The sequence below is a fragment of the Halichoerus grypus genome, chromosome 1 (genome assembly GCF_964656455.1).
Source record: "Halichoerus grypus chromosome 1, mHalGry1.hap1.1, whole genome shotgun sequence".
Taxonomy (NCBI): Eukaryota; Metazoa; Chordata; class Mammalia; order Carnivora; family Phocidae; genus Halichoerus; species Halichoerus grypus.
In genome coordinates this window covers 72,350,543-72,477,393 of record NC_135712.1, presented here as the reverse complement: position 1 = coordinate 72,477,393, position 126,851 = coordinate 72,350,543, and the positions used below count along the sequence as shown (strand labels likewise).

The window sequence follows — 126,851 nt, the reverse complement described above, 5'->3', positions numbered from 1 at the left end:
TTGTGTGCGTGCACAAAGCTATATGCCCAAGAATCCTCGGTGCAGCATTGTTTGTAACAACAGATTGTTGTAAACAATACAAATATCCGTCCATAAGACAATAATTCCATGCATAGTGAAAACCCACACCAAGTAGCCAATTTTAAAAGATGGGTTACATTGGTGCAGTTGGTTGAGCGTCTGACTCTTTGTTTCAGCTCAGGTCATGGTCTCAGGGTCATGAGATTGAGCCCTGTGTGGGGCTCCATGCTCAGCGCTGAGTCTGCTTAAGAATCTCTCTCCCTCTCCATCTGCCTCTCCCCATCTCTAAAATAAATAAATAAATCTTTAAAAAAAAAGATGGAATACAGCTTTTTCTGAAGAAGAAAAATATACCTGATGTATTAAGCAGTTATATATGTATACATGTATGTGTGTGTGTGTGTGTGTGTGTGTGTGTGTGTATGATTGCCCTTATTGGTTTTAGGGGGAAAACATACATGTATAACTCCTCAGTTTTATTTCAACGTTTGGGAAACGTAGTGAGGAAAACAATCTCACTATTTGTCCATCATGATCACATAAAACACTAGAAGATGGTACAAAACATCAATTTTCCAATTGAATGGCTCACAGGGTCAGCCTCAGATGAGCACCCAAGGCTCTTGTCCCAGCCTGTCCCCCCACCACTCTCCTTCCCCAGGTCACTCTGCTCTGCTCCCACCCCCTGCTCCCCGTGCAGTGGCCCAGCTCTGTGGGAGGCAGAGAAACCACGAAGTCTCCACCTGGTTCCCAGCTCTTTCCCAAGGCTCTGGCTGTTCTCTGAGGGAGGAATTTTAGGTTGTTCCTCAGAGCAGTGACTCTCAAAGACCAACCGATAGCCATCCCTTTCACTCATGTGGACAGCCTCTCATAACAGGACCAAGAAAATTGGTCACCATCCAAGTCTCTGTCAGTTTTCTGTTTTATTGAAAAATGTCCAGAACACAGATGAGGAGGAACAAGAAAGAACAGTGTAGGTGAGAGAAAATTTCACCCAGTTAGATCTCTGTATGTATGTGTGTGTTTCTATTTAAACACATGTATGCACACACACACGTGTGTATGCAGACACATGCACACATATGATCTCTGTAGCTATGTATAAATGCTTAGGAAAGGGACAGAAGGGCACGCTCAGATCTGCTGCAGTGTGGGGTGGGAGGGAACAGTGATGAATGCGGATTTTTTATCACTGTGTGTTGGCTTATGTTCCATTTAAATAAAAATGCATTCCTGAGCTGCATCTCGTGGATCATTAGAACAACTATTTTCAAAGACAAAAAAACAAAGTTCTACTCTTTCAAACATGTTTTTTTATTACACTGAGACCTGCCTCCCTGGAACCTCCACCCTCCGGTTCTCTTCCCCTCTTCACACCCCAGTATACCTCCCCTCTCCTGGGGGCCATCGCCTCAGATGTTTGGGACCCACAAACAGGCTCACTCCCTTCCATCTGCCCCTTTAGACACACCACACACAGTCCCTTCCCTCAACCGTCCTGGTTGCTCCCCATGAGGCCCCGCATTCACTCTGCAAACAGAGCATTCAGTAAGTGGCAGGCCCTGGGTGAGGTGCCAGGAAACAGAAGTGAATTCGTCCTGAGAGGCACCCAAATACATGAACAGTCTTATTCAAGTATAAGGCACATGTGGGATGGGGCCACACCAGGGAACCACCCAGACTTCCTAGGCCATGAGAGGAAGGCTTCCCCAAGAAGGTGGCCCTGGGATGAAGCCTGGGAGAATGAATGGGCATTCAGCCTCTGAGAAGAACAAATAGCATTTGCAAAGATTCAAAGGCACAAAAGACCATGGCACCTTCAGCATGTGGCAAATTGTTCAAGATAACTGGAGAGCAGGGTGCGAATGAGGGCTTAGGAGAAACACCATCCTGGGACGAGGGCAAGATGCAAGGTAGGAAGGGCCTCACCAACTGGGATTCATTCTGTAGGTCACGGAGGGCCACAGAAGTGTGTGACCAGCGACAGACACAATCAGATTGGTGTAGGGTAGTTGTTTAGCAACTAGACATGATTCTGCCCCCCTCCCAGGGACATTTGTCAATGTCCAGAGGCATTTTTGGTTGTCACTACTTGAGGAATGCAAATGGCATCTAGTGAGTACAGCCAAGAGATGCTGCTAGACATCCTCCAGGACACGGGCAGCCTGCAGGAAAGAATTATGTGGACTGAGACGTTAATGGTGCTGAGGGTGAGAAACACAGGTATGGAGGATGGATAGCTCTGGCAGCAGCATAGAGGATGGATCACTGCAGGGGTGCGGGTGGGAGAGGGCAGGAAAAGCTGATAAAACATTATAGCAATAGCTCAGATGGGAGACATGATGGCCTGAGCTAAGACAGGGCAGTGAGAATGGAGAGGAGACTGAATCAGGAGGTGCTAACAAGGAGTGAAACTGGTACAACATGACGATGGATTGGTCATGGTGGGAAGTGGCGTGATACAGTGGGGCCATTACAATACACGTTAGGCCACCATAACAAAGTGAGCCCAAAATAGCAAGAGCTTAAACAAGGTGGATGTTTATTTCCCATCAAGCCTGGAATGGTGACTTGACTATATCAGGAACCAAGACCCCATCTATCCAATTGCTCAGCCATCCTCAGTCCATGCCCAAAATTGCTGCTCTAGCTCCTGCCTTCACTTTCATATTCCAGCCAAAGGAAAGGCAAGAAAGAGGAAGGGGCTCAGTCCTTCTTTTTAAAGGCATGACCTAAAAGCTATACACATCACTTCCACTCATAACGCACTGGCCAGGACGTAGTCATGTGGCTGCCCCTATCTACAAGGGAAATGTAGTCTTGAGTTGAGCACCGTATATAAATTAAAACTTTTGTAACAGTAGAAGTAGTGGGAAGCAGCCTTGGGAGGCTATTAGCAATCCATACCATGGGTGAAAGAGAAAAAGCCATGAAAGGAACATCCGGGTTTTCAGCATGGGTGACCCAGTGGATGGTGGGTACCATTAAGAGGACCAGAGGGGCGCCTGGGTGGCTCAATCGGTTAAAGCTTCCAACTCTTGGTTTCAGCTCTGGTCATGATCTCAGGCTGGTGAGATTGAGGCCCACATCAAACTCCATGCTGGGCATGGAGCTTGCTTAAGATTCTCTCTCCCTCTGTTGCTCCCCATGCAAATGCTCTCTCTCTCTCTCTAAAAAAAAAAAAAAAAGAGAGAGAGAGACCAGAGAACATGGAAATGGAGGTGGTAAGAAGCAAGGGGGCAGACTCATTTTGGACAGGCTGTGTTTGAGTCCTGTGAGACCATAATATGGACTGTCCAGTGGAGCCTGAAATCAGGGTCTGAGCTCAGGGGAAGGGTCTGGGTGGGGATAGAGGTCTAAGAAACCATAGATAAAGGGGAGATTGGCCAGCAATTGGGCTTAATCTGGAGTGCATAAGCCCCACCCATTAAAGCAGCCTCTCTACACCTAAAGTACTGAAGGTACAGCCTATGAATTCCCTGAAATTGTATGTAAGGTATGTGGAAATGTGCTGTACACTTTTCCAAGGAGACAGCTTGACCTTCATGACTTTCATTAGACTTTCAAAGTGTCTGGGTGCAGAGTGAGGTAAGAAGAGGGTTCAAAATGGCAGCCTGGGTATTTCTCCCCCCCCCCCCTTATTACTGAGGCAGACAGAGGAAGAAGAGTCCACCAAAGGGACCAAGAAAGAGCAATGAGGATGGTCTTAGGAGCAGCACGACAGACTGTCTGGGGGGCTGCGAGGAGCAGAACTTAAAAAGATTGAGTGGTCAATGGATGAGATCCATGGGTCTCGGGAAGCCTGTGACAAGGACAGTTAGTGCTTTAGAGAGGAGTAGAAGGAGCAGGTGTAGGAGGCAGGTTCCCAGAAGGAAAGATTGGAGGGAAGGTGAGTCTTGGCTTTTTAGGATGGCAGAAGATTAAATACGTCAGAGATCGAATGGAAATGTCCAGCAGAGAAGAAGAGATTGAGAAGAGCAGAAATAGAGCAAATGATATTTTCTTCTCGAAACAGGCTCCTGGCACCAACTTTAGCACTCGGGTGTAGTCCCAGCAGCAGGAGCAGAATTGCTCAGTCACAGAAAGGGCTGACTCATAGGGTGATTTCCACCTCTGTCTATCCCTGGTTGGGACCTTGGCAAGTGAATCCACCTCTCTGAGACTCTTTGTCCCCTGTGTGAACTCAGATAACAACCTGCCTGATGTGAATGATGAAAGGATTAGAAGAAAGATCATGTGTGAAATGCCCAGCTCAGGTCCCGATCACAGTCGATGCTCAGTAAGTGGGAGGGCCCTTCTCCCCTGCCCATTCTTCCCTTCTCTGTTGCTTTTTCACTCACATGAAAAGGGCAGTCTTTGAGGAAAGGACTTTATAGTCTTCCTACTTGTTCCAAAGGGGCAGAATTTGGTCCATTTGAAGTACTGCACACCATCCTCTTGTAGGAAGGATGAAGCCAGAAACACTGACAATATATCGAATAATAACAATGAGACAAACAGGCAGTCACCTTCTTAAAATCCCCAGTGACAGCTGCCACACTCATCTCCAACCATACCCAGTTATTAGTGGTGTTTCTCCAAGGACAAGTGTCATGAGACTGTACTTGGTCCCCAGCGTTCTGTTCCTGATGATGATGATGGTGTGTTCAGAGTCATGAGTGTTCCAAGGAGGCTATTTGGTCAGAGGTTGTCAAGCCTGGGAGCAGTGGGTGGAGGAGAGAGGATTTCACACGTGAAAAAGCAATCTTCAAACAAACAACTCAATTAAAACACCAGCAAATGACTTGAGTAGACATTTCAACAAGGAAGATATACCAATGGTCAATAAGCACATGAGAAGATGCTAGACGTCACTAGGCATCAGAGAAACGCAAATCCAAACCACAGTAAGATACCACTTCACACCCATTAGGATGGCTAGTACCCAAAAAAATAGGAAATAATAAGTGTTGGCGAGGATGTGGAGAAACTGGAACCCCCACATGTCGCTGATAGGAACGTAGAAGTTGCCACTGCTCTGGGAAAACAGTACGGCAGTTCCTCCAAAAGTTAAACGCAGAATTAGCCCGGGATCCAGCAATCCCACTTCGAGGTGTATACCCTAAAGAATTAAAAGCAGGGATGAAACAGATATTTGCACACCTGTGTTCATAGCAGCATTATTCACAATACCCCAAAAGGTGGAAGCAACCCGGGGGTCTAAAAGCACAAACACGGTAAGATACCATTTCTATGAAGTGCCCACAGTAGTCAAAGTCAGAGAGGCAGGAAGTAGAACTTGGTCACCAGGAGGCCAGGGAGGTGGAAGTGGGGAGGTGACGCTTCATGGGGACAGAGTTTCGGTTGAGGATGACGAGAAAGTTCTGCAGATGGATGGTGGTGGTGGTGATGGCACAGTATTAATGCTACTGTGCTGGACACGGAACATGGTTAACATGGTAAATTCTATGTTAGGTATATTTTATCTCTCTCTCTCTCTCTCTCTCTCTCTCACACACACACACACACACACACACACACACAGCAGTCCTCAGAGTGAATAATGCTGGACAGAGTTGAAGACCATTGTTTAACTCATGAAGTTTTCCTATGAAGTTAAAAACTAGGCCTTTCTGAAAACATTATCAAAAATAAAGAACACACCAACCCAATCTAGGTGGGCTGGGCCCTGGTTGCCCTGGCCGTGCCCGGGTCGCAGAGCCCACCCTCCTGCTCCGGGCTGCACTCAGCTCCCCCTCGCCCAGCAGATGTGCCTGAGCCTTGGAGGAAGGCGGACTTGCCTCGGGGTGATGAGAATATGAGCCATCATTCCCTCCTCTATAATTTTGTCTTTTATATTTTTTTCACATTTTCTCTATATGACTTGGCACATTCTATAAGGAAGAAAACATTCCTTAAATTCTCCATGTTTCAAAGACCCCATCCTCCATGCCAGTCCCCCATGAGCAAGGGCTCAGTGTTTCTCAGGAGGAACCCCCACTGCCCAGGATTAGCCCCCCTCCATGCGAAATGCTCTTTTCCTGGGTGAATCACGCAGGACAGGAGAGGGAAAGGTTTGCTCAGCCAGGACAGAGCCAGAAACGAGTGGTGGGTGGACACAGGCCTTTGGGGGATGAATGGGACACTGAAAGGGTCTGAAGGGGTGGGGGGCATTCCAGGTGAGGGCCATGGGGTAAGCCAACGCCCAAAGGTAAGAACAGGTGCTGTGTTTGTGGGGAGTGGGCTTTTACAGAACTGGATTATGAAGCCCTTATATTCTGGGCTGAGAAACCTAAACCTTTTTCCATAGGTGGCTGGGAACCAGGCAGGGTGGTGGTCATTATTGTTTCTTTTTTTTTTAAGATTTTATTTATTTATTTAGAGAGAGAGAGAGGGCACATGCAAGCAGGAGGAGGGGCAGAGGGAAAGGAGAGAGTCCTAAAGCAGACTTCCTGCTGAGCAGGGAGCCCAAAATTGGGCTCAATCCCACGACCCTAAGATCATGGCCTGAGCTGAAATCAGGAGGCCGACGCTTAACCGACTGTGCCCCTCAGGCGCCCGTTTCATTTATTTTATCAAGAGACCAGGCTGCCTGGACCAAGAGGCTGCAGGGTCCTCTTTCGTGTCCCACCAGCATCCAGGACCGTCTAAGCCCAACCAGTAGGTGTCCCGGGACCTACAGACTGACTCAGGTAAGTCTGCCAAATGTTTTCTTAAGAGCCCATCCATCCCTTTTCCTCAAAGGGATTCGGAGAGTTTGAAACTAGACAGTTAACAGAGGAGGTTAACAGAGGAGGAGTCAGGGCTGGTTGCAGGAGGAAGGGAAAAGTTCTCTTTGGCCTAAAGCAATTTATTCAAGTTACATTTAATTGCACATTTTAATCTGAGACTTCCAAATTTTATGCCACAATAAAACAGGGCAGGCTTTGAAATGATTAAACTAGCAACTTCGCAGTCCTCATGGCTGGAACAGCTTCCAGCGCGTCACCACACCTAATTAAAGGTCAGGGACGGGTGCTGGAAGAGCTGATGTGTTTCCTTAATTATTACATGAATGGACAGGTCTGTTTTGAATGCCCTACATGACTGAAGTTCACACAGAAACACAGGGGCACGTGGGCTCAAGCCAGGGAGCCCTGTCCTTCCCCTGCTCCATCTCACTTCGAGAAACCCGCCTTGCTCCTCATCTCTCTACAAATTCCTCACCGTGTACAATCCAAAAAGGAATAGGAAAATGTCACTTAGCCAGATAAACAGGTTCAAGAAAGACATGGAAACCTAGGAGCTCAGAACATGGACCACAGCAAGTCACCCTCCCCCAATTGGGTGTCAGTTTTCCTATCCATAAACTGGGAACAGACGTTACGCTAGATGCCCAGTTATGGCAGCCTATTATTCTATGAGGAAAAAAATCCTCTTTTCTGCTCACCTCATCTGATAAAGGAAAGGGAAGGGAGGGAGGGAAGGAAGGAGGGAGAGAGGGAGGGAGGAAAGGAGGCGGAAATTAGTCAGAGTTCATATTTCCATCCATCTTGACTAATTCCAGACCTTCTTGACTCCTTGTACTGCCCACCACACACAGTCAGTGCCCAGACCAAATAGCTGTTTAATAAACGCTAATTGAGACCCTCTTTCCATCCTTTTCCCATGGCGTGGGCACAGAGAGTGAACCAAGATGGTGGCCCCTAAAGATCTGGAGTTGAAGAAGGTTAGAAAGGGTCTTGAGCAAGGGAGATACTTCCATTAGGAAGCTGAGGGGATTGTGGACAAGAATTTCAAGTGAGGCCTGAGTCCTCGGGAAGGAAAGAGTCTCCAGGGGCCTGGGAAATGGCTGCACAGAGTCTTAGGATGGCCCTGGTCTCATCAGGCTGGGTGGGCATTGGGGGCGAGCGGCTCTTGAGGGGTAGGAGGTGGTTTGCCTGGGTCCAGTTAAGACTCAGCTAATCAGGGACACCTGGGTGGCTCAGTCAGTTAAGCGTCTGCCTTCAGCTCAGGTCATGATCTCAGGGTCCTGGGATCGAGCCCCGCATTGGGGTCCCTGCTCGGCAAGAAGCCTGCTTCTCCCTCTCCCACTCCCCCTGCTTGTGTTTCCTTTCTCACTGTCTCTCTCTGTCAAATAAATAAATAAAATCTTTAAAAAAAAAAAAAAAAAAGACTCAGCTAATCGCTGGCCTGTCCTCTTGTTCTGAGCCTCACAGCCTTCAGGGACTCAGTTCCAGAGTAAGACCTGAAGAGAGTGTTTCAAAGCAGAGCCTCTTTGGAGGGCTTGCCCGAGCTAAGGCCTCTGTAATTCTGCCTCCTCTTTTGCTGTGAAAATCTCTAAGTCCAACCTATGTTTTCAGGCCATTTATCCGATCACATACTCTGAAAGGTCGCAGTAGCTACAGTTCAGAAAGTCAGACATTCTCATAGCCATGCTCATCTCAGACCTTTGCCCCGCCCCCACACCCTACCCCCCTTTCCTGAAGGACTTGTCAAGAAAAGAAATAAGTCCACTAGAGTTTTCCAAATTAAATCAGTGTCAGAAGGAGTTGAGCTTCTCCCTTTGCTCAAACAATTGCTTAAAAATGTGTTAGCATCCAGAAACATTTTTGCCACCTTAGAGTGGTCAGGATTCTCACACCACTACCAACCCCAAACCATATGTTTTTGGGGAGGGGAAGAAGAGGACAGGGATTGAAAGGGCCCTAGACTTTATCTAGTTTAAATATGTACTTTTCTCGGAGAAGAAACTGAATTCCGGAAAAGTATCAGTGGTTGGGATTAGCATCCAGTATTGTCTGTCTTACCCCACACTTTTTGACTCTGTTCTTCAGAAGACCAACATGGTACTTCTTAAGACTTCTGGTCAACCTTTGCATATGAACTAAGACAGCTGAAATTGCTGTTGTTCCAACTAAGTGAAGCTGTTTGTTATTGCTCTGAAGGGGAGAGCAGGGCTGCATGACAGGAATGCATGTAGGTCCCATGGGAGAGCTGTCACCTGGATCCTTGGAATGACAGACAGTCATTCTGGCATTCTCTGGCATTGGCCATTTCCCTACTGGCAAATTAAGGGAGATGACTGAGCTTTATTTCTGACATCAGAGGATTCTGAAGACAGGAATGCCATGATGATGCTTATTACAGCTGGGAACCTAGAATGAGGGAGGAAGTGGTTAACAGTATGGATGGAGGCCCCATGACGAGTGACGACCCACTCACCCCATCTCTCCTGGGGGGCATTTCGTCACATCTAGGATGGAGTCTTGGTCCTCGGACTGGTGACTCTGGGTACAGGAGCTTCCTGGTCACGTCAGAGAACTGTGTGTCCATCCATCTATCCATCCATCTACCGGTGTATTCTTTCTTAGCTTATCCTGCCCGGTTCCAGAAAGGATTTGAGGTAGCTCAAATAAAATGTAACAAAATAAGTTAACAGCAGGAAGGAAAGGAAAAAGAAAAGCCAAAGTGAATGAAGGACTAAAAGGGACCTAGGAATAAGACCAAATGTCAATATCTCAAAATTCCTTTCACGATAGCTCATCCAGCTGCACACGTGTGATTTAGGTACTTGTCTGTGTGACTATATGGAGGGCAATTTTTTAAATTTATTTTTAATTTTTTTTTAAAGAGGCACACTAGGCTGACATGCAGTTTTGCCCTCCTCTTCTCTCTTCCCCCCACCTGCAATGCACACGTGAGGCTGGAAGGGCCACAGCCACGGGGCCAAACGCCACAGGCCACAGCTGGTGGAGTGGAACAGCCCACGGAAACAGGGATGTGGGGGCCACAGGCGTGGCCGCCCTGCCCCCGGACGGTCCGCCTCTGCAGACCTGTGACGCAGCCAGACCGGTGTCCATGGCGAGCCTGTCACTTGCGGTCAGCGTGGGTCTGAAACAGAAGGCAACTGGAAGAAGCCGAGGCCTGAGAAGAGAGGAGGGTGCAGACAGATGCTGTGGGGGCTCCCTGATTTAATGGCTGGAGGGAGGAGGCTCAGCCTTTCGGGGGAAACTGAGGTAAGGCAACCAGAGAGGTAGGAAGTGGGAGGGGAACCTTGCCAGGGTGGACCAGATATTTGCCTCCAAACTTTTTAGCAGGCAGTGAGAAGAAGGAAACCAAGTCCGTTTATCCCCCAGATATGAAGATCCGTGGCTGAGGAGGAGTATAAGTAACCCTGGGACGCAGACTAGAGGAACCTTTCTCCCAAGGGTCTGTGCGCAGTGGCCACTTTGTACTCACACTAAGCATCCTCACAACACACAGAGCCATGAGTTCCGCGGGGTTGCTTCTTTTTTATTTAAAGATTTTATTTATTTATTTGAGAGAGAGCACACACAAGCAGTGGGGAGGGGCAGAGGGAGAGGGAGAAGCAGGCTCCCCGCCAAGCAGGGAGCCTGATGCAGGGCTCGATCCCAGGACCCTGGGATCACGACCTGAGCCAAAGGTAGACACTTAACCCACTGAGCCACCCAGGCGCCCCCCATGGGGTGCTTCTTACCACGTTCCTCCACGGGCCAATGGGAATTGCCATAAAATAGGAATTGCCATAAAAACTCTGCAGAGGGCCCAGTACATGTGGTCTGGAACCCAGTTCTCTGCACCTCTGGCCTGTCCAAGGGACCGATCGTAGGCTCTCAGGAGGAGTGCACGGGCCACATCACATGTCTCCTTCTACCAACTCTCCCTTAAATGTCGTTCCCCTCATCGGAGCATTTAAACAACATCAGGTGGCTAGGGGGCCACCCCTGCTCCTCAGCCCAGGATCGAGATGCTGGCTTCTCTCCAGAAAATACAAACGCACCCACACTGGAGTTGCCCCCTTAAGAAATTCAGTTGCCTAAAAAGAGAGAGTCTTTAAGTGCCTGACAAAGGAACCACCTGCTTAATCTGAGCAAAAACAGGAATTCCTCAAAAAGAAAGGAAGATGCAGGAAATGGTTTTCAACTGGGCCTTTAAGAGATACCCCATAACTCAATCTATAAACCGAGTCCCAAGGGCTGGGCTCTGTTTAAGAGTCTGGCACTGCGGGCCCATCAGGAGGATGACATGCTCCGGAAGCTGTGACATCTCAGGGGCCTGTGACTCAGCCCCACTTTCCTCACAGACACCTCCTCCTCGGGAAGGGAGGCGGGGGGGGGGGCAGCCTGAGCAGGAAGGTCCACTTGTCCACTGCCCTGCTGGCCCCCTCATCGGATCACCGAGCCACTCAGACCACCCCGGGCTCCCTGCTGCCTCGCCGCCGCCACCCGTCCAGGGCAGCGTGGTCCAGGAGTCCCAGGGAGGCGGAGAAGATCCTTGAGCTCACGGAGCCTCACCCACACGAGGGATGTGTGGATGGCTTTGCCATCAAAAGGAACCTTCTCAATTTCAGGAAACTGAGTCCAGAGGGGAGAACTTGCCCAGGGTCATAGAGTGAGGGGCGCAGCCAAGGCGGGAGTCCACACGCTCGCGCTCTCTTTCTCAATCTCTCTCTCTCTCTTGCTCACTGTCTCTCTAGGAAGCACCTGACCTCAGCGTGTCCAACCCTAGCGCCACCAGCGAGCGACCACGTCCCGGGGAGGACCTGCCTCACTAACCATGGGTGCCCAGTGGACTTTCCGATGCAGTAATTCCTCCCACAGAGCTTGGCAGCTCACAGAGCACTTTCTCACCTGTGTCTCACCATGATTGTTGCAAGAACACCCATTCCCAGCCATCTGTGGGGGTAGGAGCAGGACGTCTCTCGCTGTCGCACTAGGAAAAGTGAGACTCCATGCTTGATGCCGGAGGATGAGCTTACCCTGATTTCCCACCTGCTCTGGGAAAGGCCCTTTCCCACTTACATGTTAGGTGAGCAGAGAAAGTGCTCTGTGAGCTGCCAAGCTCTATGGGAGGAATTACTGCATCGGAAAGTCCACTGGGCACCCATGGTTAGTGAGGCAGGTCCTCCCCGGGACGTGGTCGCTCGCTGGTGGCGCTAGGGTTGGACATGCTGAGGTCTTTGTGAGCTGCGACTGCAGTCTTTGTGAGCTGCGACTGGTCAGCAGGTAGCTGGGGACACACAGACAGTGACCCCAGTCAGCGAGGAGCCTTGGGCCCAGCCACGGCACAGACTGAAGGAGGGACTCCAACAGAACCTCGCCAGGGTTCCCTCAAACCAGGAGTCATGAGAACCACCAGGCAACGTGCGTTTCTGCAAAGCATGGTGTGGGCCGTGGGAATGCACATGGGGACAGGGACAGGCGCTTACCCTGATTTCCCACCTGCTCTGGGAAAGGCCCTTTCCCACTTACATGTTAGGTGAGCAGGATCAGCCATTCAAGTGCTGCCTGGGGGTGGGAGGGAGCGTCAGGTGACAGGGATGTGTCTTTGAAGGGACAGAGGTGGATGGACAGACATGGGAGGGAAAGTGATTCCATTCAAGACCTAGACTCAGGGTTCCAGCAGCATCAGAATGGGAAGGACCTTCCAGTCCAGACCCCCCCCTACTTTATAGATGGGGATCTGAGGCCCAGCGAGGGGAAAGAATTGACTCAAGGTCACGCAAGCTGGTCAGTAGCAGATGGAACATTTGGGTGTGAGAAAACCAGACATACACTTTGGCTAGGGGCCAGCCCTGTCAGGACCATGTGGGAAACTAGGACTGAGCCTTTCAAAGAAATCTGGGACTATAAAACCCAAGGAGGCCTCTGCAGGCCAGTGAGAGCCCCCCCACCCCCCAACCCCAGAACAGCAAGCTGCAGCTGGTTTTATGCGTGTTTGAGAACATGGACTGATTCCAGAGCACTAAGCACCCACGCCAACACAATGCCTGCAAACTGGCCCTCCACTCGGCACAGGTCAGCCCGACAAGGCCGCGACCAACGTCTCCAGTGGCCAGTGCCTAGGCCGTGGGTTACACCCATATCCACCCACTTCAACCCAGGGCTGGGTCGATTAATCACAGACCATGTGAGGGAAAAAGGATCTTAATGAGCATTCACCAGCCTCACACCTATCTCCATCAAACACTGGAATTCCTTCTATCTTGGGGTTGCCCAGTCACCGGCTGAATTCCTCCAGAGACAGACAGCTCACAGCCCCAGGTGGCCGGCCATTCCAACCCTGGATGGTGCTGACTGAGTTCTTCCTTGGACTCAGGCAAAATCTCTTCCCCTACACCAGAAGGTGTACTGGGTAATGGGAGGGTCATGGCACACAGGGATCTGATACATCCGGAAGGTTCTCCGAGGTTCAACCCTGTACTTCCTACCAACTGGTCCTCATTCTATCCCTTGAAACCTTGGGGAACGCATCCCTTCCTCCTCCCCGTACCAACCCTTTAACTGGTTATACACAGTGACCCGCACCCCCAAATCCTCGCCGTTCTGGGCTGAACACCACTGGCTCTCTAAACCAGTTTCCATGGGACTGGGTTGAGTCCTTCCCCCAGCCCCTCTCCATCCTAGTTATTTTCTACTACATGTTCTCCGCTCAGCTGCTGTGGATCCCCAGGATTGAACATGACATTCAAGTTGAAGGCCAGCATCTCAAATCATTACGCACATGCCCCTTCTCCTTTCTGTTATCTCGTGCTTAAACTCCCTGATCCGAGCTTCAGAGACCCACACAGGAAGGCCATACTTGCTCAGAGAAAGCAGAGCTATGGGCACCCTGTGGCTCACAACTAAACATGTGTGACAAATCCTGATTTTCCCAAACATTAGTAAGGAAGTATATTTAACTCTGTAAAAGGCAATAGGGTCAAGGGTGAGACCCCCTAATGACACAGTGTGCATTGAAGCTAACGTGTCAGGTCTCACTGCGCACTGCGGAGGCTAGCTTGTGGGTCACATAAGCATTCAGGTGAGAGCTGACTCTCAACACCCGCTATGCACCAAGCCCTGTAGCTCCATGACAGAAAAACTACTTAATGGATAGCTTTTATCCCAAGGAGCCCAGTTAGGGAGATCAGTACACATAGAATTACAGCAAAATGTGCCGGATGCTATGATGGAGGCAAGAAAATGGGAAAGGTTAGTTTCCTATTACTGCGGTAACAAATTAGCACAAACCCCACATGGGTCTCACCAAGCTAACATCAAGGTGTCAGCAGGACTGGGTTCTTTCTGGAGCCACTGGGAGACGATCCTCTTTTCCAGCTTCTAGCAGCTGCCTGCCTCCCTTGGCTGACGGCCCTTTCTCCGTGTTCAAAGCCAGCAGTGTTCCTCTCCAACCTCCTGCCTCCTCCTTTCACTTAGGAGGACTCGTGTGATTACACTGGGCTCCCCTGGATAATTCACGATAACCTTCCCATCTCAAGGGTCTTAGCCCAATCACTTCTGCAAAGTCCCTTTCGCCCTGTCAGGTAAATTGTGTTCCTGGGCTCTGGGGACTGGGACAGGGACATCTTTGGCAGGCACAGGAATCAACTAACTGCCCGTGAGAAGATACATTACATTTGAATGGATCCTTCGAGGCTCTACAAGGAGAGCCCTGGCACAGACAGGAAAAGGGATCCACACAAAGAATGTGCTTGTACAAGGCCTGGAGGCCAGAAAGTGTGACTAGTATTTTCCTTTTATTGATGGCTTGCTTTTCTTTGTTTTTGGGAAGACCCAACTTCTGCCTGATTGCTGCTAGCGTTAAGAGGCTTACTACCCTTCACAGCAGCTCATTTCCTCCTATGGATGGCTCTGAACAGAGAAGAACCTTCCTTAAATTGAACCCCGCTGTCTTCATCATCACTGGAAACGTTAATAGATCTCACGGTGCCCAGGAGTTACTTTAGTTGGACCAGAAGGTGTACTGGGTAATGGGAGGGTCATGGCACACAGGGATCTGATACATCCGGAAGGTTCTCCGAGGTTCAACCTTGGACAGACTGTTCCCACTAAATGCGTCAGAACAGGTCACCAGGCCAATAACTTATTAGAACACCACCACTTCCAAAGCTGATGGCCTGCAGAATTTCACTGATACCACATCCTCTACTCCTGTGCTACAAATCAACTGAAAAAAATTTGAGCTGAGGCTGAATTTGAACTTGAGCTTGAAGGGACAAAAACTCAGCAATGCTGACATTTTCCGTTTCTCTTTTGATGTTAGAGCAAACATAAATTGCTAGAAGTTTGGAGCCAGGGATGAGGCCCAGCTCTCTGCCCTCTGCCCGAGACAAGCTGGGGGTCTGGCAGCCTCAATCCAGGTGGTAGCTGCTGTGGCCCTCGGGGCGTTGGGGGGGGCAGTACAGGAACTCTGGGTTGTGGACCATGGAAGGAGGACAGTGCCACAGAGAGGCTGGCCGAGAAGACACACCCAGCATCCCTGATCCCTCTGCATCCTCTGTTGACAATCGTTGCCCCTGGGTCTCCTCTGGGCCAGGCAGGACTCTTCCCAGTGATTTCTGGGATGTGAGACAATGGAGCAGATACCACCCTGCCCTCAGTGCTGAACAGTTTAGTTACAGTGCATTTTTATATCCATTACCTTCTTTAACTCTTACAACACCCTGGTGAGGGAAACTGAGTCAGTGGCAGAGCTGAGACCCGCATCTGAGACCAACTCTCCGCTGTTCCCACCATGCGTGGACGCCGCCCGTGGGCTCTGGATCATTCTTGCGGGGTCAGGGCCGGACCTGCAGCAAGTGCCAATGAGGGCCTGCACTTAAGATTTCCAGCTCCAGAAGAGACTCTTAACTCTAGGGGGCAAACTGAGGGCTCCTGGAGGGGAGGTGGGTGGGGGATGGGGTAACTAACTGGGTGATGGGCATCAAGGAGGGCACGTGATGTGATGAGCATTGGGTGTTATATGCAACTGGTGAATCACTAAATTCTACCCCTGAAACTAATAATACACTGTATGTTAACTAAATTGAATAAAAAATTTGAAAAACAAAGATTTCCAGCTCTTTTTTCCCTTGTTTCCCCCCCTCCACCACCTCTCCCCTACCCTTTTTTCTTCTGCATCTGTATTCCTCTCTGTTTCCTCTTCTTTTCTCCTTCTCACCAGACAAGAGCCCCACAAATGATGCTCAGCTCTCAGGGGCCCCCTGCTAGGCTGGAGGGACTAGAACCCCTGAATCAGGATGCCTACAACCATGAACATGAGTGTCCTCCTGGTGCCCGTGTCCCGCAGTCAACAGGTCCTGGCTTGGGCAGTTGAGCCATCCATGCCAGAAGCAGCAGTGGGGGTGGGATCTTGGAAAGCTCTAGGCCAGAAGCCAGGAGAGGACCTCCCATGACAGACCTGCCAGTCATAACTTTAGATATGTTACTGCCCCACCCTGGACCTCAGTTCCTCATCAGTAAAGTAGAATAATAATACCTACCTCCCAAGGCAGTTGTGAGGGCTAGGAAAATTGGTTTCATGGTGCTGGGCACGTATTTGATGTTTAATCAAGGCTGGTTGAATGTGGCAGCAGCTGGAGTACAGAAGCCTCCTGAGGGCTGGACTTGGAAATATTGATATCTGTGTCGGGGTAATAAGAACCAGGAAGCACCAAGAGAGAGGTAGAAAGGGATGGAGGAAGGGTGTCACGGGGCAGAGGCTGCTCATTGTTTTTTCCCCTAGGCATCTCAGGTTCCCGGTACTCTGGATCCAGACACTGAATGCAATTAATGCTTGTCTCTTTATGACGTTGATGAAATCATCTTGTAACATTCCAAGTGCCTAATGAGGGTGTGTGCAGCTACTGGACACAGGGTTCTGGCATCTCCCTGCCTTCGGCACGCCCTGGGAGTAATGGTGATTTTTAAAAGCTGGGAAGCCCAGAGTGACTTCTCCCCAAACAGACTTGCTCAGTCCCAATGTCAGTAGGGATTCAGAGCCCAACCTGCAGTGGTTCCAGAAAGAGAAGCCAATTACAACTCTCAGTAGGTGGGGGGTGGAGTGGAGGATGGGGGAATAGAGGGATCCCAAAGTACAGGAGGAACCCAGGACCCAGGACAAGGAAGACTCAATTTTGCCCAGGGGCAGTCAAAGAAACTCCTGGGCTAGAAACCTGTAAACTAGAAATGGATGGACTTTCAGTTAAACATGCAAATTGGTCACACCCAGTTGTCCCCTCTCTCTCTCTCCTTGGATTTCACTTAGATGGCAGTAAAGGCACTGAAATGGTATAACCCACAACATCATAGGGAATGGGAGAGGAGGATCAGTGGATTGGAGACCTCAGCAAGTTTATGGACCAGAACAGTTGAATGTAGGTGAGGAAGAAGAGGAAGTGACAGCCAGCGAGCGTGAGCAGAGAGAGCCCATTTTCCTAACAGAGTCATATGGAGGCCTGAAGATTGATTACACCAGGACAGATGAGATGAGCTGTGGAAGTAAAAACCAGCCAGTACATGGAACAGTTGCCTCTACATCCATCCCTTGGAAAACAAACAAAAAAGTTATTTAAAGAAATTACAAGGTCCTGGAGAAAACAACCCTCTACAAACATTCTTGCTTATAGAGATTCCTAGTATAATACTCAGCTTGCTACCCCAGAGCCCTAAAATGAAGCTTGCCAGCCCACAACACTTGCCCACATGTACAAAGTTCTCAAAGTTGGCTGCCCCTGTTGCCTCACTTTTAAAATAGGAACTGACAAACAAGGATTTAAGGGAAGCAAACAACAAACAACAGCAACAACCACAAATCCCAGAGAAAACAGATAGTTCAGAAAATAAAAGAGAACTTTAAAAACTGCAAAATTTAAACTCTAGTATCCTAAGAAAAATCCAAAAGAGACCGCATCCATAAAACAAGAATAAGTATCTAGAAAAAGGAACAATTAAAGAACAAGAACACAGAGATTAAAAATACAATTGCAGAAATTAAAATTTTAATTCAAGTGTTAGAAGACAGCATTGAGAAGTCTCCAGAAAATACGAGAGAGAGATTAAAAAGAGAAGAAAAAAGAGAAGATAAGAAAGATTAAAAGAGAGGACAAAAAATGATGAAGGAAATAGTAGAAAAGAATTTCACAAAACTTAAGGACACCAGTCTCCTGAGAACCCTGGATGTTCCCAGCAGGTGTGAATGAAATAAGAGCAACATGTGATGCATCATATTGAAACCAGAACATAGGGGTGCCTGGGTGACTCAGTTGTTAAGCGTCTGCCTTCAGCTCAGGTCATGATCCCAGGGTCCTGGGATCGAGCCCCGCATCGGGCTCCCTGCTCTGCGGGAAGCCTGCTTCTCCCTCTCCCACTCCCCCTGCTTGTGTTCCCTCTCTCGCTATCTCTCTCTCTGTCAAATAAATAAATAAAATCTTAAAAAAAAAAAAAAAGAAACCAGAACATAAAGGACATAGAGAAGATCATAAAGTCTTCTAAAAAGAAACAATGAGTCAATTCTAAATAATAACAAATTCTCACTGACAACCTTGGTGCAAGAAGATCATTTGAATTCAGAATTCTATTCCCAGCTAAATTAGCAATCAGGTGTGAATGAAGAATAAAGAAGTTTTTAGGCAAAGACTCAGAAAAGGGGATACTCTGTGTATCCCAGTTCTTAAGAAGTTATAAAATAAGGTGCCCCTAATGTGGAATTTAAGTATAAACGTAACCTTTAGAAAAATGGCATGTGGTGCTGGGACTTTAAAGTTGAACCACATGGAACTGTCGTTTTTTACGTTAAAAATGGTTGAATATCAGAAATTTCATTTGGTTCACCCTAACCCATATAAGCAGAAATATACAATACATCAGAAGATTAAGTTCAATTACAAAAAAAGAAAAATCCTTAACCAAGTTTGAAAAGGTCAAACCCGAAGTTAAATAACAAGATACTGGGACGCCTGGGTGGCTCAGTCGGTTAAGCAGCTGCCTTTGGCCCAGGTCATGATCCCAGGGTCCTGGGATCGAGTCCCACATCAGGCTCCTTGCTCAGCAGGGAGCGTGCTTCTCCCTCTCTCTCCCTCTGCTTGTGTTCTCTCTGTCAAATAAATAAAATCTTTAAAAAAAAAAAAATGAGATACTGAAGGTGGTCATGTGTTCCACTGGGGAGTGAAGACAGTAAAATCCACAGCATGTTTAGAAAGAGAAAAGATGGGGTGCCTGTGCGGCTCAGTCCATTAAGCGTCTGCCTTCGGCTCAGGTCATGATCTCAGGGTCCTAGGATCGAGCCCCGCATTGGGCTCCACGCTCAGTGGGGAGCCTGCTTCTCCCTCTCCCTCTGCCGCTCCCCCTGCTTGTGCTCTCTCTGAATAAATAAAATCTTAAAAAGAAAAAGAAAGAGAAAAGAAAGATTTATTATTTTCCAAATTTGTTGGAAAATTTTATAATTAAATATGCATGTTAAAAATTAATCACTAAAAGAACAACAGACAACAAACTATATATATATATATATATATATATATATATAAGCAAGAGAGAGAGTAATATAAATTTATCATTCTACCAGAGGGTGTGAAAAGAGAAGGGCAATAAAGCAAAGACAGAAAATGGGAATCGAAAACATAGAGTAACTCCGCAGTAACAATACATCAGTGAGCAGCTAAAATAAATGTAAACAGAGCAATTTCAATTATTAAAAGATGTTATCTAAATAAAATTTAGAAATATCCAACTATATGCTGTCTACAAAATACACACCTAAAGTAAAACCAAAGAGAAAAGGTGAAAATAAAGAATGGAAAAATACATACCACAGAGGTACTAACCAAAATAAACTGCTTTGGCTACAGAACCAAACCAAATGAAACCAAACAAATAAACAAACAAAAAATGCCACATAAAATAAACTTTAAAAAGAAAATGCTATAGGGATAAAGACTAACACTACATAATATAACTTTTTTAAAAACCTATAAAACCTCAGAACCTTAAAAAAAACTACATAAATAACCTTATAAAACATTAAATTTACCGGGAATTTTAAATTTCTATTTGGCGGGACGCCTGGGTGGCTCAGTCATTAGGCGTCTGCCTTCGGCTCAGGTCATGATCCCAGGGTCCTGGGATCGAGCCCCTCATCGAGCTCCCCGCTCAGCGGGGAAGCCTGCTTCTCCCTCCCCCACTCCCCCTGTTTGTGTTCCCTCTCTCACCGAGTCTCTCTCTGTCAAATAAATAACATCTTTAAAAAAAATAAAATAAAAAATAAATTTTTATGTGGCTATATAAAATTATATATATAATATATATAATACTTATATATACATTATATACACAATATATATAAACTGATAGACTTATAATAGGAACTTAAGAAATTCACAAACTTTTTTCTGTAGGTCAGCAAACTAAAATTTAGTAAGGTTACAGAAGTCTTGAACAACATCGTTAACAAGGTTTATTTATTTGTTTAAAGATTTTATTTATTTATTTATTTATTTATCTGAGAGAGAGAGAGCATGAGCAGGAGGAGAGGCAGAGGGAGACGAAGAAGCGGACTCCCCGCTGAGCAGGGAGCTCAATGCAGGGCTCAATCCCAGGACCCTGAGATCATGACCTGAGCCGAAGGCAGATGCTTAACCGTCTGAGCCACCCAGGTGCCCTGACAAGCTTTATTTAATGGATGTATAATAACCTGAACCCAGTTTATTTATTTATTTTTTATGTAACTTCTACACCCTGCCTAGGGCTCAAACTCAGGACCGGGAGATCAAGAGTGGCACGCTCCACAGGCTCAGCCAGCCAGGCGACCCATGAACCTGATTTAAAAGAGAAATTTTTTTCTCAAGCACATAGAGGCATTTACAAAAATTGCCTATGTACTAGGCCATAAAACAAGTCTAAAAACCTTCAAAGACTTGGGATCATACAGGGGCGGCTCAGTCAGTAGGGCATGTGACTCTTGATCTCAGGTCATGAGTTTGAGCGCCACGTTGGGTGTAAAGACTACTTAAAAATAAAATCTTTAAAAAACAACAACAAAAAAATGGAGACAAAGTATGGGATCATACAGACCACAACTGAGTTAGAAGTCAATACAGGAAAGTTTCTTAAAAATCGGAATAAAAAGCACACTTCTAAATAAGTGAGTTCAAAGGAAAACTCGTAGTGGAAATGAGAAAATACAGAAGGGGCCAACATGGAGACCAAACATGAAGAGCAAAACCCCAGCCTGAAACAGGAGGTGCTGCTAGAGCAGTACCTCGGGAAGACGGATATCCTGAAGAAGAGGAACAGACGAAAACTAATGGGCTAAGAATCCCATCTACAAAGTCACGAGGAAGAAACAACTACATAGACTCGAAGGAAACAGAAGGAGAATAAAGATGAAAGCTGCCAGCGAATGCAATGGAAAACAATCATACCATAGAGGGCTGTCCCGAAGCCTAGTCTGTTCTTAGTAAAAGCTAATAAAATAGAAAAAATAGTGCAAGATGGATCAAGTACAAGGAAGACGGGTCTGAACAATAGTGGGGACGAGAGAAGGACAACTGTGGATACAAGAGAGATTTTAAAACAAAATAGAAATAAAAATATGTGAAAAATGTTAGACTAACAATTTTGAAAACAGAGACAACATGAACAATTTCCTAAAAAAATACATAATGTAACAAAAGTGGGAAATAGAAGATTGAATAGATTACTAACCACCAGAAGAAGTGAAATCAGTAGTTAAAAATAAGCCACACAAATGTACACATACTGTAGGAGCTGGGCTCCAAAGTGGCCCCCACACAGTCCTTGTTCCTGGGATCCCCGCTCCTGGGACAGGTGTTTCCTGCTCCAAATAGGGCGGACCCACGTAAACCAGGAGGGTGCTGTGCAGAGGAGGAACTGTGACTTCCCAAGCTAAACTAAAAAAGACATTGTGACTTCTGTCCTGATAGCTCTCTCTTGAGGGATGAGGGATGCCCTGGGGATACCAGGTCTCGAGACACGCAAGCAGCTCGATGAAGAGAGCCATGTGGCAAAGATCCTGCCATTGGCCAGCAAAGGACTGCCAACCACGTGAGAAGCAGACCCTCCAGCCCCTGTCAAGATGACTATAGTCCCAGCCAAGCTTCAGTGATAACCCATGAGAGATCCAGAGTCACAGCCACCCAATTAAGCTGCTCCCAGATTTCTGACCCTCAGGAACTGTGAGAAAATAAATTGAAGCCTCTAAGGTTTGGGGTATTTTTAATGCAGTGATGATAACTGGTACACACACAATAAAACCAGGCCAAGGTGGTTTGGGAAAGGAGTTCTAGAATACATTCAAGGAAAATGTAATCGTATTCTTTACAAACTGTTCCCAGAGAGACTGTCCCCACGCACTTTATGAGACTGTGTGATTTGGATTATACTGTCAAAATTAGTCAAAGATACTATTTTTAAATTTTTTTCAAAGGAATCTCATTAATGAACAGATAATAAAAGTTCTAAACAAAACATTAGCAAACTGAATCCAACATGTATTTTTTAAATGTGTGATTAGGCTTGGGTTTACTTTATAGGATTGCAAGAATTAATTTATTTTTCAAAATCTATAAATTTTATTCACCACTTTAACACATTGGAGAAAAACCCTACGAGCATCTGAATAGATGAAAAAAATAAAATTCAACACCTACTCACAATTAAAAAAATGCTTAGTAAACTAGAGCTAGAAAGGTCATATTTATTGATGAAGCATTTGAGGTGTTCCATTTGTGATCAGGATGCTTTTAAGGATGCTCACCATGACCATTGCTATTCAACATTGTATTGGAGGTTTTAGCCAATGCTGGTTAGATTTTTTTAAAATAGTAAGATAAGTAAATAAAAGGTGTAACGTTTTAATAGGAAGAAGCAAATTATTGAAATTATTGTTGGATGGAAGATAATTACATAAAGATAGATCACATTTCTATATACTGGTAATAAACCATGAGAAAATGTAATTTTTAAAAAAGATAACATCTACAACAGCCACAATTCAAAAGGGGGGGGGGGAGGAGAGCTAGAAATAAACCTAACAAAATCTGTGCAAGATTTTTTTTTTTTAAGATTTTATTTATTTGACAGAGAGAGAGCACAAAAGCAGGGGGAGTGGCAGGCAGAGACAGAGGGAGAAGTAGGCTCCCCGCTAAGCAAGGAGCCCAGTGCGGTGCTGGATCCCAGGACCCTGAGATCATGACCTGAGCCCAAGGCAGATGTTTAACCGACTGAGCCACCCAGGTGTCCCCTGTGCAATATTCTTATGCAAAAAATTCTGATACCTCATGGAAAGATTAGAAAAGACCTAAATAAATAGAAAGATGAACCATGTTTACAGACAATTGCACTAGGTATTGTAAAGGATGCAAATTTTCTCCCAGAGTGGTTTACAAATTCACTGCAATTCCTATCAGAATTCCAGCAGGTTTCTCCACGGAGCTGGCCATGCTAATCTTAACATGTGTATGGAATTGCAAAGGGTCCAGAGTGGAGGAAGAACAAGGTGGAGTGGTGACCCTGAACCAAGAATTATGAAAGCTACAGTAACGAAGACAGTGAGTATAAGACGCAACAGGCCAGTGGTTTAAGCTACAGAACCCAGAGGCCAACCCGTGCACATAGGGAAATTTGACAAATGACAGAGGGAGCTTTGCAGACCGGTGCGGAAAGAATGGGCTAGGTAACAATCAGTCTGGAACAAAGGTGTGCACTTTTGGAAAACATATAGTTGGTTCCCTACATCACACCATATAAAATAACAAATTCCATGTGGGCTAAAGCCCTAAATGTGAAAAATAAAATTTCACAACTTTTTGAAGAAAATATAGGAGACTTCTTTCATGACTTGAGAGTAGGAAGAATTTTTTTTTTTTTTAAGATTTTATTTATTTGAGAGGGTGCACAAGTAAGGCAGTGGGAGGAGCAGAGGGAGAGGGACAGAGAACCTGAAACAGACTCCGCACTGAGGCTGGAGCCTGACCCTGGGCTCGATCTCACGACCCTGAGACCATGACCTGAGCCAAAATCCAGGGTGGGACACTTAACCAAGTGAGCCACCCAGGTGCCCCGAGTAGGAAGAATTTCTTAAATGAAATTTTTTTTAAAGCACAAGCCATAAAGTTTTATTGCTAAATTTGACCAGATTAAAATTAAAGCTGCTGTTCCACACAAGACAGCATAAATAAAATGAAATAAGCCACAAACTGAAAAAGGACAGTTCCAAAGAATACAATTTACAGAGGATTAGTGCCCAGGATATGTAAAGAATTCCTACAAATCAGAGGTGCCTGGGTGGCTCAGTCATTAAGCATCTGCCTTCGGCTCAGGTCTTGATCCCAGGGTCCTGGGATCGAGCCCAGCATCGGGCTCCCTGCTCAGCGGGAGGCCTGCTTCTCCCTCTCCCACTCCCCCTGCTTGTGTTCCCGCTCTCACTGTGTCTCTGTCAAATAAATAAATAAAATCTTTACAAAAAAAAAAAAGAATTCCTACAAATCAATAATAAAAAAAAGACAAATGCTCCGTTATAAATAGGCCCATGTATATACACAGATAATTTTCAAAAGAAGGAATCTAAAATTTAATTATAGGTTTAAACATTTAAAAATAAGTCCAATAAACATGTAAACATTTAAAAATAAGTTCAACTTCACTAGTTATCAGGGAAATGTAAGATAAAACGAGATACCATTTCTTACCTATCAGATTGACAAAAAATTCAAAATTATAATACTATCAAGAGTTGAGAAGGATGTGGAGTAATGGGGAATAAAAAGAATGGGAATACGCATCCTTCAATGAGAGAACAGATAAGTTGTGGAAAATTCATCCAATAGAATATTATGCAGCTATTAAAATGAATGAACTAGAGCTGAATGCTTCATATGGATAGATCTCAAAAACATGTGAGGGGCGCCTGGCTGGCCCAGTCAGAAGAGCGTGAGGCTCTTGATCTCACGGTCGTGAGTTCGAGTCCCACATTGGGTCTAGAGATTAAGTAAATAAACTTAAAAAAAAAAAAAAAGTGAGCCCAGGGGAGAAGTTTGAAGAATGCTACATGGAGAGTCCCATCATTTATAGACAACTTAAAAACTGGCAAAGCATTATTTCAGCTTGTTCAGGGTTGTAGACTTGTGTAGTTAAGAGTCTAAAAGCACCACTAGGAATGTGAAACACCACAGTTATTAAGTAGTTCACAATCAAAATAATAGCCAGCTTCACTGAGTCCCCTATGCACCAGCCGCCGACTTCACTACTTGGCTTGGGTTATCTCATTTCATCCTCGCAACCACGGTATGGACCCCCATCCTCCTCGCTCTCCTGGTGAGGAAACAGGCTTTGAGAGCTGCTCAGTAGCTTGCCCAAGAACACAGTGGTTAGCACTAGAGTCCACATTCCATCAAAAAGTCTGGGTTTTATTCCATCAAAAATGTGGAGCAGTGGAAATAAAGAAGACAAGGTAGGGCCAAGGAGCCCACAGTGCAGGGGGCATATATCAACACACACACACACCGCCCCCCAAGTGAAGGGTGAGCCGACCACACGGCAGTGAGGAGGGTGCTTAGTGCGCCGTAGCCTGAGAGGGGAGTACACAGCAGGGAACACTCGAGGCTGCCTGGGCCGTCAGGGAAGGCTTTACCAGTTGAACTTGGCTTGGAAGAAGCCCACGTACAAATGCCAGGAACCCAGCTCTTCCTACTCTGCATCCGATTGGTGTTGTTCAGAGGACCCCCTGCTCTGGACCGTGAGCAAGCGGGGCCCGACCATGCAGGGCTGAGACCAACCCCGCTGAAGACAAGCTGATTTCATGTAATCTCCCGTTTGAGAAAGTCTGCTCTCACCTTTACATGCACAGAGGAAAAGCCAACTCAGAGCTCTTCTTTTGCAATCATGACAGCAGGACTAATTGCTTGCTCTTTAATAATAAGAGCTAACATTTATTGAGCATTGACTGCAGGGCGAAGTCAGCACATGATTTATTGCCCTTAACTCTCACAAAAGCTCTGTGAGAGCAGGTACTATGTGTCCCTTTCCAGGAATGAGGACACCAAGGCTTAAAGAATTTAGGGGTCTGGCCCAAAGCCCTATGCAGTTAGTAAGTGGTGGAGCTGGGATTTGACACCAGGGCTGTTCTCTCTCCGGCCCACATTTAAACCACTGCTTCTCGCAAGCACAGACATACAATTAAAGCAACAAGGGCTTTATAAAGGCTCTCAGCTGGGAGACTAAATGAGAACGTGATGCCGCCATAATAAACTGGAAACCAAGCTTATCATTACATTCATGAACCCCTGTCACGTGTTAGGTGCTCCATAAATGCTTTGAAATGAGGTAGCATTTAGTTCCAGGAAATGGAAACCATCCCAGTGTCACAATGACATACTTCACCCACGGAGGTAGCAAGGAGGAACTTACAGAGCATGCACACATGCAGACAGAGCTGTCTCTGGCAGGCACACACAGGGACTCCAGGGACCCAACCCCCTATAGGCTCCAACCTTCCCGTGAGCTCCCCCTCCTCCCGCAAGTCTCTGCTTCGCTTCCCTCCTCCTGCTCCTTGGCACTCAGCCAGGACCACTGACTCCAGGGGCTTCTGTCACTGGGTGCTGAGCTCCTGGCAGGAAGGCCTTGCGCTCTGTATGTCAGTAGGCTTCCTTCCTCCGCCAAAGAAAGGAAAAAAACCAGCACTCTCCCCAGTAGCCCACAGAGATACATAAAGTGAGAAAAAGATAGGGCGAGGGAAAGAACCGGAAGAGTTCTGCTTTTCTAAAGTAGATAAAGAGAACAATCCATCCTGTCCCCCCAGGGAAAAGCCACCATCACTGGGATCCCGCGAGTTCATTTTATTCATTCATTTCATAAACATTTACCAGACACCCTGTGCAGGAGACAGGCCCTGGCCTGGAGCTGGCTGGCTCTTCTGCACCCTTCCTCCACCGGCAGGAGACCCCTCTCTGCCCTGGGGAAAGTGCAGCCCAAGGATGGCCCAGACACAATCCATGGCCCCTGGGGCACGCCGTGTAGGGGTACACAAAGGCCAAGCAGACACACACAATTTACAAGTGTAAAGACTCCTTCTGTGGAGAGGGAGGGAGGAGGAGGGACCCTGGGAGGTGGGATTGGGGGGAGAGAGGGAGGGAAGGAGGGGAGGGAGAAGGGAGAGGACGACAGCGTTAGCCTGGCTGGATTCTCCCCCAGAGCCACCTCTGACAATACTCTGGCCACGTTTTAATTAGTTGCAAGGTTTTCCCACTGACTCAAACAAGAGCTCTCTCTCTCTGATTAATCTTCGAAAGAGCCGGCCGAGTTTAATCATAGCAAACACGATGATCCCCGTTATGACGGCCTGGGTAGCTAAAAGCAGAAAATAAAGCCCCCAGAACAGGCTGTGGTCTTGGCGTTGGCCCCGGGCCACCAGCTGCGCGCGGGCCCAGGGCTCCGAGCCGTCGGGCACCCAGGCGGTGTGGCCGGGGGCCGCGGGCAGAGTCGCCCGGGTGGGGGCTGGGGCGGGGCGGGGAGCCGGGCCGCGGGTGCCCGGGCACTGCGGGTCCTCGTCCGGCAAGGCCCAGAGCGGCAGGCCGGCGCGGGGTCCGGGCCCGCGGCACCGCGGGGGCTCGGCTCGGCCCACGAGGCCCGGGTGCCGCCGCAGCCACGCCAGGAAGGGCCGCAGGCCGCAGTCGCAGCGCCAGGGATTGTGCCCCAGCAGGACCTCCGCCAGCCGGGGCAGATCCGCAAACGCGTCGCCGGGCAGGGCCTCCAGCTGGTTGTGCTCGAGCTCGACACGCTCCAGGCTGCGGAGGTGGCGGAAGAGCGCGCGCGGCAGGGTCCGCAGCTGGTTGTGGCGCAGCGAGACGCGGCGCAGCCCGTCGAGGCCGCGCAGCAAGGCGCCGGGGAGCGCGGCCAGGCCGTTGGAGTGCAGGGCGAGCACCTGGAGCGCGGCCAGGCCCCGGAAGGCGTCCTCGGGGAGCGCGCTCAGACGCGGGCTCAGGGTCAGGCCGAACTCTCGCAGGCCGCTCAGGGCGCGGAAGGCGGCGGCGGGCAGGGTGCGCAGCCGGGTGCGGTTCAGCCACAGCTCCCGCAGGCCGGCCAGCTCCCCGAAGAGCACCTCCGGCAGCTCTTCCAGCGGGTTCTCGAACAGCGTCAGGAATGTCAAATTGTGCGAATAAAGAAAGAGTGCGGAGGGCAGAAACTCCAGGTGGTTTCTGGAGAGAGTCAAGTAGCTCAGGCTCCGGAGCGGGTCGAAGGCTCCCGGTGCGATGGAACGGATGTGATTTCGGTCCAGCTGCAGCTCCTTCAGGGCGCGCAGGCGACTCAGCAGCCCCGCATCCAGAGAGACGAGCTGGTTCGAGTGGAGCACGAGCTTCTCAAGCTTAGCCTGTGCCCCGAGCAATCCCTGGGGCAGGTGGGTCAGATTGTTTCCCGACAAATCCAGCAGTTTCAGGTTCCCCAGATTTGTGAAGAGGCGAGCGGGAAGGAAAGCGAGCTGGTTTTGGTTCAAAAAGAGCTCCTGCAGGTTAACCAGTTTCTGAAACATGTTTTGGTCGATGTCCTTCAGTTCGTTGCGGTCCAGAAACAACTGTTCCAGGAGCACCATCTTATCCAACAGCGCGGCCGGCAGATGCGTGATCTTGTTGCGCGACAGCCTCAGGGTTTTAAGTTTTATCAGGTCGTGGAAGGTGCCGGGGGCAATGGCGACAATGTGGCTGTCGGACAGCATCAGGCGCTGCAGGACCGTCATGCCGCTGAAGCTGTGGTTCTGCAAGGCGCCGTGGCCCATTCGGAAGAGCAGGATGTGCGTGAGGTTGGCGGGCAGGCCGAGCTCGGCGAGGCGCGCCACGTCGCCCCCGGAGCACTGCGCGGCGTCCCGGAACACACACTTGCAGGCCGGGGGGCAGGGGAAAGGCTGGGCGCGCAGGAGCCCCAGCGCCGCGCACAGCAGGGTGCTCCTCAGCATATCTGAAAAGGCAACAGCGGGAGGTCTGTAGGCGCCACGCCAGGGCGAACGCTCGGATTCGATCTGGTAACCCTGCAGAGGCCGGAGCCTTTCGCCAGGATTATCACTGACTTTGACTATTATCCCTCTTTTCCCAGGAGTGCAGATTGCGCCCGGTGGTGAAAAGACTGGTTCTACACTGAGAGGTCTCATTCTTTTGTTCTACTGATTTTCTACTCAGGTTAAAGCACTGAAATTAAAGCGTCTTCAAGCTATAGTTAAAAGCCAGTACTTTAAAATCTTTACATACAACTAATGAAAACAATCATTCGAGCATCGAAGCTCACAGACATCACTGAGCAGTGCCCACGGTGAGGGGAGCCCTGCTCTTCTTGCCTCTGCCCAGCGGTGGCTATAACCAACAGTCAGGACGGAAACAGCAAAGTCTGGAAAAACAACAGCAACCACCACCTGATTCCTTTCACCACAATCATGCTATAGGCACAGTACTTACTCTACAAAAACAGTAACACCCTCAAAGAGCGAACCCCTTCTGTTAGCCACAGTGAGAAAAACAGGGAACACCTATCATTTTATGCCATTCGTTGTTCTCAGCATTTTATTTACATTAATTCATTCAATCTTTACAATAACCCTATGAGGTAGATCCTATTCTTAACCCGGGTTAATGGATGATGAAACTAAGGCACAGAAAGGGTAAGTAACTTAACCACGGCCACAGAGCTAGAATTTGAGAATAGTATTTCTGATTGTGTCATAAATAAGGAGCTATCATTTCTAAGCCGCTTAACAAAAAATAACTCGTGGCATTGAATTACATATGAAATATACACAGTAATGCTAATCTGCCAAAACAAGGTTTCCCAAGTGTAATTTTACACAAATCACTTCTTGTACAAAATTTTATTATGTATGCACATACAGACTAACCAAGCCCTCAGTTGCCCATAGTAATTTTTAAAGTATTTGACCTTACCTGAAATGGTGCTGTACCCGAAAGCAACTGATCGGCTCAGGGCTTCGCGGGTGATTCAGCACTTTCTAAAGGAAGAGGGAAATGTCCTTGCATCCTGAGGATAAAGACTTTACCAGAATAAAAGTCATGGAAAGGACCCTATCTCAGAGGACATATTCTGGTTTTTAATGAAAGAAAGCTTCAAACTGAAAAAGAGGCCCTCTGTAACTTAAATCCTACTGTCAAAGCTGAATGATAAGAGCAGAAGAGAGAGAAGTTTCTGAATAAAATGGCACACTATGACTGTGATGCCAGGATAGCTTAGTGACACAGTTGGATCACTGTGGCAGCCATACCCCCGGATGGACCACATTTCCTTCGAGTCTTCCTTCTCCCACCACATTGCCCCAATTCTCTATTCCAGTTCCCCTCTCCCCCTTTGAGGAATAACAAGGCTAAAAACGTTCTCGAATATGTCCGGAAATGGCACCACAGGGTTGAAGGGTGTTAGGAAATGTCCAGCTGCTTTCCAAAGTAGCTGTACCAATGTATGGCGCCACCTACAGTGGATGACAGTTCCTGCGCCTCACAGCTCTGCCCATACTTGAAATTGATTTTTTAAATTTAATTTTTACCATTCATATGAAGTCATTTTGTCAGTGTGGTTTTTTCATTTCCCCCATTTCATGAACTTGAGCATCTTTTCGTTATTTTTAATGCCCACTTCTGCTTCATCTTCTCAGAAATGTTGGCTTCTTTTGCTCATTTTCCTATATGCAAAATATGTATGTCTTTTAAAAAGCTGAACTGTAGGCATTCTTTATGTATTCTGGATGCTAATCCTTTGTCAGTTATAGGTGTCAAGTATCTTCAACTAGTTTGTGGTTTGCCTTTTCATCTTCTTCATGATGTCTTTTGATGGACATAAGTCTTAATATAGACAAAGTTATCAATCTACGATTTGTGTTTTTTGTATTGAAATCCTCCTCTCCTCCCGGGTAAAAAGAAAAAAGTTCTCCTATAATGCCTGAGTTTTATAGTTTTGTCCTTTGTTTTTAGGTCCTTAATCCATATTGAACTGGTATTTGTGTATTATGTGTGTGAGTAGAGTCCAATTTATTTTTTTCCATTAAGATCACCAGCTGTCTTAGCCCCATTTATATACATATATATAATCAAATCCCTTCTTCCTGCAGAGCTAAAATGTCAGCACAGTCATGAGCCAACATCTCATGAATGTGTGGGTCTGTTTCCGGGCTATTTGATAATCCCCGCACCAACACCATACTGAAATAACCTTTTAATGTTTAAAGCCTGAAAATACCCAGCACTTTAAGAAGTGTGAAGAAACATTTTCATACTACAATGGTGGACTATACATTGGAGCAAACTTGTGGGGGAAAATTTAGCAGCATCAAGCAAATTAAAAATACACATATCCTTTGTCCAGCAGGTTCACTGCTAAAAATGCATCCTATGTCTAAGCTCATTAACATTTGTGCACAAAATGGGGCACCTGGGGATTCAGTCAGTAGAGCACCCAACTCTTGATCTCAGGCTTAGGAGTTCAAGCCCATTAGGTGTGGAGCGTACTTAAAAATAACCGTGCACAAAAACACTGCAGGGTTGTGTGTAGTAGAAAAGAAAAAAGAACAAGAAAACCAAAATGGCCATCAACAGGGAAGTTGTCATCGAAATTATGAAACATCTATGCAGTGGGATGGCTTGTGGACTTTACAGATGCTGACATCTTCGATTCACAGACCGATGTAAAACAAGGACAGCAGAGCATACATATATGATGGGGTTCTATTTGTGTAGATTTTAAATCCGAGGAAGACTTGATGTCAGATTCTTGTAAGCTCCTGTGGGCCTATTTCCCCAGGAAGCACTCCGATCAGAAGGACCTCCAACTTTTATTCTTTGAAAAGAGCAGGACATTCTGAATGCCCAGAAGGGTATGGAAGTTGCAGTCGGTAGAGGAACACTGTTGAGTCCATTTGCTGAAAAACTGCATGAGGTGTTGAGAAGTATTTTGAACAATGCAGTCGCTGGCTCCCGTGTTTTCGTGTCCTTTGAATTCTGGATTCACGGAGCAGGTTAGAAATCTGCTATGCTAAGAGGCAACTTCTGTACAAAAGTCACCCCGGCTTCCGAGGTTTGGCCTTTCCAAAGCAGAGCTGAGTGCCTGGATGAGACATGCTTTTCTCCTCAGTGCGGGGGAGACTCCGAGGCCAGGGCACTGGAGGGACCTCTGTGCACTCACAGAGCAGTCACAACTCCAACTCTGAACGGTGACGGTCTCATCCAAACTCCTCCAACTCCATCCTTCCCTGCAATACATACTCGAAACACCACACCTGGCAGTGACATGCGGGGGAGAGAGAGACACACAGAACTGTGCCCCCGCCACTTGTGTTACACAAACCTCTGTGAATGGGAAAAACTTGGGACTCTAACACCACCCAATCCATCCCACCACAGCCAGCCACATAGGCCACAGCAGAGGAAGCGCGCCTCCTGTAGGACCCATGATACCCAGAAGGACCTCTCACCCCGGCACAAAGGCAACACTAGTCCTGCCTTCTCAGGGGTTTCTAGGACCAGTGGTTAGTTCCACAGTTTTTCTCTCCTTGGGAGTGCTCCTTTTGCACCCACGGCTGCCACTTCACTTCAAACTTACAATGTGTTACATGGCATTAGCTCTGCGTTTGATCTTCCCAACTGTTAGCAGATTATAAGCCTCTAGTCTTAACATTTCACAATTTCCCTTAGACCTCCTTACACTTAACATTTGGTTCTACACTGTATCTGACTAATGAATGGGTTTCCATGGGATGGTCACACATATGATGTGATATCTATGTGGAATGTGGTATTTATTCCCTTCAAAAACCCAAAGTTAAAAAAAGGAAGTGCAAAGTTATGAAGTAGAAAAATAAATCCAAAAGGGCAGTATTTGGCCAAAAGGCAAATAAATGTATAAGGACACAGAAAAAAAATGTTATTTCATTCATTTAAATTTTTATTTTGAATAGCTTCAATCCAAAAAAAGATTTCATAAGGTTATTTACAGTGCTGAATGTACAATTATGAATGTATGCCTTTTTGACATCAGGGTACCATTCTTGAGCAGCAATACATTTTAAAAAATATAAAGATGCAGTATCATTTCTGATATAAAGTTACTTAAAAAAAATCCAAAGTCTTAGGGAATTCACAAATCATAACAGGAAGTAACTATCTTATTAATTTAATGTGCACATAATTACCAAATTTTATTACATTAAAAATATGTGTAAATGCCCACAGACTGTACAAAAATTAACATCCCACATTTTGTCAAAAGTTCCCAACCACCTCCCACCATAAATATACAAAAACCTATTTTCAGATATGTCAAAACCGCATGCGTGAGATCTTAGAATGTTTTCTAAAGCTTGAATTTTGCTCTTTTCTGGATATTGTATCTATAGCCATTTGGGGAACAGACTACATAAACACTGATATGTTATTTACCATGCCTCGGAAACTGCAGTTATCTTCACAAACATGGGAGACAAAAGAAATACAGTTAAGACTGCAACAGTTCTGTTTAAATCCAAGTGCAATTTGGAAAGCTCTCCAATGTAAGAATTATAAAACTAATATAAAAAGTATTTCTTTTGTTGTTGGCTTAGCCACTTTTATTCAAGCATTATTTGCAGCATTGCTTTACAGCAGTTGGTGCTAGAAGATACAAAACATATAGTTACCACTATTTATATTTGAGGGAGAAAAAAAAGTTTAAACAACCCTGAGGGAGACACACATTAAAAATCTTGTTATTTATTTAAAAAGTTAAAAAGTTACATATCATTATTTAACAATTACTTTCCCCGGACATTTCTGTCCTTTAAGTATGTGCATAAATAAAATTTAAATCGGCAATATTTATTAATCTTTAATACATCAAAATAAGATATGTACAGATTTTTAAATTTAGGTCTGTATACACTCAAATAATTTAATGTGAAGTTCAGAATCAAAATTACTATGTAACGGTAACCTACAGAGAGAGAACTCAGTCTATCTATGGCACTGAGTAGGACCCACACCTGGATTCACAGACATTCTTCAAATAACATTCTGGAAACCATCAATTGCAACTTGAACAACCCACCTTGTCTATGTTCAAATCCAACTTCCTACAAATGCTCTTCCACCTACCTAAAAACCTCATTCCTTTGAAAACAATATGGACAAATGAGATATAAAACCCTTATAAAATCTAAATGTTAAAAAAAAGAAGGGTGTAAAAAATATAGCTCTTTATGATCATGCTCTTAAAGATGTTAAATACAAACGGGTAACTGGATTTTTAAGCTGCTACTTAGCAATTACTTTAATTATATGCTTCAGTATTTAAATCAGAGAATAAAATTTACAATTCTAGGAAACCACTTAAGAATAATGCTTGTACATATTGAAAATGAATATGGAAATTAGAAAATGATCAAGAGAGTAAGTAACTATAGAAAACAGTGCTAATTCACAGCTCAAGAGGTCTAAGATGCATAGCTTCATAGAATCATTCATGGAACAATTGTTCTTATCTAATGTGTATTAATATCCTATTATACTTTTTGATGGAAAACTTCAATTATATTTTTGTAAGAATCATCAGTGGCAATAGCAGTAACAGTGATCCTGAGTGTAACTTACATTTTCCTATAGTTACCTAACACCATTCAGGTCTCTGCAGCATACAAAAAGAGAACCACGTGGTTCTATAGTTCTGGCTAACATCTGATAAACTGGTAAATATCTATCAGGAAAATAAAGATCAGCTGGAAGTGGAAAGCACAAGCCTGCTACCAGTTAAGGAAGAACATAGGATAATATCACATAGTTTTAGGAGTTTAGTGTCCATTTTACAGCAATATCGGTTTCCTTGTTTATTATAACTCTGGGCTTTGCCAAACTGCTGGATCTTACCTAGAAAGGCATTTTTAAAGTTACTTTAATTTTGTTTAAAATTTAAACATAACCAGACAAAAGAGAAAGGTGAAAAATACTTTTCACATTTCTTTTGGCTCAATGAATGTCTATTCTTTAACTTTATTTCAATTTTCTTCCTCCCAGAAATTTTTACAACCAAATAATGCTCCTTTGTAAACATCCTTAAATAGGTAAGCTCTGACCTCTGGCGCCACCTAATGGCATAAAACAAACTCACCCAAGTTCATACTGCTTTGAAAAAGTAGCAGTCACTCAAAATCACTCACTCATTTTTAAGCCTCATTATTTACAGGAGACATGTATCAACCCTTAAAAACTTTAGGAGGTTAAAGTCTAACTCAAAAAACTAAAACAAAACAAAACAAAACCCAATGCACTATTATCCTATGTCATTAATTAAAAACATAGAAAATAAAAATATTTAAAATGATATAAAACCTGAGAGAAAAAAAAAGATATGAAGAGATATTAGATCTAAATCTACTGCCAAAAAAAATAATCTTTTTTCCTAGTGAAAATGGTTCTACAACATTTAAGTGAAGTGAATGATACTACTGACAGCAGACATACCACAAGATCCATTTAATAGCTTTGAGGGACATCTGAAGAAGGCAGTGAAGCACCTTGCTGATTAAAAAAATAAAACCCAGGCAGTTTGTACAGAAAATATAAAACCATAAATGGAAATTACCTGAGTTGTTCTATAAGCAACACCGTAAAACTCCTAGGCTATCAAAGGGAACTGGTGTATGTATATATGGAATTCTTTGGAAGAAATTTTGGAATCAAATGAAAATGGGCTTTCTACCTATTTTTACCGGAGGCGAATTAACACCCATTTTATTTACCAATCACAAATTTAGGGCCAGTATATAAACGAGGACTTTTTCTAATAAGGGGGTTGTGAAAATAAATTTAAATGGATAAACCAAGTCTCAGAAGCTAATATCTAAAAACCTATCAAATACCAACTTTCTTCTGTACCCTATATAAAGAGTTTCACTGAGGGTAACAAGAAAATTCTGGAAATATATATAATATGTAGTTACTGAATGAAGATATAGGACTTTACAGACTGATTATTAATTTAACTGATGGGCCAATCTTTTTGTTTTGTTCCGTTTATTAAAAAAAGAAAGAAAAAGCTCTCATATCAGCTACTATATTAGAAGGGACATAAACTGAAATGGTGCCATTCTGACACACAGTATCAGAATGTCCTAAAATTACATTTTCCTGCTACTAGCATACCACCGAGAGCGATGCATTGCTATGTTATGGTGATGATTTGACATGATCCATTCTCCTTAACTAAAGCTTTAGCTTCTGTTGTTGTTTGAGGTTTTGGTGGCCATTCTGGATCAACCAAGAGCTCCTGAGCCAGATACATGTACTTTGCCTTTGGTACCTTCTTTCTACAGCCTAGAGCCCAGGACAAGCAGCATTTTCCCCACCGATCCACTGACTCCTAAGAAAATAAGGGAAAAAAAGAACACACTAGTAGATTAAGGTCTGCTTGTTTTTAATAAGTTTTTTTTTAAAGCATAATACATCAACAGAAAAGAAAGAGGAAATGACTTCTGAATACAATAAATGAAAAAAAAAATTCAAGTTAAAAAAGTCAGCTTTCAATTATTTAGGAACATATTTTTTAAGATTAGATTTTTTTAAATTATCAATGCAATTTCATTTTATTTAGTTCTTTGCACCTATCCTCCTGTGTACAGATACATTTTTAAAATAACTTGCAGATCTGGATTCTATGACTCTACAACACAAAATATCAAATGTGTTAAGAATAACTTTAAACTATTCAGAAAGAACACATTTTTAATATTTAATATAGAAACCCTCATATTCTATCCCAGATTATACCATTGCTCCTAGCAATTTAGCCAGCTGATCATTTTTGGAAGAAAGCAGTGTAAAAATATTATTATTACTATTAATGTCATCTTTCAAAAAATAAAGCATGATAAAAATATTGTTAGGTCAAAAATGGAACTTAAGATCATGTTTACTGTCAATCACTTCTTTTCACATATTTTCATTAATATAAAAAATTTTTCTTTTTATAAATGGTTTCCCCTGATGTTCCACTATTGGAAAGAAGTACACAGAAAGGTATAAATCAAGTACTATTTCTTAGTATTATTTCATTATAAAAAGCTCTGCTGGCATTAAAATCTTTCTGGATCACTCCTGATGTTTTTAATGAATAGTGATCTTAGATAAATAATCTTTGAAGAACAAGAAGGCAGTCCCTAGTTATTATACAAAAATGTAAATTCAGTATTGTATGGTGATTAACATAATAAAATTTTTAAAAAATGTAAATTCAAAATAGGCCCTCAAGAATTTAATTGAAATTTAAGATAAATAACACTGAAATAAGATAAAACTAAAATGACTATACTGAGACCTTAGTTATATTCACCTCTGAAGAACAGTCCATTTCTAATTATTTTGGCTGTTGCTCCTTCAAAGCAAAATTTAAATCCCATGTTTTTTTGTTGTGCCATCAACATATAACTCAAGCTGCAACTAGGTTTAATCTCAATTGAAGTAATCTCACAAAATGAAATGTAACATAACTGAGGTAGGCATTCTAATGATGACAGTCAAAATGGTTTCATCATCAAGGAAGGCAAATTTGCTATAACATGTTTTGAAACATATGTTTCTAAATTGGCCAGCAGAGAACAACAAAAATACTTTAAAAACTCTTTAAAACTTTTAAAGGTCTTCTAGTTTATTTTGTCAACAAAACACACTAAGCTGCACTGGTAGCAGGAATTCACAGGCAAAAATAAGCTGTATGAGGTTGGGGGAGGGAGAGGGAGGGCACTGGAGATCATTTATCTAGTAGCCTCTTTACTGTCATAGCTAAAAAGAGTTATCATCACCTTAAAAGAAGTCTACAAGAAAATATCTGACATTAAGATACAAAAGAGACTAGATAATAGGATTCTTGAGGTGATTCAAATAACAAATACTATTGACCCTTGAACAATACGGGTTTGAACTATGCAAGCCCAATTATGCAGATCTTTTTTTTTTTTTTGATAAATATAGTACGGTGCTGAAAATGTATTTTCTCTTCCTTATGACTCTTTTTTCTTTTTTTTAAGATTTTATTTATTTATTTGACAGAGAGAGCACAAGCAGGCCGAGCGGCAGGCAGAGGGAGAGGGAGAAGCAGGCTCCCCCGCTGAGCAGGGAGCCCAATGCGGAGCTGATCCCAGGACCCTGGGATCATGACCTGAGCCGAAGGCAGACGCTTAACGACTGAGCCACCCAGGCGCTCTCCTTATGATTTTCTTAGTAACATTTTCTTTTCTCTAGCTTACTTTACTGTAAGAATATAGTATATAATACATACAACATAGAAAATGTGTGTTAACTGACTGCTTACGTTATCAGTAAGGCCAACAGTAGGCTATCAGTAGTTAAGGGTTTTTTTGTTTTTTTTGTTTGTTTGTTTTTAAGATTTATTTACTTGAAGGGGGGCAGAGAGCGCGAGTGAAGCAGGGGAGCCCAACGTATTGCTCCATCTCACAACCCTGAGATCATGACCTGAGCTGAAATCAAGAGTCAGACAGCTTAACCGACTGAGCCACCCAGGCGCCCCAGTAGGTAAGTTTTTGAGTAGTCACAATTTATACACAGATTTGGGGCTGCGGAGGGAGGGGAGTGGTTAGCAACTCTAACACCTGTGTTGTTCAAGGGCCAACTGTAATTCCTGTCCACATACACGTCATGTAGGCACATACACAGTACACCTTAATATTTAACCTAAGAGGAGACTCACTAGTTGGATCTGTCTTTTCCCCAAGGTGTTTAAATTCTTCAATGTAATTGTGGAAAAGATCATTGTTCCTAAATCAATGTGAAAGCTGTCACTTTTTATTTTACAGCCTGTAGCACTGTTAAAGGACCACAGGAAAAGGCTAATGGTGAATGCTGACTTTAAAAAAAAGCAAAAACATATAGGTCTTGTCTGTCCAGATTGAAGGGCAATGCGACAATGCACAGCAGGCTGAGTTAAGGAAAGTCACAGCCCAGTGTCTTCAAACTTAAGACACACACGCCTAAGTCCACTGTTTCCTACCTGTAGAAAGTGAGGCAAGCAATAAAATTAAAACCGATTTCATTGCAAACAGAATCACAATAGAAATCTTTTAAGGTGCATGTTTTTTAAAAAATCCTCATTTCCTCATTAAAAACAAGTACACTTGCTGTAATTTAGAAAAAACAAATTAAGTCACAAGAAACACTAGGGAATCCCCCTTCCACTATAATTAGAAACATCCTGCTCCTGTACCTCACTTTCCCCAAATATCATACACATAAAATACACTATAGGCAAGCATAGGTTTGTTAGATTACAAACACAAACATACCACATACATCCTCAAATACAATAAAATTCATTGGTAGAGAAAAGAAAAGGGGCTACAGGCATGCTAGAATGAGAAATGAACCAAGGGAGAGATGATGACAGTAAGAAGGGAAAGGGAAGCTCTGTGTCACAAGAAGGCAAAAAGGCGGAGCATCACAGGGCCTAGAATGAACATTCAGGTCTCCCCAAACATCTCGGCCTAAGTCCCCGAAGCAGGAGAACACTATAGCTATAGCAACTGGATCTTCTCATTTGCTCCCAAAAGCAATGGTTAAATAACCAAGCGTATCCCTCAAAGACGGGTAAGATGCTACCACAGCCCAGCAGAGAGACCACAAAGAACTTTCAAAAAGATCTACAGCTAAAATTCTCCTGCTTCTTAGACCATTCCAAACTGTTCATTCTAGAATCCCAATGCCAGTTTGCTTTTAGGAAATGTTTTCATGGGTAGCATGTAAAATATAAAGCCATGCTTGTGGGGAAAATGTTGCAATGATACTGCGGTTTTCATAGTAGTCTTCTTCCATACCAATCCTGAATATAAAAGACAATCAGAATTAGCGTTCTATCTAAATAAGTTCAAATAATATTCTAAGTGGCATAAAGACTACAGCTAATACTTGCTTTTCCCTGCAAAAGGAAAACATAATCAGGCACAAATCCTCAGGCAGGATTAAACTACATGATGACATGATCCTAGGTCCACATCTACCACTAAGTGGCCTCAGTTTACCAGACACAGGATACTAACAAATGCTTCTTAGTAAGATAATATGCAGCACAGATCTTCCTAAACAGGGGTAAAGCTTTATAGAAAACTCTTCCTGAAATCAGAAACCCTGAGTTTCAACTCCCAACTCTGTCATTCATTAGATGCATAACGACTTGGCAAGTCAACTGAATGTTGCTTCTTTATGTATAAAGTGAAGTTAGAGGGGTGCCTGGGTGGCTCAGTCGTTAAGCGTCTGCCTTCGCCTCGGGTCGTGATCCCAGAGTCCTGGGATCGAGCCCCGCATCGGACTCCCTGCTCGGCGGGAAGCCTGCTTCTCCCTCTCCCACTCCCCCTGCTTGTGTTCCCTCTCTCACTGCGTCTCTGTCAAATAAATAAATAAAATCTTAAAAAAAAAAAAAAAAAAGTGAAGTTAGAAATACCTTAACATTTGGGAGGATGCTGGAGGTGTTGTACAGTGTGCCTTGTAGATCACCAGATATTTTAGAAAAAGTTATGAGAGATTTTCAGATAGGGCTCTTGACTTCCCAATCCAAATCTCTAAGACCTGGTGCCTAATCTAGGGCCTCTAGCTTTGAAACTTTCAACCCAACTCAGTGGCCCTTGGGTCTATATGGTAAGGAAGGAAAAAAAAAGAAATAGGGTTTTTCTTCCCCCCAGAATTAATATAGATGGTTGGGAGCTGCAGTCTGACAAGATCCATGGGATTCTTGGAAGAAAAGAGCACAGAGCAGGCAGACGTGGAATGAGAGTTTGTGGCAGAGCAGAATTACAGTGGCCACGGAAGTCCTTGATGGAGCAGGTTACTCTCACCTCTACTTTCTTTTTCACCTTCAACCTTGGCACTAGTGACATCTTGGACTAAAAATTCTTTGTGGTGAGGCTCCTGGATGGTTAAGCATCCAACCCTTGATTTCAGCTTGGGTCATGATCTCAGGAGTCTTGGGATCCAGTCCCATGTCAGGCTCCACACTGAGCATGGACCCTGCTTGGGATTTTCTCTCTCCCTCTCCCTCTGCCCCTCCCCCCCACACACACACTCATGCACACTCTCTTGCTCTCTCTCCAAACAAAAAACAAACAAAATCTCTGTTGTGAGGGGTTTGTCCTGCTTACTATTGGAGGAAGTTTATTTAGCAAAATCCCTGGCCTCTACCTACACTACATGCCAGTAGCAACCCCTCTCCCCTCCAGCTGTGACAACCAAATATGTCTCCAGACACCAGCAAATGTCGGGGTGGGGAGGGGCAAACAGAACTGTCTCTGATTGAGAATCATAGCCTTATGGTAATATGACTAGCTGATTGGTTCTTGAAGGGTCACAAATATGAACAGTGAAACCACATTACACATAGAAGTGTCAGAAGATGAAAGTGTATCATTCTGTGCTAAAACATTATAAGAACGTTTTTCTTTTTCTTTTTTTTTTTTTTTTTTTAAAGATTTTATTTATCCATTCGACAGAGAGAGAGCACAAGCAGGGGGATCGGCAGAGGAAGAGGGAGAAGCAGGCTCCCCACTGAGCAGGGAGCCCAACCTGGGGCTCGATCCCAGGACCCCAGCAGGATCATGACCTGAGCCAAAGGCAGATGCCCAACCAACTAAGCCACCCAGGTGCCCCTACAAGAACTCTTTTCTAAAGCCAGTAATTTAAAAAAAAAATGCTTTCTTAATCATGACTACAGAAATTGAAGACTAAAATTCTTGTCTACTCCGTGATTCTCAGAACAAAGTGGCAAACACAGCAGATGTTAGAGCTGCCTATGCTAGACCACTCTCTACTTTCACTCTCTCCTCTGAATACTTCAGAGGTAGGACATCACATGAGAGACACAAACTCTTAAAAATGAGGACAGATACTAACAAATTTCTAGAAAAACAGGGATTTAGCAAATGATAGAATTTTCTCCCATTTAATTTTGGTTGAAAAGTGAGGAGAAATTTCCAATTCAAATATTTTAAAGGAGGCTTATGATACCCACTTTTAACTAAACAGGGGTATAATGCCTCCTCAGAACCTGTATTTCCTGTTTAAAGATTTTTTTTTTTAAAGTAATCTCTACACCTAACGTTGGGCTCAAACTCACAATCCCGAGATCAAGAATCAGCAGCTATACTGATTGAGCCAGCCAGGTGCCCTTGCACTTCCTGTTTAGATCAACAGTTAGAGAACTCTTTGGAGATGCTGAAAACTCAATGTAAATGTTTCCCTTGGCCCCGGGGCTTTGCCAGTACAAACATTCCATGAGGACTGATGATAAGAGCCAAGAATCTACACTTTGAAGTCCTGTAGTGAGGTAACCCAAAGGAAAAAAACTTGGACACAGAGGAGATTTAGCTAAAGGACACGAGCCCCTGATACAGCTGTGGCCATATCACTACACTGCTTTGAGAAAAAGGAACTGAAGCTGAAGCCAGACTCATGCCATCACTACCACAAACTCTCGTTCTTCATCATAAAGCAGTAGAAAAGGAAACAGCACTCCATGGGACCTCTTATAAAGAAAGCAATCTGTGACATTACTCTGGGCATCAAGCCTGCTGAATTACCAAAATAAAGCTCGGGAAGTTGCTACTTAGGTAAAAGAAGGCTAAAAATAAGTGAGAGGCACAACTCAGAAATGCCAGGGAATCCTCTTGAACTCTGAAAGCTTTCCCTGTGCCTCAGGATGAACGGAAGATTTAGAACTTACATGTGTAAAAGTGCATCACCTACCTACAAACAGCAATGGGTCAGATAACGAGGTGGGGAGACACTGTATTGTCAAGTTCTCTATACCCAAATGGGCTGGATCAGAGCGGATTCAATGGTATCAGTTTAAAAAAAATAAGACCCACCTTATATGTTACCTTGCATGTTGTATAAGTACATACATATGCTTCTACACACACTCTATAACATGTATTAGTTCTATACTATATGACTGTATGTTATAGTATGTAACTATACTTCAACATCCAAACACCAGGAAATGGGTTTTATTCATCTGTTTCTCTTCTTACTATGGAGCTTGAGTATCTTTCAAATAACACGCTACTAATGGATCCAGAAAATCAGAAGTCCTAAGCCGTGATTTCTATGAAGATATGCATGGTCTCTGAAAATTTTTCTGAAGAGAGACCTATGTTTGGAAAAGCCAAAGATCCACCCAAAATTAAGGCACAGTAATTGCTGACAAGAGATCAGAAATAATTCCTCAAACTTTTGGCCTCTGAACTCTGACTCATGAACAATTCCCATTTCATAACTACGTTTACATGAATCCCATTTAGGTTCTAATGGGACTCATGAAAACCGTAAACATAGAAACCAGAGAAAAATGGAAAACTTAACTCTCACCACTGAGAACAAGACCTTTATACATGGCGAAGATAAGGATTGGAATGGAAAAGAGACTTATGAAATTTCTGAAGTCCTGAAAAGCCTGTAACAAATGTTTGCCAAGAATTTTCTAGGACTCCTTACAGGGAATGAAATGCCAGGCATAGGGAAAAAGGTTGAGGCAACACACAACAGAACACCACCCTACATAAGGCAGAGCACACAACTAAAAGAGCCTAAATACACGTGAAGAATTGAGAGTAAGTGCTGATTTCCAACCTGTGGTGGCTGTGTGGTGGTGAAGCGATATTCTCCTTGTTTGTCTCGATTGAACACAACTTTCCAAAGGACCATGTCAAGGAAGAAGTTCTGAGAGATATTCATTCCAGTGAGTTAAGAATTAAAAATGACTAAGTCATTCTTTATTAATGTGCACATTTTAAAAGGCTCATACAATGCTGCATCATTAGTGAAAAACATGACTTGGTTTTCATATAGACAATTTCAGTTAATATTTGAAAAGGGTAAGGATAACAACAGAACTTTTTTTTTTTTTTTACAAGAAAAGCTTTGTAACAAATATAAATCACCATAAAATTCCTGATAAAATGGGAACCCTAAAATTTCCACAAAATATGGCTTTTATTTGAATCCTTGGGTCTTTCCCATATTAAAATAATGCTTATAATCTGAGTCTTTTTTCTTAACAATGAATTATTTTCATTGAATTAACATATTAATTCTGTATCTATAAATGAGTATGACTTCATCAGAGTCCAACACAATTCTTTTGATAGTGAGCAAGAATAGTAAATTAAGAGATTATGAGAGGATTCCCTAAAAATTGTTTTTCTTTAAATTTTATTTTAAATAACATTTGCGTGAATAGATGAACTTATACTATAGAAAAAGGAAAGCTTTTAAAATATAATATCTTGGATGTGCTTTCTAGTGTTCATGAAATAGCAAAAATACTTTCCACTGGGCAACTTAAAAAGATATTATGTTAATATCCACGCTGCCCACTCTGACCAAATTTAAATACCAAGTCATCTTTTAGAAAGATAACAAATTAAGCACAATTTCCAAGTCGAGAACTATTATCACCAAAGTATACACATTTTCCCACAAATTACCTAATTTTAATTCAAAAGCCTGCCCTCTGAAGAAACCCTTCACTTAAAAATCACAACCTTAGCTCCTTCTTCCATTTCATATATTGCTACTGTAGGAGTGAATCATAACAGTTCTGAGAACAGACAAAATTTTATTAATAAGCAGCAAATGAGAAGTTACTAGCTCCTTTTATAGAAGTCAACTTAAAGGCAATCCTAATAGGAGAATAACTATATAATATACAATGGATCAAAGAGGACTTAAGACCTCCAGAGGAAACTCAGAAGTAAATACCAAGGAGGAAGTTCCAGTAATCAGTGCCATTAAGTTCACAGCAGTCATTATTTTATACTTTCAATAAACTGTTATTAAAATTTACTACATTTCATGGAGAAAGCCCCCTCCTTCCTTTCCTACCTTAAATGGGAGATTTTACCGTAAATCACAGGTCTCTGGTTGTACACACCCACTCTGATTTTGTATCACTGGTTTACTAGTTTAGGGGCCACCTGAACACCAATCTTCTCCCCTTTCTATAGATCACTAATTTTTGCTATCTCACTGCTTATTTTCTCCTATCTATAAGAGTGCAGCTACATCATATCCCTTAATATGACAATTATCAGTTCATGGAAAAGGTCAGAAGACAGAGCTAAATCAATTTAACTAAAATGAGACTAAAACTCTTTGTGGGCTTCCATAATGTTACCTGTCCTCTTCCCCCAAGACTAATAAATCACCAAGAATCCCACAGCAGCAACGTAGCCATTTAATTATCTGAAATGCTTACCTCCACCATGATAGATACAAGGGCATTGACAAGAACAATCATGAGCATAGTTATACGCCACTGATATGGTACACACACTATCTGTAAGACAAAATTTTAAGTTAAAATTATAGTATGCAGTTGATATTACAGCATTATATCAAAATTTCAATATTTACTGAATTCCTATTACATACCAAGCACCTTCACATACATTATCTACTCAATCCTTAACAATGCCACAAGGTATATCCACTTTTCAGAGGATAAAACTCAAAAGTGTAACTCAGGGTTAAAAGAATAGGGTAAAGTGACTGAGCTTAGAGTCAAATCCTATTTACTCAGACTGAAAAGCGATGCTTTCTACTAGTTCACAAATTTCTAACAATTTCCTATTTTTAAAATAAAATCCTCTCTTTAAACAATGAAGCAGATACTGATTAAATAATGAAGTATCATTCAAAACACTATATATTGTTACAAAGACAAATTCATAAAAGAACTATACAAATCAATTTAACAAATACAGCCTAAGTTTTCACTTTAAAATCTGGTTAATTTCTAAGATCTAAAAAATAAAAGAAAAAATCCCATTCATGCATTCACCTATTAGTCAACAAATATTTACTGAGTACCTAAAATACTGTGCTACGTGTGGAGAAGTGATACGATCTAATACGTTTTAGAAAAACAACCTATGACTCCAGCAAAGATTTCAGGAGTGGAGACTGCTATAGTGATCAAGACAAGAAATGATGGAAGTCAAAACTAGTGATGGGGGCACAAAATAATAAATATTTACTTGGTCTCTGTCTGACACAGAGCTCTTAAAACTCTTGTAATTTCCTGAGTGATGGTGGCAACAGGAATATCCTAATGAGGCTACTCTTGGTGGGCTCCTTGATAGCTTCAGGATGGGGGCTGGTCACCAGAAAAACTAAGCCATGATTAGAAGCTTGGAGCTTTCAGCCCCACTCTCCCATCCTCCATGGAAAGGAGAGGGGCTGGAGACTGAGTTAATAATTGACCATGACATGATGAAGCCTCCATTAAAAAAAAAAAATCCCTGAACTTCAGGGTTTAGAGAGCTTCTGGTTCGGCCAACACATCCATGTGCTGGGAGGGTAGTACATCTCAACTCCACAGGGACAGAAGCTCTTATGCTCGAGACCCTTCCAGACCTTGGACTACCTGCCTCTTCATCTGGCTGTACATCTGTACCTTTATTATAAACCAATAAACATTAAGTGTTAACCTGAGTTTTATAGCAAATTATCAAACCTGAGAAGGGAGTTCTGGGAACCCTGATTTATAACTAGTCAGAAGTACAAGGGATGACCTGGGACTTGCCACTGGTATCTGAAGTTGAGGAGCACTCTTGTGGGACAGAGCCCTTAACTTGTAGGGTCTGTGCTAATTCCAGGTAGCTGGTCTAAGAACCAAATTGTAAGATACCCAGTTGGTATCCAGAGTTGGAGAACTGGTTGGTGTGGGGCACACATTTGGTGTTAAAAGTATTGCGAGTAGAGGAAACAATAGCTTCCCTCTAGCTGGCAAATGGGATGAAGCAAAGCTAAAATAGATTCAGAATCAGAAAATGGAGAATCTAGCAACTGACTGACTATGCAAAGAAAAGAAGACAAGGACACATATACACACTTCTGACTTGGATAAATAGTGGTACCAAAAAAGCAAAGACAAAGCAGTGTTGAGGGAAAACATGATGATAAGCTTAGCTATCAAGATGCTGAATGAGAGAACTGATAGGTGAACCATGCATATAATATTCAGTATGTCAGTGGATATTCAGTTTTAAAGCTCAGTTGTGAGATCTAGGCCAACATAGAAGATACCATGGGTGAAGCCGGCACTATACATGAGCTTATCCAAATACACAGAGTAACACGAGGGAGAAGAACAGAAATGTGTGGAACGCTAACATTTAAGGAACAGGAGAGTCTGGAACCACCATGGAGAGTAAGAACAAGGTGTCACAGAGGTAGGAAAAATTCAGAAGGGAGTACAGCATCACAAAATTGTAGAGAGTCTCACAAGAACGATTGCCTGGCTAACCTCTCAAATACTAGTCGTCAGTAAGGTTGGAAAAAAACTAAAAGGACAAGTCCACTGGATTTAAGAAGAAAGTTGTTAATGGCCTTGACCAGGGCAATTTCATTACACTGGCAGGGGTAGAAGCCAAACTATTTGATGAGTATGTGAGAGGTGAATCGAATGTTGCACTCTTTCAAGAAATAATTTGGCTGTGAAGCAGAAGACACATATGCCAGGAGAGAAACAAAAACGGGTTTTATTCTGTTTTCTTCTTTTGCTTAAAGTGCTTATCTAAATCCCTCAATGGGGAAACAGACACACTCATATACACACTGCTGGTTAAGACTATAAATGGTCAACCTCTTCAAAGTTCAATAACACAGCTGCTTGTACCTGAGATAAACCAACCCTGAACATGGGAAAATACTAGAAACAATCTAATTATTTTCCAACAGAGAATGGAGAAATGAATGAAAGGATACTCCTATAATGGAATACTATATAGTGGTGAAAATGAAATGCATGTATCAACAAGGACACATCTCAAAAATAATGCTAATGGGAAAAAGCAAGTCACAGAAAAATACAAACAGTAAGATACCATTGTCATACAGGTCAAAAGCAAGCAAAACTATCTCTATGGCTATACAGCATGGTAAGTGTATACTGAAAAGCAACACAATGAAGCAAAAAATTAGAATAGTGGTTCCCTCAGAGTGTTTGGAGAAAGGTATGCTATAGTGCCTTACTGGTGTTGGTAATGTTGCCTTTTTTTTAGGTTGGATAATGAGCTCCTGGGTGTTATTTTATTACTATTATGCTTAACAACTTAAATATGTGTGCATATTCTTCTATACAAAACAAGTATTTCATCATTCATAAAGCTTTTAATGAAAAGATGAACTCAGTGGACAGTGAAGAAGAGGCAGTAGGTACAGACTATTCCAAGAAGTAGGTTGAGAAGGGACAGATCAAGTAACAGGGTCAAAGTTTTTTATTTCTAAAGACCAAGGAACATTTGTTTGTAGATAAGGAAATGGAACCAGAAGCAAAGACTGAAGAAACAGGAAAGAGACATAAAATATCAGGAGACTCAATAAAAGCTGCTATTTCAATTATGTTCTTTATTCTTTTTAGGGTATATTTGGGTTAATATAACTGCATCTTAGAAAATTCAGAAAGAAGAGATCCTGGGGAAAAAGACCTTGACAGCTGAATCTCTGTCCCCAGTACTATGAGAGCAAAGGAGGGGGTAGATCATAAGCTCTAGCAAACTTCCGGAAGTCCCATTTGGCTGTGTCAGTATCACGTAATACTAACATGTCATTTTTCTATTACTGTTTTACTACCGCTATCCTACTTATTATCACCCTCAGCAACCAGTAGTAATTGATGTGCTGAACCCTTACCTGAAGAACCTGGTCAATAGAGGCAACTGGATGCAACATGATGAGTAATATGAAAACATACAAAATAATCACAGACACAACAAAAAAATCTGAAAAAGAAAGTAAAACAATTAAATTAGAAGTTCCTTTAAATAAAAATGCATATAATACAACTGGCATACTGGCAATCTTAAATTTGGCTTTGAATCTATCTATTTAGGTTGGTGAAGTATATAAAGTCTGTGTTTTATGTTATTTCCTAGAGTACAGTACATTATTTAGGCCCAAAAAATTCATTTATGTGATACAGAAATAATCAGCATTTATAAAAATAGGAGACAGACCTTTATGGACATTTATTTCTATTTTTCCCAGATAGATAGCTACTTTATAAGATAATCAAGCCCATATATAATTCAAAGACAGGAGACTAGACTATGTAGAGCAAAATGAGATTATCATTTAAAACATGTATGCTCTAATTACTGTTGACTATAAAAGTACTGAATAACATTTATTCCCAGTATTTGGTATGTTATAATCCTAAATAGAAGCATTCTAATTTGACTATATTTCTGTTAAGTGAATCCCACTTTCTCAATGACTTCCTCTGTAAAAATATTTCCACAGAAAATGTTAGCTAAAACCCAGAAACTGAGTTGATTTACTATTTTAAACATGGGCTAACCCGCGTGCTGCAGTAGCTAGGAATGGTAAATTCAATCCAGCAGTACCTTGCATTAACTTTCCTAACTCAAAAATAAAACTCCCCACTTATGGCCATTTTGTTAACTGTGTACATACATGCATACATTTGCACATATACAAGCATACTCTTATATAATGAGCCTTAAGGTTCAGAAATTTCCCCATTATAATATCCCCCAATTTTTTTCCCTTTTTTTTTTTTGGCCTGGATATTTATTTACAAGTTCTTATTTGAGGTCATCTTGAAACTTAAATTTTACTAGTACCATGTAAAACCAAAATTTTATGATAAAGCCTTCAGATTGGGTAAAAAAGTTAATATCCTATTTTATGGACTGTAAAAGAGGGATCTCATACTATTTTTAAATGTAGGAGTCAAATCATTTATAAATATAAACACTGTTAGTATGTCAGTTCAAAACCACAGGCCAATATTTACTGTCCTGTAGAAATAACATTATATTATATATTGTTTTATATATTTAATATACATATTTATTGTTCTAACAACTTAGGCTGGAAGTTATATTAACATTCATGCCAAAGCGGGGAAACTTTTATTATGAGTCACTGACCAACAGGATGAAAAATTTGGGACCCATGTTAGATTTTTAAAAACTTCTTCTTAGACTTTTATTTTTTAAAACACACTACTAAACTGTAAACAGGAAATATAACATTCTGTTCAATAAATGTAGCAACCAAAGCAATATGTAAGTTAATTCAAATAGTTATTGTGGTCAGTTAAAGAAAAAGTGTTTAGAAAGTGCTAGTTGGAAGTACAGAAACACACAAAAGACAAAATCAGAAAAAGGACAAGAAGAAATGGTCAGAATACAAAAGCCAGAGACTACAAATGCCAGAATACAAATAGAGAGACATGGAGACAGAAAAAGTTATTTCAAAATAGTAATAGCCCATACCGAATGTTTTCCAAATCTTACTGCATTTTTACAGCTATAAGCAAAACAGATTTGCAATCTAGCTCCTGACATGTTGCCAGAAAACATTTTTTTACTCAGGCTCACAGACTTCTTACATCCACCTCAACAGTGTTTCTCAAATTTTCCTGTCTTTCTCTTAGAGCCACTTCCTTTGATCACACCTCCAAAAACCTGCCAAGATTTCCATGTGAAGCAGAAAATAAGTAATTAAACCTCTCCTTTGTTTAGCCAGGGGAGAAAAAGAGGAGCTATTCAAAGGAGTCTGACAGGGACAGTGCATGGCTGGCAGATGTATATAACCACTGAAATGAAAAGATCAGTAGAGAAACCAAGAATGGGAAAATCAGGTATTCATTTTCGAAAGCTATGGAGTTTCTAGTAGACTGTGCTCTCCACTCCTAGACTGTCCTAGCAATGCTACTTAAGTACAAGTAATACTCTTCACCAGAAGACAGCAATCAAAACAAATTCTGTGTTGGTGGTGACTGGAGATCAGGGGAGAATGTTCCTGAAGTTAAAAATTTATATTCTACCACAAAGCTGTGTGAACATGAACAAGTCCTTAGGAGTCAAGGTATTTTAACTAATAAGATGGGGATATGATGAGGATACCATACAAAAGAGCAGACTTGGTCCTTAAAATGCAAAGTATTTGTAAATTCAAGTTATTATTAAATATGTCCCAGCTTATGGCATCACAGATTTGTTAATGATACCAGATGGTTTTGATGGAATATGGCACCAAAACCAGGCACCAGAAAGGATTTCCTTTATATTCCCCTTAGTATGTGACTCAAAAACAAAACCTTACATAGAATAAATAAACCTACAATACTCGTTCATGATTTTGATATATACTTCTCTTGCTGTTCCTTCCTCAAAAATATGAACTGGGGTCTTCTGACCTATAACCACAAGTTTCAAATCTTTTTATTCCTAACCCCACTTCCTAACTCAGTTTCTTGTCTTTGAAAGGCCACCTTATCCTGTAGGGCCTCTAGGTATCTGTTCTAACCAATTCAGGCATGGCAGGGGAACAGGAAAAAATGCAGAGACCCTGTAGAGGAGGAGATACTGGCAGCTCAGTAGTGGTATCTTCACAGACTGAGAAAGGACTTGGATGTCACAAGCAGGAAGTTATAGGAGGCAAGTAAGAAACTGTAGCAAAAACCGAAGCCAAATCCCAAGAGATCACATCTAGTTAAATGACAGTGTAAGAACTGAGTCCATATCATCATGGCCCTTGAAATGATAGCATGGTCAAAGGAGAAAATATAACTGGACTAAGCTAAAGCTGAAAGTGGGTCACCGCAGACTGAAATTCAGTTTGACTCAGAATCCAACCAGTAGAAGAGAACAAAAACATTCTGACGAGAATGCCTGAAATGCCTAAGAATGAGATTAATTTTTAAAGACAATAATCTCAAGATAGGTTTAATACATTTCACTGTTTAGATACAGAGAACAGCAACCAGCAAGTCCTAACAAAGAACTGCTGTCAATTCTAAAGGAGAAAATGAAAAGCTAATGTCAGCTCTAGTAAAGCCTTAACCTTTCCCCATTCATTCCCAGCTTTATTTATACTTTATACTGTATATTACTTTATAGTTAGACTTTATTTCTGTCACTTTTTTTTTTCTACCTTTCTTTATTCATCAGTTACTCCAAGATTAAGGGGCTCCAATGACAGACCAAGAGACAAGATGTGAAAATTAGCAAAATACGTTTATGTTGTGCTTAGTGTTCCTATTTTATTTTTCAGGAGGCATGTTTTAAGACAGCATGTACTTCTGTTTATCCGCCAACAAACACACACAAGCTGCTTATATGCAGAACAAAGGTTTTGTGGCTATATATTCGCTAAAACATAATTTTTTATACTACGTTTTAAAAAAAAATAGTCCAGTGATCAAAAACTGAGTTTATTATTTATTCAAGTCAATTTGAAACTAAATGCAAATACAAAATATCTTAATACAAAATTAAATGGGAATACAAAGCCTTTAATATTTTTTGAAGTTTTCCAAATAATACCAAATATACATTTTAAAAACAGGCAATTAATAATCTCTTTTTTTAATTGGAGAAGCATGGATAGGGTAGATTTACTTAGATCTCTAAAATTACTGACATGGCTGTCTTGCTTATTAAACAGTCTGAACACCAGTTTTCTTATATAAAGAAAGCATTATTCTCTGACAGATGTTTTAGCTACCCTTAGGCATGCTAAATATTTCCTTGAAATTTAAAAATATGGAACTAAAAATAAAACATGTATGTCAACTTTAATTAACTTTAGTTATGAAGTACTCTTAGAAGTGATTGACCTTCTATGGAAGGCTTTTTGTGCCAAAGCATGCTTCCAATATGGCTCTCAGTAAATACAGTTTCTACTTGTTAGATAATATCAGGTTTTTGGTTTCCCACCCCCCAACATCTATTTTTTTGGAGGGGGAGGGACAGAGGGAGAGAGAGAATCCTAAGCAGACTCCACGCTCCGCAGAGACTGATGTGGGGCTCGATCCCATGACCCTGAGATCACAACCCACACTGAAACCAAGAGTCAGAGGCTCAACCAACTGCACCACCCAGGCTCCCCAATATGAGTTTTTTTTTAAAAAAAGAAAAAAGTAAAAACAGATTTCAATATTATTGATACTTGTATAGTCTTACCTGTCCAAAATAGAGAGTAATAAAATGTGACCTACAAACCATGTACTGTAGAATAAATAAATGTGAAAATGCTTTGTAAACTCAACTACTATTCATTCTAAGATACTGCAAAAATCAAAAGTTCTTTATGAAAATAAGTTATCCCACATATTAATTAGTATATTCTCAATTTTTTTAAAAATTAGCAGTTTATATATAATAACTGACTTTTTCCCCGTAAACCCTAATTTTGATCAATCAAGATGCTATCTCCTACTGCCATAGTTAGATGAGTCGACATAGGCACAAGACTCCTTTCTACTGACCCTTTCAGCAGTGGATGCAAAGGTGACACAAAGAATTCCAGGTGAATAATGTCTGTACCAGTGTCAAAAATGATGAAAAAGACAGCTGGCACTATGCAGACCACCCAGAAGCAAAGTATAATACCCACTGTTCCAACTGAAGAACCTCTGTTCCTATTTCTAATTCTAACTCTGTCTGCAATGGGCTGTAAAAATAAAAGCTGGAGCCAGAAGCAATAGGATGTGAAAACCCGGAATGTTTAGAACTGGTGGCTTCAATTTTCAACTTTAGAGTGGCAGCTACCATGAGAACAAAACAAGACTGTAAACATCTAAATCACTAGGTTCATTCTATTTGTGAAGACCTATTTCACTTTGAAAGAAGTTTCAACTCTACTCTTCTTACATTATTTTTAAAGAAAGGAAGCAGGATAAAAATCACAAATGCCAAACTTACAATTCTTGTAGCAAGGCTGCCTGAAGGGTTTTCCTTTTGAAAAGGCAATTGCCACTATGAGGTACTGAAAACTGGAGATAAAAAACACTGTGGTATTTTCATAATTTTGTATATTATGTGTATCAAGATTGGTTTCATTGTACAAATGTGAAGAATTCCAATATGGGCTTCTTGTTGTATTACAAGCACTAGAACACAAAACATTTTTATATTACTAAATACAATACTCATTTCCCAAAAGAAACCAATTTTACCTTAACTGTCTTGAATCACTTTCATTAACAGAAATAAGGTTTTTATAGGAAAAGATCCAACAATATCAAGGTAAAATATATAGAACAGCCAATGGAGTGTTGAGGGTCTCTTCTCCTTAGTCACATTCCAATCAGTTAAAAAAAACTAGAAGAAACTTCATATTTAACAAGCCCCTCTTACTTTTTAAACTTGGGGATGAAAGTAGGGGCGCCTGGGTGGCTCAGTCGTTAAGCGTCTGCCTTCGGCTCAGGTCATGATCCCAGGGTCCTGGGATCGAGCCCCGCATCGGGCTCCCTGCTCAGCAGGAAACCTGCTTCTCCCTCTCCCACTCTCACCCCCCCTGCTTGTGTTCCCTCTCTCGCTGTCTCTCTGTCAAATAAACAAAATCTTAAAAAAAAAAAAAAAAAAAACTAATATAACACTGTATGTTGACTATACTGGAATTAAAATTTAAAAAAAAGAAACCAAATTTTGGGAGTAATTTTAACATAGTAAATGTTCACAGACCTTAGGTTTGACCTTAGCTCTACCACTTTTTAGCTTAACTGGGGAAATATTAAATTTGAGCCCCCATTTCCTGGCGTGTAAGGGTGGATACCACCTGCACCATCACAGGGTTTCTGTGGGGAATGAGCAAGATGACTCATGTAAATGCCTAGCAAAGCACTTAGCACTGAGATGATCCTCAGTATTCTCTGGCTGTGGTGCTCTCTCAGCTCTACTTCCAGCTGGGCAGGACTGTCAAACATATATCACACCCATTACTAAAACATTAACTACATAAGCACAGGCAAGTAGTAACAAAATGTTAATCTGCTACAAATGAATTCTGGAAAGTTTCTCCAGAACAATTCCATCTATTCCTTTGCATTTGCAGTGTTTACATGTACATATAGGCAAACATTAATGTTAAATTTCTCAAAGTTTAAATAAATAAATAAATAAATAAATAAATAAATTTCTCAAAGTTTCCTAAAACTTTTGAAGACAACTTTTGCTCCCTTCATCAAGCAAACTATAAATTATATTATATAATAAAAATATAATTCTACAAAATTACCTCAGTGAATAGCTTACATGTTTTTTGCGGTTTGTTGGTGGTTGTTTTTTTTTTAATTTAAGTAGGCTCCACACCCAACGTGGAGCCCACTGTGGGGGCCTGAATTTGCATTGCGACCCTGATATATCAAGACCTAAGCTGAGATCAAGAGTCAGTTGCTTAACTGACTGAGCCACCCAGGCACCCCGGCTTACATGTTTAATTAATTAATGTTATCATAATTTGTGACTGATAGAACACTCTACCCATAAATAAGAGAAGCACTTAGTGCTTTTTTACAAGTTCTTTTAGGTTTTAAAATGTCATTTCCTAAATTTGGGGTAGAAAATTTAGATGCACAAACATTCTGGGTTTAGAAGAGACTATTGATTAATTTCAACTTTCTCGTTTTACAGATAAAGAAAGCAAGGCTCAGTAGCTAATTAAGAAACTGGTCCGATATCCGGATATCATTACTACCTTGGTAATGATTATGAGGACCTTGCCTGACCATCTTTCCTAAAAATAAAAGGAGTTACCGTGATATAAAGTCAAATACAGGCCAAATAATTTTAATTGTTTAATCAAGCTGTCTGCAAACTTTTACATAAATTCTAAAACATTTCACACAGATTTTTAAAATGTATTGACCAACTTACTCTGACTGTGGCTGCCATACTTCATACCAAGGTTGCTGCTTGACCCAAAAAAAACCCAAAGATTGAAATCCAATGCAGATGATGATCTGAGACAAAACGGAGAAGAGAAGGGCCCCAGATATAAGACCTGAAGGTGGTCTTTGTGCCACGAGTTCCTTCCAGGCAGGATTTAAACTCACTATATTGAGGAGAAAAAGAGAAGTTTTTATCTAAATTAGTTGCTATAAAATACATAATCAGATTCCTTTAGGAACTTAAATTCATTTTTGTCTAACAAATCTTTAATACAAAAAATGTCCAAAACCCAAGCCAGATGTCATACATATTTAAGTCATCTGTAAAAGTAAACAATTTAGGCTTTTTCAAAAGTGCCCCACAAGTACTTTTACATTAGCCTGCTGAATTTCAGAGAAATACTAGTACAAGTAAAAAGAACACTAAACATTAACATATAAACTATAACATTAATTACCATCCTTATATGTTTAAGATGTCTGAATCTCTAATTGAACAGCTATAGTGAAAATACATATTCTTCCCTCTTATGAAAACACACACAAAAAAAGAAGACATTAACAAAGGTTGAAAGCTATATAAACAGTAACCCAAAAAGGCTTTGATCACTTATTAAGGTGATATCCACACCAAGTTTCTCTACTATAACATTTCTGCTTTTCTCTTTGTAATTAATTTGTAAAAAGATATGTAAAAAACCTGTTCTTCATTAAACTTTCACTTGCTAGTTTTAGTATCCCCTAATGATTGTCTAACTCACTCGTTCTCAACCAACATGATTTTGCCCTGTAGAGAGTATCTGGCAATGTCTGGAGATATTTTTGGTTGTCAAAACTGGGGGAGTGTTACTGGCATCTAGCAGGTAGAGACCAGAGATGCTGATAAGCATCCTCTAATGCACAGAAAAGAAGTATCTGGCTTAAAAGGTCAATCAGATCAGAGTCTTTCCATGGTCTATATCCATCACACCTTCTATATTTATTAGCTTGCACTTGACTCTAAGGAAGAGCTTTCTCTTCTCTCCCTACTGAGTTTTATTTGATTAAACGGGTCATATCCCATTACATTATTATTTATTTTGATACAATCACCAAGACCAAAATAAACGAGTATCTTCTGTCTCCTCATATGCTCTACCTAGGACACGGTATCACTTCTGCCATATTCCTGCCAAGAATTCACAGCCTGAGTCTAATGAGACTACATCAGACCAGACAAATTCATATAACTGGTTTCTCTTCTTTCATAAATGTCAACATCAAGATGCCCCCCAAAGAGGCTGATGTAATATTCTGGATTTAAAAAGACTAAAGTGGGACGCCTGGGTGGCTCAGTTGGTTAGGCATCTGCCTTCAGCTGAGGTCATGATCCCAGGATCTTGGGATGGAGCCCTACATTGGGCCCTCTGCTCAGTGGGAGAAAAAGATGGAAAAAGAACAGTAAAACAACTAGGGCAAATAAAAACAACTAGTAGTAAAAGAATGCATTTACAGGGAATCTGAAGAAGTATGCACTGTGTTATAATTATTGATATAAATTTACCAAAATTTAATGAGTTACATCAGAATTTCATATGCTTTTAAATCAATAATAAAAGTGATTTACTCACTTGTAAATACCACTACCAAAATGATTGCCAGATCAATGAAGAGAAACTGGAAGTCTCCTAGGTTACTTAAGATCTACAGAAGTAATTTTTAAAACATAATTAGTTTTCAGAAACTGTTTTTATATCTTTTCCCCTGGTTGTAGATTTTTCCTCCTTGGTTTTAGTCTCCCCACTCCACTCCCCCCCCACCACCAATAATGACAACTTTAAAGTGACATTTGGACCTGCTTAAAAATTAAAATACATTTGCCTTTGATATCAGTGAAATATATATTTGCAAAGATACAACTGATTAATATAAAAGGCATCTCCTAAAAATTCATTCAATAAAAATCTTTTAAGTTTTTTCACAAAAAGAAAACACAAGCTTTTACTCATAATATTCAACACTCTTAGAAATTAGTATCTCAAAGCTTCCTAACACCATCCCTCCTGATCCTTTCTACAAATGGTAAAAAGGGATAGTTTCATAAAAACTCCCTGGGATGTCACTACTGTTTTGAGAAAATTCTAAAGTGAGATCACTTCAATTATAAAATCTGATGGAGTACCTATGGACATCACTGTTTATACTTCCTCTCCAAATGCATAAAGTCCTACAACCTACTGCTGAAACATCTTTCTCGTTCTGGCCTTTTTCTGTAAATGTACAGCAGAGTTAACTACAAATGTGAAATATGTCACAGCTTGATATTTTGAAGAGTTCTAAGAATGATGCCCAATTTGCACTAAAGGCAAAAAAGAGAATACAATCATCTTTTATTCACAAGGCTTCAGCCACAGTTGTCAGCCTTAAAGAAAAATGCTATTCCAGATTAATGAGATTTTCAATCTGCTATATAATAAACTAAAGGAAAATTTATATATGCTAGTTATGTAAGTTCCATAATTAGTGGATGCATACATACTCAATTTTTTGGTTTAAATGCCTTAACAAAAGCACCATCTCTATAAGCAATGTCGGTACTTACGGAATATAACAGAGTAACACTGAAGTACTGTATAATGCTGTACAAAGCCATAAATTTAAACACACAGAAAGAAGTCATTAAAGCAGCACGGCCTTCCCTGTGAAAACAAATGTTGGCATGTGAATAAAAGCATTTTGAACTCCTCTTCCAAATCACAATTATATCTTGACAGATGAACATCCAACATTCAACAGCTACGACAAAGCACTTTTCTACCAAAAGAACTAAACCAAAGCAGAACTGAAAGAAATGAAGAGTAGCAACCTGTTGCTAATGAAGTTAGAGATCGAATATACTAATATATCATTACAGTAAATTCATATTAATTTCTATGATAATTTTTTTCTATGTTAACAGAGCACGCCACAAAGAGATAATGGGAACATTTTCAATTTGTGCTACCTGATAAGGTTTGGCACACAGGAAATACTAGGAGTTTTGGAGGTAAAGGGAGATGCCACCGAAGCCTCGAGCTCTGATAACGAAATGCCTCCATGTGCCCTCTTCAAAGCCTAACGGTTTGAAGAAGAAAAGAGGTTAAGTTTTGTAAGTGTGACTTAGGCAAAAGAAAGAACTATAAATCACAAAAACCATACTTACACCACAATCATTTGCACCATCACCGCACATCCCAACAAAGTAACTGAGAAACAAAAATTACATTAAGATTTTGATTACTTTTTAAAAACAAACAACATTAAACTTAAGATTTCTCCAATATGTTATTATGAAGAGCTAACAGACTGAGACCTCCCCACTGGAACTAATGAATCTTTTTATCACAAGGACCACAGGCATGTTGCTCTGCAAACAGCACCAGCTTGCAAGTCAAATGACCTAGGTTATTGTCCCATTTCTGTCACAAGCTGGGCAAGTCAGTTTATCATCTGGTATTTCAATTTCCTAATCTTTAGAGCAAAGGTCTTGGGTCTGTACAGTCTTTAGTACAGAAACTATGAAGTCACTTCTACAAGCTGAGTAAATGAACTCTATCTTACAGATATTACCTGGAAGAGGAATTGTGGATATTATACTTTAGCTAAATAAATGAGCACATGAGCCTCTTTTAAAAAGGCACTTTAGAGTTCTCACCTATCTGATAGGTGACAATTCTATATACATGAAATATTAGTTACCTTTCTGGTTTTGAAAATGAAATTAAAATCCATAAATATAAAAAAACCAATACTTACTCCACATTTTGCAATGCTTCTATTAATTGTGTCTTCTGATCAGGCGCCATACGAGCAAACACAGTGCCATGCAACATCAACTGGAAAAAATATGAATTTCTTTAAAATATTGTTCACAGTATATTTATGTGAACATACACATACACAAGCCCAAGTCACTAACCTTAGGAGCAAGGTCTTGAAAATGTTCTAATATCACTGAAAATGATTTTCCATTCATTGCAAAATGGTAACGAGTCACCTGAAGATCCTCTAAGCTATCATGAACCAGTTTAACTGGAATAGCCTGTGTATGAAACATTCAAAACAATATTTAGGAAGCCAGAACAAGTAATACAATCCTATTTTAAATATATTTGATCTGGGGCACCTGGGTGGCCTAGTTGGCTAAGCATCTGCCTTCGGCTCAGGTCATAATCCCAGGGTCCTGGGATCAAGCCCCGTATCCAGCTCCCTGCTCAGCAGGAGAGCCTGCTTCTCTCTCTCCCTCTGCCTGCTATTCCCCCTGCTTGTACTACTCTCTCTGTCAAATAAATAAGTAAAATATTTTTAAAAAATAAATATATATATATATATATTTGATCTAAAACTAAATGCTTTCCTTTGATATTTTACATAAAACAATGAAAGTTTAACATTTATTAAAAGTAAAAGGAGTGCGCCTGGGTGGCTCAGTTGGTTGAGCGACTGCCTTCGGCTCAGGTCATGATCCTGGAGTCCCGGGATCGAGTTCCGCATCGGGCTCCCTGCTCGGCAGGAAGCCTGCTTCTCCCTCTGACCCTCCTCCCTCTCATGCTCTCTGTCTCTCATTGTCTCTCTCACAAATAAATAAAATCTTAAAAAAAATAAATAAATAAATAAAAGTAAAAGGAATTCAGTTTTAAGGTAATCTACCTATAGTCGTTATTTAAAAAAAAAAAAAAAGGCTAAATATCAGCTTTGGTTTGAAATAATGCATGGACTAAATATTATGGACCATCTGCATCCTTTATCATTACTTTCAAAATAGGATAGAGGCACCTGGGTGGCTCAGTCTGTTAAGCGGCCACTCTTGGTTTTGGCTCAGGTCGTGATCTCATGGGATGTGGGATCAAGCCCTGCGTCAGGTTCCTAGTTCAGCAAGGAGTCTGCTTGGGGATTCTCTCCCTCTGCCCCTCCCCCCATTCTCGCACACTCTCTCCCCTCTCTCAAATAAATAAATAAATCTTCTTTTTTTTTTTTAAAGATTTTATTTATTTATTTGACAGAGAGAGAGCACAAGTAGGCAGAGTGGCAGACAGAGGGAGAAGGAGAAGCAGACTCCCCGCTGAGCAGGGAGCCCGATGCGGGGCTCGATCCCAGGACTCTGGGATCATGACCTGAGCCGAAGGCAGACGATTAACGACTGAGCCACCCAGGCGCCCCAATAAATAAATCTTTTTAAAAAATTAAAATAGGATAAATATCTGGGATTCTCATACTTTAAAATGGTGCTTCTCAGCTTTGGCTAAATATCACAATTTGAGGTACCTGGGTCTTACCTAGTCCTAATGAATCAATCTCTGAGGAGATGACCCAGGCATCTGTTTTCATGTATTTTCTGTTGTGTTGTGTTATTTAATGCACCACCTTTTATTTTTCCAGACTAAATTCAAACAAGCAAGCTTCAAAAGGGGAAACTGTTCTTGACATTACCTCTGAGTCAATTGCTGATGAATTACTGCACTGTGTTAGGGTGTCTGCATAATGCCAGTTTATCTTGGCAACTTTCCCATCCTTCGGAGGTAATGCTTCAGCAATAATAACTTTATCCTGAGGTAGTATCATTCCACAGTCTCTGGCCACAGAAACAGCAGTCAACATATTGTCACCTAATTTTCAAAATATTGAAAATACATTACAATTAAAATGGAAACATAAATGTATTCAACAATGAATACTTATCAAGAATATCTATTACCCCATGACTGGGCTTGGCAAAATGAAGATAACGTACAGTATTGCTCTTGGATCTTAAAAGTAACAAAAATCAAAACATACTTTTCAAAGGAAGCCTCAAATAATTCAAGCACACATATGCTGAACAGTCAGACCATTCTCAACTATAATTTTTAAAGCCAGATACATTGTGAATCTCTTTCAGTTATGCACTAGTAATACCCACCCATCGAAACCTGGCACAGTGCTACATACACACAGAATAGGTGCTCAAAAAATATTTGTTGAAATAACTTAGAAGCGACTGGTGGTCTGTACAAGAATACCTAATATCACAGGAAAAAAGGAACGGATTACAAAAGCAAAACGATAAGCAAGGTAACAAGAATACAATCTTTACAAGATATGAAGAGAAGACAGACATCCTCTCAGTCATGAGGAGGAGAGAAATGAAAAGAAGCCCTGTAAGGACAGGATCAAGAAGAGGCAGGCAAAGGTCTGGGAAGTCCACCGCTGCCAGAACTGAAGGGCAATTGGATTTCTTCCCCCAATTCCCACACACTATTTCCAGCAGTGTCCTCCTGTGACCAGACAGACCCCCGTGGGACACAGGCCACAGTCTGTCATGGCAGGGAAAGAGAGGGAAAAGACAGAGATGGAAAGTGAGAGAGGGAAAAGACAGAGATGGAAAGTGCTTCGAAGGAGAAATCATTAGAACCAAGGAATTGCTGGGATGCTAATAAATTTCTTTACTTGAGCTACATAGTGGTTAAGTATGCATCTAGATCTCAGACTCTGAAACAAAAAAAATGTCAATTGCCTTTTCCATATAAGTCTTAGTGAACACAGAAGAGCCATAAAATGATTATCTTAATTCTGATAATTTACTAAGAAAAAAATACTTAGAGCTGCCATAATTTCACACTAAGGAATGGGAATTATCTAATATCAACAATATAATAACACCAGGAGAATCATCTGGATATAGTCGTCAGAAATCAAAAACCAATCAAACAATGGCTATTTTCACTAGTATGCATTCAGGCAATGATAATAAACATACTCTTACACATAAAAGTGTAATTCTAACAAATATCTATTAATCCTTTTCCATGCATCTGGCATAGTTCTAAAAATTGCAGAAGACCCCAAAATGAACAAAACATTCTCTTACCCCTCTAGAATCTTATGCTTTAGTAGAGAAAACAAATCTACAAATAGCTTACACAAAATAACTGCTATAAAAAGTATACGATTTAAGAGGGGCAACAAAAAGGAGCAAAATCTAAATTTTTACAATATGCCCTTTACCGTTTTACTATTTCTATAAACAGAATTTGCTAGACCTTAAAAGAGTATTTCAAAGTTATCTTATACCTTTAAAAAACATTTTGAGTTGAAATGGGCCAAGGTAGGAAGGAGCCACTATATGCTTTTACAACTAACTGGTCATTCTACAATATCCTATAACCTGAACTCTTAAGAGTCACATTCAATTTTTCCTGTGTCCTTTTATAAAGTCTAACCTGTGACCATGACAGTGCGAATGTTGGCTTTATGCAAATCTTCAAGTACTGCAGGGGTTTCTTGCTTTAATTTGTTCTGCATTACAATTAATCCCATAAAATCCATGTTGTTTTCAATGACATCTCTGCAGAAAAAGAGATTTTAACACATAATGGTTTAGTCCAGAGAACAGATACGATTCTCTTTATATTAATAAAGCCATTATAAATTGAAACATTTTATATGCTGAATAAGCCATAAATGTGTGTGTTCAATTATCTCAAAAAATTTGTATCTGGAAAAATAATTCCCAAGAGGTATATTTTGAAATAAAACTTTACCCTCTGAAATGTGAGAAATAAGGATAATTTGGAAATGTTATTTTTGTAAGACACTAAACACCTGTAGTACTAAAGAATGTTCATCTTATATTCTACCCACAAAATGAATAAGCATAAATGAATCTATGCTTTAATATCCCCCCATACAATATACCCTAATATAAATGTTAAGAGAAAAGGGAAAAACTTGACAATAAGCACATTCAATACAGTTATACTGGATTCATTATCATCAAACCTTTGATGAATTTTAGAAGACTCTTGATCAAATTTTTTTTTTTTAAAGATTTTATTTATTTGAGAGAGAGAGAGAGAGAGTGAGAGAGCACAAGAAGGGGGAGCGTCAGAGGGAGAAGCAGACTCTCCACTGAGTGGGGAGCCCAATATGGGGCTCAATCCTGGGACTCCAGCATCATGACCTGAGCCAAAGGCAGATGCTTAACCGATGAGCCACCCAGGCGTCCCTAGACTCTTGATCAAATTCTTGATCCTGGAAGTGTGATACAAAAACTATTTAGCAGTCTGACAATGAGATCTACATGGGTCCCAGAGATGGGGCTCTTACAGTATTTATTAATATTCAGGTACCTGGGTGGCTCAGTTATTAAACATCTGCCTTCAGCACAGGTCACAATCCCAGAGTCCTGGGATGGAGCCCTGCTTCAGGGTCCCCGCCCAGCAAGGAGCCTGCTTCTCCCTCACCCTCTGCCTGCCGGTCCTCCTACTTATGCTCGCTCTCTATCAAATAAATAAATAAAATCTTTAAAAAAAATTTCCTTTAAAAAAATGTTTATTAATATTCAACAGTTATCAAGATGCTATTCCTTCAAAAGCTGAGTATCTACTCTGCACCAAATAGTACTACTAGTCAGTGGGAGGTCAAAGCTGAAAAGGTATGATCTCTACCCTTAAGGAGCTTTTGTGGGAAAAGAGACATGCCAACAAAGAGATACACGCAGGGGAGTGTGAGTGGCTCAGTTGGTTGAGCATCCGACTCTTTACTTTGGCTCTAGTCATATCTTAGGGTTGTGAGATAGAGTCCCACACTTGTTCGGAATCTGCTTGAGATTCTCTCCCTCTGCCCCTCCTCCCTCTCACTCTCTCTCAAATAAATAAATAAATAATCTTTTAAAAAAGAGAGAGAGAGATGTGCATGCAAAAATAACATGTGCTTTTTTTAAAGATTTTATTTATTTATTTGACAGAGACACAGCGAGAGAGGGAACACAAGCAGGGGAGTGGGAGAGGGAGAAGCAGGCTTCCCGCTGAGCAGGGAGCCCGATGCGGGGCTCGATCCCAGGACCCTGGGATCATGACCCAAGCAGAAGGCAGACACTTAATGACTTAGCCACCCAGGCACCCCGGAGATGGTTGCATTCTTAAGAAATCTCAAGCTACCAAAATTATATCACAGATTTTTTTTTTCTTTTTCTTTTTTTTAAAGTAGGCTCCACACTCAGCAAGGAACCCAATGTGAGGCTTGAACTCATGACCCAGAGATCAAGACCTCAACTGAGATCAAGAGTTGGATACTTAACCAACTGAGCCACCCAGGCACCCCAGAAATATTTTTTTTCAATGGAGAAAGAAGACTTGAGGGTAGGGACCAAAATTCCAGACTTGCAATAACAAGTGGTTTGTTGACATAAAATTCAATAAAGGCACTTTAAGTCCATAGCTCTAAAACCTAAACAATCTTTGAAATATAATTTATAACTATGGGTGGTAATGTATTAAAGAACAGTTAGGAAACAATACAAATGACACTGCTGGTGGTGATAGGAAAAATAAGCCTTTAAGTCTGAAAATGCATTTCAAGGAACAAAGCTGTACCAATGTGAAACTCTAGGGTCCAAGCACTGTTGCCGTTTTCCCATGACCTGCTAGTTTCTGGCTGCTAATGGTTTCCTAACTTTCCAATGAATGACACAGGTCATGGAAATTTTGTCCCCTAATGAATGAACAATACAATAGTCAACTCAAAATATAAAGGTTCAAGCTGTAAGAGAAATGCCAAAACCTGTCCCTATGAGATAGAATGGAAAGATGGCGAAGGTCTTGGTTTAAGGATGCCATGGAAGGGCAGTAGAGAAAGAGAGAAAAGTTGACAGGGATAGGATATTCTGGGCAGAAGGAATAGCCTATTCAACGGCACAGAAGGATGTCTGAATAGGACAGGCTCAAGAACTACAGACAAATCAGTAGTTAGTCTTTAAGGGGAAAAATGGCAAAAGGTGAAGCTGTAGAGAAAGAAGCTAATGTGCCCTTCACAAAAATTAGAACACAGTATTTTACATGTGTACCTCCCAACTATGCATATCCGTCACATCATCTGGCTACTGCTTTTCTTTTTTTTGAAACGTTCATACTTAAACCACATCCCCCAAACATTCTGTGTGAATAGGCAGAATTCCTAACATAGCTTTTCCTTTTAGTTATTTGACTGGCTATCTACTCCACTCCTTTAGTTCTCATTCAGAAAAACAGGATTGTACTATAAACACTGCCCTAACTCTTTACACTTAGGTATCTCCCACTTTTCAAAAGCTTGCATTAGGTCACTTCGCTTTTATGAAAGACCTACATTAGTACTTGTTTTCACTAACCCAAGGAAATCTGAAGACTTTTCACTTTAAAGAAAAAAAGGCGAAAGGCAAAAATAGCATTCAGCATTTGTTTTGTAGTGAGCCATTTCAGAAGCAGTGCACTCCCAAGCAGTGAGAGTGGCACTCCCAAGCTCCTTCCCTGGGGATTACAATCAGCATCTCAGCGTCAAGCCATATAGGTCTGAACTGTGTCTGTGAGCATCTTGCTCCATCTTGATTTATTTTGTGCCTGCATTAACAAGATGTGTCCTAAGGTATCACAGCTTAAGAGAGATTATTTTTGGGGTCTGGAAACACTCAGAATTTTTTCTAAATAAATTAATGGTAATTGTTTCTTCACTCTAAGCCCTTCTGGCTTATGAACAGCTCCACAGAACACTCTACTTTTGCATAGTGGGAAAAGCTGTAATTAAAAGAAGTGTTAATAGTCTGTAATTTAGCCACTGCCCTATTGGTTATGCTATTGACACTATTTAAATCTGAAGGTTATGCACATGTAGAAATAGCTCTTTAAGCTGGCTTCCTAGAACTGCACTTGCTGGGTCAAACTGTATAAGCAATTTAAATTTTGATAGGTATTACACATGTTCATTATGAATCTACACTAGTATAGTAACAATATGTTGTTAAAATTTTCTCAAGCCTTCACTAACACTTGATATTATCAATCTTTTTAATTTCACCAACCTCAGGAGAGAAGTGATGTCTCACTGTGGTTTTATTTTGTAGTTCCCCAAAAAACTAAATAAAGTGTACTACCATTTTCATGTGTTCATTGGCCATTTGTATGCTTTTTTTTTTTTTAAAGATTTTATTTATTTATTTGAGAGAGAGCACAAGCAGGGGGGAGGAGCAGAGGAAGAGGGAGAAGCAGACTCCCCACTGAGCAGGGATCCTGACTCGGGGCTTGATCCCAGGGTCCTGGGATCATGACCTGAGCCAAAGGCAGACACTTGACTGACTGAGCCATGCAGGCACCCCTGTATGCCTTTTTCTGATTCTTATCTGCTTCTATCATATCAAACAAAACACATAAATTAAGTGTTTGTTTTGTTTCTTTCCTGATGCATATTCCTGATGGTGAACTCTTCCAGTAGATGATGGGAAGCCATTTATTAGAATTCCAGGTAGGAGACTGGTATTAGATCTGAATGTTAAAAAGCTCTCTGGAGGCAATGTGGAACACAAATTGGAGAGAGGAAGACTGGAGAAAAGTAAATGTGATGATGGCAATGTCATTCGACCTTTGGGAGTAGGGAAGGGGAGACTGGTATAATTAGTTATTGTGACTCATGAAACTCTGACCGAAATAATACTTGGTTCCAACCACCGGGCAAAACCAAGCAGGTTATTTGAGAAAAACAAAATACGAGAGAATTATGTTTACATTTTAAAACAGAACTGTATTCCTAAAACATGCCTGACACATAGCGGGCACTAAATAAATATTTAACAAACAAACTGATAGGAGTTCTGAAGAGTTGTACTTGTATCTCAGTCACCTAAAACAAAACTGCATTAGGTATAGTTGCATACATTGGATAAATATTTAATAAATACAACATATAAATTGCTGTATATGACTTATATAAACAAACATTATTGGACAAATTATAGCAAAACAGATCATCAACCTTACCTGTTAATATTCTGTACTTTATGCCATGTCAGTTTTGACTCTAATTTTCTGTGTGCAAGAGCAATCACACGGAAGCCCTGTTTAGTGTAATCTTCTAAAACTTTTTCAAAATCAACAGGAACTTTTAAAAAGGAAAAAATAAATGTCATTGTTAAAATTACAAATACAAGCTCACACAAATACCAGAATTTCACTCAAAGCCTAGTTGCTTCCTTACCTGTTTCAGGTTTACAAAGACTGGCAATGACCTCAGGTGCTCCTTTCATGTAGGCATCCATCTTCTTATCCCCTAGCACCCTTGCAACCACACTCATACGTTGCAAAGCAGAAGAAAATGGGAACTGGCGAACAATTCCTATCTCATAAATAGCCTATGTGATTTCAAAAGATGCATAAAGCATTTACTATTTTTTTAGAATTAAAGCAAGTATACTTAAGTAACAAACATTCTTTACTTACTGGAAGTTCAAACAGCTCCTAAAAGTAAAACAAAGTGAAAAGAATAAAGAAGCAGTAGTACAGATTAGGTCCATTAACATACTCAAATTAAAAAAAAAAAAAAACTTGATACATCCACAAAACATTACTTAAAAAACAGCAAGGAGCTTTGATTATTTCAAAGTCAGGTTTCAAGACTGCTTCTCTACTACCTCTCATTTAATAAAAATATATCCTTGAATATTTTCAAATATTTTGCTATCCTAAAACGTTAACATATTAAGTACTAAAATAAACTAAGGGGGAACATAATTTGATATTCACCTAAAAATAAAGCCTTTCACATATTCTTTTTACTGAATCCTAAGAATACAGTTTCAATTTAAAAGGATTAATCACCATGTATCTAAATCACAAGGCACTAAGTTGCTCAATAAATAGGAAGGAAAAGTAATGGTAATGAGAATTAAATCTTAATGTTTTATACAACTAGTGCCTGCAATACACAAGGTGTATAGTTTTGGATAAATGCACTTAAAATATTCATATCTGCATAAGAGTTAAATAAAGGACATGTGATTTCATCTTCTAGCAACATTTCAAAATGAGGATTAAGCATGAGCATCAACAGTATTATCCAACTTAACGTGATTTCGCACCATTTCTTGGTTTCCTGCAGGTGTGGATTCAGGAAGCAGCTGTTTCGCAGGACGAACCACAGTGGGCATAATTCGATTATGAAGTGCTGTTTCCTCTTCAGTTGCTTCTTCCAGAATCTGAAAGGAAAATATCCAACACATTACTTCATAAAATTCAATTCACTGGTTCTACTTTAAAAACAAAACAAAAACATTATGGCTATCTTCAGTAATAATAAAAAAAAAAAAAGTCAGTGCCCAAGGAATAAATGAGCACTACTAGATCATTAATATAAGTAGAGTAAAATTTAAGCAAACTTAAAGTCCTGGCAACCCATGGAAAATGAGCAGCAGAGGTTAGAAGTGGAATAAAGAACCAGAGAGGGGCGCCTGGGTGGCTCAGATGGTTAGGCGTCTGCCTTCGGCTCAGGTCATGATCCCAGGTTCCTGGGATCGAGCCCCGTATCGGGCTCCCTGCTCCATGGGGTGTCCGCTTCTCCCCCTCCATCCTGCTCAAGCTCTCTATCTCGGTCTCTCTCAAATAAATAAATAAAATACTAAAAAAAAAAAAAAAAAAGAACCAGAGAAACAGAGAAAAACTTCTCATTTTGCTTACAACCTGCTGATCTAGACGATCTCGGCAAGAAACAGAAGATTCTTGCAATACCGAAAATGTTCAGTCTATCACCCAAGGATTCTTTTCTGCTACCAGGAAAGGATTCAAAGTACATAGAGCACAGGGGAGGAGTTAAGATGGCAGAGTAGCAGGGGGATGCTGAGCTGGCCTCGTCCCTCGAACACAGCCAGATCAACATCCAACTATTCTGAACAAGTAGGAATATGATCTAGGATTAAGAAAACAATCTGTACAGTGGCGCCTGAGTGGCTCAGTTGGTTAAGCGACTGCCTTCGGCTCAGGTCATGATCCCAGGGTCCTGGGATCGAGCCCCACATCGGGCTCCCTGCTCGGCGGGAAGCCTGCTTCTCTCTCTCCCACTCCCCCTACTTGTGTTCCCTCTCTCGCTGTCTCTCTCTGTCAAATAAATAAAATCTTTGGGAAAAAAAAGAAAATAATCTGCACAGTTGGAGGGAGAGAACATGGCAGATGTGAGGTTTGGAGCCATGAACTGGGGGGAGAGGAAAGCCAAGGGGACCCAAAGGGAAGGGAACGCTTTTCATGGGGCAAAGTCAGGAAGAGGGAGAGAGTGGGAAAGGACGCAGCAGATGGGAAGCACACAATAAGCCGAGGTGAGGAGATCCCCTGGGTCACATGTGGGAGAGAGCGCTCCCTTACCATCGTACATTTGGAAGAACATATTTTGCCTCTCCAAGGACAAAAGGCCAGCTGGTAGCCACTGAGGAGAGCTCAACAGCAGGGACAGAGGTGTGCGCAGAGGGCAGATAACCTTGTAGCAGCTTTTCACTGTGAGCCACAATAGACCTAAACCACCAAGTGCAGGTAACCTGGCCGCTGCTTTTCACTGTCTGCCACAATAGATTCAGCCTCTGTGCGACTGCTTTTCTGGGACAGAACAGAGTAGGGGACTGAGTTGCGGCTTTTCGCTGTACGTCACAATAAACTCTAGCCTGCATGGGTGAACTGTGTGACTACTTTTCTGGGACAAGATGGTGCTGGGCACGCCACGAGGTTCTCCTCTGGCGTAGGGGAGTGGGTCTGCATCTTGCCAGGCCCTTTAAAACTTGGGAGTTTTGAATCCCAGCCACTGGGCAGAGATAAAATACAGAAGATCTGTGGCACCAGGCGTACCGACAGCCGGGGAACAGACAGGTCAAGAACAGGGAAATGATAAAAGCCCAGGACACAAGAGATTATCTGCTTTTTTTTTTTTTAAAGATTTTATTCATTTGTCAGAAAGAGAGAGAGAGAGAGAGAGCACACAAGCAGGGGGAGAAGCAGGCTCCCCGCAGAGCAGGGAGCCCGACAGGGAACTCGATCCCAGAACCCTGGGATCACAACCCAAGCCGAAGGCAGACGCCCAACCAACTGAGCCACCCAGGCATCCTGAGATTATTTGCTTTTTTGAGAGGGCCTCCTGAATAGTGGTGGCCAGGAGTTCCCCTCTCCAGGGACAAGAGGGTAGGATGATGCCATATTCTTCCTCCACCACCATCCATCCCTCCGCGCCGCCCCCCACCCAGCTCAGTCGGACTTCAGAGAGAACCACAGCACCTCCCTGGAGGCTGGAGTCCCCTACACTAAAGATGCCCCTGGCCTGGCAGGGGCATCTTTATAAGGGCAAGCCAGCTTGTAAACCAGCACAGCAGGCCTCTCCCTCAGAAGACCAACACAGGTCTCCGCATGTACCAAGTCTACTGATAAAAGAGTACTCCAAAATGTCAGCTTCTGGTGGAAATAAGACCAGGCTTACTTTTTTTTTTAAAGATTTTATTTATTTATTTGACAGAGAGAGATATAGCGAGAGCAGGAACACAAGCAGGGGGAGTGGAAGAGGGAGAAGCAGGCTTCCTGCCGAGCAGGGAGCCCAATGTGGGACTAGATCCCAGGACCCTGGGATCATGACCTGAGCCGAAGGCAGACGCTTAACGACTGAGCCACCCAGGCGCCCCCAGGCTTACTTCTTTTTTTCTCCTTAATTTTTTAAATGTTTTATTTTTCCATTTCTACTTTTTATCTTTTACTTTATATGTATATTTTTTTTCTTTTCTCTTTATCTTTTTTTGGGGGGGTATCAGGCTTATAATTTTTTGTTCATTTGTTGGTTTGTCTCCTAGCTTATTTTTCGGAACAGGCTTCTTATTTTTTTTTTTCCTCTTTTCTTCTTTCCTTACTCTTTTTTCCTTCTTTCTTCCTTATTCTTTGGAATCAGGCTTATATTTTGTTGTCTGTTTGCATTTCTGTTCCTTTTCTCTTGTCTTGGATCAGGCTTTTTTCTTTCTTTCTTTTCAAATTAACGAACAAATCAAAGCACACCAAGTTAAAGATCCAAACATTCCCCACTACAAGCAAAGAACTCCGCAGAGGACAGACCAGTGGGAAAGATCAGCCAAAACACAACAATAGAGTGCACACAGCATACACCAGAAACACTTCCTGAAGTTTTTGTTATTTTTTTTTTTAAGATTTTATTTATTTGAGAGAAAGAACACAAGCAGGGGGAGGGGCAGAGAAAGAGGGAGAAGCAGACTCCCTGCTGAGCAGGGAGCCAGATGCTGGCTCAATCCCAGGACACTGAGATCTGAACCAAAGGCAGCCGCTTAACTGACTGAGCCACCCAGGCACCCCTTCTTGTTGTTATTGTGGTTTTTTTTTCCTTCTTTTCTTTTCTGGACAAAATGACAACATGGAGAAATTTACCCCAAAAGAAAGAAAAAGAGATAGTACTCATAACCACTCAGGGATTTAATCAATATGGACATAACTAAGATGTCTAACATAACTAGAATTTAAAACAATTATAAAGATACTAGCTGGGCTTGAAAAAAGCACAGAAGACACTAGAGAATCCCTTACTATACAGATAAAAGAACTAAAATCCAATCAGGCCAAGATTAAAAATGCTATAACCAAGATGCAGTCCCAAGTGGAGGCCACAAAAATGAGGATGAACAAAGTGATATATAAGATAAAATTATGGAAAATAATGAAGCTGAAGAGAAGAGGGAAATAAAACTATTAGATCACAAAGGTAGACTTAGGGAATTCATTGATTCCATAAAGCAAAATAATATCCATATTATAGGGGTCCCAGGAGAAGAAGAGCAGGAGAAAGGGGCAGAAGGTTTACTTATAGTTGAGAACTTCCCTAATCTGGGGAAGGAAACAGGCATTCAAGTCCAGGAAGCACAGAGACCTCCCCTCAAAATCAACAAAAACAGATTATTAAAGTGAAACTTGCAAATTACAAAGCCATAAAGAGAAAATCCTGAAAGCAGCTCAAGACAAGAGGATACATAAGGCTGGCAGTAGACCTGTCCACAAAGACCTGGCAGACCAGAAAGGACCGGCATGATGAATGGGAAAAATATGCAGCCAAGAATACTTTATCCAGGAAGTCTTCATTCAGAATAGAAGGAAAGATAAAAGAGTTTCCAAGACAAACAAAAACTAAAGGAATTCGTGCACACTAAACCAGCCCTGCAAGAAATATTAAAGGGGACCCTTTAAGCAGAGAGACCAGAAGTAACAAAGACTAGAAAGGAACAGGCACAATCTACAGGAACAGAGACTTTACAGGTAATACAAAAGTACTAAATTCATATCTTTTTTTTTTTTTTTAAGAAAAAGAAAAGTTTTATTCAACCAAAAGTTAGCATTAACTGCTTTCCCCCAATGACAAATTTCTCCAATTATATACTTATAAAATTTAACATTGTTAAAATTTATTTAAATCCTTCAATTACTGTTCTCTATTAGAGAATGTTCTGTTTCTTAGAGTTCCAAATGATGAAAGAGGTGGTAATCTGTTGAAAAAAGGTCAGACGAGTGTGATGGATAATGGCAAAAGTTCTTGGCCCAATGCAGTCATTCCCTATGGCGGTCTGGGATTTCAGTGGTCAAATGTTGTCATGGAAAAGTATAGGTCCATCCATATCTGATAACCAATGCAGAGTGCTTTTAGATCCATTTTTGATACATATAAATTCATATCTTTCAATAATTACTCTGAATGTAAATGGACTAAATGTTCCAATCAAAAGACACAGGGTATCAGAATGGATTTAAAAACAAGACCCATCGATATGCTGCTTACAAGAGACTCATTTTAGACCCAAAGACACCTCCAGATTGAAAGTGAGCATTTATCATGCTAATGGACATCCAAAAGAAAGCTGGAGTAGCCATCCTTATATTAGACAAACTAAATTTTAAACCAAAGACTGTAATAAGAGATGGACACTATATCATAATAAAGGGGTCTATCCAATAAGATCTCTAACAATTACAAACATGTATGCCCCTAACTTGGAAGCAACCAAAATATATAAATCAATTAATAACAAAATTAAAGAAATTCATTGATAATAATACAGTAATAGTAGGGGACTTTAACACCCCACTCACAACAATGGACAGATCATCTAAGCAGAAGATCAACAAGAAAACAAGGGCTTTGAATGATACACTGGACCTGATGGACTTCACAGATATATACAGAGCATTTCATCCTAAAGTAGAATACATAATTTTTTTCAAGTGCACATGGAACATTCTCCAGAACAAATCACATACTGGGTCACAAATTAGGACTCAACTGGTACAAAAAGAGTGAGCTCATACTACGTATATTTTCAGACCACAATGTTATGAAACTTGAAGTCAACCACAAGAAAAAATTTGGAAGGACCACAAATACATAGAGGTTAAAGAATATCCTACTAAAGAATGAATGAGTCAACCAGGAAATTAAAGAATTAAAAAATACATGGAAGCAAATGAAAATGAAAACACAACAGTTCAAAATGCAGCAAAGGTGCATTGGGATGCAGCAAAGGTGGGCCTACAAGGGAAGTATACAACAATACAGGCCTTCCTCAAGAAATAAGAAAGGTCTCAAATACACAAACTAACCTCACACCTAAAAGAGCTGGAAAAAGAACAGCAAATAAATCCAGCTAAATCCAGCAGGAGAAGAGAAATAATAAAGATTAGACCAGAAATCAATAAAACGTGTAACAGATCAACAAAACTAGGAGCTGGCTCTTTAAAAGGATTAACAACATTGATAAACTCCTAGCCAGACTTATCAAGAAGAAAAGAGAAAGGACCCTATAAAATCATGAATGAAAGAGGAGAGAGCACAACCACCACCAAAGAAATACAAACAATTATAAGAGAATATTATGAGCAATTATATGCCAACAAATTAGGCAATCTGGAAGAAATGGATAAATTCCTAGAAACATATAAACTACCAAAACTGAAACAGGAAGAAAAAGAAAACATGAACAGAACCATAACCAGCAAGGAAATTGGATCAGTAATCAAAAATCTCCCAAAAAACAAGAGTCCAGGGTCGGATGGCTTCCCAGGGGAATTCTACCAAATATTTAAAGAAGAATTAATACCTATTCTTCTGAAACTATTCCAAAAATAGAAATGGAAGGAAAACCCAAACTCATTCTATGAAGCCAGCATTACCTTGATCCCAAAACCAGACAAAAACCCCACCAAAAAGGAGAATTATGGACTGATATCCCTAATGAACACGGAGGCAAAAATTCTCACCAAGATCCTAGCCAATAGGATTCAACAGCACATTAAAAGGATTATTCACCACAGTCAAGTGGGATTTATTCCTGGGCAAGGGTGGTTCAACATCTGCAAATCAATCAACGGGATACATGACATTAATAAAAGATCAGAACCATATGATCCTCTCAATAGCTGAAGAAAAAGCATCTGACAAAGTACAGCATCCTTTCTTGATAAAACCCTCTACAATGTAGGGATAGATAGAACATACCTCAACATCATATAAGCCATATATGAAAGACCCACAGTTAATATCGTCTTCAACAGGGAAAAACAGAGCTTTTCCCCTAAGGTCAGGAACACGACAGGGATGTCCACTCTCACCACTGTTATTCAACAGAGTCCTGGAAGTCCTAGCTTCAGCAATCAGACAACAAAAAGAAATAAAAGGCATCCAAATCAGCAAAGAAAAAGTCAAACTTTCACTCTTCACAGATGACTTGATACTCTATATAGAAAACTCGAAAGACTCCAGCAAAACATTGCTAGAACTGATACATAAATTCAGCAAAGTGGCAGGATAGAAAATCAATGCACAGAAGTCTGGTGCATTTCTATACAGTAACAATGAAGCAGCAGAAAGAGAAATCAAGGAATTAATCCCATTCACAATTGCACCAAAAACCATAAGATACCTAGGAATAAATCTAACCAAGGAGTTAAAAGACCTGTTCTCTGAAAACTATAGAACACTTATAAAAGAAATTGAGGAAGACGCAAAGAAATGGAAAAACATTCCATGCTCGTGGATTGGAAGAACAAATATTGTTAAAATGTCTATAGTACCCAAAGCAATCTATACATTCACTGCAATTTCTATCAAAATACCAAAATGCATTTCTATCAAAATATTTTTCATAGAGCTGGAACAAACAATCCTACAATTTGTACGGAACCAGAAAAGACCCCGAATAGCCAAAGGAATGTTGAAAAAGAAAACCAAAGCTGGAGGCATCACAATTCCAGACTTCAAGCTCTATTACAAAGATGTAATCATCAAGACAGAATAGGACTGGCACAAAAACAGACACATAAATCAATGGAACAGAATAATAGAGAACCCAGAAATGTACCCTCAACTCTATAGTCAACTAATCTTCGCCAAGCAGGAAAGAATATCCAGTGGAAAAAAGACAGTCTCTTCCACAAATGGTATTGGGAAAATTGGGCAGCCACATGCAGAAAAATGAAACTGGATCACTTTCTTACACCATACACAAAAATAAATTCAAAATGGATGAAAGACCTAAATGTGAGAGGAATCCATCAAAATCCTAGAGGAGAACACAGGCAGCAACCTCTTTCACCTCGGCCACAGCAACTTCTCGCTAGACACGTCTCCAGAGGCAAGCAAAAAAGAACTATTGGGACTTCATCAAGATAAAAGGCTTTTGCACAGCAAAAGAAACAGGCAACAAAACCAAAAGGCAACCTACGGAATGGGAGAAGATATTCGCAAATGTCTTATCAGATAAAGGGCTAGTATCCAAAATCTATAAAGAACTCACCAAACTCAACACCCAAATCCAATCAAGAAATGGGCAGAAGACATGAACAGACATTTCTCCAAAGACACAAATGGCTAACAGACACTGAAAAAATGCTCAACATCACTGGGCATCAGGGAAATACATACAAATCAAAACCACAATGAGATACCACCTTCACACCAGTCAGAATGGCTAAAATTAACAACTCTGGAAACAACAGATGTTAGCGAGGATGCGGAGAAAGGGGAACCTCTTACACTACTGGTGGAAATGCAAACTGATGCAGCCACTCTGGAAAACAGTATGGAGGTTCATCAAAAAATTAAAAATACAGCTATCCTACAACCTAGCAATTGCACTACTAGGTATTTATCCAAAGGATAAAAAAACAGTGGATCAAGGGGCACATATACCCCAATGTTCATAGCAGCAATGTCCACAATAACCAAAATATGGAAAGAGCCCAGATGTCCATCAACAGATGAACGGATCAAGAAAATGTGGTACACACACACACACACACACACACCCCAGAATATTACTCAGCCATCAGAAAGAATGAAATCTTGCCATTTGCAATGACATGGATGGAACCAGAGGGTACTACGCTAAGCGAAATAAGTCAGCACTGAATGTTATGTGCAACTGTTGAATCACTAAATTCTACCCCTGAAACTAATAATACACTACATGTTAACTAAATTGGATTTAAATAAAAAAATAAAAGTACATGGAACTCAGATATGGTTAGTAGAACCGCTGGATCAAGCACACACTGAGGTACAAAGATTTGAGTTTAGTGTTTCAGACTGAACATTTCTGGTTAAGATACTACTACCCTAACTGCTCGAAATTTAATTTAAAAACACTTATTTTTGGTCAAAGAATTCCAACAAAAACTTGTATTAAATACATACATGCAAGAAACAATAAACTAATTTGACTTAAAAATGAAGGAATCAGTCAATGGGAAAATGACTGGGTAGGGAACTGTGTCCAATTAACCAACTGGATACAATTCTAAGACATGTTTTAACATCTCTGAAATTGAGATATATCTTATATGGCAACGATCACAGCACATAACAGCAGTGTGTGGTTATGTGGAAACATTCCATTGATACTTTGTGGTAAGATCAAGCATCAAGGCATCTCAGAGTAAACAAAACATGCTATTATACAAACTTAATTATAAAACCAGTTTTTGGTTTTTTTTTTTTTTAAGACCCCCAAACAGAACACTAAATCTACTGAAAATCTGTTCAGCTAGAGAGAAGTTTTAGAGAACATCAAAATTGATCAGTCTTATTTTGCCTTACTCTTAAATTTTTCTCTGCAGGCCTTTTGGGAATTAAATTTGACAAGTATTTATTTTGGGCTATCAGAAGATGGCCAAACACTAATCCAGTCATTCATCTCCCTCCCTGTCAAAACATTAACCAAATACAAAATAAATAAATAAACCTACAGAAGTAAACAGAAAGTGAAAAGAGGAAAAGGATTTCAAATATAAATATAAAAGGCAAACTGATACATACTGATGGATACAGCAATAGCCCAGAGTAAACACAAGCAGACATACAAGAGAGGTACATTTCTTAACAGCCAGAATAGTGGAGCTAAGCAAAAAAAACAAAAAAGAAAACCAGGGGTCACTGTCTAGAGATATGAACTACCTACCTGAGAGGAAGAAGAGCTGCTAATGTGAGGGTCAGCACTCCAGAACATAGCTCTGCCCAGGCAAGCACTGTGGGAGCAGATGAGGAGAGCAACCTAAAAGGCTAACTCTGCAACTCTGGACTGAGGCATGCCTGCTGAAGAGACCTCACCCTCAGCAGACAGTGAGCTCCCCTTGGTCAGCCTTACCTCTCAGGGGAGACACATCTCAAGAAAACAGACTAACACACTATAGGCAAGGATAAAAACCTGACTGTAGCTACCTAGAATTATCAAACCAAACCTTCATCTTAAATATGGAAGTACCATCCAGATGTATAATGAAAACCAAAAGCATGAAGGAAAAAGACCACGTATAGGGAGGAAAAAAGAAAACTGACCCAGAGAAAATAATTAATTCAGAAGCCAGGAGAGAACTTTAAAAACAAACTTATTATTGCATCTGTAAAAGAACTCAATGCTGTGAAATGGTAACCAGAAAACATAGCAAGCACTAAATTAAAATGATCAATGACAACAAATAGAAAGCTATAAACAAATAAACGTGTGTGTGTGTGTGTGTGTGTGTGTGTGTGTAAACACAGAAAGTAGAAAATGGGGACAAAAGAACATGAAGACACACGGCTGGCTATACTTTTCACCCACGGTCAAAAATTGTTGCTGCTGAAGATCATCTTACTGACTCGAGCCCACTACCCCATGTTGGTGATAGCCAGTTTCTGTTATAAACATAAAACAGGCGCCTCAGCAGGTCATCCTCTATTAAAGGTGTTTAAGTGAGTTAATTTAACTAAAACACACACTTTTTTAGAGAATTATATATCTTTTTCCAGTAATGTATCTTTAGAAATTACACAGTTCCTTTAACGGTACGGGATAGACTTGTCATCAAAACAACTAGCAGAAACAATCTCCTTCTGCAAGGTAATTTTTACTATTATTTTCCTTAAAGTTATTTGTGCTTTAAAATATTGAACTTACCCATCCAATGGCTTCAAACATTTTCAAATCAAGTGGATCACCAGAAAGCACTCCTTCAATCTTCGTGAGTGAATGACAAGTAGCCATACAAGCAACAAACTGAGACTTTACCAATATCTCATTGCAAACATTTTCTTCTGGCAAAAGGAAACTAAATAGAAAATGCACTGAATTAGATTCATAAATCCCAAGACAATAAATACTCTATACATACTCAGGTTTTATAAAATTAAAAAATGGAAATAAAATGTTTGCATTTCTGCATGTATTAATTTTCTTTATGGTTTTTGGCATTCAAAAACATTTTCTTCCATGTAAATTATACATAACTAAAATACCATATTACCTAAGATTCTGAATAACTACACTAGACAAACCAACACAGAACATACTAGATACCAAATAATAATTAAAACTCCTGCTATAGGTATACGATAGATAAGAATACATAAAAATCTCTTTTGTAAAAACACAAAATGAACGTGTAACACATAATCTTTTCAATGGGAAACTAAGCTCATAATCAAGAAAAGGAAATGTTCAAGTGCCAGAAATGGAAGGAAAGGAAAACCAAAGGAGTCTGAACCTGAGTGATGCTGACTGCCTGAGGGAGAAGGAAGAAGGGAAAGGAGCCAGGTCAGTCCCCTAAGGCCCCGGGGCTTTAATACCCACACAGAAACAGAAGACAAAGTCCTGGCCAGGTACAAAGTGGGGAATTCACACTGAGAGGATCTCTTTCACCAAAAATAGCCAGTACTCTTGAAGAGCATCCTTGGAAAAAAGGATATACTAAATAAAAGAATGGAGCATCTTGCAAAAAGAATATATGAAAAATAATTTACCTACAGACCCAAAGGCATAACTAAGAATAAGCTTATCTCTTTTTCCCCCCACCCAAAGTTCAAGAAAATAGTTAATATCTGTACAATACTTACTAAGCGCTAGGCACTGTTCTACTAACTTTAAACATATCTGATTCATGTCCTCCTCACACCATAGGAAGATGTTTTACTGTCCCCATCTTATAGATGAGGAAACTGAAACAGAAGGTGAAGTAAGTTTCCAAGGTTACACAGCGCCATTAAGTGGCAGAGCAAGGATTCAAACACAGAAGGTCTGGCTTTAGGGCCTCGACTCAGAACCACTACACCACTCACGATAGGATCTGGGTTTGAATACATGCTACTGCAGGTCCAGAAATCCTCAGGTTATGAAAGTAACATTAAAGCTCATCTGGCACCACTGATACCACTCTTGGCCAAGCACAGTCAAAACTCTCCATAGAGGAGCTCCCACAACACAACCACAAAGAAATCTCACAGAAAAATCCTGCTAAGCCTAAGTCCATAATTTAAAAATGCACTGGGAAACATTCCCATGGCTCAACAGACACAACAAAGACAGAATTAGAATCCCATAAATTTGAGATAATAGAATGGCAATCTGAAAGAATGCAATTAAAAAGGCACCTTTAAATTAAAGACTTAGAAAAAGAACATTCTAGACACCATGGGGGGAAAGGAGGAGAGGAAGACTTTTAGGAACCAAATGCAGTTTCCTGTTTGACCTATGGTCAGGATTCCCAGATGGAGAAAACAAAGAATGGAGGAAAGGTCATTTAAAAAAAAAAAAAAAAAAGGGAAAAAAGCTGCAATTCTTCCAGAATTTATGAAAAGCATGAGTCTTTGGAGTCAAGAAGCAAATGAGTCCTACACAAATAAAAAGAGACTGCAAAATTCAAGGATAAGGAAGTATTCTTAAAACAACAATAAGAAAAGGAGTAAGGAAGAAATGGAATCACACCATCAAAGTGCTGAGAGAACAGCTGACACCCCGGAAAGCTATGCACCTATGCCGTCCTTCAAAAGTGAAAATGGAAATAAAACTAACAAATGTAGCTACAGAAGAGGGCAGTGCAGTCCAGGGAAGTGGGACAGAAGCAGCAGTGGTTGGCAAAGATAGTCCTGAACCTAGGGAATCTCAGCATGCAGACAATATAAAACCTAAGTCTTAATCATAAAATGCTGTGCAACAAATACATATAAATAAGGGAGGGGAATAATCAAAAAAGTACTCTACAGTCCATGGGTTTCCTGGGGGGTTTAGAAACCCAATAAAGACACCCATGAACTTTACACTCTAATTACGACCATTAATAATTTAAATTGGACAAGCAGTAAAAGATTAAAATGTATAAATTCTGAGAAAATGTACGAAAATATGAGAAATTTGAGAAAATGTGTGTGTGAACTGGGGCAAGGAATTACAGAAATAAGTTCCAATATATCTGAAATTACAAATGTGAATACAATGGCACAGAAAGATTAAAAAGTAAAGCAATGGAAAAGAAAACACACTCGGCAAACATTAGACCAAAGAAAGCTGGTATGTGTAACCGCAGAAATATCAGATGAAATGGAATTGAAGGCAGAATGCATTAGGGAGAAATAAGGTCACAATGTCACAATACTATTTATCAAGAAGATGTAACAACTCTGAAATTACATGAACCAAACAATATTCTCTCCAACTATAAACCTAAAACCCACAGACTTCTAAGGGGGGCAAAAAATGACATAAACACAACTACTAAGCCATCAAAAGACAACAAAAACAAAAGTAAAAAGACCAGACTGTTGGAATATTTTTGCAGTGCATAGTACTGAAAAAGATTACCACCCAAAAATACAAAGGACTTCTAATAAATTAGTAAGATAAAGACTAGGAACACAAAAGAAAAACGGTGTCAAGGTATAAACTGACAATACACAGAAGAATGCTAAATGACCATCCTTCCAAAAAGGTGAAAATAAGATCAGCTTATTAAGTACTGAGGAAACTGCAAAGAGCCACAATGAAAGACCATTTTGTATCTATCCATGTGGCAATAATGAGAAGTCTGACAATATCAAGTTTGGCAAGGCCTGGAGCAACAGGATATCATTCGTACTGAAGGAGAGAGTGTGAGCAGCATCACTTAGTAACTAGGCAGTCCCTACTAAACCTGTAGCCATGCAGATGCTATATAACCCAGCACTGACATCTTTAAGAAGCTAGTTTACTGAAACTCAACCACATGCTCACCAGGAGTTGTGCAGAAGAACTGCAATTGCAGCCCTAGTTGTGAAAGAGGAAAGGGAGAAAACAATGAAATTGCCCCTTCGTAGAAGAGATACTATGGTTTAACCCTATCATGGAATATTAAACAATAGTTATGATTAATAAATTAGATCTATACATACCAACCTGGATAAATCTTGAAAACAATGTTAAAGAGGCAAAGAAAGCAGCAAAAACATGTACAGTGTATCAGTTATGAATGTTTATTTACAGATAGGTCTTGTTTAGAGACAGATGTATATGTAGAGAAAATATAAAAACATGCAAAGATAATAATAGAACACAACTTCAGAATGACCGTAGGGATAGATTAAGACTTTAGCAGTATCTGCGATATTTTAAATCTTTTAAAAGAGATCTGAAGCCAATATGCAAAATGTCAACTGTTTAATCTTGGTGTTGGGTACATAGCTGTCCTATTACTCTATGTTTGAATGTTTCATATATTAAGATACTTATTAATAAGTAACTAATAAATGATCAAATCTAGCTAATATTTACCGTGTATTTTCCACTCGTTGAATCCCCCAAAGATCTAAACCATCTTCAGTAAGAGTTCCAGTCTTTAAAAAAAAAAAAAAAGCACACATGTACAAAGTATGAATAATGCCTCCAAAAACAGAAATCACAAAAAGTTACACTACATATACATAATAAAATAAAATACAGCTGTCAACAAAGGAAACTAGTAAGATCTCTGTATATTGATAAAGAAGAACCTCCAGGAAATAACTAAAGTTAGGGAAGGGTGCAGAACATTCCTTACAGTACGGTTCCTCTGGACAGGCAGGGGGAGCATATGTGTAGAATCGTATGTTTATGTGCTTGTATTATGAAAAAAAGCAGAACAATGCACCAATCAACCTATCAATCAATAAAGGCCTACATAGGAAGGAAACATTAGGACAGAGGGAGCCAAAAAGGGAAGAGGAACAAGTTAAATGACACCAAGAGGAAGCAATCGGCTAAATCCAGGATGTTTTGAAGAAACCAACTTGGTTTCTTCAATAAGATGATTCAGGACAAGGGGCAAGAAAAGCAACTGTTACAGATTAATTATAACCAATGCAATCATTATTTATTTGGATTCTGACAGAAAAAACAAATTGTAAAATTTGAGACACTTTTTGTGAAAGACAAGGAAATCTGAATGAGAACTGGGTATTAGATAACACCAAGAATTATTACTTTTGTTAAGTGGGGTAAGATAATGGTACTGCAGTAATTTTTTTTTTTTTTACATCTTCTAGAGATAAAACTGAGATAATACTGGGTGAAAGAATGTCTGATGCTGCCACCTTCAAAATGAGGGGACAGATGAAGTAAGACTGACAACATACTGATTAACTGTTAAAGCTGGGCAATGGGTAAATGAAGGCATTTTATACTTGTATCTTCTCCACTTTCGCGACTGTTTAAAAATTTTAATAGTAATGTTCCCCAAAAAGGCGTAAGTGAAATTTTCCAAACAAACAAATATGAAATGTAGTCATGGGATAGGATGTTTTTTTTTTAAGTAATCTGTATGCCCAAAGTGGGGCTCGAACTCAAACCTGGAGGTCAAGAGTCGCATGCTCCACCGACTGAGTCAACCAGGTGCCCCAGGATATGACTTTTTAAAAAAAACCAAATGTCTCACATTTTTTCCTTCAATAATGAACATGCACAAAAATCATATACTTATCATATCAGTTACCAAGAAGAGCTTGATGGGAGGTTTCTTCGTCAATGTTTAATTCTCAAAATAAAAGTTTTAAGAAAACTAATTTCAGCAGAGGAAAGAAAAACCCTTTGTGAGAGGCAAGTAATATTTCACACAGGTACATAATTTGTCACTTTCACATAAAACCGTAAAATCAGTGACCTTCATAATTTTGAAACATATTCAATAAAATCACAGAGCAAACTTTAACTAAACATATATATGTAATAGCAATACAATTCCAGTAAATATATCTGTATGGAGCTTACTCTGTTAAAAACAAAAGATCATACGGTTTTTAAGACTACTATAAGGCATAATTCTGGATGTGAATGATTAGAAAATTGCAGATGTGGGCAAATAAGCAATATCCAAAGTATTAAAAATTGAAAAAGAAAAAAAAAAGAAAAAGCAGTGAAAAGAAATATACAAAAATGATGCATGTGCCAAGAAAGTTGAAAAAAGAGGAATATCAGAAGAACACTAAACAATGAGTGTAAATTGGTTGATAGAGAATACATACAGAAAACCTTAATCTAAGTATTTAAAAGTTCTGACAGTAACTTCTGAGAATGATTACAACACTGAACCAACCTTGTCAAAGCAAACAAGATTCAGCTGTCCACAGATATTTATCCTTTGGGGACTGATACAGAAAATACCAATTTTTTTCAGTCTTCGTTGGGCATACACAATACCGGCTGTCATCGCAGCAGGCAGTGCAGGTGGCACCGTAATGGTAATGATATCCAGAGACTCGATAATTATTACCCCAATTTCTACCTACAATTAACACAAAAATAAATGTCAGGACCACCCCCATATCAAATATTTATAATCTAATGTGGGTATTTCTTTAGTGAAGAATCCATAAACCATTTTCAATTTTATATATAAAGGTGTATATAGTTATATTCATCAACCATTTACAATTCTTTTCTCTTTAGAGGCTGCAAAATAGGCGGCTCAGTGAATTGTCAGTGGACTGTGGAATGAAAGCTATTTTTAAAGGAAATTTTCATTTTAAGAGCTCTCCATGCATCACACGCTACACACTTCAAAGTTCAATACACATTTATCAGATATTGACTCTTACTATCAGCACCGTACTATGCCCATCTCTAAAGGGGATGGAAAAGAAAATCTGACGAGGTCTCTTAGAATTTCCTTCAATTAAGTAATCACAAGTAACTTTAATGCTGTATATCCCAGAAGTTAAAAAAAAGAGAGAGAGAAAATAAGCTTTTGGTGAGTATGTGGTCACCCCTCCCTTTTTTAAGTCATAAGAGAACAAGAAAAAGACCACCTACACCAGAGTGGTCCGAAGAACTTTCTGCTATGATGAAAATGTTCTATATCTGTACTTGATTCTAAAATAACATCTACTAGTTTCATATAGTCAATTTAAATTAAATCAAAAGTTTAGTTCTTCATTCTCATTAGCCACATTTCAAACCCTCAGCAGCCACATGCCATCATTAAGAATCAAACCCTGTTCAATGTTTACCATTTACATACCTTATTTAAAATGCTATTGATAATAGTGTAGATAAACCCAATACCAGCCACTGCCACAAGACACAGTAGAAACAAGTAGGCATCTCTGTAGAGTTTAAAATCAGTTGGTTTGGGATACAATATAGAACGAACAAGCTGTCCTTTGGAAGTACTAAATCCTTAAAAAAAGAATTGAAAGAAGAAAATGAGAATTATCTCCCAAAACAGAATCTCTTTTTAAACATTCAGTAGGCATCAAATACGCTAAACCATGCAAGAAGAGATGACATGTTTTCTACCTGTTCTAACTACTACAGCTTTGACAAGTTCTCCAGTGTAGAAACGAGTTTGAATTACAGTAGTCCCACAAAACAAAGTGTGTCGTTTATGTATTTCTGGACTATAGAATTCATCTCCCATTCCTTTGATGTCCACTGAAGGATTTGGCAAATTAGTCTTTGTCACTGGAACACTCTCTCCTTTAAAAAAAAAACAAACCATAAATTAAAGCACAGAAATCAGTATCAAACACACAAACCTTGAATTGTTAAAATAACCTAAATGTTATTATACTATTTCAATAGTTACTAAGAGTTCTCATATGTGGATAACAAAGCTTACTCAATTAGCTTTCTGTCTACGAACTTCCTTGCCCAAAAATATCAAGTCTTGTCTCTCACAATAAGTCCTGAAAGTGAGTTATGAGTCAAAGTAATAATCTGGAAATGATTTTGTCAAGTTTCAGATAAAAAGACCAGGTAACTGCCACAGCCCCAGCATCTGTTCACTTATCCCCAAAAACTGAACTGGAAAGTACTCCACAACCTCAAGCACAGAGATGTGAAGAAATACTCCTAACCCCCACTATCCACACACACACGCACGCGTGCGCGCGCACACACACACACGGAAGGAAGAGAAAAGGCATCTAGGAAAGGGAGTGGAGAAAAATACGTAGTATGGTAGTTCTCTCAACAACAAACGGCCAAACTCTTTTCAACATTAAATTTTAATTCTCTGTAGCATTCACATTTCTTGTTTCAAAGGTGGCAAGTATGTGGGGATATTTGTGTGACTGTGTTTTAAGAGAAGACTCTTAACAGTTTAAAAACATAGCAATCACTTCTTTCCAGATTGACTCTGACAAAAAATAAAGAAAACGTGATAAAAAGGTATCAAACTCTACCTTCAGATTATGAATTTCCAAAGGGAAGTCATTTCAAAGTCTACTTCCCCCCAGTTTAAGGAAAGTATAAAATCTTTATTCCCACTTTTTACACATCAAATAGGGAAGTAAATATGCTGCCATTCTCTGCAGGCAAAGGACTTATTTCCTCTTCTCTTACTATAAAATATTTCCTCATGTCAAAAGAAGTATGTCACAAAACGTAGTGAACACCAGCACAATGATTTAGTATCACAACTGGGTATAATGCAGAATTTGGTCCCCTCAAAATGAAAAAAAAATCTTCATTATCCATCACATTCATAACATTCATGAGTAAATATAAGCAATACAGTTTTATAGTTATAGATACAAGATAGTTTTTAAATAGTTTAATCGGTAACTACTTAGATCTTAGTATCATTAAAAACAACTGATCTGATTTTTACTCATTTACTTTACCTGTTAACATGCTTTCATTTACAATGCAAGTACCATTAATAAGAACAGCATCACAAGGCATGACTGTCCCATTCAATGGAATGACCATAACATCTCCTGGCACAAGGTCTGTAGAAAAGATCTCTTCTATTTCTGGATTTAAAGAAAGAAAAAGAGAAGTCTGACTATTCTCTAACTTGAAATAAAAATACAGTAAATAAAAGATTTGCCTGAAGGTCACCTGACCTCAATACTAAGTCAGAAATATAATGTAGTTAAATAGGACAATCTCAATACATGAAAATGAAACAAATAAGATTATTATGCCTTAGGGTAACAAAGCATGGTGTTTAAGTATGTCAGGCAGTTTGTCCCTGATAGGGCCAACTACACACAGGTGATGCCAAGTCCCTTCTGACCAAACAGGCGGCTGGACTTCAATACTCAGTACAACAGCCCTCTTAGAAAACAGTAAGTCGGGGCGCCTGGGTGGCTCAGTCGTTAAGCGTCTGCCTTCGGCTCAGGTCATGATCCCAGGGTCCTGGGATCGAGCCCCGCATCGGGCTCCCTGCTCCGTGGGAATCCCGCTTCTCCCTCTCCCATTTCCCCTGCTTGTATTCCCTCTCTCGCTGTGTCTCTCTCTGTCAAATAAATAAATAAAATCTTTAAAAAAAAAAAAAAAAAAAGAAAACAGTAAGTCCACACATGAGATCCCCTGCAACAGGTAAATAAGCTCAGATTTCTAGAACTCCTTGGAAACAGAGAAAGCATTGAAAATTTTAGTGTATTTTCTTTTTTTATTATTATTTTATTTACTTACTTGAGAAAGAGAGCATGAATGGTGGGGGGAGGAGCAGAGGGAAAGGGAGAAGCAGGCTCCCTGCCGAGCAGGCAGCCCAACACGGGGCTCAATCCCCGGACCCCGAGATCATGATCTGAGCCAAAGGCAGACACTTAACCAATGGAGCCACCCAGGCACCCCAGTGTATTTTCTTTTTTAACAGCAATTTTTTACACCATCCTTTTTCTCACTGGCACTATTTATAACTCATAACATTTCAATCCTTCTCAGTATTCCTAAGATAGTCCTAATATTTTACATCTATTTTAAATAAATTTACAAAATATACACTGCAATATTTTATCTGGTTCATTATTTCCTTAGAAATTTGTACATTGAGCTAAAATTTGTACAATTTAGCTAAAAATTTGTACAATTTAGCTAGAAATTTGTACAATTTAGCTAAACACTTTTTAAAAAGATTTTCCCAAAAGGAGGTTTTTCTTTGAGACTACCTTACATTTAGACACTCATTCGTTCCCTCCCTTAGGTTTAATACTATGCTCAGAAAAGAGTTCTGGTAGTTGGTAAGTAAAGAGAAAACTATTATTTGTGATGTTAATCCGTAGGACAAAAACTCTTTCCCTTTCTTCTCCTTTAACTAAGCTATGAGGAAACAACTTCTAAAGAATTCTAAATGATACTAAGCACATACTAGGCATAATACTTTTCATTTTAAATAAACTTGACTCTTTCAAAACTTTAATGCCACTTGAAAGTCTACTCCTCTCAGGTATACCAGGAAACAAAATACCAATGACTTGTTAGACTTTACAAAGGGGTAAGGAAGGGGCGCCTGGGTGGCTTAGATGGTTAAGTGTCTGCTTTCAGCTCAGGTCATGATCTCAGGGTCCTGGGATCAAGCCCCGCATCGGGCTCCCTGCTTGGCGGGGAGCCTGCTTCTCCCTCTCCCTCTACTGTTCCCCCTGCTTGTGCTCTCTTGCTCTGTCAAATAAATAAATAAAATCTTAAAAAAAAAAAAAAAAACCAAAGCGGTAAGGAAGACACGAGTTGAATGCAATGTCCTGGCATCCCCAGTGCCTTCAGCAACGGCAGATCATAAGAGGATGAGCACCAATAGAGAAGAGAGATATTCCCAACTAAAGCAGCAAGTGACCAGGAAGCACAGGGAAGGAAGCACCTGCAAGGCCAAACTGTGTTTATGCTCGGATGTAGTGTACTGAGCCAAGAGAATGGAGACTGATTTGGTATTCTCAATCAAAATGGCTATTGCCTCCAAGGCCCATGCTGTTGTGTTGTCTCTCCTTTATGTCCTTTACACCTCTTCAATACCACACCAGACAAACTAACATGTCCAAAACATTATCCTTTCCTACAATACTGCTTCTCCTCCAGCGTTGCTTATTTAATTAAATGGCACCGATGCCCATCCCTCAGGCCTGACACTGCTCTATCACCCCACATCCAATGATTAAATCCTGTTCAATGCCCACATTTAAGTATCTTTCAGCCCCATCTCATTTCTCTCCATCTCTACAACCTTCACCTTGATCCATTTCATGCCTTCAACATTAATCTCCTCTAAACCCATCTGAACACAACAGCCAGAATGATTTTTGCAAAAAGGCAAACATCAGATCACTCCCCTGTTTAAAAACCCTTCAATGGCTTTCCATTGCCTTTTGGAATGAGGTCAAATTCCTTAACATGCCTTAGACGGCTGTCCATCATCTAGTTGCTGCGCCTGGCACACTGAATTCCTTTCAGTTATTACAATGACCAAGCTCCCTCTCATTTCCAGAAGACTGGGCACTTAAAACCCTCTTCTCTCCCTCTCTCACCGCCCCCTCACCTACCTCTTATCTGACTAATTCAACCACTTAAAAATACTTTCTCCAAGAAGCCATCTCTGACACCTACAGTAAATGAGCTCTATTATCTAAATTCCCTGACCTCTCCTAATCATAGCATTTGTCACACTTTGTTACTATGCCTTTCTAACTAGACTGAAGTTCAATGATGACAAGCACTGTGTCCATCTTGTAACCACTCCATCTCCAGAGCCAACCACAGTACCTGTCACATAGTAAGAAATAAAAATACCATTTTACAGGAATGAATCAGATACAATCTCAGAATGTAGTACAATCCAAACACTTATTTTTACTTCTTAAAAAATGAATGTATAAGGGTGCAAGGGCGCCTGGGTGGCTCAGTCAGTTGCGTATGACTTTGGCTCAAGTCATTATCTCGGGATCCTGGGATCCAGCCCCACATGGGGCTGCCCGCTCAGCGAGTCTCCTTCCCTCTTCCTCTGCCCCTCCCCCAACTCATGCATGCACACACGCTCTCAAATAAATAAAATCTTTAAAAAAAAATGAATGTATATGTATAATATATTAGTCTTGCTTTCATTATTAGTGCTTAATGGGTATCTTATTTGGTTTATTTTTCCAAGAGTTACCTTAAGTACTTACCTTCATTCACTCTGCAAACCGAAACTCTCACAGTACTGTGAGCTGCCACCATGTCATGCAACATAATATATTGCTGAAATAGAAAAAAAAAAAAAAATGTAAAAACTAGCTAAGATAAACCCACTCTTCAAGACATTAAAAAGCAAGGGTGCCATAAAATAAGGTAAGTTAATATGGTAAATGCATATTACTCTGCCATTAAAAATGCCAAGACAAAGATTCAAAGATTATTCAATGATTAGCTCAAGACAAAATAAGAAGCACTTTAATGACAGTCCTGAAAACAGTAAAATAAACCCTCCAGTATTCCAGTTTGTGATAAGCACCTACAGATCCCTATGGCCTCTAAGCAGTCAAGTGGTATTTTAACTCTAAAAAGCATCCACCTTCCCCCACCTCAAAAAGAGAGGGAAAGGAATACATATGCATATAACCCAAAAGAATAACTATATTGAGTATTACTTTGTACCAAGTACTATTCTACACACTTTACACTCTGCTACTACAAAATACACAGTTGTGAAAGCCATAATAAATTGGACTTACCTTCCTAATGGAATACAGAGAGCTTACAATTGACACTATAGACATAATCACAATGGCTAGAGCATAATAATAGTATTCGTCAGTGCTCCACAGTACAACACTGAACAGCTGGAAAATGTAAAATGGGTTGAGAACCTAAAAAACAAGATTTTTAAGTCAAATTTACAACCATACAGATGTTCCACCTTTTCATTTAAGAAATAAACAACAAGATATTTAGAGAATAAGCTCTGTAGCTTATCTGTAGGACCCTAGGGCAACATGTACTACCAAAACAGTAGGGCAAGATGTTAGCATAGTACTTTTTTACCACTAACCTACCAGAATTTGGCTAAATAAGCTTGATTTAAATTATTTGCATCCATTTAGTTACATACTAAACCCAATATAGACTCAGCTAGAAATAGCTAAAATGTGTGTACTTAACTGTTCTTCATTCTGCTTTAGCAATAAAGTACATTTACTTCCAATAATTACTGGGCTACTAAAGGATATAAAATTCTTAATTAAATGGAACAAATGTTTACTTATTATGAACTCCAAATACCAATTTTCCTATAAGTCAAAGGTTCACTGGAGTCTACAGGGAAGACAAATATGAGATAATAAGTTACACTGTTTTGCATTCTCTATGGAAATAATTAAGGATTAAAACCTAAACGAGAAAAAGAGATAAGGGAATCCTGGCAATGGACTTTGTTTAGCCAAATTTCATAGTATTCTATCAATTTCAATAACTTCCCCCAAATGTCTTAAACTTGATGCTTGTATGCTTTTCAAAGCATTTTCACATATATAGTCCCATTTTACTTCAAAATTAAACAAGATAATTTGAAAGGACTTACTCCAATTTTAAAGATAAAGGAGCAGCAGAAAGGTTTTCTAATGATCAAAGATAGTTACTGATGAAAACTAGACTTTCTAAGAATAAATATGATAAACTGTTTAAAAACTAAAGAAAAGAGAAAAGACAGGTGTATACATCTGTAAGATAGGGCAAGATTTACATGTGCAACATACTGAGAGTAAAAAAAAATTTACAGACAAGAAAAGCAAAACAAATAATAAGGTAATTAATAAAAAGGTAATTTAAGCCCCCAAATTATTTCTCTACCAGAGTTACTACCTTTACATTTCAATTTAAAAAAAAAAAAAAGAGTGAGGCAGAAACTAAGAAAAGGAAAACCAAGAATATCTTATCACTTAAATCATGGCTCTTTTCAAATTGACAGCTCAATTGATCACAAATGTTGTCTTACCTCCTTAATTAAAAGCTTAAAAACAGAAGGCACTTTCACAGTAATTTCATTTACTCCATAAAGCAATTTTCTATAACAGGAAAACATAATAATAGTGTTACATTATATTATATAATAACAGTATAATTTAGGGATGGCATTTCATTAGATAAGGTTCAAACCACAGATTGCTCTTAAATCTGGAACTTAAACATTCATGTTTCTACATACTTGTCTTCTACAATTCAATTCTCTACCTACAGTATTTAAATCAAAGTAGTCAATACTGTATAACTACACTGTTGTTTCTTTCTGCCTCATATCTCTTTGTGTGACAAGTATCTTTCCCACTAGTCTATAATAACCATGTCTGCAAACGCTTTCTTTTTCACCCTTGAACACAGCAGGAATAAAAAATTTTGAACTGCAATTAATTTTTGCAAGAGACTAAAATATATTTGAGGGGTCCTGTACTATTTTTCTAATGAGAATACGACACTAAGAATATTTATTTCAAAAACAACTGTACATTTGACTTTTTAAAAAAATGCTTTCAAAAACTTGTTTAAATCCTTCCAACTTAAACTCCTGGTAGTACTTTCAATATGAAAGAGTAATGAGTAATTCTTGCCTTTTATGACATATAAGTCTGAACGAATTAATTTTTTAATATCCTAACCTGTTGAAAAAACATGCTACAGGAGTATTAAAAAACTGCCCATTTAATTTGAAAATGACATTTATTCTCAAAATATGCAACACACTGGTAGCATATTATACTATAGCAAAGAATAACATGATAAAAAAGACTATGCATTCCAATTTACAAATACTCATTGTGGTAAATTTGTAGCTCATGCTTACAATTCCCAATACATTTCAGAAAATCTAAGATGCTATCAATTGTAAGACACTCATTATTTTATATGCCATCAAGATAAAAATGCTCTCAAGTAAAGGATAACACTCCACCCAATATGACACATCCCTCCTTTAAATATGTTAAAATGTGGGAAAATGTGCACCTTAGAATTGATGAAATATGGTGTATTTTCAGGGATATCAACTTCAAAATTCCAGCTTTAACATTTTCATAATTCTTAAACTAAGAGACAGTCTTACCCAAATAAAACATCAGTAAGTTGTCAACTACTATGTCTATAATAAATACCTGTTAATATGTACAACTATATGGTAAAAGGGTGGACTATATATACTACTTTATTTAGGAATTTTGATAACAGATCTAACTTTAGTTGGATAAAAATTACCTGTAGGCATGCATCCCCTTTGTCAGTCCTGCACTATGCTTTTCATAAATTGACGTACAAGAAACACCTTCATCCAGTCCCCTAAATAAATCCAAAGTTTTTACTTTAAACAAAGTTTAAAATATCCAAATGTCTTAATGCCTCATTTTTCTATATTCCTGATTTTAAAGCGTGACTTCCTTACAAATAGAAACCCTTAACAAAAACTGAGATAATGAATGAGAATTTTTAAATCTCAAATTCCTAAGATAAACAATAATGGAAGTTCTAAGTCTCAAATGTGCCAAATTCTAAATTATCCAATGTATCTACCACATGATAAGATGGCTCTAAATACTCAAGTTTACATAATAATATTATTATCCTTTAAGTCTGTACCAAAGCTGTAAGAGCTAATAATTAAACTAATAAAACTAAAGTATGACTAACTTGAGAATTCCAAACTAAAAATAAAATTTTTTTTTTACTTTTTATCTATATAGTTTTCCCTCTTCAATTTTTTAAGCTTCATGCTAAGAAATGCTATTCATTGATTTTTCTTTCTACAAAAGCATCAATCTAAATCTGTCCCTGTTCTAATACAAACCTAGGAGAGAAGTACAGAATTTATGAGTCACAAGCATTGCCTAAAATCTGTAACAATTCTAACTGGATTCAACCAACAGATCTACTTTTCCCCCCAAAATGTCTTAATTATGCTTATTTTAACTGAGATACTGGTCATAGAACTCTAAAGAGAGTCTTGTACATCACTGAACTCCAATCCTTTTCTACTTTTTTCAGTTAGAAAAACTAAGCTCCATAATTAACAGCTGTCATTGGGATAAGTTTAAATTCTGTAAGTTTCTACAGTTGGCAAACACCACATGGCAAATAGGTTTGACATTTTTTTCCCACTTTAGTTGGTAACTTCTCCAAAAGCAGCAAGGATCAGCTCCAAGTCTTTTTTTAAAAAACAAAATGGCAGGTCACTGGCAGTGTTCTATAAGGCAACAGTACTTAATTAGGAATGGTCTTCAGAACTAGGCATGGAGAAATGCCCAGGGCTATTCCAGAATATTCCAATTCTTTAGTGTCTGAGGAAAAAAATCCAGGCATGAATATTTTAAATGTTCATAAGGTGATTCTCTTTGTATTGCTAATATTAAGAATTCCTTCAGCATTCAAGTAATGATACTTAGTGTTTATAATAATCACTTTAACAATAGCAATAAAAATAGAATCCTAATTAATCTAGTACTTACATAACTTGAAGCCTCCACAAAAAATAAAGTTTAAGGGATTCCTCCAATTTGTCCTACTTAAGGCTTAACACATTTGACAATGTCTGAATCTTAATCCACATAGTAAAGTTAAATTTCTATTTGTCTATTACTCCATCCCTCAAGGATAAATAGATGGAACTGTCAGCAAGTTGGGAAATGAGAATTCAGATATTCTGACAGGCTATAAAGTGTACTTGAAATTCACTTTGAGATGAACCCACAAAAAGAAAAGAACTCAGACTCAGAGTGGATTTGGAGAATCATACTGTTTCAAACTTTAATGTAAATTTTGCCAAGGTACAAGTTACAAGTAGGATTTATCTTAAAATGGTTAATAAGTATTCAAGTAACACTAGAGAGCTGTTAATAAGTGAATAAAAGTTACGCAATAAATACCTCTGATTTCATGTAACACTACAATGAATTCTTTTTTATCTAGAACATTTTCAAGACATTCATAATATAATCCAAACAAAAGAAAAATACTTACTTTAAAAAATCAAAATTGTGAAGGGTATCATTCCAGAAGTATTTTACACTGTGGTGGGTGAAATAACGGACCTGTAGAACACACATAAATGTTACATCAAAAAGCATTATCATCACTTGTTTATGATTAAGTTTACTAACACAAATCTACTATCTATTAAAATTAAAGTGATCACTACAAATGCAATCTGTTTCTTCTAGTGTACCTAAAGTGTGTTTTATATAGTAATAAATATTTTATATGTATATGAATTTATCCCAAACAAAAATAACTGCATGCACAAAATTATCGCTATGATGGCATAAAATGTAACAATTCTGGTTTTCAAAGAAACTTTGACATTAAGATCACAATACCTGCTGTGGTTGAGTCTGTGAATATTTACTCATTTCATGCCTATTCTCTTCAGCCAAATTTTCAGTTAGATGAACAGCATGGCCATTTGAAACTTTATTAGTCACAGATTTGGGGTTCAAAAATGGGTGAGTTTCCAGAGAAAGAAAGCGAATTTTTGCACAAAACCACATTCTGAATTCATCCTTACAAGAGAGAAAGGGATAAAAAGTTAATTATGTATATTGCATAACTGCCTATATACATTTTTAATTCCCATTCTTTACATATTATTGATTTGTCTCTGAGAAAGCATCACTTCCTACTCACTAAATGTTAAACCATTTCATGAAGATGTATAAATTCTATACATGAAGATGTATAAATGCTTTCCATTGCTCACCATTTTATGACATACTTCACTAATACAATATCCCATGCAAGATCATGAGTAATTTCTTAATTTAACCATCAACATACTGAGACTAGAAATTAAAGCCTCTGAGGAAACCATCAGCACAATGAAAAGGCAACCTATTGAATGGGAGAAGATACATGCAAAAGATATATCTGATAAGGGGCTAATATCTAGAATATATAAAGAATTCATATTAATTCAGTAACAACAACAAAAACCCAATTAAAAAATGGGCAGAGGATGGACTAGACCTGTTCCCAAAGAAGACATAAAGATGGCCAAGTGACAAAAGATGCTCAATACCATGAATCATCAGGGAAATGCAAATCAAAACCACCGTGAGTGAGGTATCACCTTGCATCAGTCAGAATGGCTAGTATCAAAAAAGACAAGAAATAACTAGTGTTGGTAAAGGTGTGGAGAAAAGAGAACCCTGGTACACTGTTGGTAGGAATGGAAACTGGTGCAGCCACTAAGGAAAACAATATGGAGGTTCCTCAAAAAATTAAAAATAGAAATACTGAGACCCAGTAATCCACTTGCAGGTATTCACCCAAAGAAAGCAAAAACACAAATTGAGAAAGATATATGCACCCCTATGTTTACTGCAGCATTATTTACAAGAGCCAAGAAGATAGGGAAGCAAGCTAAGTGCCCACTGATACATAGATAAAGAAGATGTGGTATATATATTTACAATGGAATACCACTCATTCACGAAAAAGAATAATATCTTGGGGCGCCTGGGTGGCTCAGTTGGTTAAGCGACTGCCTTTGGCTCGGGTCATGATCCTGGAGTCCCAGGACTGAGTCCCGCATCAGGCTCCCTGCTCAGCAGGGAGTCTGCTTCTCCCTCTGACCCTCCTCCCTCTCATGTGCTCGCTCGCTCTCTCTCTTTCTCTCTCTCTCAAATAAATAAAAACTCTTAAAAAAAAAAAAAAAAAAGAATAAAATCTTGCCATTTGGGACAACTGGATGGACCTAGATGGTATTATGCTAAGTGAAATAAGTCAAAAGGAAAAAGACAAATACTACAAAACAAAAACCAAAACAAATACCAAAAACAAAAGAAACAGAAACAGAAATAGACTCATAAATACAGAAAACAAACTGGTAGTTGTCAAAAGGGAGGGGGAAGGAGGAATGGGTGAAATAGGTGAAAGGGAAAAAAAGGTACAAACTTCCAGCATAACAGAATTAGGTCATGGGGATGAAGAGTACAGCACAGGGAATATAGTAATATAATAACTTTGAATGGTGACAGATGGTCACTACACTTACTGTGGTGAGCATTTCATAATATATATAAATGTCAAGTCATTATGTTGTCTACCTGAAACTAATATTTTATGTCAACTCTACTTCAATTAAAATATATATGCAACAAAAAAAACCCAAAACGAACTCATAGATACAGACAACAGATTAAGTGGTTGCCAGAGGTAAGGGTTGAGGGAGGGTGAAATGGGTAAAGGTCAAAAGATATAAACTTCCTGGGGATCTAACATACAGCATGGTGACTATAGTTAACAATACTGTAGGGTGTATTTGAAAGTTGCTAAGAGAATAGATCTTAAAAGTTCTCATCACATGAAAAAAAAATTTCTGTTAACTGTGTATGGTAACAGATGTTAACTGCAGTTATTGTGGTGATTATTTTGCAATCTACACAAATATTGAATCATTATGTTGTATACCTGAAATTAATATAATGTCATATGCCAATCATACCTCAATAAAAAACAATTTCTTTAAAAAAAAGGGGGAAAAAAATTTAAAGCCTCTGATAAAATGCTTCCAATTAAGATAAAAAAAAAAAAAACAAAACAGGGAAGCAGCAACATCACATAGTAGAAAGGCAGCTGGTCTAGTGAGTAACAGATCTGATACAGTCCTCAAACTTGCTGGTGACCTTGACAGACAAGCATCTAATCTCTCAGTGCATCAAGAATTATAAAAGGAAGGGGTTGATACAATCATCGTTAGGATTCTTTTATATTCTAATCACTATCACTTAGAACACAAATGCTTTTAGGATTAGTATTACTGATTATATCCATCAGTGATATTCTCCTCATATATTATTTTGAACCAAGTACACACAAAAGCATTATATTACTTTTTGAATAATCAGCTCCCAGTAAATACAAGGACTTACAGTAGTCCTCAGCAGCACCACTTCACAGTCTCTAATTGCAGCTCTAATACAGGTCGCCTTCACCCGCCATTCGGGCATCCAGTAGAGGAGGAGGAGGAGAAAGCCACCAGTGCAAACCACTCCTAGAGAAACTATGGCAAGCTTCCAGCGACACAAATTATAGCCATAAATCTCCTGCATGGACATGGTGATCACACAATTGAATATCAAATGATAGGAGAGGTAACTGCCAAAATTTTTTGTTTTCCCGATAAGTATTAACAGTCTTATCATATAAAAGGTAGGCTTTTTTTTTTAAATAAACTTTTAAGTTTGGAATGATTTTAGATTTGCAGAAAGTTCTCTGTATACCCTTCCTCTGGTTTACCCTGCTAACTTGGTACATTTGTCAAAATCAAGAGATTGACACTGGTACATTACTATTAACTAAACCTAGTCTCTATTAGAATTTCACTAGTTTTTCCACTGTCTTATTTCTGTTCCAGGACATAAGCCATAATATAACACTGCATTTAGACGAAGTAAGTTTTAACTTTTTCTCCCGAATGATTAGCTAATTGTCTCAATACCACTGTGACTGATCAATTTGACTTCTTGAGGCCAATTATTTCAATTGTTTCAGTTTACTGCCCCCCCCATAAACCAACAAGGGTCGCCAAATTTAGCAAATGAAAATGCAGAGGGCCTAAATTTAAATTTCCATAAAAAATTAATTTTGCTTGCCCTATGCTATATTTGGGGACATGCTTATATAAAAAAATTTATTCCTTGATTATCTGAAATTCATATTTAATGGGGTGTCTTATATTATACCTGACAACCTTATCTCCCCCCTTCTACACACAAAGAGCTGAAAAGTTGTTTTTTTTATTAAGCTTTTAAACATTTTTTATAAATCAAAATTAGAAATCTTACATTTGGGATTATATTTAAAACATTAGCTAAATTAACTTCTTAAATTATCAAATAAAGTATACTACTCTCCTCTAAGTATTACAGTTCATAGTCAAACAGGAATTATACTAAAACCAACAAATAGAGATGTTACATAATCCCAATTAAAAAATGCAGTTGGGATGAGGAAAGCACATTGATTTAGTGTTTTGTTGTTGTTTCGTGTACTTTTCTACTTCCCTGGAATAATAAATTACAAAGATAAATTCTTCACACTTGACAAATAAGTTATAAAAACCGGCTACCATTTCATCTTCTTGACCCTGGTTGATAGTCTTCCTTTCTTCTTTGTCCATATCTACAGTGGTTTGATAGGTCTTGTGCTTCAGAACAGCTGAAGACAACTGAGGGGAAAGAAGAACAATTAGGGAATTCTGTTGTATTTTAGTAGACTATGTAACTTCATACTGTAAGACTTTGTTGTGATATGTGTATCAAAGTTTAACTGATATTTAAGTACTCACTAAAGTGCTGACTGGTTTTAATTACACTTTCAATAGTGTGCTAGTTCTTCTGACACATACTATCACAAAACCTGGCATATTTCATCAATTAACTTATACTAGCAATAGCCTTGGTACAAAACAATTTAAGTTCTGCGAGAAACTACTACATAATCTTCCCTTTTCATTCCCCAGACTCAGATAACAAATCTAGTTTAACCATCTTGAGGTAAAAGTGCTTCACACAACTCAATTTATTCCTTGAAGGATAGTGAAAAGGTAAAGCACCAGCAGTGAAACCAACCCCAAAACCTCTCCATAATTATTAAATTAATCATCCAACAGATATTTACTGAGCACCTTTTACATGAATGGTAATCCCTGGCCAAGAGTCAATTCCTAAAGCAGGTGTACCCTTATTAGAGATCACTCCCCCATTCTGATTCCAAGTCCACTAAGCAATCTTCTAATTGTTTGACTACCCATGATGCTTGTCTAGGAGAAAATTCATTGAGCTCATTGACAAATTTTTTTCCTGTATTAAAAAAGGAGACTGGAGGGGCACCTGGGTGACTCAGTTCGTTAAGCGTCTACCTTCAGCTCAGGTCACGATCCCAGGGTCCTGGGATCAAGCCCCACATCAGGCTCCCTGCTCAGCAGGGAGTCTGCTTTTCCCTCTGCCTCTCCCCACCCTGGCTTGTGCACTCTCTCACTCACTCTGTCTCTCTCTCTCAAATAAATAAATAAAATCTTTTTAAAAAGATACTAGCTTCAAATATTAGACATTCAGCCACACATTAAAGAGATTTGCAAAATATAAAACAATGTCAGTTTCCTTGTGATCTTTGTTGTTTTTGGAAAATAGATATTTTTCAGAAAAGTATTATTTAATCTGTAATAAGCTTATTACTGTTATGGTTTATTAATACTGAGTTAATATGCTTAAAGATATATCAGTTTTAATTAATATGGTATCAACAGATATAACTCACATAAACAAAAGCTCTTCAGAGGTCACAATAATTTTCAAGAATATAAAAATGTCTGAGACCAAATAACCACTGCTGTAGGCTAGGCTGATCTCTGCAGAACACAGTGGGAATATTATACCTCTCTCATTCCAGATGCCAGCCATCCTTCTACTTGTCTATCCAGTGTGTAGCACATGTCTGACACATGACAGACACTCAGAAAGTAGTTGTTGAATAAATGAAGTAAGGAAGATTTTGTGCTAAGACAGCCATAGTTATTTAATGTTTACATGAAATGAGTTAAATAGCCAAGTAAAACCAATTGCAGAATTTAAACAAATCCATATATAAGAGTACTGAAATCTCTTGATTTATATCATCAACAAAATGACCAGTAAAAAATACTGATGCTTCCTGCACCAGCACTCAAAGCTTCTGTACCTTCTGGTAGCCCTGGAGATGGGGGTCAGGGCTGAGTGGCATTTCTACAGAAATAAAACACAAAACTTTGATTACATATACATATGTGTGTGTGTAATATGAAAGTTATGTTACATATATTACATATATTAATAATATATGTAACATATCACACACACACACGCCATCTTGGAAATGAAGTCTTAGAGGTATCTGGTCCAACATCTCCAAAACAAGCCACATCATCATACAAAACCCTGTGAGGAATTTAGTAAAAATTGCTTCTCAGTCTAGGGTAGTATTACAGCTATGAAGCATATTACTGGAGTCATTCCACCATGGTAAGCCTGATTCATCAAATCAGTATGACTTGAGGTGTCAGTTATTCTCAAGGGCCATAACCTACTGCTATAGACTACTGGGAGAATGAGCAAGCCCAACCTCTTTCCCTGCAGAAAAGATCAGCTATTGTTGACTGAGTCTGGGGAGACACCAAAGTAGGCAGGTCTGCAAGGCAGATTATCAGTAAAGAGATCTGTACAGAGAAAGAACACCGAAAATATCCAAGATGGTCCCCCTCAAGTCTTCAGCTGAGTACTGATCGGCGCACGTATGTGAGGAAACTATTGAAGGCCAGAGAAAGCACCAACCAAAAGGATTAAGAGGAAAAACTCATCAGGGCTTACACAGAGCTGAGAAGAATGCCTGTTCCTACTAACCCACAGTGGAAAACCTCATTAATCACAAGGATTCAGGAAGAGCACTCAGAGGGGTGTTGCTTCAGTAGTGGGATCAAATTAGCCCTAAACTAAAAGCTACTCTGGTCCTACCTAACAAAACTCTTAAGACATGAAATAATAGGGGTGCCTGGGTGGCTCAGTAGGTTAAGCAGCTGCCTCTGGCTCAGGTCATGATCCCAGGGTTCTGGGATCCAGCCCTATGTCGGGCTCCCTGCTCCATGGGGGATCTGCTTTTCGCTCTCCTTTTGCCTCTCCCCCAGAATGTGTGCTCTCTCTCCTCTCAAATAAATAAAATCTTTTTTTTTTTTTTAAGATTTTATTAATTTGTCAGAGGGCGGGAAGCACAACCAGGGGGAGTGGGAGGGCAGAGGGAGAAGCAGGCTCCCTGCTGAGCAAGGAGACCGATGCGGGACTCAATCCTCGGACCCTGGGATCATGACCTGAGCCGAAGGCAGATGCTTAACCAACTGAGCCACCCAGGCGTCCCAATAAATAAAATCTTAAAAAAAAAAAAAAAAAAAATGAAATAATAAATTGTTCCCAAATAACAGCTTCACAAAATAAAGCTCAAGGAATTTATAAGAACACAAAATATCTAGTCCCACTTAAGGAACAATATCTGACATCCAATTAAAACTTAAAAGGTATGCAAAGAAAACCCATAATGAGAAAAATTAATCAGTAGAAAAAGACCAAAAACTGACACAAATAATACAACTGGTAAACAAGGACATTAAAACAGCTGTTCTGGGGCGCCTGGGTGGCTCAGTTGGTTAAGCGACTGCCTTCGGCTCAGGTCATGATCCTGGAGTCCCAGGATCAAGTCCCGCATCGGGCTCCCTGCTCAGCAGGGAGTCTGCTTCTCCCTCTGACCCTACCCACTCTCATGTGCTCTCTCTCTCATTCTCTCTCAAATAAATAAATAAAATCTTAAAAAAAAAAAAAAAAAAAACAGCTGTTGTAACTGTAGTCCATATGTTCAAAACGCAAGAGGAACGACTGAACACATTAAGTACAGACATGAAAGATATAAAAAAAACCCAACTTGACTATAAAAGTACAGTATCTGAGACGAAAAATTTACTAGACGAGATTAACAGCAGATTAAATATGGCAGAAGAAAAATTAATGAACCTGAAGACAAAATAATAGAAATATTCAAAATGAAAAATGAACAGAAAAAAAGACTAGGGGGAGAAAAGCACATAACAACATCAGTACACCATGAGACAACTTCAAGCACCCTAATATACGTGTAAGGTAGGAAGGACCAAAAATATGTGATGATATAATGGCCAAAATTTTTCCAAATAAGATGAAAAACTATAAGCCTACAGATCCAAAGCATCCAATACTAAGCAAATGAACAATGAAAAATTACACCAAGGCATGTCATTATCAAACTGCTCAAAAGCAGTGATGAGGGGCGCCTAGGTGGCTCAATCGGTTACGCATCTGCCTTTGGCTCAGGTCATGATCCCAGACTCCTGGGATGGAGTTCCACGCTGGGCTCTCTGCTCAGCAGCGAGCCTGCTTCTCCCTCTCCCTCTGCCTGCAGTTCCCCCTGCTTGTGCTCTCTCTGTCAAATAAATAAAATCTTTCAAAAAAAAAAAAAAAAAAGGAGTGATGAAAAATATCTTAAAAGGATCCAGAGGAAAATGATGTGTTACATATACAAACGAAGATAGATAAGAATGACATCAGATTTCTTGCTAAAAATAATGCAGGTGAGAACAGCTGAGCAACATCTTTGAAGTACTGAGAAAAAAATATTCAGAGAATTCTATACCCAGCAAAAATATCTTCCAAAATCAAAGGTGAAATAAAGACTTTTTTAGACACAAAACCTGAAAAAAATCATCATGAGCAAACCTACACCATTAAAAAAAAAAAAGTTAAAGGAAGTCCTCAGGTAGAAAAATGGAAATGGAAATATGGATCTCCACAAAGGAATGAAAAGCATCAGACATGGTATATATGTGGGTAAATATACGTAACAATAGTACAAACAGCAGGAAGAAATGGAACTATACTCTTTTAAGGTTCTTATACTATACGTGAATGAGTTTAGTATTACTTGCAGGTAAACTTTAGTAAGTTAGAGATGTACACTATTAACTCTAAAGTAACCATTCAAATAAAACAGAGTCACAACTAAAAAAAAATCAACAAAGATGATTAAATGGAACCACAAAAAATACTAAACTGATGTAACAGGCGGGAAAAAAAAGGAGGAAAATGGAAACTAGAGATTAGACAAAGAGAAAACAAATAGCAAGATGGCTGATTTAAATCTAACAATATCAATAATCACATTAAATATAAACGGTCTAAACAGTAATTAAAGGGCAGAGATTGTGGTTTTATTTTTCAAAAGCAAGGCTGCAGGGGCACCTGGGTGGCTCAAGTTGGTTAAGTGTCTGACTCTTGATTTCAGCTCAGGCCATGATCTCAAGGTCATAAGATTCAGCCCTGCTTTGGGCTCCATGCTCATTAGGGAGTCTGCTTGAGATTCTCTCCCTTGCCCTTTGCCCCCCTCTGCTCTCTCTCTAAAATAATAAATAAATAAAATCTTAAAAAAAAAAGGCAAAGCTACAATTATATGTTGCCTATAAGAAATGCAACCTAAAATAAAGGCACAGTAGGCTAAATGTTAAAACAAAATATACCATGCAAGTACTATTCAAATTAAAGCTGGAATAACTGTACTAATATCAGGCAAAATAGATTTCAAAGCAAAGAATATTACCAGGGATTTAAAAAAAAAAGAATATTACCAGGGATAAAGTCATTTCATAAAGACAAAGGGGTAAACTGATAGACATAAAACAATAATCCTACACATGTCTATATTTAACAGATCTTCAAAATACACAAAGGACATAGAAGATCTGAACATTATCAATCAAATTGGTCCCAATTGATATTTACAGAACACTCTACTCAACTGCAGCAAAATATACATTCTTTTAACATGTGCACAGAACATTTACCAAGAAAGACCACATTCCGGGACATAAAACAGATTCAAGTCATATAAAGTTAAGTTCTAAAAACAATGGAATTAAATTAGAAACCAGTAACAAAAAGATAAGTAGAAAAGCCTTAATATCTGGAAACAAAATACACTTCTAAAAAAATCCGTGAGTCAGAAATCAACAGGGAAATTATGAAATATTCTGAACTGAATAAAAAATGAAGATATATCAAAATTTGTGGGATGCAGCTAAAACAGTATTTAGAAATTATTTATAGCACTAAATTCCAAAATCTGAAGAGAAGAAATGCCTAAAATCGTGACCTCAGCATCAACCTTAAGAAAGTGGAAAAAGAACAGCAAATTACACCCACAGTAAGCCCCAAAGAGAAATTCACAGTAGAAATCAATAAAATAAAAAACAGTAAAATGGAGTAAAATCAATGAAACCAAAGGCTGTTTTTTTTTTGAGATCAACAAAAGTGATTATTTCTAGTCAGACTCAAAGTCGGGGGGGAGGGAAGGCACAGATTACCAATATCAGGAATAAGAGAGGAGACATTACTACAGATTCTGCAGATATCAGAAGTATAATCAAGGAACTTAATGAACACTTTACACCAATACATCAACTTTTCTGCAGGTTTGAACTTACTTCCAAATAAAAAAATTTAAAAATTAAAAAACCTCTATCTTTATCAGTCATGGGATAGCCACAAGTTAGTAACTGCCACAGCTGAGTTAAAAGCTGAGTGTAGTAGGTACATGAGAGTTCGTTATACTAATCTTCCTACTGTTTTTTAACATGTAAAAATTGTAATAGAAAATGTTTTTAAATAAAAGTCACCCATCTGAAGATTTTAGATAGAAAAACATTTTCAGAAGATATTCATTACTGGCACCAAAGTCCATAAATCTTGAGAACTCTGCCTCTATAAATCCCAAATCCACTGACCCAACTATCATATACCAGGCATTATCCATAGTCCCTTACTGCTGAGTTTTGACTCTCACTCTTCTTCACTTTTGTCTTTTATCCATTGCCTAGAAATAGAGATGTACTTCCCCACTTTTGTAAATCCTAATTTTTCAATGAAGAATGTATTAGATGAATAAGCATGTTTTTATAATTTTAGAAAAATTATCATTAATATTCAATGTGTTCATTAACTTCATGTACTTACAACTATTTAAAACCTTTTCCCCAAATAGATCTTGACAGAGCTCACCTCGGTCTAACACAGCTATATTATGAACTCATCTACCAGAGTTAAAAAGTGACCACAGCAAAAAAATACTGCAGTAATTTTTAAAGAAGCTTATACATTGCCTATAACAATCTATTTTTCATACTCTTATAAATTCAATTCTTGACCATTTTATCTCATTACTCTTTTTATAAGTGTTATTGCTCTAAAATTTAGCTTACTTTTTAAGGCAAATTATTGTCTTACCAAATTTTACCAAAGTTGAGGCATTAAAAATAATTTAAATAATTTAAATAAAAAGTTGCTCTAAAAACCATCAAGTTATTATTCTCTTTAAGCATACTATACCACACAGGAAATTATCAAGACTTCACCAAGACTTTCACATAAGCTTTTAATAAAATCCAATGAGACAGTAATTCCAACAGCTTACATTTAAAATAAATATATATTATAAATGTATATTTAAATTTTAAAAACTTGTACATAATAGAAAATCTCTAATATTTCTATAAGGATAAAAATCTATAAACATTTTAAATTATATTGCCTATTAAAGATAAAAACACATATTAAGCTATTCTACCATATATCTAATTAGAACATTTGAAGCATTAATATCAAATTTCTAAAATCCATTTAACTTTCAGAATATAACTATCATAGCTTGCAGGAGTGTATGTTTTTTAATCAAGTCAATTTCTAGATCATAGGAAACAAATTAAAGAAATTTTTCTTACCAAAAGCACTATATCATCATTCTTCCCAATTGCTGTATCAGCAGCACTTTCAAAAAGCTGGCTATTAATAAAAATAAAACTAAGCATAAAAATCCATTCAGATGAGAATTTTCGGCCAAATATTGTTTTGACTCTTTTTGAACTGCTTTCAAAATGATTAAGATATTAAAATTTAGGATTTTTAAATTCACTGACTTTAAATGGGTTCTCAGAAGATACACCCTTGTGCCACTGGTAGAGCTACTACTGAATAAGTCACATCTAGTGAGCACACTCAAGTCCCAATTCCACAGTGCATGCCTCAGCCTTGATGTTATCTAAATAGCAAGGAGCTCATAGGCTATTGTGCTTAACCAAACCCTTCCTTGCATTTACAATGAACATGATTTTTTGTGTGAGTAAAAACAGCAGCACAAGACCAAGTCAAGCTATCAGGAATAAATCTCACTAAATCAAATGCGAATTCTTGAAAGTTTACTTATTTTTTTTCACATTATATAATTACTAAGAATCATCTGTAGTGCTCTAGGATAAGAGTTAGTCATATCTCATTTCCTAAAACAAGAGGAGTTGGCCTCAACAGGCACAGAAATCCCCAAACCTCTAAGCCATCTTTGCTTCAAACCTGAATTTCTTATTAGTTGGAACAAGAGTTTTATAATGGTATGTGTGTGGGAGGTTTTAAGGATATTCCATACATGTACCCAGAATTACAAAGTTGGTAATTTCACAAAACTCGAGTAAAACTTCAAGGAAAGCTATTTTGAATAACACATTTTTAGTTTTTTACTTCAGTATTTGCCAAGTTCAGAGAGATGGAAGTAAAAAACTAAAATTAAAAATGTATTACTCAAAATTCACAAAACTAAGTTATTCTAAAAGAAATTCTTAAATAATGTTTTTTATAAGTTTGTAACATATACTCTGCAGTTTTAGAAATTAAAACTGCATTAGGTTTGGGGGTCACTTTGGGGTGCGCGGATGGGCGCAGTCAAGTGTCCAACTCTTGGTTTCAGCTCAGGTCCTGATCTCAAGGTCATGGGATGGAGCCCAACATCCAGCTCGCTCAGCGCAGAGTCGCCTTAAGACCTTCTACCCCCGCCCCTCCCCGCTGCTCGCTAACGCATGCGCGCACTTTCTTTTTTTTTCTCTCTCTCTGAAATAAATAAAAATAAATCTTTTAAAAAAAGAAGAATACTTTTTAGGATACCCTGCCCTGTTGAAAAACAGAATGAATCATCCTTGGCTCTGTAGTTCTAGATTTTTTTCCTGAGACTTAAACATGCCTACCCGTGTTAAATAAAAATTTGACGAACCCATCTTTAAGGACCACTTAGCAAAGGGTTTTTTAAAGATCCTGAAGTATAAACAGTTCAGCCAGCACTCTGAATATTATTTCATTGTCAAATCTGTAGCATCCACAGCAACTAAGATAACCTTCTGCAATTCAAAAGCAGTTCTCCCGGGGCGCCTGGGTGGCTCAGTCCTTAAGCGTCTACCTTACGCTCAGGTCATGATGGGATCCAGCCTCACATGCGGCTCCCTGCTCAGCCGGAAGCCTGCTTCTCCCTCTCCCACTCCCCCTGCTTGTGTTCCCTCTCTCGTGTCTCTCTCCGTCAAATAAATTTTTAAAAATCTTAAAAAAAAAAAAAAAAAAAAAAGCAAGTTCTCCCTTTGAAATAAAAAGTACCATCATACATCTAAAATCCTTAATCTACTCAATGAACAATCTCAATTTTAATAGCTATACAGATATTTGTGTAAAAGAAGTTTTTAAAAAACTCAAATCTCCTAACTACAGAAACCAAACTGTCACAACTCTTTATGAGGGCAAAACTTAACACTTCAAGTCAGCTCCTAACAATAAGAATGACATAATATAATTTAATGAATACATGGAAATTTTACAAGGATACCAGCTAAATTTTAACAAAGCTCTAGTGAATACCCATTTTATCACTTCCCATCTTGAACTTTCTCTTATAATACATGCTTTTGTTTCTGTGTTTAGGCTTAAGGAAGACCATTGTATCCAATATACACCAAACCAAGACTATTTACATTTGTAAAGTGCAGTCTTTGTATAATTACACTTTTTTGTATGTTACAAAACAATGCGATAGCTAAAACAAAATAAGTTATAATTAGGAAAAATAATGTAATTATCTGTCTTAGGATCAATATTAGAAACATTAAGAGCTCAACTTAGCCCACACTACAGCGTACTTATTTATATACGTTTTTATCACTTTTACTAAATACACTATTTAACAAATCAACCCTCTTTTATTCAGAGAAACCTCCATGTGGTAAGAGTGTCATCATTAGGCAAAACAGTGGCTTTGAGATATTAATCAATTGCAAAGTATTTAATTAGTAAAAATGGGAAAAAGTAGGTCTGAAATGACAACCGGTATCTATGTTTTAACTTTTGCTCTGTAAATATGGAAATGTGTAAAAATTCTTTTATATACAACATAATAAAGTGTTTGCATTTTTAAAATGTCTACTTACATGAATCAGAGATTTTCATTTATTGAAGCTACTTGGATCTTAAAACTTTTAAATTTCCTCTTAAATCTTCCTCATGTATATAACTTTTCAAAACTTCATATTCAAGGACTGAGAGTTACAAAAGTGTTATAACTGCTAAACTGATTTCAAACTCTTAGCATCTATTATGAAAAGTGCTGCAGCAGGCAATAGGAAATAATAGATAGGATCACTGCGATAAGACCAGTCCTACAGACTGAATATTCAAAACAGGCAGAATCAAAAAGGCCTAGAAAGAAAACTGGCATCTACCCCTAAGATAATCAAAAACCAAAAAAAATGGAGACAGTGGCTACTAGTGGTGGCAGTGTATTGCAGAGTGAGAGTGAAGGGAGAGACTTTAGTGCTTTCTGAATGTTTTTTACCATCTACATGTAATAATATTTTAAAATAGTTAAAGAAAGAAGGTAGGCTGAGCATATGTATAAACTTCTAATTTTACAATGCATGGCCAACCTTGGGTGTGAAACTTGTAGGAACCTGCAAAACATTTCATGGTGCTCTATCAAACCATTCTCCAGATTCTCTGGATCTGTCTTAATTAGGTCTTTTTTTACCCCAGGCAAGATAAAGTGGTCATTTTGAAGGCCCCCTTAACAAATACATTTCTAGTAAGCGACAATGTGATTATATTTATTTTTACATCCCCTCTACATTTTGGCTCCACTGAGGAAAAGTAGTAGCCATTGACACAGCATAAAATAGCAGCAAATCCTAAGTTATTTAATCAAATTAATCCATCTAAAAAAAATTAATCCATCTACAAGCGTTAAGTAAGCATATATGCCATGTTCATTACGATACTAGGAACTGTAGGAGATAAACAACTTTACCCCCAAACACACACACACACACACACACACACACACAAAAGAACAAGCACACAACTCAAGAGTCAGCTTTAACTTGTTTTTAAAAGACAATTCAACATGAACTATTCTGCATGTTCCTTCACCTGTCATGGTTTCAATTTCTTCTCCACTGAAATGAGACAGTTCTAATAGTCTGTATGATTCATTCCAACCATGAAAGTTTTTACCTACATTAAGTATTGCCTCTGTACGCATCTTGCTGTTGCACTCTTTCACCACCAGGTGATGTTCCAACATTGGTAAGGAAAACGGCTGACAGTTTTCAGTAGCCTTTGTTTTCTTCTTTTTAAGATTTTATTTATTTATTTGACAGAGAAAGACATAGTGAGAGCAGGAACACAAGCAGGGGGAGTGGGAGAGGGAGAAGCAGGCTTCCCGTGGAGCAGAGAGCCCGATGTGGGACTCGATCCCAGGACTCTGGGATCATGACCTGAGCCGAAGGCAGACGCTTAACGACTGAGCCACCCAGGCGCCCCAGTTTTCAGTAGCCTTAATAGAAAAGCTGATGATCAAAAGTGATTATGGGAAGTTTTAAGATTTTTTTGTTTAGTATGACTGGAGGTACTTATCTGGGAAAGCAGGAGTTGGCTAAATAATACAGCCTCTGTTTCAGGTGTCTCAATGGAAAAATAAGACACAAACACAAAACAAATGATAATGGTGATGGAGGGGGGAGAAGGCAGGTATGTTATTATTGCCTTTACAAAGATTACTCCCAAGTTCACAATTGTCTAAAATTAGAATTTAGGGATCTTATAATGTTGTGAAGCAAGGGAGGGGAGAAGAGTAACAATTAAAGAGCACATGAACCTATTAGAGAACAAGATGAGGTAAAGTATAAGATTATGTGGTAAAACACTACTTGCCCATTAAACTGCAAAAAAAAAAAAAAAAAAAGGAGCACCCTTATACACTGCTGTTAAGAGTGAGTCTGGGGGCACATGTGTGGTTCAGCTGGTTAAGCGTCCGACTCTTGATTTAGGCTCAGGTTATGATCTCAGGGTCAGTCGTGAGATTGAAGCCCACATCAAACTCTATGCTGGATGTGGAGCCTGCTTAAGATTGTCTCTCCTTCCCCCACTGCCCCCTCCAAAAGAAAAGGGAAAAAAAAAAAAGAGAGAGTGAATCTGTACTACCTTTTTGGAAAACCAACAGTATATTAGAATTTAATACTCCCACACTTTGATCCAACAATCCCAATTAGAAAGCCATGTCACATGTACATATACATACATGTTACCATTAACTGTTTCTTCAAACTCATGAAATAGAGAATATGAGTTTTGTGCTTTGGGGGTAGAGAGGAGTACTTACAAGCAGAAAAACCTAACTGAAACAAGTTTTAAAGCAAGCACTAAAGAAAGTGTTTGGCATTTAATACAGTAAGGAATTGACAAATCTAGAGTTCTAATAACAGCTTGTATAAACAACCCAAATTGGTAAGTGAGCTTAACTGCCCAAATAAAAGCTACACTTTTAAATTTAGAAGATAAGTATTTTTGTTAAGTAATATATGAATGAATGTTTCTTCCATTTTAATGCAAATTAGTGATTATTTTTTCTAAAATGTAATACTGTTAATCCAAATCCCTAATAACTTGTTTGACATTTCAATCAGCAATTTAAAATTAAAATTTAGGGGAGGGATGGGGTAACTGGGTGATGGGCATTAAGGAGGGCACATGACGTGATGAGCAATGGGTATTATACACAACTAATAAATCACTGAACAGTACACCAAAAACTAATGATGTACTGTATGTTGGCTAACTGAATTTAAATTAAAAATAAATAAATAAATAAAATTTAAATTTAAACATTCAGGGGCACCTGGCTGGCTCAGTTCGTAGAGCATGCCTGGAGCATGTGGCTCTTGAACTTGGGGTCTTAAGTTCAAGCCCCACACTGGGTGTAGGGCTTACTGCAAAAACTAATAATAATAATAAATAAAATTTCAAGTCATCAATTCTGAGACTCATACTATCCACATGTTTGCACAGAAACCAGGATATAGTTTAGATAAAACCTTATAGTTGCTATTGGCAGATGACCATCATTATGCAGTGGTCCTTGCCTGCGCTGCTTGAAGTTGGTCTCACTTTTCATAGTACTGTGTCATTTCAGCTGAGCATAGTACTTTGTTGGTAGTACAGTGCTGAGTTGAAATTGTTGATTAAAGGTATTCAAAAAGATTACACTGTAGCTGCATTATGAAACAAAAATTAATAGTGTGCACAGACAGGTACCCAAACAGAGCAGCAAGGTGCAGAGGAAGGGCTTGGAGGAGAAGGGGTGGGGGTGGGTAAGGAATAGTCAAGAAGGGGGGGGAGCAGGAAGAAAACATTACAGAAAATTATATTCTAAGTCTTAAGTAGTATGTTAAGAAGTTACACACAGAATCCAGAGATGTTCATTTTACTTATTAACAGCAAAACCCAAAATAATTTTTCTTTATTAACTCAGCATGGTTCACTTCAGGATTACTGTATTGTGCTGGCAAGAAAGCAAAATTAGTTTTACTCATCATCTGTACTACACTATGGTTCACATTTTATTCTTCCAGACATTATGAAGACCTGAACCTGACCACAAAGGAAGCACGAAATCACTAGGAAGCTATTCTGTACAAAAAGTGCAATCCTGGGCACCTGGGTGGCTCAGTTGGTTAAGCGACTGCCTTCAGCCCAGGTCATGATCCTGGAGTCCTGGGATCGAGTCCCACATCGGGCTCCCCGCTCGGCGAGGAGTCTGCTTCTCCCTCTGACCCTCCTCCCTCTCACGCTCTCTCTGTCTCATTCTTTCTCTCTCAAATAAATAAATAAAATCTTTAAAAAAAAAAAAGTGCAATCCTGCTAATTTACAATTATAATTGATAGGCACGTACTTCGATCATTTTAAAATTATGTGAATTTGTGTTTTTCCACTTTTACTCCTTTTCCCCAATTTGAAACCTACCCATGTTGACTCAGCATAGAAAGGAAGTGCAAAGCCCTTAACATCTGCATTCAACAAATATTTCAAAAACACACTTTAAATTGCTGTTGAAGAGGATAATGGCCTTACTCATGGTACAATCATCATAGAAATCTGAACTTTCTCATTTCCTATGGTCATTCTGTAATCCACTATCCAGGATTTAAAAAAAAAAAAATCAATGCATTTGGGTACTATGCCAGACATAACAAAAGTAACTGACATTTATACAGGGATTTTTAGTTTACAAAACACTTTTACAGGCCTTCACTACTTTACTTACCAGTTTTCAATCGATATCATCTTTTAAAAACAGGAAAAAAAATAATCTTCACTTGACCAAAATTAGCATTTTTTACTTTCCCACAAAGTCAAGCATGGGGTGACTTTATATCAAAAAGCCTTACCAACAAATTAAGGAATTAGCATGCAGACAGCACCATCTTTCAAGCGTCTATTTCTCAAAAATTCATTTGAAAGTCAAATGTAGTTGAAGTACTGACTAGGTTCCCAAGATGGCCCACAATGACCTTTTTACCTCCCACAATTCTGCTAAATTATACTTCATATTACAGTAGCCTGGGTCATGGGGCAGGCAGCCAGGTAATCAAGTTTTTACTTCCTCTGCCCACTTCTTGATTATTAATATTCCCCAAGCCTCCACATCCTCTGCCCACTACTTAATTATTAATATTCTCTGGCCTTCTCTCTTATAACAACACAAAGGGCCAAGAGGGGCTCCACTGACCCATCTATGGTGAAAGCTACCAATAGCTGCCAATCAGTATTTTCGGCACTAATCTCTCTCCAGCTTCAGACCCACAGATTTAAACATCAACCATACATGTTTACATACAACTAAAATTCAATAGATTCATTTTATCTTTCTTCCAAACCCACCCCCTAACACGAACAATTCCCTCTACTCCTTAAATGAATATGATTTGCTAAAATTACATGCCAGGATTTTGGAAGTCATCCTAGACTCCTTCCTATCCATAAGGAGGCACTTAGTCATCATTTCTACCTTTCTCACATCCACTTCACCAAGCCCTATCTCCACTGGCACTGCCCATCAGGGTCCTGATGCCCTCTCTAGTCTCCCTCATTCATATCATTATATAATCCATACATGATCATTTCTCTGCTTGAAATTTAAATAGCTTCCCATTGTCTGCAGCAGCATTTCCCAAACTGGTAAGAGCCCCTCCAAAATAAAAATTTTAGGGGCGCCTGGGTGGCTCAGGCGTTAAGCGTCTGCCTTCGGCTCAGGTCGTGATCCCAGGGTCCTGGGATCGAGCCCCACATCGGGCTCCCTGCTCCGCGGGGAGGCCTGCTTCTCCCTCTCCCACGCCCCCTGCTTGTGTTCCCTCTCTCGCTATGTCTCTCTCTGTCAAATAAATAAAATCTTTAAAAAATAAAATAAAATAAAATAAAAATAAAAATTTTAAAAAGGCATCCCCTGCTCATATAAATTGAAGAAATACACTGGATTAAGCAAATTGAACAATCCTCTTACTAGCAAGACACTGCAAAGTCTAGGGGCACCTGCATGGCTCAGTCAGTTGAGCATCTGACTTCGGCTCAGGTCGTGATTTCGGGGTCCTGGGATCGAGTCCCGGTTCAGGCTCTCTGCTCGGCGGGGAGTGTGCTTCTCCCTCTCCCTCTGCCTCTCCCCTCTGCTCATGCTCTTTCTCCCTGTCTCTCTCAAACAAATAAATAAAATCTTTAAAAAAAAAATTGAAAAGTCTTAAAATGCACAATACTATGTGTTTCCCTACCATGGGGAAGTAAAGTAGAAGAAAGGGCCAATTGGGTTCCAAGGCAAAGTTATAACTAAGTGGAAGACATGTAATACTCTTCAGAATGTGGCCCTTCCTAGTTGTCAACACCACCTGCCTTTCACCAATGGCTATCATTCACCTCTTACAAACCTTACATCCCATCTATATAGAACACAATTGTAGTTCCTCTAAGGGCTACTGTTTCTTGACTCCATTCCTTCACATACATTGTTCCTTCTGCCAAGAATGCCCTTCCCTAACAGTCTGGTTGAAAAACTCTTACGAGTCCTTCCAGACCCTGGTCAAGTATATTCTCCACCATGCTTTGACTGTCCCTTCTCCTGTCCAGCAGAGGATAGCTCCCATCTTTGTCTCTCCTTGTAAGAATCAGAACATTTGTCCCACAATGTTGGACTTACAGACTAAAAACCTTAAAGGTTGAGAACCAGGCCAGCACCCAGCAATGGAGGAGAATGAACGAGACAGAGCAAGACAAGGGGTGTGAGGGAAGGGTAAAATCCTTCCTGTTTTTCTGGGTTAAATTTCACAACCAAGTACATTTTGTCTTTGGCAGGCTCCCATATTCATCCCAATGCTTTTCCAACTCTCCCAGTACCCTCTCTCCCAGGTCCCATGGTGACTTCATGTAACCCTGCACACCCTCCATCTACAACACTACGTTCTTCAGTATCAACCACTACTTCTTCATCAAGAGTCATTCTGTTCAGAAATACATACATAAATACGTTAGGGGCGCCTGGGTGGCTCAGTTGGTTAAGCGACTGCCTTCAGCTCAGGTCGTGATCCCCGGGTCCTGGGATCAAGCCCCGCATCGGGCTCCCTGCTCGGCGGGAAGCCTGCTTCTCCCTCTCCCACTCCCCCTGCTTGTGTTCCCTCTCTCGCTGTTTCTCCCTCTGTCAATTAAATAAATAAATAAAATCTTTAAAAAAAAATACATAAATAAATTATAACTTCTCAAAGCTGAGAAATAGAAGATAAATCTCCAAATAACAAAACAAAACAAAAAAAGTACGGAGGAGATGTGGCGAGTGGGCATCGCAGTTTTACCATGGAACAGTCTTGGAGTATTCCTGCCTGGGCTGCCCTCAAGGGCTCTCACCGCAGCAGCACTGGGCACTACCGGCACAAACAGCTGGAACTAGTGCTACTGCCATCCTTTGGGTCACCCATTCTCGGACTGAAAAGCTCGGTTCAGCTGAGAGACCATTTATGACCAATTTTTCATTATTCTGGAAAGTCTCACTAACATGTTCTCCAATGAACTTAAAACTGTCCTTATCCTAGCCAGGTAGGATCTTCAAATATACTCTATACCATTGCTTGATTTAGGAAAAGGCAAATTAGTTGAAAAAAAGCAGTGTTGCCCAAGTGTCCTAATAATTCAGGATAAATCTGTAAATATTAAATTAGCATTTAGCAAAAATCATTATGGCTTATCACCACTTCTGATTTCATAAAAAGTCATGTTTTAGAAAGTCAATGTCTGGGGCGCCTGGGTGACTCAGTTAAGTGTCTGCCTTCGGCTCAGGTCATGATTTCAGGGTCCTGGGATCGAGCCCCGCATTGGGCTCCGTGCTCAGTGGGGAGCCTGCTTCTCCCTCTCCCTCTGCCCCTCCCTCCCCCCTGCTTGTGCTCTCTCTCTCTCAAATAAATAAATAAAATCTTAAAAAAAAAAAGTCACTGTCTACATGTGCCAAGTACTGTGCTAAATGCTGGAGATTATATCCCTTGATCTAAGACCTGAAAGGTGTGAAGTTCATCAGGCAAACAGGCAGCAAAAAGAGAGAAAATAACAGAGGGATGGAATCCAAGCAGAGGAATTACCACATGCCGAAGTACTGAGGTGAGAGGAAGAGGCTGGGGGGATGGGTTAAAGAGGTGATGGGCATGAAGGAGTGTACTTGCCATGAGGAACACCAAATGATGTATGGAACTGCTGAATCACTATATTGTACACCTGAAACTAATATAACACTGTATGTTAACTAACCAGAATTAAAATAAAAACTAAAAAAAAAAGTACTAAGGTGAGAAATCCTAGAAAATATCACGAATACAAGTTAAACCAGCTAGAGCACAGGGTAACCTCTAGGGAACAGCTAGAAATGGAGCTAAAAACATGGGACAGGATCAGATTATGATGAAGGGCCTTGCCTGATAAGATAAAGATACGGATTAACTTGCATGGGATAGAGATTCTGAACTTTTTTCAACTGAGACACTAAAGCCCACACCACAGGGCCACATTCCAAAGAATACAGTGTGAATGGTGTCTTCAGGACTTGTACAGTGCAGGAGCACTGTGTTCACCTGCTAGACTGTTTACCTTCAAGATGGCAAAACTCATTCATCAACATATATCCAACATCTAGCCCTGTGCTTGGCACATACAGGAACTAAAAAAATACTGAAGAGTTAAATTTGCCACCACAGTCCTGAGGGCATAACCAAGAGGCCCTAACCAAGCTTCCTTCCTGCCTGCCTGCCTATAAAAATCACAACTCTTATGTACCAAAATAATTGGTAATTACCGCAACTTTTAAGGGAACATGAGAAAAGGTCATTCACCATGGGCTGTATCAGAGGTAAGAAAGGATTCAGGGAAAAAAAAACACATTAAGATGTTTCTGAACCTAACTAAATTAAACACTTTATTCTGTTCTCACCAAAAACTGAACAGAAAACAACCATGGGTTAGCTAAAATTTATTCATCAATGAACTCTAAGGCAGTGGTAATAACTATAAAAAGCTTATTTTCATATCAAAAGGATCCATGAAATAAAAATCTATTTTAACTGAGAATTTGTTAGGTTAGTCTAGTCTTTCAAATTTTTTAAAAGATTTTATTTATTTTTGTGTGCACACCAGTGGGGTGGGGAGGTAGGGGTAGAGGGAGAAGCAGACTCCCCGCTGAGCAGGGAGCCCGATACGGGGCTGGATCCCAGGATCCTGGGATCATGACCTGAGCCAAAGGCAGACGCTTAACTGACTGAGCCACCCAGGTGCCCCTAGTCTATTCTTTCAAATAATTTAAGTGCTCCAGACAAAATTAGGCAACTTGCCTGCACTACCTTACATTTAACTTAGCAAACTGAATCACATTATTATAATTGACATGTAAATAAGGATTCCATCTCTTATGCTTGGTGAAACAGTAAAGCAAAAATTTTTAAGAGAAACTTCAGGAAATCACAGCTGAAACTAAATTATAAATGAGCTTAGAAAATTGATGGCTTAAGAAGTTAAGGCACTGGGGCGCCTGGGTGGCTCAGTGAGTTAAGCGTCTGCCTTAGGCTCAGGTCATGATCCCAGAGTTCTAGGATGGAGCCCCACGTCAGTCCAGTCGGGCTCTCTTCTCAGCAAGGAGTCTGCGTCTCCCTCTCCCTCTGTGCACACACTCGCTCACACGTGCTCACGTGCACACTCTCTCTCTCAAATAAATAAAATCTTACAAAAAAAAAAAAAAAGAAGTTGTTAAGGCATAATCTAGAGATGGATGAAAACTCTTTGGTCTTTGAAGAACCAGTGATCCACATTTAAAGAAATCAATCCAGGGGCGCCTGGGTGGCTCAGTCGTTAAGGGTCTGCCTTCGGCTCAGGTCATGATCCCAGGGTCCTGGGATCGAGTCCTGCACTGGGCTCCCTGCTCAGCGGGAAGCCTGCTTCTCCCTTTCCCACTCCCCCTCCTTGTGTTCCCTCTCTGTCAAATAAATAAATCAAATCTTAAAAAAAAAAAAGTACCCTGTGTTTAAAGTCTATTTGTGTATGTGTATGAATTGAGGTGTAATCAATCTCTTAACTGAAAATTCTGTTTTGCTGACTCTCTCACTTACTCCCTGTGGATCTAGCTTTTAAATGATCTGTTGATACTCAGTTACTAGCTAGGTAAGAAATTGAATTGCTGAGAAAAGTGAGTTAACTATGTAAAGTAGAATTTACCGATTACATGATGTGGAACTTGATGATGTATGTAGACCTTCTCAGAAGTTTTAAATAAAAATATTTGAGGATGCCTGTCTGGCTCAGTTGGTGGAGTATGTGACTCCTGATCTTGGGGTTGTAAGTTTGAGCTCCAGGTTGGGTGTAGAGATTACTTAAAAATAAAATCTTGAAGGGGCACCTGGGTGGCACAGTCAGTTAAGCGTCTGCCTTCGGCTTGGGTCATGATCCCAGAGTCCCAGGATCGAGCCCCACATCGCGCTCCCCCTCAGTGGGGTGTCTGCTTCTCCCCCTGGCCCTCCCCCCTTTCATGCTCTCTCTCTCTCTCACTAAAATAAATAAATACAATCTTTAAAAAAAATAAAATCTTGAAAAAAAATAAAAATATTTGTTAACTGTTTTTGGGTGGTGATATGAAAGACAGTTCTACCTCTGATAGCAAGCTAGATTAATCGACTCCTATTTTATTTAGTTTCTACCTATTTTCCTCACAAGAAATTTGTGAGTTGGACACTGAAATAATGGAAGTGTGAGACTGGAAAACAATAATGGTGAATTGTCACAGGTGATAGATTAGTCCCTTCTTTTTACAGAAAAGGAAACGTGTGGAGAGTAAGCAACAGCATGCCAGTAAAGGACCTGGGGTTAGACAGTTTTTGTCGGTAGGGTATTCTTTCCACTCGTGCCTTTGTTTTGTACTCTGGTAATGGCTCATCTCAGAACTCACTGTTTTTTCTTTTTTCTACTGAGAACCAATGTTAAGGATTGCTTTTGATTACATGACAGACTTTTTTTTTTAAGATTTTATTTATTTGAGAGAGAGAAAGAGAGCTCGAATAGGGGGAGGGGCAAAGGGAGAGGGAGAAGCAGGCTCCCCGCTGAGCAGGGTGCCTGATGTGGGGCTCTATCCCAGGACCCAGGGATCATGACCTGGGCCAAAGGCAGATGCTTAACCAACTGAGCCACCCAGGCGCCCCACATGACAGACTTTTACTACATTTTTAATAAGTCATGGAACAGTTCCCATATGTGTCTAGCATGCTTTCTTCTTTTTTAAAAAGATTTTATTTATTTGAGAGAGAGAGTGATCAAGAGAGAGAGAGAGAGAGCATGGGGGTGGGGAGGAGCAGAGAGAGAGGGAGAAGGAGACTCCCCTCTGAGCAGGGAGCCCGATGTGGGGCTCGATCCTGGGACTCCAGAACCACGGCCTGAGCCAAAGGCAGATGCATAACTGACTGAGCCACCCAGGCGCCCCAAGTGTGCCTTCTTCTAACAGCATCCCTGTTGCTCTGCTTTTTCCCATTGTGAAATAGGATGAATATGCATTACTAATTCACTTATTTTGATATACAAGACAAATGTTTGGGTTCCTAATTCTTCGTAATCTAAAGAGCTGGGTAAAGTGAAATCACCTTTTATGTGGGGGCTTTGGGCCTAAATTCTCATTTAAGGTAGAAATCCTGTATAGTCAAAATTACTGTTGAAAACGTCCTTTAGGAAGATACCAGTTTGAAAACTGGTTCTTAACTGACATACTGTTTTTCAATTCCAACAGCCAGTTTTTCCTCCAGCTTTAAGAACAGGTTACTTTTTTGGTGAGCTGGATCATAATTGGCTATGCAAGATACCTTTTGACAGGTGAATGGGACTTTAGACTAGCTGAGGAACAGCAAATTTTTAGTCTTCATTGCATTCTCTGGGGACACGGATGTAAAGGCAGGCATCCTGCCATCATTATTTAAAGTATTTTTTTCTTGTTTTTCTTTTTTCGTGTAGCACAAATAGTTGAATGGGTATAGTTAAATGCATGTATGATGAGAGTCCACAATGTGAATAATGGAGAAAGAAATTAGATGAAAATCTGTTATCTCTCCAGGGTTACACTGGGTATTTTATACCACACAGAGAACCTAGCATAATTAAAACGCTAGGTAATAAAATTGGGAGTATTGGGGAACCATTTGTACTTTGTATAATTCTGGATTGATACTCAGCTGTATTCAGTGTCAGTTAATGTCTTCCTTACTGCTAGTAAAATCTGCACTATTTTAAAAGAGCTATAAGGGCACCTGGCTGGCTCAGTTGCTAGAGCATGAGACTTGATCTTGGGGTTGTGAGTTTGAGCCCCACCTTGGGTGCAGAGTTTACTTAAAAATAAAATAAAAGAAACAGATAAATAAAACTATATAAGTTGTTGATGTTTTTCATGAAATTTAAAGTATCTGAACCTTGGGGCGCCTGGGTGGCTCAGTAGTTAAGCGTCTGCCTTCGGCTCAGGTCATGATCCCAGGGTCCTGGGATCGAGCCCCGCATCGGGCTCCCTGCTCCGCGGGAAGCCTGCTTCTCCCTCTCCCACTCCCCCTGCTTGTGTTCCCTCTCTCGCTGTGTCTCTCTCTGTCAAATAAATAAATAAAATCTTTAAAAAAAAAAAAAAAATAAAGTATCTGAACCTTAACATTACTCTTGGGATAGCACAGTAAAAAACACCAGTCTTTAAAAAAAAAAAAAAAAAAAGTAATGGTGGCCAAAGATGCCTCGGGAGTGGGCATGGTACAGTGGTTAAAATGTGGGCTTCAGAGCCATATACAAGTGACTTTGAGCTCCAGCCTCATCACTTATTAGCTCTGTAGTCGGGTTCAAGTCACTTAACCTTTCTTAGTTTCTTCATTTGACGAATGGAGGGAATAAAAGCTACCTTAGAGAATTGTGAGGATAAGAGGCTCAATAAATGGTAACATACTATTATTGGTTTAATAACATTTAACATATTCAAAACAAGTATCGTGAGTGAGTGTGTGTGTGTGTGTGGAGAGAGAGAGAGGAGAATGTGTGGGGGCAGGACTGAGGATTGCCGCCTGTTTTATTTTAACTAGAGCAGCAGGCAGTAAGGACATAATGTTGTATTCAGGCTTTTCATAGAAAGATACCATGATTTTGCATCTTTGGGAACAGCGTCCTAAAAGGCTCAAGCTGTTAATCTCATGTATCTCTAATGTACATCTTATTTGTATTTTTGTCTTTCCCTTTCTGTCTCTGGGTGTGTCATTCCCCCCATCCTCTGTGTTACTGTTATCCATTCTCTTTCTCCCTGGTCACATTATAAAATGTAAAAATATGTGTAATTAGGTTGATTTAATGGAATTTTATGTGCCTTATTTTCATTTAAAAATACTGGTTAGTAAAAAATAATAAATGATAAAAAATTAAAAATAAAACAATAGAAAATACTGGTTAGTGAAATGTGTCTACATCTTTTTTTTAAGAGGAAGATTTGAGATTTTATTTTACTTCTCTGGCCTTTGGACTGATTTCTTTATTTTTATTTATTTTTTTTTTTATTTTATTTGACAGAGAGAGACACAGCGAGAGAGGGAACACAAGCAGGGGGAGTGGGAGAAACAGGCTCCCCGCTAAGCAGGGAGGGGCTCAATCCCAGAACCCTGGGATCATGACCTGAGCTGAAGGCAGACGCTTAACGACTGAGCCACCCAGGCGCCCCAAACACAGGGTTACTTTTTACTGCATTCTCAGTTCATACTAATAATAGTTGTCTTGGGTGATAGGAATGTAAAAGATGTATCTTCACCTGTACCTTCAAAGAAACATGTCTCTGTGAGCTCTGTTCTCAAAGGTCTATATGGCCTCTTTCCCTGGGGAGATGCCTTGTGGTACATAACTCCTTTTTTTAATTTGGCAGTCTTAAAGTTTGCTATTTGAGTTAATGTTTTACTACTCAGACCTAACAAAGGCCCCATTATGAGCCTTTGGGTCTAAGATGTTACCAGATGCGGTGTTGGGACAGTTCTCTCTGGAGAACTGTTCTATGGAAACTCTTCAGCAATCCACACCTTCAATTTTCCTTATTCTCAGACATTTGATTATCTGATCAACTCTCCCTTTCCTTCATTCCATTCTTCTCCCTCCTTACTAATGCCATTTTTTAACTCACGATTATAAAAGTGGTAATTTTTTATTACCATTCATTCATGACATTTCACATCACCTCTATTTTTAATCTTACTAATACAAATCTTTTGTGTTCTTTTATTACTTTTTTTTTTAATTAGAGAGCCCAACAAAGGGCTCAACCTGAGCCAAAATCAAGAGTTGGATGCCTAACCAACTGAGCCACCCAGGCACCCCACTAATACAAATGTTTCATAGCTTATATAATCACTAGTTACCATTAAGTCCAGGACATTCTACCGTACAGATATCACCTACTTTTCTCCAGATTAAATAAACCCAGAACCTTTTACTTTTTTATATAAATCTTAAAAGATGTGTTCTAATTCCAATGCCCTCTCATTTCTCTATCTCAAAATATGAAGTCAACAAAATTCAAGTAAGACTTTAACAATGATCTCCTTGCTTCTTGCATGTTTCCTGGACTAGTTAGATGGGTTAATAATTAGAATATGGTTTTAGTGACTACAGATTTATTCTCTCCATAGTCCACTTACCTTCATTTCACACAACTATGTCCCAAAACCAAAGATTAAATCCCATCAGCTATCTCTGGGTTAGAGATTTAACTAGATGGCTATACAGCACATTCAGAATGCATTTCATCACTGGAACAAACCTTCTGCTGATGTATCAGGTAGATGTCAAGCACTAGATTTATCTTCTTTTAGCATACCACTATAAATTGTTTTAAGAGTGTTATCTTTCATAAGTGATAAGCTGCTAACTCCTATTCAACTTATGTTCCATTCACAAAGTCTTCCACTTACTAAGTATATAGTTAGTTTAGGTTACCAAGTATAGCAGTGGACAGAATCCAGCGTTAGATAAACCAAGTAATCAAGATCATTTTAAAATTCTACTTCTGTCTTCCCAGATTTTTAGTAATTACAACCATCACATTGTCATTCAAGTATAAAGTTCTTATTTCCACCATCACCCAGACCACTGGGAAAAAATACAGAATAAAGACAAAGTTTCACAGGATGCCCCCATATCACTGATCATGGCCCATCTCCTAGGACTATTAATCTTGGGAATAAAATATACTCACATTTTAAAACCTCATATTCACAGTGGTTACAAGACCACCATGTTATACAAGCAGAGCTTGATTTAGTATATGGAATAGATGGGGGAAAGGGAGGACGTAAGTTCTCAGCTAATCCTCAAAACTCTCTGAGATAAGTATTAGTATTCATTTTCAATAAAAAAGAATTAGAAGATGATGACGCTGATGATCAGGGAAGTTAAGCAACTTACAATATAAGGGACTTTGAAGACAGCCCGAATCTTAGCTCTCTGTTACTGTATGTGACAAGCAGTTTCTATTTCTAGGTTTACCAAGTCAGCTGTGTGTGACTCTGGGCAACTTAACATCTCTGAACCTCAAGTTTCCTCATCTGTAAAATATGGTTTAAATGAGATAATCCATGTTAAGTGTTTAATCCACAGCCTACTATGTAATAAGCTTACTCAATAACTATTAGCACTGGTCAAAGTCAAACAGCTAGTTACGAAAAGTCAAAAATCAAACTCCAGTCTGATTTCCCAAGTCCATGCTTTTTCTAATACATTATGTTGTAGCTACCAACACACAATTATTATCCATATAAGAATCCATATTTGAAATATGACATAGGTGGGAAACTGATGTTACCTAAATAAGGGAACTATTAAGGGCTAACTAAACGAAGAGAAGTATTTTAGCTCTAAAATCTAATAAGCAAAACCACATAGAAACTTATCAGAAGATAATGTTTAAGACATTCAGGCTTAACAAAGTTTTGTTCTAATTACTATAAAACTATTTTCCTATCTATGTAGGAATTTATTATATTTATCTCAAATCAGTTACAAATTAAAATTTTAATTACCAAGCATACACCAAATAAAGCATTCTGGTTGACCTGGGCAAAGAAATCAGCCCTCCTACTACATAATTTGAACACTGCATCAAATTGAAGCCTGTCAACTGTATTTTCAAAATAAACGGCTACTTCATATTTTCATTTATAACTATACTACTTATAAATGGAGGTAACCAGCATCATCACTTTTCCTACCCGATGTCCTGAGCAAATACAAGTTTTGTTGTTCTTCTAACAATGTTCAAAAATCTCACTTAGCTGTCTCAGGCTCACCCGATCTAGCAGTGGATAATGCAAAAGGACAGTAGCAAATATAAACTTCCATAACAATTATTAATAATAGGTACTATATGGAACTTCCAGGAACTGACCTGCATTTAAGGAAGGGTTGCTAAACCAGAATGGGATACCCACATACACTTATTCTGGCAACTGTAGCCTTCTGGGCAAAGCAACAATCCTCTTGAGAAAAGAATTCCACGCATACTCCTGTGTAACAAAATGTATGTGCCCTCGTAGGGAGGCTGAGATCTAACCTAAGGCAGAGCACTTTGAAGTCTGAAATCACCCCTTAAAAGACAAGGAAATCAGAACACCTTCACTTTAGCAACAAAGCCTTTAGAAAACAGTATTCATTTTGCAATCATCTTTAACGTTCCTGCATTTCTTGGATTAAAAAAAAAATTCTAACTTCCTGACTCATAGAGCTAAAATAGTCATTACACAAATGTTCTACTTATTTAGTTCAGAATCATATGCAGGGAACCTAGGTTTCTGTTTCTAGTTTTACGACTCCATACCCATTCATTTTGCACTAATATAACCACTAAATATAGCTCTAAGACACTGACGATTAAAAAGAGTTAATTGCGTGAGTGATTCATACCTCCTATGTCCAGACACCAAGATCCAAGGATGTTTCTGTCAGATCTATGGGAAGAGGAAATGATAAACACCTGTCACAAAAGCTTTCCAAATTGGGAAGCCCCGAACTGAGTTACTGTCAATCCCCAATCCATTCCCCCGGCCACAACCCCGCTAAATATACATCCACAAAATCTGTGAAGGCAATGGGGAGAAGTAAAGGCCATAAAGAGAGTGGCCACTCAAGTACTGGAGGAGAGGACCCCGGGGTTTTCCTAGTCCTCACTTACAGAGTCAAAGTGAGAGGCCTTAACCAATTAAGAAGTGACTTTTCCTCTCCAGGCCTCACTTAGTCATCCATAAAATGCGGTGATGGCAAGAAGCTCTTACTACTCCGAGGTTAAGGACGAACTCAAGATGCCTTTAAGCAGCATCCGCAGAAACACATCAAGCGTCCTGCCCTTCGACCACACCATCTCCCGGACTTTCCAAAAGGGCTGGACCACCATCCCACTCCCCAGTCCCAACGCAAGCAGTGTGTCCAAACCAGGCCTTCGCACCCACAACGAGGATCCCTTTTTCTCGCCTCACCTGTCCCAGGCAGACATTCCGCGGTCTTAGCGCTCCCCTCCCCACTCCACTCACCTCCCCCGGGAAGTGATGCGGGATTCTGGCCCAAGGAGCCGACCAGAAGCTCACCTGGTACCCGACAACACCCTTCACCTCCTTCAACCCCCCACCATCACCACCACGACCCACCTACTCCGCGCCCCGCTCACCCTGTCCCCCCGGCGCCCCGGGAAAACCCGACCACTCACCCGCCGCCGCTGCGCCGTCTCCTCCGCGGCCTCCGGGCCGGAGCAGCCGAGGGACCGCGGGGGGCCGGGGCCCGGGCCCGCCGCTGTCGCCGCCGCCGCCTCGCCTCAGCCCAGCCCCATCGCCCTCGGCGGGCGCCGGCGGCCGCGGGTCGCTCGGATTCGAGGCGCCGCCGCCGCCGCCGCCGCGCGCTGCGCTCGGGGTGAGGGGAGGGAGGCGCCGCGGCCAGGCCCCGGCCGAGCCGGACACAGGGGCGTCCGCGCTCTCCTCCTCAGCGCCCGCGGCGGCGGCGGCGGCGTGCAGCCGGGACAGAGCGAGAACAAGGGAGGGTGGCGGGGGTAGGCGGGCAGGGGAGGGGGGCGGTCTGCTCTCCGAAACGGCCTCCCGCCGCCAGCGACGAAGCGAACCCCCCTCCCCTCCGCCGTGGCGCCCAGATCACGCTGCGGGGAGAGCCGGCGGGCGGGGGAGAGCGCGCGGCAAGCTCGGGACTCCCGCGCCCGGATGTGAGGTCACGTGGTTGCCTCATCCCAGCGCCGAGCGCGAAGGGGCGCAGAGGGGACGTCGGGGGGCGGGGCCAGCGGAGACGGGCGGGGCCATGGGGCAGGCCCTGCCCACCTCGCCTTTAGCCCCTTAGACCCGCGAAGGAAAGAAAGGGGAGGAGAGGACCTTTCAAAATAGCTGGGTACTGGGGAGGGGAGGTTACCAACAGAGCACGGGTTTTTTTTTGGCCTGGAGGAGGTGGAATTTGCCACCCTGGCCGTGCAAAAACAAGATCATAGTACAAATCCCCATTTAATGAACAGGGAAACTGAGGACCAGTGAGGGACCTAGAATAGACTTGCCCAGAGTCAAGGTCAAGGAGGAAACTTATGCTACAACGGAGAGGAAGCCAGATCCCAGCTTTAATCCAGGTCTCCATTCCTTAACAGCAGCACCACCCCCCATCCAAAAACAAACAAAAAACTGTAATTGGCCTTTGACAACAAGCTCAGCGCACCCGGCCTCGGGCGGAGGACTGGGATGCATACGCAAGAGAAAGCTTCCAGGCGCCCACCCCACTGTCTCCGGCCTAAAGGA

The 126,851-nt window shown here is 39.8% G+C and overlaps 2 protein-coding genes across 9 annotated transcripts; both read right to left on the bottom strand.

Moving 5' to 3' along the window:
- Window positions 1-25,168: 25,168 nt before the first annotated feature.
- On the bottom strand, window positions 25,169-28,935 carry GP5 (glycoprotein V platelet). The gene has a single exon (XM_036114398.2). It carries the CDS (start codon window positions 28,918-28,920, stop codon window positions 27,007-27,009), a length of 1,914 nt encoding a protein of 637 aa, XP_035970291.1. The 5' UTR covers window positions 28,921-28,935; the 3' UTR covers window positions 25,169-27,006.
- Window positions 28,936-32,687: 3,752 nt separating this feature from the next.
- Window positions 32,688-125,972, bottom strand: ATP13A3 (ATPase 13A3). Of its 8 annotated transcripts, XM_078067836.1 has the most exons (35): window positions 125,777-125,966; window positions 124,981-125,024; window positions 106,115-106,175; window positions 98,861-98,959; window positions 97,662-97,835; window positions 95,109-95,291; window positions 94,753-94,823; window positions 92,998-93,078; window positions 91,748-91,817; window positions 90,489-90,623; window positions 89,943-90,015; window positions 86,685-86,816; window positions 85,357-85,536; window positions 85,079-85,236; window positions 84,155-84,343; window positions 82,360-82,421; window positions 78,739-78,889; window positions 68,377-68,493; window positions 67,739-67,756; window positions 67,497-67,650; window positions 67,280-67,400; window positions 62,714-62,838; window positions 60,945-61,120; window positions 59,434-59,556; window positions 59,271-59,350; window positions 58,678-58,720; window positions 58,480-58,589; window positions 58,078-58,174; window positions 57,107-57,179; window positions 55,483-55,660; window positions 53,530-53,717; window positions 48,485-48,573; window positions 45,045-45,125; window positions 43,418-43,507; window positions 32,688-36,152 (listed from the first exon to the last, which is right to left on the bottom strand). In XM_078067836.1, the coding sequence occupies exons 4-35, from the start codon at window positions 98,909-98,911 to the stop codon at window positions 35,955-35,957; spliced, it is 3,771 nt and encodes a 1,256-aa protein (XP_077923962.1). In that variant the 5' UTR covers window positions 98,912-98,959; window positions 106,115-106,175; window positions 124,981-125,024; window positions 125,777-125,966; the 3' UTR covers window positions 32,688-35,954. The 8 variants fall into 8 exon arrangements, 6 of the variants coding, with proteins under 6 accessions (XP_077923962.1, XP_035970287.1, XP_035970289.1 ...); XM_036114394.2 differs by lacking the exon at window positions 106,115-106,175; XM_078067844.1 differs by lacking the exons at window positions 32,688-36,152; window positions 106,115-106,175 and adding an exon at window positions 36,190-38,795 and having other exon boundaries at window positions 125,777-125,970.
- Window positions 125,973-126,851: the final 879 nt, after the last annotated feature.

Coding starts and splice junctions, on each gene's coding strand:
- GP5 (XM_036114398.2), bottom strand. CDS start 28,920: ATGAGACCTCTCAGTGTAGAACCAGTCTTTTCACCACCGGGCGCAATC.
- ATP13A3 (XM_078067836.1), bottom strand. CDS start 98,911: ATGGACAAAGAAGAAAGGAAGACTATCAACCAGGGTCAAGAAGATGAA. Junction 61,121..62,713: donor TCGCACTGTCATGGTCACAG/GTTAGACTTTAT, acceptor TTTGAAAATTAG/GTGACAATATGTTGACTGCT. Junction 58,721..59,270: donor GAAGCATTGCAAAATGTGGA/GTAAGTATTGGT, acceptor TTTGTTTCTCAG/TTACTTTGTTGGGATGTGCG.